Genomic DNA, 144179 nt, shown 5'->3' with positions numbered 1-144179 from the left:
GAGATTGAAGGATTCTGGGAGAAATTGGTGAGCAAATTAGAATTGGTATGATAAATAGTTACGTCAGCCATTTGTTCCAGGCTTGAAACTTAACATCCCAGCCTTTTGTTTATAGAAAATCAAGTGGCAGTTAGAGCAGTCTGCAACCCTTAATTGCTTGGAAATCTGCTGGAAGAGATACATATTAGCAACAGAAGATAAAGCCGAGGAGGTTAGGGGGAAACTTGTTTCTTAGGTGTCCTTTTGAAACTTTTAGGCCCATGGTCCTTGTCAGTCTGGGAGGGGAGTCCCAAGACCAGGGACAGAGGAAGATTACACGCTCAGGAATAGTCAGGTGGGGAAACAGGGTGTTGATTGACAGGAGTATAAATCTGTCCATTTGACATACGAGAGGTAGACCGAAGTAGATGGCCTGAAGTTTACAAGACTTTTTTAACTTATAAAAAGAGGTACAAATTTTAGATATGTTGGCATTACTACTGTTTGTAATCTGTACTGAAATCCACATTGTAGGAAAAGCAGTAGACTCATGCCCTTGTGTCATGGTAAAAGCTTGGGGACCCAAAAATGATTCTGGGTAAAAGCATGAATATTCTTTAAGGTGATCTCAGAGAGGACAGAAACTTTCTGTGGAGCAGAAGGGCAATAGCTCACCTGACCTTGATTTTAAATATGGAATAAAGCAGGGCCTCTTCCCTCTATCCAGAAGACTGGATGTATGTAGATTACTCTGGTGTTTTAGCTCAAGAAGAAGCACTTTTAAATCTGTACTTAGACAACAAAAAAATGGAATTTAAAATCTCGAGCTGGTGGCTATGACAATAGAAGCCAAGCTTTCCCAGAGCTAGATTAATAGCTCATCAGAACTGCATTGATTAATAAGACTTTGAGCTTTGAAGTCTTGACATAAATGTAGCATGGTGAGAGACAGAAATTTAAAGCATTATTCATTCTTTTCATATCCCTTAAATCAATATCTTATCACAATTTAAATTTGATGTCCTCACACCTTACATAAACTTGCATTTACACAACTCAAAATTTCTTTTTTAGGACCTTAAAACATTTCAAAGATCCTCAAAGCTTAACCTTTAAATGTTACACCTCTTTCTATCCAAACATTCACAGTGAGACAGAGGTCACTGTAGCACAATTTTCCTTTAAAAAATAGTAAAGAGTTATATTGAAGTATGCTTTGTGTTTATCTCCTTTGGAGTCTGATAACAGGGTAAATGGTGACTAGACCTAGTAGTAGCTCCAGGAAAGTGAGGCCTGTGGGCACATTTTTACATAGGAAGAGAACTGAGAAGGCAGCTGAAGCCTGGGGAAAGCAGCTGGGTGTTTGCTGCTGATAAAGCTATAGTCAGTCAATATCCTCAGAGATCTGAGGACACATCATAACTGGAAATATAATCTCAATGGTCCATGTATCAATTAAAATGGAAGTGACCCATTACCTATACAGGTTACCATAGACTGCAGTGTAGTCAGAAGATTTCTTCAGTCCCGCCTAGCCTGTGGTCCCACAGCCACTTATAAAACCATTACTCAGAAGCTGATATTAATTACAAACTGTATGGCCATGATCTATGACTCAACTTTCTTGCAAGCTAGCTTTTATAACTAAACTCAGTCCATTTCTATTAATCTTATGTTGTCACTGTTCCTTGGCTTTACCTGTGTGCTGCTACAATCTGATCCAATGGACAGTAGGATGTATCCTCTGCCTCTGCCTTTCTTCTTCCTGTCTCTTTCCTGGATTTCCTGCCTGCCTCTAAGCAGCCTTGCCATACAAGACAGCATAGGTATAGCAAGGATCCACAAATGTATATATCTCAATTTATTAAGGGGTGCAACAGGAATACAGACTCACTAATACAAAGAAAGGTAGACATGCTGCTGATCCACTGCTGATCCAGCTGCCAATCTCAAGACCAATAGGGACCAACTGCAAGCCATTCTCCAGCACCTGACCCAGTCTTGATGACCCAAAACTAAGAAAGACAACTCTCCCTCAGCTCTAAAGGGGTCACATATGCAGACAAAGCCATAGCCTAGGGCTTGTGCCACAAAGCCATGGCTAAATGGAATGAATTCCCACAATACATGGGACTTTGGCTGCCAGACCCAGGTCTGAGATTTTGTTCTGTGGAGGAGCAGCTTGGGGGAGTGATATTACTTTTACTAAGGAAAGTATGGCAATGAATCCAAAAATATTCAGTTTGAGCAGAGCCCTGACAGCAGGTAAGGCATAGGGCAGTTTTCCCAGTGGTTAGTTGCTGTGGGATGGTCTTTCTGTATGCTGTGAATATGTATTGCTCTTTTTGGTTGATAAATAAAGCTATTTTGTCTGAATGCCAGGCAGAATAAGGTTAGGGATTACATTCTAACTAAGTATTGGATGAGGAAGGGCGGGGTCAGGGCAAAACCTGCAAGAATAGAAATGGGTTAATTTAAATGTAAGAGCTAGCTAATAATATGTCTGAGCCATCAGCCAAATGTTTATCATTAATATAAGCCTCTGAGTGGTTATTTGGGAACAGGCATGTGGGAAAGATTCATCCATTGACATTTAATGTTACCACAATCCAGAGTTGCCCTGTGCTATCTATATTCTTTGGATACCTTAATGGTTCCCTCTATGCTGGGGTAGTTCTATCTACAACAGGGAGCTTTAACATTTTTTTTTTAATTTTTTGAGATAGTGTTTCTCTGTGTAGTTTTGGTGTCTCTCCTGGAACTCACTCTGTAGACCAGGCTGGGCTTAAGAGCTTAAACATTTTATTTATTTATTTATTTATTTATTTTGGTTTTTTTCGAGGCAGGGTCTCTCTGTGTAGCTTTGTACCTTTCCTGGAACTCACTTGGTAGACCAGGCTGGCCTCGAACTCACAGAGATCCACCTGGCTCTGCCTCCTGAGTGCTGGGATTAAAGGCATGTGCCACCACCGCCCGGTGAGCTTAAACATTTTAATTGCCATATTCTGCAGATCTCTGAAGCATTTGAGAACCACCTGTCTATTAGGTATGTCTGAATAAACAAAACTTTGCTTGCTTCTAGTCACTTGTTTTAGGATTAACTTTGAAAATATATACAAGGGGCTAAATAAGGCTTATTCTTAGAATGATTATAAGTATAGTTCTGCATACTAAAGAATTTCATCATTTAAAAGGAGACTAAACATTAACTTGTACTTCTTAATTATCTCTAAAAGTTTACAATAAGTTAGGAGCTTTTATAAGACTAGGTCTTGGGCTGGAGAGATGGCTCAGGGGTTAAAAACACCAGCTGCTCTTCCAGAGGACCTGGGTTCAACTCCCAGCATCCACATGGCAGCTCACAACTGTCTGTAATTCATCTTTCGGGGGATCTGACACCCTTGCACAGACATAAAACACTGATGTATATAAAATACAAAAAAAAAAAAAAAAGAGAGAGACTAGGACTTTACTTTCTAATTGTATTTAAGGTGACTGACCATTAACTGGCATTTCTTTTTTTGTTTGTTTGTTTTGTTTTTTTGTTTTTTGTTTTTGTTTGTTTTTTGTTTTTCGTTTTTTTTGAGACAGAGTTTTTCTGTAGCTTTGGAGGCTGTCCTGGAACTTGCTCTGTAGATCAGGCTGGCCTCGAACTCACAGAGTGCTGGGATTACAGGAGTTCGCCACCACCGCCCGGCTAACTGGCATTTCTTAATCATCCTTAACAGTTTACAATAAGAGAGTAACTTTTATAAGAGTAGGAATACATGTTCCATCCCGGTTAGGTTTTGCCTTAAAAATGATTTTGTATTGCGGCTCTTTTAGTATCAAGATAAAACTTTTATGCCTCAGTATATTCCATAGAGAGCCTGGCAACTTTACCGATCCATTTTTAGTTCGCCATGAATGAAAATGGGTGCAGTAGAGAAACCAAAATACATATTCTGAGGGGGTGAAAAGGCATTTTCATGTCTAGTTTCTTGAGTTCTTTACATATTTTGGAGATCAGCCATCGTTCAGATGTGGGGTTGTTGAAGATCTTACCCATTCTGTAGGCTGCTGTTTTGTCTCACTGACAGTGTCCTTTACCTTACAGAAGCTTTGGAGTTTCAGGAAGTCCCATTTATTAACTGTTGATCTCAGTGTCTGTGCTACTGGTGTTGCCAATGCATTCAAGGCTACCTCCCACTTTTTCTTCTATCAGGTTGGTTGTAACTGGATTTATGTTGAGGTGTTTGATCCATATGGTCATGAATTTTCCCAGGAATACACAAGGATGACCTCAGCTAAGATCCTTAGCAATAATGGAGATGGTGCCTGAACTGGCCATCTACTGTGATCAGATTGGTGACTACCCTAATTGTCATCAGAGAGCCTTTATGCAGTAGCTGATGGAACAGATGCAGAGATACACAGCCAAGCACTAGGATGAGTTCCAGAAATCCTCCTGAAGAAAGGGAGGAGGGATTGTATGAGCCAGGGGGTCAAGGTGATGTTGGAGAAACCTACAGAGATTGCTGGACCTGAGATGGTAGGAGCTTTTAAACTCTGGACCAACAATTAGGGAGCCTTTATGGGGCCAACCTAGTCCCTCTGCATGTGTATGATAGCTGTGTAGTTTGGTCTCTTTGTAAGGCTCCTAGCAATGAGATCAGGACCTGTCCCTGGTGCTTATCTGGCTTTGGGAACCTGTTCCTCATGTTGAATTACCTCAACCAGCCTTGATCCATGGGAGCAGCTCAGACCTGCTTCACCTTGATGGTGCCATGCTTTGTTCAAGACCCTGGGTGTCTTGTCCCTTTCTGAATGGAGACAGAGGAGAAGTGGATGGGAAAAGGGTTAGATTGGAGATGGGGGGAAGTAATGGGAGGAGGGCATAGAGGATAAACTATAGTTCATATGTAAAATAAATTTAAAAAGTTAAATAAAAGTTTTATATATAGAAGGCAATATAATGGTTCTATATAAGCATACATTTGTGGAATTATCAAGTCACATAATTAATACATATAGCTATTAATAAAAAAAGAGAGAGAGGACTAATGTGAAAGAAAAAGGAAGTTGCAGAGGATTGTGAATGTAGAAAGGATATAGCAGAAGAAATATTTGGAATGAGGGAGTCTACCTAACAGAAAGTTGGAATGGATGAAACATTAGTTGTTTGGAAATAGGAATGGAAAGGAGACAAAAAGTGGAAAAAAGGCTCAATGTGCTGCTTCACCTCAGTTTCCTTGCTATAAAAATAATAATAATGCCGGTGGGCTGGAGAGATGGCTCAGTGGTTAAGAGCACTGACTGTTCTTCCAGAGGTCCTGAGTTCAATTCCAAGCAGCCACATGGTGGCTCACAACCACTTGTAATGAGATCTGGTGCCCTCTTCTGGCCTGCAGGGACACATGCAGGCAGAATACTGTATACATAATAAATAAATAAATCTTAAAAAAATAATAATAATGCTGGATGGTGGTGGTGCACATGTGTAATGCCAGCACTCAGGAGGCAGAGGCAGATGGATCTCTGTGAGTTCGAGGCCAGCCTGGTCTACAAAGCTAGTCCAGGACAGGCTCCAAAGCTACAGAGAAACCCTGTTTTGAAAAACTAATAATAATAATAATAATAATAATAATAATAATAATAATAAATGAATAAACAAACAAACAAACAAACAAATAAATAAGAAAGATCCTCTTGAAGCATGACAGTAACACTGAACCACTGGCACCTCCATCTCAGGAAAACACTGGCAGGAGAATCCTGCATAGGAGGAAAGCCAGGAGCAGCTCTGACTGTTCCTGGAAAAGGGCGGCCCCTGTGACATTTCTCAGTGCTCATGAGTCCTCTGTTTACCATTGTATCTTCTTTTTAAACTTTGGAAGCAACAGCAAATCTCCCAATTATTGTAGATTAGAATGGATCTTTGTACAAAAACAAATTCCTAAGGTTACAAAGTTATACTTAAACTAAGAAAAGTTAACTTAGAGATCTATGTCTAAAATTATAAAATCCTAATCTTATAAAAGCTACTAGCTTGTTGTAAACGGTTAAAGATAATTAAGACATGTAAAGTAATGACCAATCACCACATAATGGTCAAATCCTTTAAAGTGCTCAAAACTAAGTTTGGAGTCATACTGAGCACAAATATGATTCATTTTAAAAACAAGATTTGCCTTTCTATATATATTCTCAAATTTAAGCCTAAAACAATTAACTAAAAGAAAAAAAGTTGGCTTAAAAGCAGATATACTTAATAGCTGGTTGCTTGATCAAATTATGTATGGGTAAATATACCTATATTCCCCTTTCTCTTTATATATAAATTCAAGGTTTAATAGTATTTATTTTTAGATCATAAAAGATAGTGTGTTGCCAGATTTTTCTTTGGGTCACCAGCTTGCAAAAACCAACCTGGAGACTTATTATTAGTTATGAAATCTTGGCCTATAGATTAGGCTTGTTTTAGTTAGCTTTTATAACTCATATTAACTTATTTTTATTCATGTACTTGTTGTCATATGACTATGGCTTTTACCTTTCTCCTGCATTTCTACCTCTCTCTTCTTCTCGCTGGTGACTCTGCTGGTTTTCTTCCCAGAGACTTCTCTGTCCCAAGAAGTCCTGAGTAACTTCTTCCTGCACAGCTCAGGGCCATTCAGCTCTTTATTAAACCAGTCATAGTGACATATCTTCGCAGAATGTAAAGGACTATTCTGCAGCAGCATTCACAATGAATTTCACCCTTCCTTTTGCAAGTGGCTTTTAAATTTAAATCACTTTAATTCTTATGTGTCTGCTTCTGTCTCTCAACTGTTGGGAATAAAGGAGTGTGCCTCCCAAGTGCTGGGATTAAAGGTGTGAATCACCACCTCACTATGGATTCATTATAATACTTATTCTTATAGGGTTGTCTTGGTTTAATTTGGTTCTACTTTTTCCTTATTTTTTAATGCAATAATTTTTGCTGATTTGTTCTGGATTTTTTCCTCTGGAAAATTTTAATATTCTAATCTCAGTCAAACATGATGCCAATTTGCCCACTATTTAATTATTTTCAGATGTTTTCTCTCTCTTGCTCATATGAGATACATAAAATTTCACATCCTTGCTAAGATTTGCCAGGCTGCCATTTCCGTTCATGCCTCCCATGACCCACTGTCTTTGCCATTTACCTGCCAGTGAGTGCTTTTCCATTTTGATTGCTGTATAGCTATGCCACTGCACAGGCCCCATGAACTGCAGATGTTCCTTTGACCTTTCTTAGCTGTTTGTCTTCCAGCCAATTGTGGTTTACTGATTTTGTGGTGCCTTCCTCAGTAGGCCATTCCATCCCAAGTCTAGAGGTTGACACTTTCCATTTTCATTTGGTCTCAAATAATAGCAAGGACCAGCCTTAATAATCTTCTTCCCAGGGGCCCAGAAGAGAAGCTATGAATGGTGCAAATTATTTTAAGGAAAAGAATCTAAGTACACTGAGCTCTTAGTCGGTCTGCTTTATTCCTCTGGTATAAAACTCTATCTACACATCTATGCTTTTGTTCTCATGCCTAGCTCCTTTCTTGCCTGATTTCTCTCTCTATTTATCTGCTGTACCCTCTAGGTTCTATCCTAATTCTCTCATCTTAGTTCTGCCCCATCTTGGTCTCTCTCATCTTGTTCTTACCCATCTTGTTCTTCCTCATCTGGCTTTTCCTCATCTTCCATCTCATTCTTCTAGTTCTCCAGTCAAAAATCCTCTCTAGTCAAAATCATCAGAATCCTCTCTAAGACTCTGAGGTTTATAGGTACATACCCATGCAATAGCAGTGTCTAGCTCAAGCAAGGCCAGCAGGCTTGAATTCTTGCAGGGTCATGAAGGCAGGTAAGAGTTTTCCTCAGGCAGTGACCATCAGGCTTTCTTTTACAGCCTAAAAGGTGAGTGGTAAAGGAGGAGGTCAACTAAGAGCTAAAATTGGTTAATATATCAAAAAGGGAATTTATGTGTTCAATCTCCATTCCTAGAAGTGGTTAGGTAAAATGTTAGGAGTCTATAATGTTAGTATAAATACCACTAAGGCTCTATAAGAAAGGAGGGTCTGAGCTTAATTTACCTTAATTCAGGAGATCATTTAGCCTTGGATGATTGATAGGTATTTCAGATAAAATACATTGTTATGAGTTTTTGGAAGTGTACATAGCATACAAGGAAATCATTGCAGGAGTCTATATATACAAAAGCTAAAATATCACCAAGACTTCTTAAGCCATGGCTTGACCTTCGGAAAAATCCTTGACTTTTCCAAGTAGTAGCTTTTGTGATAGTAGCTGGATTCCATTTCATTTTCCTGCGGCTTGCAGCAATTTGGGGTCCATCAATGGTTGATGAGCCATCAGTACGCCATGCCTTAGCCAAATGATTTGACCATTCTGTTGGTCCCTGCAGTTCAATAGTTGCCTCTCTTGGAGGAGGGGGGAGCATTTTAGGCAACTGAACTATTTCTTCAGTGCTAACCATATCCTGGACACTAAGGAATTCTGTTATGTACTAGTTCCTGTAATACCTTTCCTTCCATGCTGAGGGCTCTGACTTTGAAGAGATCCAATCCATCATTGTAAGGGGTGCCCAGATGACCATAGGATAGTTGGCCTTCCTATCAGGTTCTTTGGGCCTCTTAAAATGTCCAGATTTGTTTCTAAAAGAGAAGATGTTTGTTCTCCTTATTTGGAAAGCATTTGAGATAGAATCCAAAAGGTAAATGTAGGTGGACTCCTTTTTGCTTTATGAAGAGTCCTTAGTTGCCAATTCACCAATAAATATAATATCCATAATTAGGGTATCATCTGGTTAAATAATGGTCAGGGTTGCATGCACATACAAGAGTTAATGGGAACAACAAAAGCTACTCTTTGCCCCTGTCCATTGGAAATTGCTACCTTTCTAGTAATTTTGTAGAGGGTTTATGACAATAACCTGTAAATATGGTATCTCATTTCTCCAGTTTGCAAACAACAACTAGGAGTGGTATCTGAGTTTTATCCCAGAGTGGTGGCATTAAAGGTGTGAACTACCACATTTAGAATTGAGAAAACAAGTAAGTTACAGAGATTTGTCTGTCTCTGCAGGAATGAAAAGCATGGGCTACCACAGCTCTGTTCAAATATCTTAGCTCCAAATCACTCCAGCTCTTGGAGATTTAGAAAAACAGTTTGAACTGTAGTAGCCCTTTGAATATACATAAAAAATAAAAAACTCTTAACTGTGATTTCAACAGCAATCAATAAAAACATCCTTTTTATTTAAGAAAACTCAAAAGCTGATGTCCAAAATACCATGGGCCATTTGACATTCTACAGTCTATCATTATAACATGGAATTAAGACACATGGTATAAGAAAACCCTTTTCTCATTTCATGCCAGTAAGGCAAGTGCACCTTTGGTAAATTATCATTCAAAAATATTATTTTTATTTTTTCTTGCCTGATCAAATGAAAGGCATTTGTTAGTTTTTACAAGTTAGTTTGGATTAAATAAGCAATGTCTGATGAACTATCACCTCTCCTTATTCAGCAGGTCCTTCCTGTTTGAATATACTCTTTATCAATTTCAATGGTATCCACCACTTTTCTTCTGTGAAAACAAAGGTAAAAATCTCTTCCCCAATGGGACACATATCCCAGTTTCCATTCTGAGGTTAACACATCTTTAAAATATACAAACTGATTTGATTCAGCAGTTTTTTGTACTATACAATGTCTCTCTTCAGCTACATCCCTTCTCATTTGCATTAAAAAAATTAAAGTTAATAAAACATTGTGTGATCTGGGGTTCTGGATGCTGACAGGGAATGATTGGATCAAAGTTGATAATGAGGTCTCCAGTAGGCATGCTTAAGACATTTCCCAATGACAAAGGTTACCTTGTCTGTCCCTCGATGATCTGCACTCTTCAGTCCAATACAGGCCTTTTGCCACACCTTCTGCTTACTCCAGAATTTTGAGATGTTCTTTTTGAATTATATCTAGAAAAAACCATGAGCTTTACTATGCAGGCTTTACCCCTGAGCTACAACATTCCTTGGATTCTTTAAATATTGTGTTGTACTCATGTTTATTGCCATAACTGAGTTTTGGGTCCAGATCTCAAACTCTCTACTGAGCCCATCTGCCACATTCCTGCCATCACCCCATGTTCCACACTGGTTGTTTCCCTTTCACAGTGAGCTCACACTCCCTGGAGGAGACCTGTGATGTAGGTGGCATGTCAGAAGTTGTAACATGTGAAGTGTTGCAGAGTAATGGGAATCACAGGGAGAGTGTAGGAAGTCATGGTGTTATTGCGTCAGTTGGGCACAAGTGGTAAGGTCGCAGGCTGATCTCCCAATCCATGATGAGTCCTAGTAATCACCCTGCAGGCTGGGGAAGGTGGTCCATGAGGCTTCAGCTTGCAGAGGTGAATGATGGAGACTGAATGGCTGAGCTGTCTCAATAGCCCTGGGCTTTCATCAGCTGCATCTATAGCAAGACACAACCACACACCTCACACCTAAATCAAAACCCGAACTTCAGTGGTCATAGATGGCTGAAGCAGGGACATGTCCCTGAGGCATCTGGCCCAGGCTGGATCCAGCAAGCTATCCCTCACTGTACAGAGACAGTTTTCTCTGTGTCCCATCACCTGACCGTGCTCCATAGAGACAGTAGTAACTAGATTCTCTGCAGCAAGACTGTCATTTGGCCTCTTAGCACCCCCTCCTCCTCAGAGCTGGCCAGGATAGCCTGCTGTACCTCAAAGCCTCCTTTAACAGAAAGGCTTATTTGGCTAGTTCTATAATCTGGAGGGGGCTGGGGTTTCATGAGCAGATGCAACCAGGGACCTCTTCACTGGAACTTGACACAGGGTCCCAGATTCAGGACAAGAGCTGACCCAACTCAGAACTTGTGTTTGAATACCCTAGATGCTGAAAATGTTTCTCATAAATTTAAATGTTTGGGAAGGAAAAAATCCAAATAAAGAATTATTTTTTGATCCTTGAAGGCATTCCAGACCACATTCTGATGTTCACCAAATCTTGACATCCAGATTGGCCTCTTCAGGAGGGAAATATCCAGCTTCTTGGGATTCAAACTTGATCTCAGGTAAAACAAAGTGCAAAAGGGGTCCAGTGTATAGGGCCAGAATGACAAACAGGAAAATTAAAGCACTATGTAGATAATACAGCCATGAATTTACAGGGATGTGATTTGTTTTAGCAATGAAAAAAAAAAAAACAGATTATGTTATAATGACTCAAGGCCCTGTGTACTCAGAGCACAAAAAAACAAGACACTGTCTGGCCTACAGGTCAGTAAATACTTTTGTCTATTTGACCCTTGATAGAAAGCAATCATGTCTCCCCTCCCTGTTCTTAGGGTCTCTGTTGACACATCTTGGGGGAACTCTAGAGTCTGGAGTTGCCTTGCCATGCCTAATAACCCATAAAGTCAACTTGGAGTATCTTTGACCTGTGAATCCACACATGCACATTCACACAAAGAACACACACAAAATGATACAACTGGGGGCCAGTGAGACGATTCTGGAGGTAAAGACACTTGCTGCCAAGCCTGTTTTTCTATCTGAGATCAATCCCTGGGAACAACATGACTGAAGGAGAAAATGGATTCAGGTAAGTTGTCCTCTGATTCCCACACATGCATTCCCTCACCCCTACATTAATAAATACATGCAGTCTTAAAAACTTTATAAGGGTACACATGGGATATGTGGGTTCAAATCCTGGCTTATGACCCATTTACTGCCTTGTGACTTTGTGAGAATGGCTTCACCTCCCTGTGCCTATTAAGAGAGATGTAAGTACAGCACACTTGTCACCATGGTTACAATAATCAATTGGAGCATCAATACCCAGAATTACTCTAGCACAGACTCTCCTCCTTTTCTCTATGCCTGAGCTTCTCATGTGAGAAGTGGAAGGATTCTGCAGTACTTTGCCACCTGGGAGGTTTTTGAGTTTTGTGTAATCTCAGCTTAGTGTGCCCCACAGTGAGCAGGAGGAAAGCCTCCTTTTCATCATTCTCTTTGTCCTTGTCCTGCGCACAGCTCTGGCCCTGGCATGCTCACTCACTCTATATGAAGCCTCTGAAGTTGCAGCTGAGCCATGACAGGGTGGACCTCAGTAGTGTATCTCTCTCTCTCTCTCTTCATAAATAATGCCTCACACTGCATTTGAGGCCCTAGCCCACTGACTCTCAGGATATTTCGACTCCAAAGTGGATTAGATCCTGGGCCTGTTCCTATCCTTCCATGCTGAATTGATGGCATTCTATATCAAAGAAGGTTCTGGATTCCAACCTGACCCCAGGAACATTCTGATCTTGTCAATGTACCTCTGGCTACTAGCTGTGTATATCCAGACACATAGTTAAGCCCCTCTGTGCTCTGGCTTGCTCATTCACTAGTCCAGTCCTTTTCTCCAGGTACTTAGGCAGCTGAGGCCAAGGGCAGGTTCCAAGGGCTACAGTGTGAGTTCTAGGCCAGTCTAGGCAACTGAGACAGACTGTCTCAAAACACATAATTTTTTTTAAGGAAAGTTTTTGTTTGTTTGCAGCTTTTGTTTTTGAGGCAAGATCTCAGTGTGGACCTACATATGAACAACTCGGCTACATCAACGCTTTCATATCAGGTGGTTCTCACTGGATAGAACACTTGCTCAGCACACACAAGGCTTCTGCATAATCAGGGCATGGTGGTTGTTATTATTCCTGACAATCTACCTGCTTCCTGAGTCCCATGATGCACATGTGCTGTCAGCATTCAGGCAAAATGCTTAGCCACTCCATGGTCTTACCTCCTACATAATCCGTTTGCAGCATGGCCATGTAATCTATACGCATGCATGGCATGGTTATATAACCTCCTATTCCCATGCTGGAGGTGATCCTTAAAAGCAGACTCCACCCATTCCCTCCCAGTTCCTGTACATTTCTCTCTGGCAGGCTTGCTGCATTGGCCCCATCTTTCCTATCCCCCCACTAAAACTCTTAAAGTGGGCTTTGTTGTGTCTCATGTTTTGTTCTTGAACCTGGTAAATAACACTGGTGTTGAGACCAAACAGGCTCTCATGGCACCCTCATGCTAGAATCCTGAACTGATGTCAGTTCATCTACAACTGCCCATTTTCCATCTGCCTGGCTGCTTGCTGCATCTCCACACAACAATGGCTACTTCAGTTGGTGAGTTTTCCTTCTACCAGTTGGCATAAGCACTTTCTTGAACCCTTGGAAATGACTGTTGATTATCCAGTGGGTGAACTCCCGGTCTTTGGTCTTCAAGACTATGGTCAGCCCCTTTCACCGACCGTCACCTATGGCCCTTCCCTATGACTAAGGTCTGAGGCCTCATTTTTCACTTGTTTCTTATCTCTTAGACTTTGGTCCTTTGTGGTTAGCACCCTGGCCCTTGCTCTTTGTCGATGTACCACTGAGCAGTATGTGCCATTATCGATCCTCACTTAATCTCCGGGATGCTTGAGATATTAAAGCCATTGGATCCCTTTTATTTTTTTTTCTCTCTGCCTCAGCCATGGGAAATAAGCTTTCTAATAGCATAAGCTCCACATATCCTCTAGGATGCCTTTTAGAAACCCTCAAACCTCTAAGCTTAATGCACTACTTACAGACTTCTAAGCTTATTGGCCTTTGAACTAAAAAATGGCCTAAATAGGGCTGGAGAGATGGCTCAGAGGTTAAGAGCACTGACTGTTCTTCCAGAGGCCCTGAGTTCAATTCCCAGCACCCACATGGTGGCTCACAACCATCCAAAATGAGATCTGGCTCCCTCTTCTGTATACACAATAAATAAATAAATATTAAAAAAATAAAATGGCCTAAATACCCCTTAGATAACAATAAAATATAGCCATCTGATGGCTTGTTGGACTCTGATATTTTACAGGAGTTACCTAACTTCTGTCAGCGAATGGGCAGATGCAAAGAGTTACTGTATATTCAAGCCTTTTTCAGTCTCAGCTCCAAACCCTCTCTCCTTGATTCCTATTCACCTGCCTTCATGCTCCAAGCTCTGCAACCTGAACTAGAGGAACCCCTCACTACTATAGACCCTTCTAATAAATCCCTGCCACTCCGACCTCCTGCTCCTTCCTCCTCTCTTCAGAAACTGTTCCTTCAGCTCCTCTAGCTCCTTCCTCCTCTCTGTTACTGGGGTGCTCTGCTGTGGATATCACTCTGTATAAATAAAGTGCTGATTGGCCAGTAGCCAGGCAGGAAGGATAGGGTAGGCGGGACAAGGAAGAGGAGAAGGCGGGGAACAGGAAGGCTGGAGGAGACACTGCCAGCTGCTGCCATGAGAAGCAACATGTAAAGACACTGGTAAGCCACAAGCCACGTGGCAAAGTATAGACTAACAGAAATGGGTTAATTTAAGATAAGTAGATAACAAAAAGCCTGCCACAGCCATACAATTTATAAGTAATATAAGTCTCTTTGTGCTTACTTGGTTGGGTCTGAGCGACTGTGGGACTGGCGGGTGAGAGAGATTTGTCCTGACTCTGGGCCAGGTAGGAAAACTCTAACTACAGTGCTCCAAGTGTCAAACTCTGACTCCCACTTTTACTCCCCCTGTCACACATTCTTGAGCTGCTAAGGAACCCCACCCTAGTCAGACCAACCTGGCCACAGTTCTCTTCATGAGAAGTAGCCAGGGTCGATAGACTGGTTAAGGTACATATCCCTTTCTCTCTAACAGAACTCTCAGATAGAAAAGAAACTGGGTTCTTATATGTCTAATTCTACCTGTTTCCCCCCCCCCCCAAATTCCAATATATCACCCAATCCTATAGTCTCACCTTTCATGATAGCTACATGATCCTAACTAACAACCTATTTCCTGAAGAGTGCAGGCAAGTTTGGGAACAGGCCAGAATATATGCAGATGAAATTCACCAGACTAATACAGCACATCCTTCCAGGGCTGAGGTGGTCCCCAATTGAGACCCACATTGAGATTATAACACCCCAGGTGGCTCTCTCGCTAGGGATCAGTTTACAATCTGCCTCCTAGTGGGTCTCTATAAGGCTTCCCTCTATCTAACCAGTAAACTATGAAAAGCTTCAAGACATAGTTCAGAACAGAAGGGAAAATCCATCTCAATTCCTAGAACAACTTACAAAGGCCCTTTTACAGTTTACTAGTCTAGATCCTGAGCGCCCAGAGGGCAGACAGCTCCTAATGACCCACTTCTTCCCCCAGAGCTTCCCCAACATTAGGGCCTAGCTTAAGCATTTGGAGAGAGGTGCCTGACCCCACAGGCAGAAGTCTCGGTGCTGGCTTTTAAGGTGTACCAAGGAGGGGGAGACGAGAGAGCATGTAAACAGAAATACCAAATGCTGGCCAAGGCCATCTGACAGGCCACCCAAGGGCCCCCAGGTCCCTGTTTTAAATGTGGTTGAGAAGGCCATCTGACTGGCCATGGCAACTGCTCAGGGTCCCTTCCCCACAGGGCTTGAGGACCACCCATTCCCTGTTTCAAATGTGGTCAAGGAGGCCATGGGCTTGAACTTGCCCTGCCCCACATGGGCTGCCTGGGCTGTGTCCAAAGTGCAACCAAGAGGGACACTGGCCAGTTGACTGCCCCTGCCCACCTGGTGGCATGGGGACATGAAATGCAGACCATCCTCTAGCTGACCTTCTAGGCCTGGACATGGATGACTGAGGATGCCTGGGCTCCCTTAACCTGACCACTGCCATCTCCCACAGGGAGTCCTGGGTAGCTACCACTGTGTTGGGGCAATCCATTTCTTTTCTTTTAAACACTGGAGCCACATACTTGGTCCTGAGAGAGTTTTGGGGACCCACCTTTCCTTCTCACCTATTATTGTTGGGGTAGGGGAACAGCCTTACCTACTTCATCAGACCCCATCACTCAATTGCGTTTTCAGGGATATCCCTCTTACCCACATATTTTTGGTTGTTCCAACTTGCCCTGTACCCCTAAAGTGAAGGTAATTTTTTAGCCAAAGTGGGAGCTTCCATTTCATTTGCTCCCCCCATTTGCCTGACCACAGACTCACCAGCAGCTCCTCTCCTCCTCCTAGCCACCCACCTTACTGGTTCCAACATGTCATTTCCTTTGCTAGCCTCTCAGGTGGACCACCAAACCTGGGACCCCCAAAACCCTTCTGTTGCTAGGCACCACTCCTCCACTGCTATCCAGTTACAGGACCTACCCAGTACATTACCCAAGCTCAGTACCTACTCTCACTCCTGAGCCTCACGGTACTTACATGTGCCATCTCTGGTCTTCTAAGAAAAAAATCTACTTCACCCACCTCTTCCCCTTTTAACACCCCAATACTTGCAGTTAAGAAATCTAATGGAACCTACTACCTGGTTCAAGACCTCCAGTTCATTAATTCTTCAGTGGTCCCTTTCTATCCTGTGGTTCATAATCCTCACACACTCCTTTCCACTATCCCCTCATGAACCTCTCCCATTTCTCAGTTCTGGGTCTCAAGGACACTTTCTTCTCTATTCCTCTTAGCCCTCAGTCTCCAAACATCTTCACTTTCACCTGGTCTGATGCTTACACTCTCTGTCTATGCAGCTCACCTGGACTGTCTTAACCACAGGGATTCAGAGACAGCCCACACCTAGGTCAGGCCCTAGCTTCTGGCTTACTCTCTGTCTCTTCCCAATGGAAGTGAAGCTGTATAGACAGAATTTTGTCTTGGAGAAATAAAGTAACAGACGAAAGAGTTTTGGTGTACACAGATTCTTTTCTCTCAGATAACCCCCTGCCAGATGTAGTGTCTTCCCCATGACTCTGGGAGGAACTTTCTCAGGGCTGGCCCCAGGGAAGATTCCAGTACTTCCTAAGTTCCTTCTCTCCAAGTGGCACTAATGGAAGATGCCACACTTACTTTCCAATCTTGCTCATCTCTTAATATCTCAAACCTTCTCCTTCAGCCTAATACTGACTATTCCCCATCTCAGTCCTGCATTGAAACCCTAGAGGAACTATTGTCCCATCCCTCACACATACAGGAGGGCCACTGCCTCAGGCCACCTATACCTGGTACACAGATGGCAGCTCCTTTTCACATGAGGGAACCAGTAAAGCAGGCTATGCCACAGTGTCAGATACTGGGGTGGTTGGGGCACAGGCACTCCCCTCCCACCGACTAATCAACAGGCTGAACTAATAGCTCTTACCCATGACATCCAATTGGCATGTGGGCAATGCCTAAATGTTTATATAGACTCCAAGTATGTTTTCCATATCCCCCTATCCCATGCTGCCATCTGGAAACAGCTCAGGCTTCTTACAGCAAAAGGATCCATATATAACTTAGGCCAAATAATGGTCATGCTAAAAGCCTCTTGTCTCCTCAAAGCAATAGGAATTAGTCACTGCTGGTCTCAACGATCCAACAGCTCCATCATTTCTAAGGGAAATAACCGAGCTGATCAAGCAGGTAGGACAGTGGCCCTCCAGCTACCCCACCCACCACAGGGAATCTATACACTACAACCCACCCACATACTCACAGCCACCCCTGACACTCTACAAATTTTGTCCTATCTACACCAGCTCTTTCATCCTAATAGTCAGGCTCTGTCTCATTTTGTCAAGGCTTACCTACAGCCCACCCCTGGGGACTTAACAGTTCTTAAAATCTATTACTGCCTGCTGTAAAGTTTGTAAAAAGTCAGGTCCTAATTCCATATATTGGAGCCATCCTTTTCCTACTCACCAGGTTAGGGGCTCCCTTCCAGGGACTGACTGGCAACTTGATTTTACCCATATGTCCACCATCAGATGGGTTAAATATCTCCTGGTCCTAGTGGATACATTCTCTGACTGGGTTGAGGTTTTTCCAACTACTAAAACATGGACTCAGACGGTCTCTGACCTCCTCCTCCAGAGATTATCCCCAATTTGGGATCCCTACCTCTCTCCAGTCTGAAAAGAGCCCTGAGTTTACCTTCCAGACCTCTCAAACCTTATTTAAAGCTCTGAACATCCCTTGACATGGCTGTATCCCATACCAGCCTCAGTCCTCAGGAAAGGTAGAATAAACTAACTGCTCCTTAAAAAATATTTGTGGTAAGATGTCACAGGGACTTCATCTTGAGTGGGCAAAACTGTTGCCTCTAGCTCTTTTTGGGCTCCAGGCTCTTCCCAAGCAACCCCTTTCAGTTGCACCATTTGAACTCATGTATGGGAGGCCAGTTCTAACCACCGGCCTTCCACCCAACTCTCGCTCCTCCCTGCCCACCTGCTCACCCCTTACTCTATCACCTCCATCCTCTCCTATGGAATCTTACTGACTATTCCCTACCCTGGCCATGAGACAACCCTGCCCACCCACAATCAACATGGGGATCAGGTCCTTCTTTCCCCTCAAGACCAACACCTCTCACTCCTTCCCCTTAAATGGCACAGACCCTTCAAGGTAATTCTTATAACCCCACAGCTGCTAAGCTGGAAGGCTTTCCCCATTGGATTCATTTATCTCACATAAAACCTTTGAACCCCACCCCATGACAATGCCTCCTCATACACAGTGATAAAAATAGGGCACTACTCTCAAGTTCCAGAAGACACTGAGATCAACTGCCTTATCTCCAATTCCAGAAGAATGAGGCTGGAATCCTCAACACCACTGGGTTGGAAATCCCATATATTTTTCTTCCCGATTGCCCGTGTTCTCCTGTCTCTACTGACTATACTCTGCTTCATCAGTTTCCCTCTGTGCCTCTCTACATTCAAATTTCTAATTAACTACTTAGCTGACTGTTACAGAACCACCGTCAGCCACAGAGTGGGAGGTACAAGGACTATCAAATGTATCCAGGCAGTAAGAAAAAGTAATACTCCAGAGGTAGTCACATGCCCACTCACAAGGGAGACTCACAGAACAGACTTCAATATAAGTTTATTAGTGTTGACTGCCCTCAGCAATCAATTACCTGTGTCTTAAGGATGCTAAAGTGATACCACGATAAAGAAAAGAAACAGGTGCCTTAAGGTTTGTCTTAGGTAAAGATAGGAAGCCTAATTGGTAATAATAATAAAAAAAGCTCCTTGCAAATTCCCATTTCTCTCTTGCTATATGACTCCATAACTTTAAAATTAACCAACAAGATTCTGATAGCAGACTATATCACCAAACTATCATAGCTATAAGTTCAGGGTTTTAAATTCCCTTTGGTTGCTTCTTAATATGTCTAAAATGTGTCTCTTTCATAAACTGAAAAATTCTTCTGAGCTCCAGGGAGTTGGTGTGGTCCCACTTGGACAGGTCAGATTCACTCCAGATAAGTATCATTCAACATTTTCCTGGCCCTGGAACCTCCCTCCCTCATCTTGGGACCACTTGGAGACACCACCCCCCCCATCTCCTCTTCCCTGCAAGTACCAGGATCTAAGAACATTTTCTAAACTTCATTTTCTGCCTCACTAGCATCTTGTTGGGTCCAAACTGTCAGATCCAAGTGGCACCGGATGATTCCACAGAGCTCAAACAACAGCAAAGACAAATAGCTACCTCAGGAAAAAAATCTCCCCACCCCAAATAAAACTGACCACCAAGTCAGATGTAAGCAGTCTTGAGAGACCTGGTACCCCCATTCCTGTTCACCTGCCACCTGAAACCCCTCAATTTTTATCATAGCAAAAAGGGTGGAATGTTATCATACCCGACACCCTAGCTGCTTAGTCACTCCAGGGCCTTACCTCCTATGTAATCCATTCAAGCATGGCCATGTACTTTGCATGCATGGCATGGCTAAGTAAGCCCCTATACACATGCTTGAGGTAATCTTTAAAAGCAGACTCATTAATTACTTCCCCCCTTCCGCACATTTCCCTCCAGCAGGCCTGCTCACTCACCCATCTTTCCTATCCCCCCCCAATAAAACTCTTAAAGTGGGTTTTGTTGTATCTTGTGGTCTGTTCTCACGCCTGGTAAATAACAGCAGTGAAACCTGCCATCCCGGTAATTAGAGGTGGAAGTAGAAAGGTCTTAAGTTCAAGGTCAGCCTGAACTTGATGAGCCTGTTTTAAAGACAAAACCTAAAAGCAATGATTAACAAAAAAACTATCAGTGCTCAGTGGATGTTGTGGCATGGCTCAGCAGGTAACGGTGCTCGAAGCCAAGACTGATGGTTTGGTCCTAAGGACCCAAGTGGTAAAAAGGAAGAACTGGGTCACACAGGCTGTCATCTGATTTCAAACTATAAATGCATGTGCACTCACAAAGACAAGAATAATAAACTAAATCTTAAAAGAAACAAACAGGGATGAGAGATGGTTTAGCAGTTTAGTACCTGGTGTGAACTGCATGGATACCATTGCTACTTCACAAAGTTCCAGCACTTTGACATTACAGATCTTAAATCTCCAGCATCTTTTACCTTTTAGTTTTAATAATTCTCACTATTTATGTTAAGAAGTTTCCTTAAGCTTTTTCCTGTGGGAAATTTTTTTTTGCAGGCTTTTTAATGGCAGTCTCTTTAAGCATAATTCTTGGAAAAATCCTCACCACCATGGAATCATAGATATAACATGTTAACTATGCCTACTCCCACACAAGAATCCCTATTGTGTCCCCCTGATTACACCAAGAATAGAAAACTTAAAGATGTACTAACTGGATATACATAGTTCAAGGATGAAAGGACACTATGAAAGGAAACAATGGGCTCACATCCAGAAAGGCATTAAGATACTTGCTGAATTTATCACTTTTTGCCTCAGGAAAAATGCTGTGATGAGGTTGATGGCTGGTTTCATCATGGAATCATTAAGTGTCCTTTCAATCTTGCTTGAGTCTAAACTAATGTTCAGTTATAGAGAATAAAGGGTATAGTCCTCATTCAATAAAGCAACAGCTATCCTCATTCACCCTAAGATAATGACAACCTCCTTACTTTGCTATTGCCCGATCTCCTTTTTGGGACCTGAACCCCTATGTAGCAGGACTCCAGCAAACACCCCTTGTAGAAAACACAGTTCAGTTTCCAGCTCCCACATGGCAGCTCACATCTGAAATTACCACATTGATTACATCCATGTGGTTCTGTCCAGTATGAATTCTTTTGTGACTAAGAAGACGACTCTTTGTTGCAAAGGCTTTACCACATTGATTACATTCAAAGGGTTTCTCTCCAGTATGAGTTCTTTCATGACTGAGAAGATACTTCTTCAGTGCAAAGGCTTTACCACATTGACTGCATTCATAAGGTTTCTCTCCAGTATGATTTCTTTCATGACCAAGAAGATTCTTCTTCACTGCAAAGGCTTTACCACATTCATTACATTCATAAGGTCTCTTATCAGTATGGATTATTTCATGACTGTGAAGACTACTCTTCTGGACAAAGGCTTTACCACATTGATTACATTCATAGGGTTTCTCTCCATTATGAATTCTTTCATGACTTTGAAGACTACTCTTTTGTGCAAAGGCTTTACCACATTGATTACATTCATAGGGTTTCTCTCCACTATGACTTCTTTCATGACTGTCAAGATTACCCTTTGTTGCAAAGGATTTACCACACTGATTACATTCATAGGGTTTCTCTCCAGTATGAATTCTTTCATGACTGAGAAGATTACTCTTCTGTGCAAAGGCTTTACCACACTGGTTACATTCATAAGGTTTCGCTCCGGAATGAGTTCTTTCATGGCTGAGAAGATTACTCTTCTTTGCAAAGGCTTTAACACACTGCTTACATTTATAGGGTTTCTCTCCAGTATGAATTCTTTCATGACTGAGAAGCTTATAATTCGCTGCAAAGGCTTTACCACATTGATTACATTCATAGGGTTTCTCTCCAGTATGACTTCTTTCATGATTGTGAAGACTACTCTTCCCTATAAAGGCTTTACCACATTGATTACATTCATAGGGTTTCTCTCCAGTATGAATTCTTTCATGACTGTGAAGACTACTCTTTTTTGTAAAGACTTTACCACATTGATTACATTCATAGGGTTTCTTTCCACTATGACTTCTTTCATGATTGTGAAGACTACTCTTTCGTGTAAAGGCATTACCACACTGATTACATTCATAGCGTTTGTCTCCAGTATAACCTCTATTATATATTTGAACATAAGTGGGACATGGAAAGGCTTTGTCACATTGCTGATATTCATACCTTTTCTCTCTTGTTTGAATTCTATGTACTTGATGATGAAGACTGGGAATTGCAATGGCTTTATAACTTTGATTGTACTCATAGGGTTTTCCTTCCAAATGAGTTCTTTTGTATACTTTTAAAGAGCAATCAGATCTAAAGTCTTTGTCATGTTGATTACATTCATAGAGAGCCTCTTTATTATTGGTTGTTTGGTATGTTTGAAGATGCCTGTAATGGCTAAAGCCTTTAGCAGATGACTCACACTTATTATTTTCTCTTCCCGTATAAGATTTTTCACATCTTTGAAGAGAATTTGAAGAACTCAGAGTTTGACCACACTGATTGCATTTACAACATTTTCTTATACTGTGAGCCATACTACATGTGCACAGTGAACCAGTACAGAGAGATGCATTTCCATATTTCTGGTACTTATGAGGATTTTCTCCAATGTGAGTTTGTTGATGAATTCCCATGGAAGCTGGAAAACCAATTAACTGTAAACTTGTGTCACAGTCATCAAGTCTTCTCATAGTGGGGACTACCACATATCTCCCAGTTGTTCTGAGAGAGACAGAGGTACAATGCTTCTTTCCATTCCCCTTATGCTCACATGCCTTGTATCCAGAGTGACAGATGACACACCTGGTAAAGGAAGATAACAAATAAAGGCTTTTCACATTGCATTCACATAGTCAAATGTTTTGTGTGTCATACAGATGTGGAATAGAGATTCATGTTTGTACACCAAAACAACTTCCTGGTCTCTCATAAAGTGCTCCTCTCACTAAACCATGCTAAATCACTCAGTACAAGAAAATGAGGAACACTAGCTTTAATATGGAAGCTTTGCTTATAAAAGGTTTTGGACACACACTAATCCCCTCATCAATGTGTACACCTTATATGATAAATTGAATGACATGACAGTAATTGGATGGACAGTTCTACAATGTGCCTCTCACATGGCTATGATTAAAGCTATGACATCCATTATGGCACTATTTCCTTGTCTTGTTTTAAAGGAATGCTTTGCAAACAGTGATCAGTTACCCGACATTGGAGTATATGATGTTGTGCAAATTTAATAATCATCACAAAGCTATGCTTATTTACACAGCTGCTTTTCATTAAAAGTTCAGGGTAAATTAACATTTCTTCAGACATACATATATATCAGCTTGCACATGAAAATTACCTTCCATTTCTTCTAGAGCTCTGACAATGTTCTTCAATATTATGGTCTTCCCATTTGTAACCTAAAATACAGTACCAGAAAATGTATGTCATATATTACTGGAAAATGGGCACACTAAAAATTATTCTTTCATGAATCTTAGTATCATGCCTGATTTATTCACTAGATTCTTCCCCTTTCATATTCAAAATCACAGAAGAGCACCAATCTCCAAGAAAAGCTTGTCCCCTTAAATTAAAAACTGACAGAAAGCTTACATTCTTACCTATACTAGTGAGGTTCCAATAGTTTTCAAGCATCACATCTTTGTAGAGACTCTTCTGGGAAGGATCCAGCAAAGCCCACTCTTCAGGAGTGAAGTTCACATGCACATCCTCATAGGTCACTGCATCCTAAAGTATCCCATATATATGTTCTTAATTGAAATGATGAGACTGACTGCATTGCAAATGTACACTTCATTGAGAATATATTTACATAATTCTCGGTGCTCGAAACATTCTATGACACAGTTTAGTAAATATCAAATGCAGTTACCAACTCATTTTAAAAGAAAACAGAAAAAGAGGATGACACCTTCCATTCCTGTGCCCCAAATAGAATACAGCACATCAGGAGAAATGCCTAATAATATAGAGAGACATGCAACATAAGTAACACTATTTAATATACATCAGCAGCATTTAATCAAAATTATTAACTTCAAGAAAGGACAGACAATAAGGGTGTGGTGGTGCACTCCTCTAATCCCAACCCTCAGGAGGCAGAGAAAAGTGAAACCCTGTGATTTCCAAGCCTGCCTGGTCTATGTAGAGATTGCCAGTACAGTCAAAGGTATACAGTGAGACCTTGTCTCTTCAAAAACCAGAAAGCACTCAGGGCTCACTCAAAATTCCTCCATAGAGTTAAATATTCACTCTAGTTCTACACTTGTCTATCATAAGCTGGAGTGACCCCTACTGAATTATAAGGCTAATAATTCCCAGGAAGCAAAGCATTTTAAAGAAGTTACTGACAGATCAATAAGTTCTCAAGAACATTAGTAAAGTAAATGCTGATTCTAAAACAGTAAAACAAACAACAAAAGGGAGGGAGTATGTGAAGATGGGTCAATAGTTAAGATCATCTGCTGTACCTGGCTATGGTGGCGCCCACCTTTAATCTCAGTACTTCGGAGGCAGAGGTAGGCTGATCTCTGTGAGTTAAAGCCTGGTCTACAAAGTAAGTTCCAGGACAGCTAGGACTGTTACAGAGAAACCCTGTCTAAAAAAAGAAAAAAAAAATTAGAGAAAAAAAACCACATTTTGTTTTTGAAGAGGTTCTAGATCATTTTCCAACACCCGCTGGAAGTGAACAATTATTCCTAACTCCAGGTCAAGAGAATATAATGCTCTCTTCTGCCTTCAGTAAATGCCAGGAAGACAAGTGATAAACACACACACACACACACACACACACACACACACACACACACACGCACACGTACACACACATGCGCACACGCACACACGCACACATGCACTCGCATGTGCGCGCGGGCAAAAGTTTCAGACATTTATAAACAATATAAAAGTGAAAAAACATACACAAAGGTAGGGACAATATTACACACCAACAATTCAGTGATTCAGGAGATCACTATTAATTTCATGAATGAATGCATTCTTGCTCTGAAAAATGACACCAATGCCAAAGTTCAAAAGTCATGATGTGGAAAAGTTCAGCACAAGAGCAAATGCTACATGTACAAAAACCTGATTCCATCCACCAAAAATATAAACATAAAAATATCAGGCAAAAAATATGGATTGGCAGGAAAAGTAATTGCTTCTACTTTACCTTATATTATTTAGGAATAGAATCTCTACTGTTGGTGATGGCATGCCTATATGAGAAGGAAGGGGGCTGCTCATTTTCAATAAAACAAAGAAATGTGGTGAGACTATATTCTTCCAGAAAGGTTCCTCCTAAGGGCTTTATTAGTCACTAATGAAGGCCCACACCAAAGACAAATGCTCAAACTCAGCACACTATCTGGAAGATTTTTCCTTCAACCTTCAACATTTTGACACAGGTCATGACAGGCTCACAGTCAAACCATGATGCAAAATGCATTCAGTCTGATTTCAAAGATCCCCATATTATGTGATAGTCCCAATACTGTTTGAATGACCACAGATTCTTCTGACATGCAAGAAAATCTTTTGACTACGACCTCATGTAATAACAAATTGTGAATCATATCAACCCAAACACAATGGCACAGAATATACATTTTCCTTTCAAGGAATTAAGGAAAGATTGGACCAGGCCAAGTCTGAAAACACGCAGAGCAAACACCAAATCCTGCAGCTCTGTTTCAGGTACCTGGGGCTTCAGTTTCAAAAGGTTTATACAGCTCTTTCTCTCTGCAACTTCTCACACATCTCTCTTTGGCTACTTCCACTTCCTACATGCAGCTATTCATGGTATATGTCTACAAGCTTGGGTATCTCAACATATTGTTATCTCAAAGTGAAACTGAGACTTCATCTCGTGGCTCAATGTAAGGAAATCTCACAGTCTCTTCACTGGAGCCCACGAGCTCTAGACCCAACACTAAGGCTGCAGGTTATTATTATCTTTAAGACATGGTATACTTGTAGCCACAGGTGACCTTGACTGCCATTTATCATCTAGATGGCCCTTCTCTTGATATTCCTGCCTTAATTTATAAGTCCAAGGATTATAAGCACATTCCACCACTCTGGGCTTCATGGCTGGAGTTTTTAAAGTGGCTGGAGCAGGGCTTCCTCATTCAATGACACAAAGGAAATAAGGGACATGGGAGTTGACCATTCTTGGCAAAGAGAAAAACAGGTGCAAAGGCCCTGAGGTGTTAATGTGCTTGACAACCCAAAGCACTGAAGCATGGTTACAGCAGTGTCAACAGAGAACCAGGAAAAACAGTGGACTTCGGAGGAGTTGATTTTACAAGGAATTTATTGTTAGACCTTCGGTTTAGAGAATAAATAATGTGTATAGCAACATGATCTACATTGTTAGATTGCTGGCATTTTACAGCTCTCAGCAGTTAAACTGCCAGCTTTTCCAGAGGATCCAGATTTGATTCCTTGCAAACTCATGGAGACTCAATGATCAGAACTCCAGTTCCAGGAGATGCAATACCATCTTCTGGCATTCTGAGACTACAGACATTCACATGGTACATGGACATACATGCAGGAAAAACACTCATACCCATACCATGCATGCTGCCATGTCTAGTCATGATGATAATGGAATAAATCTCTGTTTGGTAGTAAGCCCCTCTAATTAGATGATATCCTTTATAAGAATTACCATGGTAATGGTGGCTCTTCACAGCAAGAGAAACCTTAACTAAGAAAGATTAGAATGGCTGGTATCCCAGCACTTGAGAGGTGGAGGCAGAAAGATTAGAAGTTCAAGGTTATTTGTGGGTAAATAGGGAGTTTTTGGACAACCTGTGCTATGAGACCCTGCCTCAAGAAAAAAAGAACACAAAAAGATTCACACAAGAATATCCCAGGAGAAAGAAGAGCAAAGCATTTGGGATTCATATCACAAAAGAGCTGTGAAAGGCCACAAATCTGGAATAGGTATCCATTCCTTCATAGTCAACCTAACTGTCATCCTGGACTCAGGAACTGAACTCTGTCTTCCGGAAACTCCATATGCACATTCACAGCTTAGCCATCTTTCCAATCTCTGTACAACTACAATGTACCTTCAATTTCTGAATGTTATGACCAACAGAATATATGTACATGTTTATCTTAGAGTAAGAATAATGTTAGAATGCCCCAGCAATCCTTGGTCAGAAAAATAACCAATCCTGAGCACAAAATCTAGTCAATCTGAGCTTGTCCACGCTCAAGGGGATCAAAATCTGACCAATTCCCTCCCTGAAAATCTTCTCCCAGGAAAAACTCCACCCTTAAGAAGCCCTACATAATTCCCTCAGCCTCGTCAGGGATCAGCTGTCCTTCTCCACCCTGGCAGAGGCAGCCACTCTCCTGGACTCCTCCTTCCGATACATCTCTTTCTTGAAGGAGTTTAGGGTGAAGATCCTTCACTGGAGAGGAGTAGAGTCTCTGCTGGATAGCTCCCTTAGAGGGGCAGAGCAGAAGAAGAAATGGACACCTCTGCTGGGAAACTCCTTTAGGTGCAGAGCAGAGCTCAGCTGTAAAGCCTCTCTCTCAACAGGAGTGACACATCCTGTGGGGATCTATCCTCTACAGGACCCCAAGTTCAGGTATAGCCTGACATTCTGACAAATCAGGATACTGTTCTCCTCACAGCTGCAGGTATACCATGACTTTCCCAACAAGTCAGGATACATTTCCCTCCGGAGTCTAGCAAATGCAGCCAGGCCACTAGTCCAGGCCCCAACACCCACGGCCATCTAAGCAGAATGCACACCGCTCAGGGGAAATAGTTCCTCAGATGAGCATTCCCTCCACTTCATGCCTGCTCTAAGCAGTTCCAGGGAAAGGGAAAAGTTCTCTTGGGCTGAGTCCTAAGAAAAGGAGAAAGTTCCACTACTTTCTTTTCCATAATTTGTGTCTCTTTTCAACCAGTGATCTGTAAAACCCACCCTTTTCTCTGAAAAAAGAGAAAACACTGCCCCAGGGTGGGCAAAGGAATTGCTGCCAGGTACACAGCCAGAAAAGAACAGATATTCCCTCCTGTCCAACACTGACCAAGGGTACTTTAAGAAATTTCATTAAGTACTTTTTAGAAAGATTAAAGGCAGCTGCTAAAAAGATTTCCTTTGTCACCCAGTCACACATGGTATTAGGTAAAACTAGGTCCCAGTTGCTAGAGATAGTTCAAAAGGTGTTTAACAAGAAAAAAACTTATTGGGACAAGAACTTCTGCACAAACTGAAAGCCACCTTCACCTTCTCTGATAATGAGACACAGATTACAGATACACAGAAAAAAATTTTGGTATCTTACCCTCTATCAGAAGAATATATAAAAGTTATTCCTCCAATGGAAAGATAAATAATACCAAATGACCCTGGGGAAAAAGTGGGAAATTGAAGTCCATGTTACCTGGCTTGATGAGACAAGCATCCTGGTGCCCTGCCAGTCACCCTGGAATATGCCTCTCCTGCCTGGAAAGAAACCCGGGACCTCTAATTCTCATGAGTCTGGTTCTTCCAGAGAAACAGGTGTGCACTGTCTGGACATGAAAGATGCATTCTTTAGCCTCCCATTGACAGTGTGGATTCAGCTCTCTTTGTTTTCATATGGAGAGACACAGTGGGGGGTTATAATGGGCAACACACCTGGACCAGGTTGCCCCAGGAGTTAAAGAAACAAAATAAATTCCTACCATTTCATCAGCGGTTTCCTAGGAAAACAGATTATGAAGGGTCCACTGAGGGATTAACTAGCAGCTGAAGGGAAGTAAAGGGATCCTGTCTCAGAATGGCATTGCTGCCCTCCTTCAGATCCCAACTCAAAGACTAAGAGACAGGTTCAAGAGCTCCTGGGTACAGCTGGATATTGATTTCTCTGGATACCAGTGTTTCTGGAAATGGCAAGGCCTCTATACACCAGTACAAAGGGGGCCTTGAGCCCCTAATATGGACTGAGACTAAACAAAAGCCATTTAAGGCTTCAAAAACAGCTATGATTTCCACTCCAACCATTGAATTCCCAGATGTCTCAAAACCTTTCCCTCTTTTTGTCCACAAAATACAGACAAAAAGGAGTTTTAACCTAAACTCTGAGGCCATGGAAATGTCCTGTGATGTACCTGTCCAAATGACAGGACCCTGTAGCTACAGGTTGGCCCATTTGTCTAACAGGAATCAAGACTGATGCTAGGTTAATGAAAGAAAACAAGTTAATTTTGAATCAGGATCTTATATTCACAGCACATCACAACATGGTTGAGGCTACCCACTTCTATGTTGACACAGGTACTCATCCATGACTGTCAAGAGATGAAAGACGAAACCAGGTACATGGGAGCTATAGCAGTTAGTTCCATTAACTGAAAAAATTAGGACCCACATCGGGTACCTCAACCCAGAGAGCAGAACTGATAGATTTGACCTAGGGTCTCAGGTGGGGACAAAAGTTCTTCCACCATACACATGGACAGTCGGTATGCTTTTACTGTTGGGCATGTCCACTGTATGATCTATAGAGAAAGAGGGCTTTTCACCACATGGAAAAATGACTTTAAAAAATCTTGGCTGTCCTAGAAGCTATTTGGCTTCACACCTGTCCTCCACTGTTGGGCTTCTGACCTAGCTGCCTAACAAGCCAGTGGGGCTACTTAATATTCTAGAACCGGGGGGGGGGGGGGGGTGGGGGTGGGGTGGGGTGTCAAATGACCTTCTGATGACATACTGTGACCCTTTACTGCCTGACACTCCATGGTAAAATAAAATGGACAGTTCAAAACCACAGGATGATGGGGGACACCAGCGGGAAGGATCAAAGGCTACTCATGTGGGATTCACAAAACTTTCAGAGTTGAATCAGACTAAGGTATATTATACCTAGACTGGACAGCCTAGCAAGGGATGTCTGAGCCAGATGCCAGGTTTGTGCTCAAGTGAATCCAAAACAGAGAGCCCTTACCCAGGAAAGCATCCAAATGACAAAGCAAGACCCCCAAGAACTCTGGAAAAAACACCAAGATCTGTTCTGCCCAGGGAAGATAACAGTACTTGCTAGTTTTGATAGATTCACCTTCCTGGTCAGTAAAAGTGTTTCCCACCCAGATGATAACAACTCAAGTAGCAGCTTCAAAAGCTCCTCCAGGATTTGGACTCCCTCTAGCAATGGGGTCCAACAATGGCCTGGCTTTCATAGCCAAAAAATCTCTCAATGAATAGCCAAAGCTTCACATATAGACTGAAAACGTCACACATATCTCATACATACTGCATACAGATCTCAGAATTCTGGCCAGATAAAAGGAATAAATAGGACATGAATTAAAAAGAAAAAAAATAACAAAACTCGCATCAGAGTCTACCAAGAACTGGACAGGCCTCCTTCCCTTGCTTTGCTTCTGCCAGCTGCACTCCGTATAAAGAGAGATTTACCCCCCTGTAATATTATGTTTGAAAAACCTCCCCCACTACTCCCAGGCTCAGAAACCAACAGTTTGCCAACAGTCTAATCATTAATTTCTCAGGTCATTACAGGCACTGCAGTCCTCCATAAAGGCTATTCACTGGACTAGTGTAGACACCCAGCTGACCTCCGAGTCCACCACCAGTGGATCCTTTTTCCAGTCCAATGATACTGTCTGGGTCAAGCAAGTAGACAAAGAAACACTGGAACTAACCTGGAAAGGACCCTAAACGGTGATTCTCTCCACTAATGTGGCAGTGAAGAAAGCTGGCATTACACCATGGATCCACCACACCCAGGTCAAGAAAGCAGAAGCCCCAGATGCTGCCATGTGGACTCTCTCTGGACGATGGACCCATTAAAATTCCGTTTCATTGATCCCAAAGCCGTTCTCCTCCCCATCCCTCTCCCTCCTCTGGAGTCTTATGAATACAGGGTAAATGTTGTAGCCCCCACTGCCGTTAGGCCTGGACCTGGGAACTAAGGACAGATAGAGGGAAAGTAACTCAGACCAGAAACCTGTATTTATTGTGACCTCTGCTCACTGATGCCCATGTTAAATGTCTGGTTGTATTTGAGAAAGGAAAGATATGGGGGTTTATCTTTAGATATAGAAATACAGAGTTTACAATTCTCTGCATACACTGTGGTTGGACCCCCTGGTTGTCAGAAACAGAGTATCAATTTTGAAAACTGGGTTTGTGAAATGGAGGCTTCCTGGAAAACATCATTAAAAAGATTCTGGCCTATGGGAAACAAGAAATCCTTGCAGAATCAGACCCTATGCCACAAAAAGGAACACTGAGGATAGACTCAATCATTCCCAGCCAGACATAAGCCAGAATTGCTGGTTATGTTTAGACACCGGCCCCAGTCATACTACACAGGGATAGGAAATAACCAGACTGTCAGCCCATTGACTGACAGAACTTGCTATGACTAGGGGTCAGTGCAAAGTACTGTTCTGCTTTATGGGCTAATTCATGGGTATAACAATATTTCCAAGGCCCTGAGACTATTTGGTGAGCATGTACCAATGGTTTGACTTAATGTGCCTCATCTGATGCTTTCCACACTAAGCAGACAGGTTGATCAGCACCTGATGGTAATAAAACATTCAATTTCTGAATTAAAACAACAGTTAGATTGCCTTACAAAAATGATCCTACAAAACTGAAAAGATTTATCATACTTCTCCTGAAACAAAGAAAACTATGTAAGGCTTTGGAAAAAACCTGTTGTTCCTATGATAATTGATCAAAGTAATTTATATAAAAAAAATTACTGTCATGGTTGGGGAAATAATTGATACCAATCTCTGTTTTCCTTGTCACATTGGCTAACTCCTGTTCTATTGTACTGACTGGACCTTTAATTCTCATTCTGATTGGATTAATGGAGCATCTTAACTAAAACAACCTGAGTCCATGATGTGACTCATTCACTAAGTCAAGGGGGAATGTAACAGGCCCAAATCCTTAGTAGGCCCCAGACCTAAGCACAACTGACTCCAAGATGGAAGTGCCAATCAGGCTGTAAAACTCAGCATGTAGAAAGCACCACTAGCTAAAAGAAAACAAATTCCTAATCCATCAAAGTGCATATTTATAGGAAGTCTCTAAATGTACTACCCTTGCTTTTTATTTTTATTATTTATTTATTTATTTATTTATTGCTTTTTAAGTAATTTTTAAAAAATTTTATTTCAAATTTTATTTTTTCTAGACGGATATTTGTGTTTTAATTTTACATATCAGCCATGGGTTCCCCTGTCCTCCCCTTCCCACTCCCCCACCCCCCCCCCCCATTCCCATCTCCTCCAGGGCAAAGACCTCCCTGGGGATTCAGCTCAACCTGGTGGATTCAGTACAGGCATAACCTTGCTGTTTAGATTATAGTTCTGCTTCTGGCTAAAAGTTCCTGTTAACTGAAGTATGTCAACCCAGAACATGTTTTTTGTGCTTAAAGCTTATTGTGAAAAAGGATCAGGGCTATACTGGGATCCAGAACATCCAGAGTACTTTCACGCAGATAATGAAGACTTTCTATTGGTTTAAAAAAAAAAAAAAAAAAAAAAAAAAGACTGTACAGTCAGGAAAAGAATAAAGAGATTAAGAGAACAAGAGAGGAAACTTAGAAATAAAAACACAATAAATATAGTCAAATGTGACAGGAGGCCAGGAAACCCAGGAAGGGTTGAACTGCCATATTCACATATTCAGTAAGTCATCCACATGCAAATGTGTTAATGACACAGACTTTACGCCCTGCACAGAATTAACTGCAGACACCTGAATTACACCTGAATGTTCAGTGCCAAGTGCAGAACTTCTAGAAAGCACAAGAGTGCCCAGGGCTCTGAGAGTTACCAAATCTGCCTTCCCTGGCCACAGTAAAAACACCGCGTGCGCGTGTACTGTATGGTGACTAGGATGTTTCCACACAAAAGCTCACACTCCCCCATGCTCTCGTCAGAGGTCCCGTTTCTGCCCGGGAGTTGCAGGTTCCTCGGGGAACCAAAGGAATCACTCTGGCCACTGCGTCCGGACGCCATTTCCGCAGCCCCGGGAGGACCACACACAAGCTCCCGTGGCTTGTCTCCGTGGGACAGCGGCCCCTCACTCACCATGGCGGATATGGAGCTCCTGCTCACCTCACGGCTACCAGAAGCCGGTCACTGCCCGGCATATGAAACAAGACAGGTTGCCTCAGCCTTGGTCCCCACAGCCTGCAGCATTAGGGAACGGAAGTGCCCGCCCCATTCTGACTGGCAGTCCATCTGGAGGTCCTGATTGGCTACTGAGGCCTGAGCGCTCTAGACAGCTCCCTTAAGGGACAGTGCTGTGAAGTGAGGGATCCCAATGATGGGCAGCCCTGGCTTCCACCCCAGGCACAGAACTGCCCCAGACCTGAGAGACTGTCATTGCAGCAGAACTTGGGGCTGGACTGCAAAGTCTTCCCTAAACTATTCCTGCACTCAGTAGGACTCTATTCTGGGGAATTAGTCAGGTTTGCTAAGAGAAACAGAGAAAGGACAAAGGAAACCTGCCCCGCCACTTTCTGGGCTAGCAATACCTCAGGGGAGCTGTGAAAAATGTGCTCTGTTTTCCGTTTTGTAAGAAGAAAGTTTAATTAAAAAAAAAAAAAAGAAAAGAAAACAACTATACACTAATATGCACTCTCTTAAACTGTTATTCTGTAGAAAAAGCCCATCAATGTTTAGAGAACTAAATCCTCTAGTATCAGAGTGAGCTTTTTACTTACCACTCCATATTTACTATAGTCTCAATACTTTGATGACTAAATTATACATACTTTATTGCCCACTTGACATGGGAGTCTACAGATTTGTTTTCACTTAATTCTGCATCATTAAGCAAATTGAGAATACTTATTTTTCATCATGCTTCTACTGTTTCATCTTCTTTATCAGGGTCTCACTCTGCAGCCATGTCTGGACAGGAACTCACTATGTAGACCATGCTAGCCTAAAAATCAAAAAGATCAGTTTGCCTGTGCTGCACCACCATGCTTGACTTCTTTTCATTCTGTACATTTACTAATGAAATAAACAGAAGCTCGATGTGGCACACAACTGTACTCAGCACTGAGGACACTGTTGTAGGAGGACCACTGTGAGATTTAGGCAAGCTTGGGTTATACATGAACCCTGTCTCAAAAGAGCAAATGGCAAAGCACATGGAGCCTCTGACACCCCATAATTTTGGACCCTTAGTGTCAGTCTTTGCCCGGAGTCCACGTGGAACTATGAAACCGTGGTCTTTGCCCCCATGTCCACCATCCACTTTTGGACACCCTGTCTGGAACCTGTGACGGTGCTGAAGCAGCAGCCAGCAGCAGTGGTGATGGCATGAAGAATCCCTGTCCAGCTGCTTTACTGCTGTGCTCCACTGCTCTGTGGAGGAATTTCCTCCTGTGTCCTGCCTGCAGGCCTTCCACTGAGGATTCTTTAAAGCCACACCAACACTTGACTAGCAGGTTCAGTCTGACTCATTATATGACTTCTGACTCAGGAAATCTACTTTCCCGGGACTACTCATTTCTACCTGACCTTGGAAAAGAGCAGGTGGAGTCACAGGCTAATGCTGATTATGGAATGTGTGGGATGTTGTGGGCACAGAGGTCCTTGTACTCACAAAGAAGCCCTAACAGAACCAGGAAGTTATTCACCCAGGGGTATCTACTGAATGGAGGAGATACAAATCAAATAATGCATTCCATCCAGAATGCTGAGAATGGACTTTGTTAATAACTTGGTGACCTTTTTGCTATCTGTGGAGCAGACCTCACCAATATTCCCCAGAATCATTATCCCAAAGTTTCTCTCCCTAGTCCACTAAGCATTTAAGGGGGGATGTGTCCTTATCAAGAACTAGTGGCCCTTCCATTAACAGATGACTGTGGTGTTTATTAACTTCTCATGGTTTATGCTATCTCCCTCAATCCCTGCTCACAAACCCAACCCAGCACACAAGTCTCCTTCCTCCATTTCCATTCACTCCTTTGTGCAATTGTAGAGTATGAAAGTGTAGCCTTCTTTAATAAGGCAGCAGCTGTTCATATTCACCCTCAGATCCTGTCAGCCTCCTGCCCTCACCAACTCCACACCTCCACTTTTGGACCTGAACCTCAACAGAGCTGGACCCTGGAAATAAATTCCCTGTCAAAGAGTTTTTATAAAGTGGAGGGGGGATTTTCTGCTGGACTCATCTTGGCTGCAAAGGCAAAATGGACTCCAGAGCCTTTAGGCTTCCAGGCCAGACATGGACCTTTGGGATTCGTTCTTTCTTGGGATCTGACTGAAACTCAGATCTCTTCTCCTGATCCTTTATGTAATGCTTAATTTTCATAGTAAATAAACTGAAAGAGCAAATTTCATAATTTTGAACTGTATCATTGGGTGTGCTTGAATAAAAAATGACATGATTGCTCCTAAGTATGGTGGAGGAGAAAGTTTATTGTTGGTCTGTGGGACAGCAACTCAAAGGCAGGGATATCTGAGGGAGTCCAGAGTGGACAAGACCAGACTGAGCTGGGTCATGTGGAGAGAGTGGGAGGGGAAAGGAAGAGATGGGAACTAGGTGCAGCAGTCAGGAGGCCAAAGGTCCAAAAGGGGCAGGAGACCAAAATGTCTAAATTATATATGGATGAGTCTCTGGGGGAAGGGCAGCCCAGCCCCTGGGCAGGAGAGTTCAGGGTAGGGGCTGGGGTATGCTAGACATACCTTGTAACAGGTAGGAACTGAGGGATTCTGGGAGAAACTGGCGGTCTGTAAAACAATGGCGAAACAATGTACAGTGGAAGGTGATTCCTAACCTCTCTCTAATCCAATGGCCTGAGTGCCAGGTGCCCCTCCCATGCTGCCCTTAGTAAAGATGGTGGTGAGGTCATATGACCTATCTGTTTTGACTTTATTTAAGATTCCTACTCCCTGACCAATAATTCTTAACTTTAGCACCCAACATCATCAGGCAATCCCACTGCTTTTTCCTGCCCACTGGCATTCTGAGGAGCTCTGGGATTGTGAAGGGGCCCCAACGTAGCTTGACCACACAGCAGCCATGACAGGCTTAGGGGCCTAGACACAGCTTCTGTGACAGGCTTTCTGGCAGGCAACACCCAGACCCAGGAAAAGCCTTAAGCTGATACCACCCAGGGATCCACCCAGGGGTGAGGAAGTACCTGACATCCAACCATTAGATAAGGTGGCCAGATGTCCTTGTGTCTAGCACACACCTATTTTTTGTTTTATAGATACCCCTAGACAGTTGTCAGCCAATCAGGGTCCTGGACCCTGGAAATCTCCTCACCCCAACCTCTGCTATGACAAAAATTATTCCCCACCTGAGCTCAGGGCTCTCTGCTCTCACTGCTACATTGGACAGACAGAGGGACTGAGCCCCAGAGCTTGAATAAAGGCTCTTTGCTTTTACATACAGGATTTGGTCTCCATGGTGGTCTTTTGGGGGTCTCCGTGATCTGGGTATAACAGGATCATCTACCACCCACCATTTTTTCAGGCTGGAGCACCACTGGGGACTCTTCATCCTACTGGATCAGTAAGATTCCCTCCTTCCCTTCTTGCCATTTTACCATAAGTGAGGATTTGTCTCATTTTCCTCGATGGTACCATGTGTCTTTCAGGCTCAGAGCCCTTAGGTCCCCATCCTTATATGACAGCATATGGAGAAGGCCTGTGCCCTCTCAATTCCATGGCCCATAGCCTTTGTGACAACTGAGAGTATCCCACACATGCAGGGAAACATGCTAGGCAGATGCAGAGGCAGGCTGGGCAGATGCATGCCATGCAGGCATGGTGGTTGCAGCAGTGGCCAGTAATTCACACAGATGCTGCATACATGTTTAGAGTTTATTATAATAGAAAGATAACGAGAAAGACAGGAAGAGAGAGACAGAGAGAAAGAGAGAGAAGGAGAGAGAGAGGGGTTGAAGGAGTGTACTTTGTGGAAGGAAAAGTGAGAGAGAGAGAGGAACGGGAGGAGTTTTCCTTAGAATGAGGTTTTTATGTCAGGACACAGGGCGGTGCCAAGGGGTGGGATTTCAAGGGGTGGATCGGAATATTAACAGTAAGTGTTACCACAATCCAGACCAAGTTGCCCTGTGCCATCTATCTTCTTTGGATACCTTAATTGTTCCCTCTATGTTGGGGCAGATCTGTTTATTATGGGGCACTTAAATGCCATATTCTGCAGATCTCTGAAACATTTGAGGACCATCTGTCTATTAGGTACATCTGAATAGACAAACTTTGCTTGCTTCTAGTCACTTGTTTTAGGATTAACTTTGAACATATATACATGGGGCTAAATAAGGCTTATTATAATTGATTACATTAGTACTTAGAATGACTATAAGTATAGTTCTGAGCATATTAAAGAATTTCATCATTTAAAAGTTGACTAACCATTAACTTGTAATTCTTAATTATCTCTAAAAGTTTACAATAAGTTAGGAGCTTTCATAAAACTAGGACTTTACATTCCAATTGTATTTAAGGTGACTGACCATTAACTGGCATTTCTTAATCATCCTTAACAGGTTACAATAAGTGAGTAATTTCCCTAAGACTAGGAATATATGTTCCATCTCTGTTAGGTTAAGCCTTAAAAATGATTTTGATTTGATGCTCTTCTAGTATCAAAATAAAACTTTAAAACATAGGTATAGTCCATAGAGAGACTGGCAACTTTCCTGACATCTTTATAGTGCGCCATGAATGAAAATGGGTGCAGGGAAGAAACCAACATACACATTCTGAGGGATAAAAGGGCAAAAGTTTATTGTCGAGGCTATCTCCCAGGAAAAACATTTCCAAGGTTAAATGGGAATGAGAGAAATCAGACTTGTGACCTGGGGTGAGACATGTGAGCAGGGATTGAGGGAGCTAGCCTTGACCTTGACAAGTTCATAGGCACCACTGTCATCTGTTAATAGATTGGCAACAAGTTCCTTTTGTCAGAGATAAGAATGATTCTTTTTTTTTTTTTTTAAGCAATCAGGAAGTTTCTTCAAGTCCCTGAGGGAATCCTGGCTTTTGTCTAAATGCCTGACCTTGGGAAAGGAACTTTCTTGGGGGACCAGACACATCATTATATAATATTGAATTTTTTTAGTAAGACTTAACTTACCCAAATCGCTAAAGCTTAAAGTGAGCAAAGAGGAAGCTAGACAAATACTACTGTGAACCTGAGTAGATCTTCGGAATTTATAAATCTTGATAATCAAATATACCTTATTATCAAACATAGGTTACTTATCTAAATCTTTCTAGCAGCTTGGAGTTAAACAATAAAAACATTCATGGTTAGACATATATCTTAAATCAGCTTTTGTTACTCTGAACAGACCTTGGTAATCTTAGAAGTTTTCTACCATACATAGTATATTCTAAACCATACTTGAATACATACATAGTATGTTGTAGCAAGTATAACCTTAAATTTTTATCTTCTTATAGAAGTCTATAGTAATCACTGTCACTTCTCCTGTTATTCCCAGGTCTCAGGGACCCCCAAAAGGCCACCATGGAGACCAGATACCATATGTAAAAGCAAAGAGCCTTTATTTCAAGCTCTGAGCTTAGACTCTCTGTCTGTTCATGACAGCAGTGTGAGCAGGAGCCCCAGCCCAGACAAGGAGGGCTTTTATCATAGCAGAGGTTGGGGTGAGGGGATTTACAGGGATCAGGACCCTGTTTGGCTGACATTTGTCTAGGGTTATAAGGAATATTTGGAATGTCAGATATTTCCTCTTAGATGCAGGCCCCACTGGGTGGGGTCAGCTCATAGCCTTTCCTGGATCTCGGTGTTGCCTGCCAGTGAGCCTGTCCCAGAAGCTGTGTCTGGGCCTCTAACCCTGTCATGGCAGCTGTGTGTGTTAGGATTCTGTTGCCACTCCAGCTGCATGATTGCACATGCGCAGTTCAGGAGCTAAGTAAGGGGTTTGTGTCTTATGTCATCAGTGTACATGTGATTACATACATGTGGCATGTTCATGCAATCTGTGCATGCGAGGTATAGCTCCATAAGCTCACCTGCACCTTAAAAAAGCCAGACACAGACTCCTCCTCTTCCACTCTCTGTTCTCTTCCGCCCTACCATCTCTCTCTCTCTTTCTTTCTCTCTGTTCTCTGCACGTGCTTCTTCCCTAGGCCTGGTTCTTTTGCCCCCACCCCATGAAGCTCTGATACTGGGTTTTATTATGGCTTGTGCCTCATGACCTTTCCGAGTGGTAACCAGTGGCACTTATCTTTTGTTTTGTTTTGTTTTTTTGTTTTTCGAGACAGGGTTTCTCTGTGTAGCTTTGCGTCTTTCCTGGAACTCACTCTGTAGCCCAGGCTGGCCTCGAACTCACAGAGATCTGCCTGCCTCTGCCTCCCGAGTGCTGGGATTAAAGGCGTGCGCCACCAATGCCCAGCTCATTTTTTAAAAAAGATTTTATTTATTTATTATTTATACAGTACTCTGTCTGCATGTATGCCTGCAGGCCAGAAGAGGGCACCAGATCTCATTACAGACAATTGTGAGCCACCATGTGGTTGCTGGGAATTGAACTCAGGACCTTTGGAAGAACAGCCAGTGGTCAAGCTGTTTTGGCCGTCCCCACTCCCTTAGTCTAAAAGGAGATACAATAATAAGCAGATAGCTCATTAGGACTAAGAAATTTTACATTGCTGCTTTGTGCCATGTGGTCCTCCTAAGATAGTGAAGTCATGTGGCATGGACTCTAACCTTAGTAAAGATGATTGCCAGCTATATGGCTGCTTACATTCTGATGAGGTTACCAGCCAAGGTGGGGGAGAGCCACGTGACCGCTATTTAAAACATGTTTTCCTATACAAGAGTTGAATCTAAGTTGTAAATTCAGTATATTCTAGATAAGAGTTTAATCACATACATGGGATGTTTGTTGCAAATTAAAATTCCTCTGTATAGGCTTTAGCTCTAATAAGCCTTTCGCTATAAGTTTAAAGTCAGGTCTTATTACAGATTTTAGCTCTTTAACCACACCCTCTGAATTTACAAATCTTTCCTGAGACAAAGACTACTTATACGACTGTCTTAAAAATTTTTTTTTGAGAAAAAAGCCCAGAGAAATCATAGGGATAAAAGATTTAAAGAGTTGGAAATTGTACAAACTTAGAACTGAGGGAATTTGGGATCATTTGCTCATGCAACAGCAAAAAATTGTTATAATCTGTGGGAACTTGGAACTCAAGCGTGCCATTTTTGGCCAAAAAGCTATACTGAGGCCAAACTATTTTCAGTAAGACAGGGAGGCATTAAGAAAATCTGAGTCTGAGACAGGAATTGAATCTAAGGAGAAAAGGACAGAGGGTTATACAAAGAACTCTTTCATAGGGAGGGTTAGGCAGCCAAGAGACAGAGAACAGTGTAGCCATAAGAGACAGGGAGGAACAAGCCGGATCTCCACCTGAAGGAGGGTTCCATTGTTGCAGAAGCCAGAAGATTATGGAGAAGCTGTGGGAATTAGCAGGCAGTTCTTGGGGTGGGCGGGGGAAGGGAAACTCTCACAATGTATGGGCCTAGTAGGGCAAGAGGAGAGAGAGAGCAGGTAGCAGCCTGGATCATGTAGGCAGATGGGAAGGTGAGGAAGTCACTAAAAGGTGCTGAGAATAGCCATGAGGGAGCAGAAGTCTTAGTAACAATTTCAATCAGGGGCATCCTCAAGCAGACTGAGAGGCTTCTCACAGAGAAATAGCCCAATGTACAGAGGAGAGGTATCACTTCTCAAGTGATGGGGACCTGGCACACTGGTGTGGCTTTCATAGTGAAAGTAGACACAGAATGGAGCTCACTATTGACACTTGCCTAGTAGGAGGGGAGAGACAAGTGGCTAGAGCAGGTAGAGAAGAAAACAGCTAGAGAAGTGCAGTGTCTTACTAAGTAGAATTGCCCAGGTGGTGAGTCCCCCACATGCACTGCAAGGGGTAGGTCACGTGGTAGGCAGGCCAAAAGTGGTATGAAAGGGAGACGACCTTGTTTCAGACAGCTGAAAAAGAGCAAAGGAGGGAAGTGCCCACATGGTGGGTGACCCCAAGGGGCATAGCAGAGAGAAGGGACACTTACTGTACAGGGATGAGATGGATGGTTAGATAAAGTGAGGGAAGAATCGGCTCAACAGGGGGACTTTAGAATCCAATATGGTGGGTGGCAAATTGCAGCAGAAGCAAATGATCCATACACACCTTGGGAGAGTCAGATCAGCAGCTTGGTTCAGAGGCAGAGTTCCTTGGGGAGGGAACTCATTTAAACCACTCCTGGATTTCAGCACTGTTACACCTTGTCCGTTGTGCCCACGAGGAAGGAGAGAGAAAGATGGGCTCATGAAACAGCAAATCCTTTATCAAATCACCACATAACTGGGGTTGCTGATCCATCAGGGCTGCAGGACAAGGACTCGGGAGCCTTGCTTTTCCTGACAGCCCTGAGCAGGGGCTTAAGAGGGGTTTATAAGTATTAAAACCATAAAAATCTGTTGCTAAGTTACAGTTACAATTTTCACCAACTAGGAGTCAATGATTAGGGATTTCCCATGTGTGTACAATCATTGTCTATTGACACAAAAAGCAAGCTTTTCAGCCAAACCATTAAGATTCATTTGTTCTCTCTGCTGTTAGGAACAGCCATAATGTACTAGAGAACGAAGGGGTATCATAGACAGTTTCTATTGTCTAAGGAAGAAGTTGGTCAACTATTGGGAATCCCCCAGTTTCCCTAGGGCTTGGAAACATGAAGTTCATTTCACTCTACAGGTAAAACGGAATCTGAAGGCAGTACTCAGGACAAGGTGCTTTTGCCTGCTCCTTTAAGCACCGGATGAATGAAAAAAAGAAATAAAAAGGAAAGAAAAGGACATGACTACTCCTAGGTGTAGTGGAGAAAAATGTTTATTATAAATATGTGGGAGAGCATAACCAGAGGCAGAGACATCTGAGAGAATCCAGATTGGACATAACCAGACTGACCTGGGCCATGTGTGGAGAAGGAGAGGGTAAGGGACAGAGGAGAAAGGGAACCAGTTGGCCACAGGTCCAAAAGAAGGGTAGATGACTGAAATGTTTGGGTTATATAAAGAAGAGCCTCTGAGGGAAAGGGCAGAACAGCCTCAGGGCTGGGGAGTTCTGGGTAGGGGTTGGGGAATGCCAGCCATACCCTGTAACAGTTAGGGACCCAGGGATGCTGGGAGAACCTGGAGGTCAAGTCCAGCTTTGATATGTTAAATAGATGCCTCAGCTGTTTGTTCCATGTTTGAAACAATACTCTTACCTGTTTCTCACTCCTGAGTATTTGGCCCTGCTCTTTAAGTTCCTTTCTGGCAATTCTCAGTTAATTCTATAAAAATGTAACAGCTGAAATAGAGCAGGTCATTAGCTTATTAAATAATGTGGCTGCTAAGGCAGCAGCCCATAGAAATCATCTTTTACTGATAAAGAGCCTATAAAAATTATGTTTCCACTCAGTGAAATGCAGAGAGATTGTTTGTCCCACATTGTTAATAATTGTCATGTTACTAAGGATCTATTTTCCAAAAGATCCTTTTCTCAAATTTTTATAAAAGTATTTAATGGATATTGTCTAAAGTTACATGTTAAAATCCCGAGCCAGGTGTGGTGGGGCACACCTTTATTCCAGCACTCAGCAGGAAGGGGCAGGTGGATCTCTCTGAGTTCAAAGCCAGCTTGGTCTACAAAGAAAGTTCCAGGACAGCCAGAGCTGTCTTGACACAAAACAAACAAAAACCCTACAGAGATTGCTTTAATGATTTTATAGATGGCTCTTGAAAAGGACAAAAGCATGTTTACATACAAATTCCACATGCTCCACAAAAAAGATTGTACCCACCCACTCTGGGTTACAACAGCTCAAAAGTCTAAACTTGTTGTAATCAATCAGCTTTATTAGATGTTTCTCAGCCACTGAATGTCTGTTTTTTGTTTGCTTGCTTTTGGATTTTTGGTTTTACGAGACAGGGGTTTGAAGCATGATCCTAATTAGTCTTATCAGTAAAAACCAAGAGACAGATATCAGGGTGAAAGCAGAAAGATCAGAGAAGCAGAGCAGCAGCCACTAGACATTTCTTTCCTTTAAGATTCCTCTTACCTAAAAGGGTAGAGATCCTGTCTCTGCCCCACCTTATCACTTCCTATCTCCTGTCTGTATAGACCTCCAGACCTCTATGGTTAACTAGTGGCTAGCTTTACCTTCTGATCTCCAGGCAAGCTTTATTTGTCAGAACACAAACAAAATATCACACAGCATTTCCCCCTTTTTGTCTAAATAAAAAGCGAAGGTTTGTTTGTTTTTTGTTTTTTGGTTTTTGGTTTTATGAAACAGGGTTTCTCTGTAGCTTTGGAGGCTGTCCTGGAACTTACTTTGTAGACTAGGCTGGCCTCGAACTCACAGAGATCCACCTGCCTCTGCCTCCCAAGTGGTGGGATTACAGGCGTGCGTCACCACCACCTGGTGAAAAGTGAAGGTTTTAACTAGCCTAGAAAAGCTATATACAATAAGCATAATAACTATACAGATTGTACATATATTATACATTATAACATATATGTAATAATTACATTAACAATGTCTAGTCCATTAGCAATTGACACAATCAGAAGAAATACTTCATAATCTGTCCTATCTTGGTAAGTCCAAAGTGTTGTACCTAATTTGGTTTCTATCTTAATTTGCATTACCAACTCAACACTATCTTTTTTTTTTTTTTTCTTGGTTTTTTGAGACAGAGTTTCTCTGTAGCTTTGGAGTCTGTCCTGGACTAGCTTTGTAGACCAGGCTGGCCTCGAATTCACAGAGATCCACCTGCCTCTGCCTTCTGAGTGCTGGGATTACAGGCGTACGCCACCACTGCCCTGCTAACACTATCTTTTTATGTCTCTCAACATTATACACTTTATATTCCTTTTGTGAGTGTCTTTTCTGACTTTGTTAAAAAGGAAACTATAACTATAACTATCTAGTCTTCCTCACCATCAGAGACCTGGGAAGGATATAATATTACCCGAATAAACAGAAGTATAGAGCAAACAACTTCCAAAAATAAGAATGACAGAAAAAGCTGGCTGCCTGGACAGTAACCCAAAGGTCCTCTGTAATGTTGGGACTTCCAACATTGGCCAGAGGATTCTGAGAGGTAGGAAGTGACTATGTCTGGTTACTCCTCTGATTCTCTGATCTTTCAGCATTCACCTTGATATCTAAGTCCTAGTTTTAATTGATCAGACTAATTAGGATCAGGCTAAAGTGCTGAACCATCTCTCGTCCCTTTTTATTTCTGGTGCATAAATAGTATACTTCTAATGGCAGATGACAGCCTTTGTGTACCAGTGTTCTCCTTCTACCATGTAGGTCCTGAGGACCAAATCATGTTCATCAGGCTTGGATGCATGTACCTTTACATGCTGAGCCATGTCGGGACATCCACTGAGCCTGATCTTTTTTGTTTGTTTGTTAATCATTGTTTTGGAGGTTTTGTTAAGGGAAGTTTTTTGTGTGTGTATATTAAGACAGAGTCTCGCCAGGCGGTGGTGGTGCACGCCTGTAATTCCAGCACTCAGGAGGCAGAGGCAGGTGGATCTTTGTGAGTTTGAGGCCAGCCTGGTCTACAAAGCTGGTCCAGGACAGGCTCCAAAGCTACAGAGAAACCCTGTCTCGAAAAATAAAAAAAAAAAGGGGGGGGGGAGACAGAGTCTCTCAGTTACCTAGGTTGGCCTAGAACTCAAGGTAGCCCTTGAACTCCTGCCCCTTGACCTTAGCCTCCTAAGTATGTGGAGAACAGACCTAGACCAAGGGAGGAAGCCAGGGCACAGAGAGGCTGAACTATGTATCTGGATACACACAGCTAGTAGCCAGATATTCATAACAAGATCAGAATGTTCCTAGGGTCAGGTTGAAACCCAGAACCTCCCTTGAGGTGTGTAGATGTAACTGGCTTGTTAAATAAGAAACACAGAACCAATTGCAGAGTTAAAAACCACAAGGTCAGAGCAAGAGCAGAAAACCTTACCCTTCACTGCTCTGCTGTTCTTCCTCCCCGCCAGAGAGCTACCTCTCTGTGTCCTATCTTTTTTATAGATTTTCTGTTCTGTTTTCTCATTGGTTGTAAACTCGTCACTGCCTGTTTGTACAGACCTCCAGGTCTTCCATGGTTGCTATTGAGATTAAAGGCCTGTGTCTGCCATGCTGGTTGTGTCCTTGAACACACAGAGATCTACCTAGCTCTGCCTCCCAAGTGCTGGGATTAAAGGCGTGCACACTACCACCCAGTTTCTGCTCTGGCTTGCTCTGACCTCAAGGCAACTTTATTAACATATAAATAAAATCATATTTCAATACAAATAAAATATCACTATAGAGGTGGAATGCCACTTCAGTGCAGAAGGATGGGAAGAGGCCCAGGATTCAATCCCCTTTGGGGTCAAAATATCCTGAGAGTCTCAGTGGGCTAGGGCCACAAATGCAGTGGGAGGCATTGTTTATGAAGAGAGAGATATACACTACCGAGGCCATGGTCATGGCTTAGTTGCAGCTTCAGTGGCCTCACATAGAGGGTGAGTGAGCATGCCAGGGCCAGAGCTGTGCCCAGGAGTCCCTGGAAAATGATGAAAAGGAGGCTTCCCTCCTGCTCACTGGTGGGGCACATTCAGCTGAGATTACACAAAACTGAAGAACCTCTTAGATAGCAAGGTTTTGCAACATTCTTCCACTTCTCACAGAGGCTTTCTAGTGAGAACTTACTCAGGGTCAGAGAATCTGAGCTCGGTTTATCTAGCAGGGTTGCATAAGGGGATGATTTGATCACAGACAGGCATGGTTACCAGGTGTTTGGAAGGGTCTACACTTGTCTGTGCAGTGTGCTTTGAAAAGGGGAGGTCTCAAAAGGGGGAGGTCTTTTGCCCCACTTCTTGGCATTGCTATCAAAAGCCCTTTTGAATAAAAGGAAAAGGCCATTGGGTGGTGATCCAAGCCCTCCCGAAGCTATCCTGTGTTTCTGTCTTTCTTCTCATCAACTAGGTCTCTAATATTTTCTTATCCCTCTTTCATAAGAACCCTTCAAAAGGTGAGAACTGGCCTCCCACAGGGAAACTGAGGCACAGAGAAGGAAGACAGTCTTGGCTAGAGCAATTCTGTGTTTTGATGTTCCAACTGGTTATTGTAACCATGGTAACAAGTGTGGTGCACTTACATCTCTGAATAACAGGCACAGGGAGGTGATGTCACTCACAAAGTCACAAGGCAGTAGTAAATGGGTCATAAGCCAGGATTCGAACCCAGTTTCCCATATGTGCCCTTATAAAGATTTAAAGATGGCATGTATTTGTTAATATAGGGGTGGGGGCATGGATGTGTGGAGGTCAGAGGACAACTTACCTGAAACCATTTTCTCTTTCAACCATTTGGGTCCCAGAGATGTGTCTCAGGCAGAAAAACTTGGCAGTAAGTGTCTTTATCCTCAGAATCATCTCACTGGCCCCCAGTTGTATCGTTTTGTGTGTGTTCTTTGTGTGAATGTGCATGCATGGAGGTCTAAGGTCAATGCTGGGCATCCCATTAATTAATATAAAAATCCAAGTTGACTTTATGGGTTACTGGGCATGGCCAGGCATCTCTGCACTCCAGTGTTTGCCAAGATGTGCCAACAGAGAACATGTGAACAGGGGAGGCGTGGTGGCTGTCTGTGAATGTCCAAACAGACAAGGCATTTGCTCATCGGCAGACCAGACAGTGTCTGGTTTCTCTGTGCTGTGAGTAATCAGGGCCATGAGCCATTAAAACTTTATTGACAAACATAAGAATGTGAGTTGGAATCACTTCCATGGTCACAAAATAATTTTTTCTTTGGACTTTTTCCTTTACTAATGTTAAAACTATGAGGAACATTTCCAGCACCTGGGTATACACATACAAGTTCTGAGTCGGCTCAGCTCCTGTCTTAAATCTGTGACCCTGTACCACACTGGCTGGTGAAGTGGCTCTTTGTTCCTCCCTGCTCAGGGTGGCTGCCCATGAAGCCCCTGCCCCTTCCAGATTCCAGAACTTTCCAAAGAAGTCTTTATGCCGAAGGAAACTTTGAAGTTTCAGCAGGCTATCCTGGCCAGCTCTGAGGAGGAGGCACTGTGTGACCAAATGACAAGCTTGCTACAGAGAATGGAGGTACTGGCTCTGTGGGACAGGGTTGGTTGGACAGACAGAACAGTCAAGGTACAAACGGGATAGCTTGCTAGACAGGTTCCTGTTTCAGCTATCTGCAGTCACTGAACCTGGGGTTTTGATTCAGGTGGAGGGGTGTGGTGTGGGTGTGTTTGCTATAGATGCAGCTGATGTAGGCCCAGGGCCACTGAGGACAGAGCTCAGCCATTCAGTCTCCATCCTTCAATTCTGCAGTCTGAATCCATAGGGACCACCTTCTCTAGCTGGCAGGGTGATTAAAAAGACTTGTCATGCACAGGGAGACCAGTCTGGGACTTTATCAGTGGTGTTCTGCTGACCCCATCATACCATGGCTCCCTACACTCTGGTCCCGTGATTCCCATCACTCCAGTGACTGATTTGTTACATCTTCTATTAGTCCACCTGTATGACAACCATCCACCCAGGATTATAAGTGCATAGTGAAGGGGAAATATAACCAGTATGGAACACTTGGTGAGGGCAAGTGTGGGGCAGGTGGGCTCAGAAGATAGTTTGAGCTTCTGGACCCAAAACTTAGTTATGGCAATAAACATGAGTGCAATGCAACATTTAAACAATCCAGAAAATGTATTTGCTGCTCATGCTGCATAGAATATCCCGATGAAGAATTTGGGGGCATTTCTTAGGGGTGAAGCCTCTGCCTAGAATCCCCAGTGAGGTGCTTGGGGCATGCCTTAGGCACTGAGCCCCTGTGTAGTATCACTCAATGATCTCTTGGGAGCATGGTCAGTGGTGGAGTTCTGTAGGCTCTACAGGCAGTGGATCTGGGACAATGGAGCTGATATTTTTGGTGGACTAAACTCTATATAGTAGTCAACTTAATTTCCAGCACCAGAGAGTATATACTCTGAAGTGTTAAGAACTATAACATGAGTAAAGTTCTCATGAGTTCAAGCTGTATATGATCAAGGACAAGCCACAGGTGGCAAGAACATGTTTTCCCATAGAGGCATGAACATTTGACTGGATAACAGCTGCAAGCAATAATAATTAATTCAAAGTAAATGCCCTCCTATCAGCCACCCTTGGCAGGAGCACAAAAACACATTTGAGAGCATGTGTTTTGAAGAATCTGAGGTCCCAAGACCCTTGTTTTCTTGGCATGTTCTCATAAACACTCAGAAATCCCACATGACTCCAATCCTGGACCGTGTTTTGACAAGCATGAGTCATCCACTTATGCAAGATCTACTTATCGAAATTGCCTATGCATGGTGAGTATCAATCAGGTTTTTTAAATTTGACTGTGAGGGGATAGGTGCCCTTTCCACTGTGAGGCAGGTGGATATCTCCACTGCAGTTCAGCAATGGTCTGTGTACATTAGAGACAGTGTACCCAGGAGGAAGAAGATGATGTGTCTACTGAGTGCAGGAAGACTGCAGAGCCAGGTGCAAGATCTAGTACAGTGCCAATCATTGCAGATCCGGGAGAGTTCTGTGCCTGGGAATGAAACTCATGTCTTCTTCAAGAGCAATATCTGACCTTCACTGCTGAGCTCTCTCTCCACTCCTAAACTTGACAGATTATCAGAATTTTGTGTGTGTGCATGCAGATGTTCACACTGAAAACTGAGTGTTCAGAGAGTTGAGGCTGGATTGAAAGTCTGTGTTTGGGCGCTGGAGATGATTCAGTAGGGATGCTTGCTAGATTTGGTCAGCTTGATACAATCTACAGTTAGATTGGCATGTAGGCAAAGATTGCTCCCTTTCATTACAAATTATTTACTCAGATTGCCTCCTTTCATTATAAATCTGTGTGAGAGCAACCACTACAGAGTCAGTACTAGGCTGTCTTGAAATCTCTTCTCCCAATGCCATAAATCCAAACCTCTTATATTTAGCCTCCTTCAGAAAGCAGGGCCAAAAGTGACCACATTCTTTGTCAAAATACCACTGGCATGGTCTCTATGGCACTTACTCATTTTCTCTTCTAAAAGCTCTTGAGCAGAACCATCCTTGTCTACATTTGTCTCTGCACCACTCCCTCCAAGCTCTTTCTAATATGGCCCACTATCCCTCCCTTAAAACATTCAGACACTTTCTTAATCCAAAGTGCCGGAGTCCACAATCCACCAACAAGCAGCATGGTCTGACCTGTCACAGCTGTACCCTGTTCCCTGCACCAGTTTCTGACTCAGTCAGTGTTCTCTTCCTGTGAAGAGACAGCATGACTAAGGCAAGTATTTTAAAGGAAAGCATTTCATTACAGTTTCAGACGTTTATTCTATTATCATCATGGTGGGGAGCATGGCAGCACCCAGGCAGACATGGTAGCTGGTAGTTCTATATCCAGATCCACACGCAGCAGGAAAAGAGAAAGGCAGTGGTCCTGGCTTTGGACCTTTGAACCTCAAATCTCACCCCCAGTGATAGACTTGCTCCCCCAAGACCAGACCTACTCCAACAACACTTTACCCCCTAATCCCTCCTTAGCACCACTCCCTGATGATTGAGCTTTCAGACCTAAGGACTAAGGGAGGCCATTATCATTCAAAACACCACATTACCTCTATTTTTATTTCATTTTTTGTACAGAGGTCACTAATTTGTGTTTCCTACAAAATTTCTGATGTCTCTCATTCACTAAAAACTTCTTTTGATTTTCCACAAATGGTTATTTATTTCTTTTTAGAGCAAGTTGTCAGGTAGGTGTCTTAGTTTTTGTTTATTTGCTCTGTTGAGACACCATGAAAAAATACCTATTAGGGAGATAACAGTTTATCTGCCTTACACTTCCATATCATCAAAGGAAGTCAGGACAGGAACTCAAACAGGGCAGAGACATGGAGGAAGGAGCTGATGCAGAGGCCATGGAGGGTGCTCCTTATTCTATTGCTCCCCATGACCTGCCCAGGCTACTTTTATATAAAACCCAGGAACACTAGGTTTGAGATAGCCCCACTGAATGAACTGGCTGTTCCCTATCAATCACTAATTAAGAAAATGCCTTACAATCCTCCTTACTACCTGATCATGCAGAGGGATTCTTTTTCAATATAGGTCCTGGTTCCCAGGAGATTTCAGCATGTATCAAGTTGACACCAGACAACCCAGCCCATTAGGCCAGACATGCCTTGTCATTGGGAGTTGCTTTGAACACCTCAAACTGCCTGTGCCACTCAGTGCTGGGAACACAGGAATGCAGGTCAGTGGGAAGAAGAATCAGACAAGGGAATGAATGTCCTCATAAAGTCCTGGCTTTTGTTGTGGAGTTGCAAATGCATAGGGACCTGTGTAAGAATCAGAGTCCATGTCTACTTGCAAGCTGGTATAGTCAATAAAATTAATTTTTGATGAAAAACTTCCAAATAATCTATTGGTGAAATTATTAAGGCCACTCCATGTAGTTAAAAGGGATGTTTATTTTTGGTCATTATATGATGATTGGCCATTAGTTTACAAGTCTTAATTTTCTTTATCAATTTAAAACAATCTAGAGGAAGAGCAGGCCGGAGCCACAGAGGCAGGCAGGGGGAGCAGTGGGGCGGTGGCCCAGAAGCAATTGTAATAAAAACCAGAAACTAAGCTACCATCCGCTGAGGAGTTAGTGAAAACAAGCTCCTAATCAAGAGCTCAGAACAGTGACACCTTTAATACCAACACCTGGGGAAGGAGACATCTCTGTGGGACGATACCAGAATGGATCTACATACTTTCTGAGGCCAACCTAGGGCCAAGCTGCCAATCCTGGGAAATCCAACCACTTGAAGGTGTTACTGAGACTACCTTACTCAGCTGAAATCCATCTGGGAGAGGAATCAGAAACCTACAGTTTGCAGTCTGAGAAAACAAGAGCAGCTGAGTTGACGAAAGAGCAAAACATGACCTGAGAACACAAAAGAAGTCACCGCCCAGCCACCGAACCAGATCACCAGAATCATAAGTATACACTTCACCTACTGAGAACAGGTAAGCTCCCATTTCCAGACCAGCAGATCAGGTGTCTAACTCCTAGGCCCTACCGATTGGAGTCCCAGTGACCAGACAGCTACCTTTCCCTGCTCTCCAACTCCAAAGACCCCCCAAAGCCCCCCAAAAACAAACAAACAAACAAACAAAACCTAACCCCTAAGAACCTAACAACCACTGAAACCATAAGCACGCCCTATACCAACAGGGAACAACTGCTCCCAAAGACAGAACCCACTAACACTGATTTGACTAAGCTGATCCCAAAGGAAACAGAGACCAACAGCACCAATTTAACAAAGAAATCCTAGTGAGCCAAGACTAACGATTAGAACAAGAGAGGCACCTTCAGACACAGACACTGCCTGCACTGAACAGAGGAAGAGATGAGTAGAGGCCAGTGCAAAAACACAGGCAACAACATGAAGACCTATATGACAATGTCACAACCTAGTGATTCTACACCTGCAAGACCTGAACACACCAAGTCAGAAGAAACAGAAGAAATCAACCCTAAAAATGACTTTAAGAAGATGATAGAGGATCTTAAAAAGGAAATGAAAAACTCCCTTAAAGAGGAAATAAAAAATTATCTTAAAGAGGAAATGAAAAACTCCATTAAAGAGGAAGTGAAAAACTCCCTTAGAGAGGAAATAAAAAAATTCCCTTAAAGAAATGGAAGAAAAAACAAACAAAAAATTGGAAGAAATCAAAGAAAGCCAAGAAAAAGTAATTAAACAGATGAAGGAAACAATCCAAGATCTGAAAAATGAAATTGAGACAATAAAGAAAACACAAACTGAGGGAATGCTGGAAATAGAAATCCTGACTAAATGAACAGCAACTACAGAAACTAGCATAACCAACTGAATGCAAGAGATTGAACAGAGAATCTCGGACAACGAAGACACAATAGAGAAAATAGATGTATCAGTCAAAGAAAACACTAAAAACAAAAAAGTCATAACACAAAACATCCAAGAAATTTGGGACACCATGAAAAGACCAAACCAAAGACTAGTAGGTATTGAAGAAGGAGAAGAATACCAACTCAAAGGCACAGAAAACATATTCAACAAAATCATAGAAGAAAACTTTCCTAACCTAAAGAAAGAAATACCTATGAAGATACAAGAAGATTACAGAACACTAAATAGGCTGGATCAAAAAAAAAAAAAGTCCCCTCACCACATAATAATCAAAACACTAAACATACAGAACAAAGAAAAAATATTAAGTGCCACAAAGGAAAAAGACCAAGTAACATATAAAGGCAAACCCATCAGAATAACACCATACTTCTCAATAGAGACTATGAAAGCTAGAAGGTCGTGGACAAATGTTATGCAGACACTAAGAGACCATGGATGCCAATTCAGACTAATATACCCAGCAAAATTCTCAATCACCATAGATGGAGTAAACAAAATATTCCATGATAAAACCATATTTAAACAATACCTGTCCACAAACCCAGCCCTAGAGAAAGCACTAGAAGGAAAAATCCAACCTAAAGAAGCTAAACACACCCATGAAAACTCAGGCAATAGATAATCCCACACCAACAAACACCAAACAAAGACAACACAACATGACCACAAAAATAACAGGAACTAACAATCACTGGTCATTAATATCCATCAATATCAATGGTCTCAACTCACAAATAAAAAAGACACAGACTAACAGAATGGATAAGAAAACAGGATCCATCCTTCTGCTGCATACAAGAAACACACCTAACTTCAAAGACAGACACTACCTCAGAGTAAAGGGCTGGGAAAAGGCTTTCCAAGCATGGACCTAAGAAACAAGTGGGTATAGCCATCCTAATATCTAATAAAGTAGACTTCAAACTAAAATCAATCAAAAGAGATCAGGATGGACATTACATATTTATCACAGGAAAAATACACCAAGATGAAGTCTCAGTCCTGAACATTTATGCCCCAAATACAAAGGTACCCACATTTATGAAAGAAACATTACTAAAGCTTAAATGCACATCAAACCCCATACATTAGTAGAAGGAGATTTAAACACACCACTCTCACCAAAAGACAGACTGAAACTCAACAAAGAAATAAAGGACCTAACAGACATTATGACTCAATGGACATAATAGATATCTACAGAACATTCCATCCTAACACAAAAGGATATATCTTCTTCTCAGCACCCCATGGAACCTTCTCAAAATTTGAACACATGCTTGGTCACAAATAAATCTCAACAGATACAAAAACATTGGAATAACCTCCTGTATCTTATCGGACCACCATGCCTTAAAGTTAGACTTCAACAACAACAAAAATTATAGAAAGCCTACAATCTCATGGAAACTGAACAATGCTCACCTGAAACATCAATGGGTCAAGGATGAAATAAAGAAAGAAATTAGAGATTTCCTAGAATTCAATGAAAATGAAAGTACAACATACCCACACTTATGGGACACTATGAAAGCAGTGCTAAGAGGAAAATTCATGGCTCTGAATGCACACATGAAGAAGATGGAGAAATCTCATACCAATGTAGTAACACCACAGCTGAAAGTGCTAGAACAAAAAGAAACAAACTCACCCAGGAGAAATAGATGCCAGGAAATAATCAAATTGAGGGCTGACATCAACGAAATAGAAACCAAGAGAACAATACAAAAAAAAAAAAAAAATCAATGAAACAAAGAGTTGGTTCTCTGAAAAAATTTTGTGGCTTTGCTGTTGCTTCCAAAGTTTAAAAAGAAGATATAGTAATAAAAATAGGATTCATTGGGACTAAGAAATGTCACAGGGGCCACCCTTTTCCAGGAACAGTCAGAGCTGCTCCTGGCTTTCTTCCTATGCAGGTTTCTCCTGCCAGTGTTTTCCTGAGATGGAGGTGCCAGTGGTTCAGTGTTACAGTCATGAGTCAATAGGATCTTATGTATGTATGTATGTATGTATGTATGTATGTATGTATGTGTCTGTCTGTCTGTCTGTCTGTCTATCTATCTATCTATCTATTTATCATTTTTAAAGCAAGGAAACTGAGGTGAAACAACACATTGGGCCTTTTTTCCAATTTTTTTTTTGTCTCCTTTCCATTTCTGTCTCGGAACAACTAGTGTTTCATGCACTCCAACTTTCTGTTAACTAGACTCTATACTCAAGTTCCTTACTTGAAATGTTTCCTCCTGCTATATCCTTTGTACATTTACAGTCCTTCCATAAAATTCGTTCAATTTCACATTAGATCTCACTTTTTAAATAAATAACTACCTGTATTAATTACCTGACTTGATAATTCCACAAATGTTTGCTTGTATGGAAACATCAAATTGCCTTCCATATGTAAAACAATTTTTTAATTAACATTTTCTCATTTATTTTAAATACCCACTACAGTTTTCTGCTGTGGATATCGCTCTGTACAAATAAAATGCTGTTTGGCCAGTGGCTAGGCAGGAAGTATAGGCGGGACAAGAGAGAAGAGGATTCTGGGTAGTAGAAGGCTGGAGAGAGACACAGCCAGCCGCGGCCATGAGAAGCAACATGTAAAGACACTGGTAAGCCATGAGCCATGTGGCAAAGTATAGACTAACAGAAATGGATTAATTTAAGATAGAAAAGGTAGATAACAAGCAGCCTGCCACGGCCATACAGTTTGTAAGCAATATAAGTTTCTGTGTGCTTTCTTGGTTGGGTCTGAGCGACTGTGGAACTGGCGAGTAAGAGAGATTTGTCCTGACTGGGCCAGGCAGGAAAACTCTAACTACAGTTTTCCTCCCTTATCTCCGCCTTTTATCTTCCACCTACCTCCCGTCTATCCCATTCCCCATTCACTGCTTCTCTGTCTCCACTCAGAAAGGGGTAGGCCTCCCATGGTCTTAAAAAAGCATAGACATCAAGTTGAGGCAGGACTGAGCTCCTCCCCCTACATCAAGGCTGACAGGATCTGAACAGCTGCTACTTTATTAAAGAAGACTACACTTTCATACTCTACAATTGCACAAAGGAGTACATGGGAATGGGAGGAAGGGGGCTTGTGTGCTGGGTTGGGACTTGTGAGTAGGGATTGAGGGAGATAGCATGGACTATGACAAGTTAATAGACACCACAGTCATATGTCAATGGAAGGGCAGCTAGATCCTCTTGTCAGAGAGGAGAATGGCTCCCTATATAGCAAGTAGGAACTTTCTTGAAGCCCTTGTGGAAATGTCAACTTTTGTTTTAATGCCTGATCTTGGGAAAAGGACTTTCTCAAGTGACCATCCCTTCTATTATAGAATGTTGCTTAGTTTATCCGATAGCTAATGCTTAAAGTTAACAAAGACAAAGCTAGACAAATACTACTGTGAACTGAGAAGACCTTAGGAAATTATATGTGGTGATATTTTATTTGTATGTTAATAAATAAAGTTTGTCTGGAGATCAGAGGTCATAGCTAACCATTGGTAGCACATGCCCTTAATCAGATCACATGGCAGGCAGAGTCTCTGTGTGTTCAAGGACACAGCTAAGCATGGTGACACACACCTTTATTCCCAATACCAACCATAGAGACCTGGAGGTCTGTATATACAGGCAATGATGAGGAAGTGAGGTGGCTGGGCTTAGAACCAATGAGAAGGCAGAACAGCAAGGCAATAAAAGCACAGGTTAGACAGGAAGAAGCTCTCTTGGGAAGCTATTTTGAGGTGGTTGGCACCTTAGCTAAGCTAAAGTTAGTTGGCGGCTATTGCCCTGATCTCTATGGCTTGTACCTCTGTATTTGGCTCTGCATTTCTTATTTAATATGACTGTTTAGAAATTTGTCTACAATTATAAATCTTGATTGTCAAATATACCTTATTTATAAAAAATCTTATTTGTCAAATAAATCTTACTTATCAAGCATATGTTACTTATCCAACTTTTTTAGTATCTTGATGTTAACATGTGCAGGAGTAGTCAGAGTTATGGTATATGGTTACACAGTGGTAGGGATTTTGTTCCAAATAATTATTTTGTGTAAATATGCTCCCATTGTATACATCTTCATCCTCCACTGAAGCCCACCCAAAATTTCTCAAAGAAAAAGGCATAAGGGAACTCCCATAAGATACAGTGAGAATTATTAATTAAAAATGAAAGTCAAATTTGCTGGAGAATTGTGATTCACAATGTCAAAATCCTGGGAAATTGTAAAGCAGCAGTGGTCCCCATGAAGTGCATTCCACATTATGACCCCCTTTTCATGGGCTGTCTTTGCTTTAGTTCCTATGCATTCCAAACTTTGTAGACCTGTAGCTCTGAATATTTTGTTCCTCTGGATCTTAACAAATATTTCAGTAACTGTACAAAATGCTTTGCTGCAGATAACTGAGAAGAGCCCATATTTAGTTCCACTCTCTCACTTTAAGGTCACGACCCCTTATCAGTGAGTGGATATCACTCTGTACAAATAAAATGCTGTTTGGCCAGTGGCTAGGCAGAAAGTATAGGCGGGACAAGAGAGAAGAGGATTCTGGGAAGTAGAAGGCTGGGGAGAGACCACCAGCTGCCGCCATGAAAAGCAACATGTAAAGACACTGGTAAGCCACAAGCCATGTGGCAAAGTATAGACTAACAGAAATGGGTTAATTTAAGATAAAAGAAACAGATAACAAGAAGCCTGCCACGGCCATACAGTTTCTAAACAATGTAAGTTTCTGTGTGTTTTCTTGGTTGGGTCTGAGCGACTGTGGGACTGGTGGGTAAGAGAGATTTGTCCTGACTGGGCCAGGCAGAAAAACTCCAACTACAAGGACCCTTTAATTTTCATTAAGGTAAACTCTTCTTACCTTCTTCAAGGGTCATGTGCCCCACATTGGGCACCAGGTGTGGGGGGTCCTTCAGCATGAGAATGAAAATCCAGTGCAGATTGACTTCGTCAGCCTGGATCAGACTTCAGGGAGACTATTACCAGGTAGATCACTGTCAGCATATTTAAAACAGTGCAATTTGAGAAAAGGTTCCTAGGTAACAATCAATCCAATTCCAGGTGCACAATAAAGCTTAGTGTGTGATGACATAGATATTCTTTCTTTTTTTTTTTCTTTTTTTCTTTCTTTCTTTCTTTCTTTCTTTCTTTCTTTTTTTTTTTTGGAGACAGGATTTTTTTTCTCTGTGTAGCTTTGCGCCTGTCCTGGAACTCACTTGGTAGCCCAGGCTGGCCTCACAGAGATCAGCCTGGCTCTGCCTGCTGAGTGCTGGGATTAAAGGCGTGCGCCACCACTGCCTGGCTAGATACTCTTTTTTAAAGTGCATGTGACCATGAGAGTGGGTTCTATAGCAAAAAGGCCTTGAGTCCAGTGTGATCTCTGACCAAGAAAGCACAGAGGTCACAGGCCATAGAGTCCATGAGACGTCTCCCCTAAAATGCTTAGCGGACTAGGAGGGAAGACTCTGGGATAATCATTCTGTAGAACATTGGTGAGGTCTGCCTCTGTAGCAAAAGGTGTGTAAGGTCTACTGCATAGACAGCAAAAAGTTTACCAAGTCATTAACAAAATCCACTCTTAGTCTTCTGGATGCAATTCAATTCTTTGATTTGTATCTCCTCTATTCAGTAGATACCCCTGGGTGAATAACTTCCTGGTTCTGTTAGGGCTTCTTTGTGAGTACAAGGACCTCTGTGCCCACAACATCCCACACATTCCATAATCAGCATTAGCCTGTGACTCCACCTGCTCTTTTCCAAGGTCAGGTAGAAATGAGTAGTCCTGGGAAAGTAGATTATTGATATCATATAGTGAGCTAGACTGAACCTGCCAGTCAAGTGTTCGTGTGACTTTAAAGAATCCTCAGCGGAAGGCCTGCAGGCAGGACACAGAATGAAATTCCTCCAGAGAGCAGTGGAGCACAGCAATAAAGCAGCTGGACAGGGATTCTTCATGCCATTGCCACTGCTGCTGGCTGCTGCTTCAGCACCGTCACAGGTTCCAGACTGGGTGTCAAAAAGTGGACAGTGGACTTGGGGGCAAATGCCAGGGTGCCATAGATCCACGTGGACTCCAGGATAAAGACTGTAACTAAGGGTCCTAAAATGGGGTGTCAGAGGCTTCATGTGCTTAGCCATTTGCTCTTTTGAGACAGGGTCTCCCTTATAACCCATGCTTGCCTAAGTCTCACAGTGGTCTCCCTGCAAACAGTGTCCTCAGTGCAGAATACAATTGTGTGTCACACCTAGCTTAGGTTATTTCATTAATTAATGTGCAGAATTATTAGTAGTCAGGCATGGTGGTGCAGGCCTTTAATCTTAGCACTCTGCAGCAGAGGCAAACTGATCTTTATGATTAGTGAGTTCTTGTTCAGCCAGGGCTGCAGAGTGAGACCCTGATAAAGAAAATAAAGCAATAGAAGCATGATATAAAACTGTATATTCTTAATGCGGCTCACTTATTTTCACTGATTACACAGAATGACAGAAAACCAAATCTGTAGACTCCAGTGTCAAGTGGACAGTAAAATATGTTTAATTTAGCCATCAGAGTGTTGAGACTCTCTAGTAAATATGGAGCAATAAGTAAAAAGCTCACTGATCCCATAGGGTTCAGTTCTCTAAATCCTGTATTTACAACGATGAGCTTTTTCTACAGAATAACAGTTTAAGAGAGTGCATAGTTTTTTAAATCAAACTTTCTTCTTACAAAAATGAAAATCATAGCACTTTTTTCACAGCTCGCCTGAGGTTTTCCTTAGCCTGGAAACTGGTTAAGTTTCCTTTGTCCTTACTCAGTTTCTTAGCAAACCTGACTAATTCCCCAGAATAGAGTCCTACTGAGTGCAGGAATAGTTCAGGGAAGACTTTGCAGTCCAGCCCCAAGTTCTGCATCAGTGTCAATCTCTGCAGGTCTGGGGCAGTTCTGTGCCTGGGGTGGAAGCCAGGGCTGCCAATCATTGGGCCCACTCACTTCACAGCACTGTCCCTAAGGGAGCTGTTTAGATCACTCAGGCCTCAGTAGCCAATCTGGGCCTCCAGATGGACTGCCAGTCAGAATGGGGAGGGCACTTCCCGTCCGCCATGCTTTAGGCTTGGCTTCCTGCGTTGTAGACCGGCTTTGGTGTCCGTATGCTGGGCTGAGAACGGCCTCTGAGAGCCTCGAGGAGAACGGGTGAGCTCGGAATCCGCCATGGTGAGTGAGGGGCGGCCGTCCCCACGGGGAGGAGCCGCGGGAGCCGGAGTGGCGTCCCCGCGGGACTGTGGACCAGGCGTCCGGTCGCGGTGTCCGGAGTGATTCCCTTTGGTCCCCTGAGGTCCCTGCAACTCCCAGGCACAAGGGGGACTTCCGAGTGATTTAGCTCTGCGGTTTACGCGTGAGCAGAGCACGGGGGTGCGCGAGCTTTTGTGTGGAAACTTTCATGGTGCGGTGCAGGGCGCGCGCATGCGCTGTGTTCTTCCCCTTGCCAGTGAAGGCCGATTTGGTAATTTGCTGAGCCCTGGTCACTCTAGTGTCTTATGTAAGGGTGGTCCAGTCATGTGTGTCACTAAGGCCAGCCTTCCTGGATATCTTGGCCTCGTGCGGTTACATTTGACTTTATATTTATTGTGTTTTTATTTCTAAGTTTGCTCTCATGTTCTGTTGATCTCTTTATTCTTTCCTGGACAGTACAGTCCAGTGTGTCCCCACCCCCCCACCTCCCCAATTCCGATAGTTTTATTTGTGTGTGTGTGTGTGTGTGTGTGTGTGTGTGTAGCCCTGACTGTGCTAGAACTCACTCTGTAGACCAGGCTGGCCTCAAACTCTCGGAGATCTGTCTGCTTCGCCTCCCACGTTCTGGGTTTAAAGGTGTGCGCCCCCACCACCGCCCAGTTCAGTGCAGTCTTTATTACAGTTTCATTCAAAGTTTGAAGTCAGATGGTGTCACTGTGTGTACTAGTTATTCAGTCATGTGCTGATCAGTTTTTCATTCATGATGATGACCTTTTCTCATCCTATTTCTGATTGTAACAAAAATTCTTAGACTTTTAATTGGACTTTTGCTGTATCTATGGCTCAAATTCTGTATTGTCATGATATAATATTGACATGATAGACAAGATGACAGCAAACCACATGGTTGTTTTCTACTCAAGGTTAGTCCAGCTCCCTGCTAAGGAAGCCCATCCTCCTGCAGGCACAGTTCCCAGTGGGATCCCCAACTCTCCATGGTTAATTGGGCACAGTTACACCCTTTCCTCAATAACACTCTTTAATTAGGTTTGCATGTGTATAGAAGGAGATGGTTCCTGTGTCCTAAGCAGGTAGGCCCCATGCAGCTAGGGAACAGAGGAAGCATCCCATGACCCCAAGCAGAGACAGCTGAGTCCATCCACGTGTGTCACCAACTGACTGTAACCATTGAAGTCAGTTGTTGTCATCCGGGTCTTTCACCTTCTCTCAGTCCCCAACACAAGATGTTGCTTGGCCCCATTTTCTCCCAATTGAGTTGGTCTGGGCTGTGATCAGACAGATTGTGACTCTCCATGTTTGCTGGACTGAAGTCTTTCAGGGTTTAATTTGTTAAAATAATTAAATCAGTGGTGGTGGTGGTGGATGCGTTTAACCCAGTACTTGGGAGGCAGAGGTCAGCCTTGTATATAGAGCTAGTTATAGAGCAGCCAGGGCTACGGAGAGAAATCCTGTCTGGGGGGAAAAAAAGGTAAATAAAATTTAAAACTTTTGGCTGGGCAGTGGTGGCGCACGCCTGTAATCCCAGCACTCGGGAGGCAGAGGCAGGTGAATCTCTGTGAGTTCGAGGCCAGCCTGGTCTACAGAGCTAGTCCAGGACAGGCTCCAAAGCTACAGAGAAACCCTGTCTCAAAAAACAAAAAACAAAACAACAACAAAAAAAAATTGAAACTTTTGTAGCCTTGTTATTGCCTAGTTCGAATGCATCTTCCAATGGCATCATCTACAGCAGCCACACTTCAGCACACCAGGAGACTGCCATCACTGCTTCCACCACCTGATCCAAGGTTTCCCAGGTTCTGCAAGGAAACAGGGTAGAGAGGGAAATAATAATGACATGCACTCAGAGAAATGATAGGGACTTAAACCTGAGTTTGGAGACCTTGAATTGTTCCATCTCTTCTTAGCTGAGGTAGGGAAGGTTATATTAAGGAAGCCTCTAATCTTACCAGGGGAGTTGTCTTCTGCTATTTGGAGGAAATATGTTTTCTTTTTGTTTCCCTCTCTATCTCTCTTTTTCTCTATCTTCTTCTGCTCCTCTCGCTCTGATTTCCTTAATAACTGTAATCTTTTCCTTTAGAGCTCTTTCTTAGGTTGTTTTCCAGTTATGGTTTATATTTGATCAATACCCTAAGGATCCTATCTTTGAATGATTGGCCCTAATTAGTAGAAGTAATTGAGTAAATTAGGAGATATGCCCTTGTGGGAGTAGGTGTGTCTTGTTTGTATTGGTGTGTCAATGTGGGCTGACTTTGAGGTTTCAAAAGCCCAGTGCAAGGCAAATGTTTCTTTCTGCCTGTGAATCAGGATGTAACACTCAGCTCCAGCCCTGCCCACTGTGATTCTTCCTTTCAAGATGATAATGGACTGATCCTCTGTCTGTAGACGTAACAGTGTTTTTAAAATAAGAAACAGAGCCAAATGCAGAGTTAATAGCCCAAGAGATCAGAGCAATAGCTAAGAGCTAAAAAACCTTACTCTTCATTGCCACTGCTGTCCTTCTCCTCAGCAAGAGACCTACTTCCTTTGTGTCTGTCCTCTTTATTGACTTTCTGTTCTGCCTTCTCATTGGTTGTAAATCCAACCACATGACCTCCTCATCACTGCCTGTCTGTACAGACCTCCAGGTCTTCTATGGTTGGTATTGAGATTAAAGGCAAGTGTCTCCATGCTGGCTGTATTCTTGAACACACAGAGATCCGCCTAGCTCTGCCTCCCAAGTGCTGGGATTAAAGGCGTGCACCACCACTGCCCAGCTTCTGCTATGGCTTGCTATTAGCTCTGACCCCCAGGCAACTTTATTTATTAACATACAAATAAAATCACATTTCAGTACAAATAAAATATCACCATATCTGTCACTATAATCAATCCCCAAATTATTCCATTTTAAGAATTGCCTTGGTCATAGTGCTTCTTCAAAGCAAGGGAAGAGTCAATAAGACAGGTTGTATAATATTTGTTATATTATCTCTCTGTATTCCCTACAAGTGTTGGGAAATCAAATAAGGCTCAATGAAAGAGTAATGGACTGATCTGATTTTGTTTGGTAGTTTTGGTTACTAGAATCAGTGATTTAAAAAAAAAAGATTAATTATTTATTTAATGTATATGAGTGCTCTGTTTGCATATATGCCTTTATTCCAGATGAGGGCTTCAGATCCCATCAGAAATGATTGTGAGTTACCACGTGGTTGCTGGAAATGGAACACAATATCTCTGGAAGAGCTGTCAGTGCTCTTAACTGCTTAGCTATCTCTCTAGCTCCATGGACTGATTCCTTGAGAATAAGATAACCATTCCTGTGGCATGGTTATCACTAGAAAGTCTTGTATTTCTTTCTTTATTTCTATCTTGGCCCATTTTTCATTCAGTAGAGAGGTGTTAGATTTCATGAGTTTGTAAGCTTTCTGATGCTTCTGCTGTTGTTGATATCCAGCTTTAATTTGTGGTGGTCTGATAGGATCCAGGGAATTATTTTAATTTTATTGTATCTGTTGAGACAATTTTGTAAAAAAAATGGTGGGAGAGAGGCCTTGGTGGGTTGGGCCTCAAAAGCCTCGAGCCAGATGAGAAAGAGACATTCCATGCAGATATGGTGGGTGGAGCTCCTGGCAGGTGGGAGCAGAGGAAAAGACATCATACAAGTGGCAATTACGTGAAAAGTTTTATTATCAAAAGGGGAAAGGGAAGGTGGGAAGGAGAAGGGAAGAGAGAGAGAGACTGGAGGTGCGAACCTCGTCGGAATTGAGAGTTTTCTCTTAAAGTGGACTTTACGTAGGATGATGTTGTCAGGATACTGGATGGACTAGGGGCAGGTCTGAATGCTAACAACTTTGTGTCTGAGTATGTAGTCAGTTTTGGAGAAAGTTCTGTGAAGTGCTTGTTGTGAAGGTGAGAGAAGACTGCTGGGAAATGGGTTTAAGCCAATAGAAAGTCTTTATTATCTGCATGAAAGTACACTGGGTGTTCTGGATCCCAGTGTAGCCCTGAGCCTTTTTCACAATAAACTTTTAAGCACAAAAACCATTTTCTGGGTTGACAAGAACAGCCTGAAGCAGAACTACAGACTAAAAGGCAAGGTTAGTACATTTAGAGGCTTCCTATAAAAATGCACTTTGATGGATTAGACTTTGTTTTCCTCTTGGCTGGTGGAACTTTCTATGTGCTGAGTTTTGCAGCCTAAATGGCATTTCCATTTTGGAGTCAGTTGTGCTAATGTCTGGGGGCCTTCCAAAGACTTGGGCCTTTTATATTCCCCTGAACTTAGTGAATGAGTCAAATCATGGACTCATCTGTTTTAGTTAAGATGAAGGTCTCTGCCATTAATCTAATAGAATGAGAATTAAAGACCTAGTCAGAAATTTAAATTAGAGTTTTAAATGTCATCCTGGTGTATTTTACCTTTGATAAATATATAGTGTTCTTCATCTCTTTTGATTGAGTTTTGTTTGAAGAGCCTCATTTTATATACTTATGCACATATTGAATGAGCAATGAGGCCACGTTAGTTATTTATTTCTTCCTGTGATCTAGGGATCAAACCCATGCACTTCCCATGTGATAGACAAATAATCTGCCATTGTGTCAGGTTTTATATGGAATTTTCTTCAGCCAGTCATGGTGACTCACAATTGTACTCTAGCACTTGAAAAGCTGATGCAGGAGGTCTCTAGCTTGGGGCCAGACCAGAGCACAGAATAAGACCCTGTTCTAAATATATGAAACAATTTCCTCATATAGGACCAAGATCTCTCCAGGACATATACTGTTCATATTCTACATTTTCATTCCTTGAGAAATGAGATCCCAAGTTGTCCTAGACCCATAGGAGACCAAGTGGTGATGCCTGTTACATGGTTAGCCTTTCCATTGGCAAGAGTTAAAATCTGTCACTTTCACTTTAGTTTTACCCTTCCAGAAGGTGCCCTGTATCTCTATATTATACTTTGATTTAATCAGTACATTTATTTAGCTGAGCATGAAGTCATCCTAGTATTTTGGCAGCAGATACAGAAAGTTCAAGACTAATCTGGAGGAGCTTTTGTGGAGGAATATAGTCTCACTGTATTTCTTTGTTTTGGTGAAAGTGAGCAGCCCCTCTCCTTTTCATGTAGTCACACCATCACCATCAATAAAGACTTCATTTCTTTTTATTTTATAATTTAATTTAATTTTACATATCAGCCATGGGTTCCCCTGTCCTCCTGGCCCCCCCTTCTCCCCAGCCCACCCCCCATTCCCATCTGCTCCAGGGCAAGGATTCCCCTGGGAATTCAGTTCAGCCTGGTAGATTCAGTCCAGGCAGGTCCAGTTCCCTCCTCCCAGGCTGAGCAAAGTGTCCCCTCATTAGCACCAGGTTCCAAACAGCCAACTCATGCACTAAGGACTGGTCCCAGTCCCACTCCCTGAGGGCCTCCCAAACAGTTCAAGCTAATCAACTGTCTCACTTATCCAGAGGGCCTGATCCAGTTGGGGGCTCCTCAGCTATTGGTTCATAGTTCATGTATTTCCATTAGTTTGGCTATTTGTCCCTGTGCTTTTTCCAATCTTGGTCTCAGCAATTCTCGCTCATATAATCCCTTCTCTTTCTCCCCAATTGGACTCCTGGAGCTCCACCTGGGGCCTGGCTGTGGATCTTTGCATCCACTTCCCTCAGTCATTGGATAAGATTTCTAGCATGACAGTTAGGGTGTTTGGCCATCCGATCACCAGAGTAGATTGGTTTGGGCTTTCTCTCGACCATTGCCAGTAGTCTACAGAGGATGTATCATTGTGGATTTCTGGGGACCTCTCTAGCACTCTGCCTATTCCTGTTCTCATGTGGTCATCATTTATCATGGTGTCTTATTCCTTGTTCTCCCTCTCTGTTCTTGATCCAGCTGGTATCTCCTGCTCCCCTAAGCTCTCTTTCCCTCAAACCCTGCCCTTCATTACCCCCACTCACATCCAAGTTGTTCATGTAGATCTCATCCATTTCTCTGTCATTGGGCACTCGCTCTGTCTTTCTTAGGGTCCCGTTTTCTAGGTAGCCTCCCTGGAGTTGTGTAGCAGTCCAGTCATCTTTGTTTTACATCTAGTATCCAACTATGAGTGACTACATATCATGTTTGTCTTTCTGAATCTGAGTCACCTCACTCAGGATGATTTTTTTCCTAGATCCATCCATTTGCCTGCAAACCTCATGATGTCATTGTTTTTCTCTGCTGAGTAGTACTCCATTGTGTATATGTACCACATTTTATTTATCCATTCTTGAGTTGAAGGGCATCTAGGTTGTTTCTAGGTTCTGGCTATTACAAAAATGCTGATATGAACATAGCTGAGCAAGTGGCCCTTATGATATGATTGAGCATTCCTTGGGTATATGCCCAAGAGTGGTATAGCTGGGTCTTGGGGGAGATGGATTCCCAATTTTCTAAGGAAGCACCATATTGATTTCCAAAGTGGCTGTACAAGCTTGCATTCCCACCAGCAGTGGAGGAAAGTTCCCCTTATTCCATATCCTCTCCAGCATAAGCTCTCTTAAGTGTTTTTGATCTTAACCATTCTGATGGGTATAAGGTGGTATCTCAGAGTCATTTTGATTTGCATTTCCCTGATGATTAGGGATGTTGAGCAATTCCTTAAATGTCTTTCAGCCATTTGAGTTTCCTCTGTTGAGAATTCTCTGTTTTGTTCTATAGCCCATTTCTTAATTGGATTGTTGGGCATTTTGATGTCTAATTTCTTGAGTTCTTCATATATTCTGGATATCAGCCCTCTGTCAGATGTAGGTTTGGTGAAGACCTTTTCCCATGCTGTAGGCTGTTGCTTTGTCTTGTTGACCATGTCCTTTGCTCTTGAAGCTTCTCAGTTTCAAGAGGTCCCATTGATTGTTTCTCTCAGTGTCTGTGCTACTGGTGTTATATTTAGGAAATGATCTCCTATGCCAATGCATTAAAGACTACTTCTTACCCTCTCTTCTATCAGGTTCAGAGTAACTGGATTTATGTTGAGGTCTTTGATCTACTTGGACTTAAGTTTTGTGCACTGTGACAGATATGGATCTATTTGCAGCCTTCTACACATTGACATCCAGTTATGCCAGCACCATTTGTTGAAGATGCTTTCTTTTTTCCGTTGTACAGTTTTGGCTTCTTTGTCAAAAATTATGTGTTCATATGTGTGTGGATTAATGTTAGGGTCTTCAATTGGATTCCATTGGTCCGTATGTCAGTTTTTATGCCAGTACCAAGCTGTTTTTTATTACTGTAGCTCTAGAGTAGAGCTTGAGGTCAGGGATCGTGATGCCTCCAGAGGTTGTTTTATTGTACAGGATTCTTTTAGCTATCCTGGGTTTTTTGTTTTTCCATATGAAGTTGAGTATTATTCTTTCCAGGTCTGTGAAGAATTGTGTTGGTATTTTGATGGGGATTGCATTGAATCTGTAGATTGCTTTTGGTAAGATTGGCATTTTTACTATGTTAATCCTGCCTATCCATGAGCATGGGAGATCTTTCCATTTTCTGACATCTTCTTCAAATTTCTTTTGTCAGGGATTTAAAGTTCTTGTCATATAGATCCTTCATTTCTTAGTTAGAGTAACCCCAAGGTATTTTATATCATTTGTGGCTATTGTAAAAGGTGATATATCTCTGATTTCCTTCTCAGCCTGTTTGTCTATTGTATACAGGAGGGCTACTGATTTGTTTGAGTTGATCTTGTATCCTGCTATGTTACTGAAGGTGTTTATAAGCTGTATCAGTGCTTTGGTTGAATTTTTGAGGTCACTCATGTATACGATCATGTCATCTGCAACTAGGGAAAGCTTGACTTCTTCCTTTCCAATTTGTATCCCTTTAATCTCCCTTTGTTGTCTTATTGCTCTGGCTAGAACTTCAAGTACTATATTGAATAAGTTTGGGGAGAGCGGACAGCCTTGCTGATTTTAGTGGAATCGCATTGAGTTTCTCTCCATTTAATTTGATGGTGGCTGTTGGCTTGCTGTAAATTGCCTTTATTATGTTTAGGTATGTTCCCTGTATTCCTGATCGCTCCAAGACCTTTATCATGAAGGGGTGTTGGATTTTGTCAAATGCCTTTTCTGCATCTAGTGAGATGATAATGTGATTTTTTTCTTTGAGATTGTTTATATGGTGTATTACATTGACGGACTTTTGTATGTTGAAACACCCTTGCATCCCTGGGATGAAGCCTACTTGATCATGGTGGATAATTGTTTTGATGTGTTCTTGGAGTCTGTTTGCCAGTATTTTATTGAGTATTTTTGCATCAGTGTTTGTGAGGGAGATCGGTCTGTAGTTCTCTTTCTTTGTTGCATCTTTGTTTGGTTTAGGAATCAGTGTAATTGTAGCCTCATAGAAGGAGTTTGGTAATGTTCCTTCTGCTTCTGTTGTGTGGGACAATTTAAAGAGTGTTGGTATTAACTCTTATTTGAAGATCTGGTAGAATTCTGTGCTGAAACCATCTGTTCCTGGGCTTTCTTTGGTTGGGAGACTTTTAATGACTGATTCTATTTCCTTAGGGGTTATAGGACTATTTAAATAGTTTATCTGGTCTTGATTTAACTTAGGTATGTGGTACCTATCCAGAAAATTATCCATTTCTTTTAGATTTTCCAGTTTTGTGGACTAGAGGTTTTTGAAGTATGACCTGATGATTCTCTGGATTTCCTCATTGTCTATTGTTATGTCCCCCTTTTCATTTCTGATTTTGTTGATTTGGATGCTCTCTTTCTCTGTGTTTTGGTTAGTTTGGATAAGTGCTTGTCTATCTTGTTGATTTTCTCAAAGAACCAACTCTTTGCTTCATTAATTTTTTGTATTGTTCTCTTTGTTTCTATTTTATTGATTTCAGCTCTCAATTTGATAATTTCCTGGCATCTATTCTTCCTGAGAGACTTTGCTTCTTCTTGTTCTAGAGCTCTTAGGTGTGCTGTTAAGTCACTAGTGTGAGATTTCTCTAACTTCTTTATGTGGCATTTATTACTATGAATTTCCCTCTTAGCACTGCTTTCATAGTGTCCCATAAGTTTGGGTATGTAGTGTATTCATTTTCGTTGATCTCTAGGAAGTCTTTAATTTCTTTCTTTATTTCTTCCTTAACCCATTGGTGATTCAGTTGAGCATTATTCCATTTCCATAAGATTGTAGGTTTTCTGTAGTTTTTGTTGTTGTTGAAATCTAACTTTAAACCATGGTGGTCTGATACAATGCAGGAGGTTATTCCAATTGTTTTGTATCCGTTGAGATTTATTTGTGACCAAGCATGTGGTCAAATTTTGAGAAGGTCCCATGGGGTGCTGAGAAGAAGATATATCCTTTTGTGTTAGGATGGAATGTTCTGTAGATATCACTTATGTCCATTGAGTCATAACATCTGTTAGGTCCTTTGTTTCTTTGTTGAGTTTCAGTCTGGTAGATCTGTCTTTTGGTGAGAGTCGTGTGTTGAAATCTCCCACTACTAATGTATGGGGTTTGATGTACATTTAAGCTTTAGTAATGTTTCTTTTACAAATGTGGGTGCCCTTGTGTTTGGGGAATAAATGTTCAGAATTGAAACTTCATCTTGGTGGATCTTTCCTGTGATGAGTATGTAATGCCCTTCTTGAACTCTTTTGATTGATTTTAGTTTGAAGTCTATTTTGCTGGATATTAGGATGGCTACACCTGCTTGCTTCTTAAGATCATTTGATTGGAAAGTCTTTTCCCAGCCTTTTATTCTTAGATAGTGTCTATCTTTGAATTTTACGTGTGTTTCTTGTATGCAGCAGAAAGATGGGTCCTGCTTTCGTATCCATTCTATTAGCCTGTGTCTTTTTATAGGTGAATTAAGTCCATTGATATTAAGGGATATTAATGACCAGTGATTGTTCATTCCTGTTATTATTATTATTATTATTATTATTATTATTATTATTATTTTTTGGTGGTAGTGTGTGTGTACTTCTCTTCTTTGAGGTTTACTGCTGTGGTATTATCTATTGCCTGTGTTTTCGAGGGTGTATCTGACTTACTTAGGTTGGAATTTTCCTTCTAGTGTTTTCTGTAGGGCTGGGTTTTTGGGTAAGTATTGTTTAAATCTGGCTTTGTCTTGGAATGTCTTGTTCACTCCGTCCATGATGATTCAATGTTTTGCTTGGTATATTAGTCTAGGCTGGCATCCATGGTCTCTTAGTGTCTGCATTACATCTATCCAGGTCCTTCTGGCTTTCAAAGTCTCCATTGAGAAATTGGGTGTTATTCTGATGGGTTTGGCTTTATAAGTCACTTGGCCTTTTTCCTTTGCTGCTCTTAATATTCTTTCTTTATTCTGTATGTTTAGTTGTTTAATTATTATGTGGCGAGGGGACTTTTTGGGGAGTTCTAGTCTGTTTGGTGTTCTATAGGCTTCTGGTATCTTTATAGGTATTTCCTTCTTTAAGTTGGGACAGTTTTCTTCTATGATCTTGTTGAACATATTTTCTGTGCCTTTGAGTTGGTCGTCTTCTCCTTTCTCTATCCCTATTATTCGTAGGTTTGGTCTTTTTATGGTGTCCCAAATTTCTTGGACATTTGGGTCGTGAATTTGTTGGCTTTAGTGTTTTCTTTGACTGATGAATCTATTTCTTCTACCGTATCTTCAACACCATAGATCCTCTCTTTCATCTCTTGCATTCTGTTGGTTATACTTGCATCTGAAGTTATTGTTCGTTAACTCAGATTTTCTATTTCCAACATTCCCTCTGCTTGTGGTCTTCATTTTTTCTATTTCCCTCTTCAGGTCTTGGACTGTTTCCCTCCTCTGTTTCATTGCTTTTTCATGATTTTCTTTAAGGGATTTATTGTTTTCTTCTGCTTTGTCTTTTCCTCTATATTTTTATAGCGTTCTTCCCATTTTTTGTTTGTCTCTTCCTCCATTTCATTTTTGATTTCTTCTTCATGATGTTATTCATAAGGTTGTTTTCTTCTGCTTCTTCCATTTTGTGATGTTTAGGTCCTAGATGTTAGAGGAGGGCTAGGTTCTGGTGATGCTGTATTGCTCTTTATTTTGTTGTATGTACTTCTGCCTTGATGTCTGCCCATCTCCTTATGGATTCGTTCTTGGTCTTATCAGCACTCTTGGTCCAGACAGAGCTGACAGATTCGAGAGGCCTGTCTCTGGTCCAAATGGTTGGGAGCTGGGGGCTGGTCTCTGAGTCTCAGGCAGTTGCTGGGGTCTCCGGCAGATGGGTGTGGGGGCAGGGTGTGGAGATTGCAGGGTCTGCCAGGGGGATCTTGGAGAAGGGGAACTTTGGGGGGGGTCCACCTGATGGCAAGAACCTGGGGTCAAGTTGGGCAGGTCTTCCACGGAATGGCTGGTGCCCAGGGTTGGGACTAGGGACAAGCTTCCCTGGATATGGCCCCAGGCACTCACCTCTGGTCCAGATGGGAGTTCAGAGCCGGATGGGAGCTGGGGGCTGGTCTCTGAGTCTCAGGAAGTGGCTGGGGTCTTGGGCGGATGGTTTTTGGGGCAGGGCGTGGAGATTGCAGAGTCTTCTGGGGGTCTTGGAGAAGAGGAACCTTTCAAGGGGGCCCACCCGATGGCCAGAATCTGGGGCCAAGTTGGGCAGGTCTTCCCCGGAATGGCTGGTGCCCAGGGATGGGACCTAGGGGCAGGCCTCTCTGGGTATGACCCCAGGCACTCACCCATGGTCAAAACTTCATTTCTAAACAATGTAAGGTAAAATAGAAACAGTTGCTTTTCCCTGCTAATTCCTTTTTCTTGTCTGGTATTTTTATGTTTATATTTTTGATGGATTGAACCCGGTTCTTGTACATGTCAAGCATTTGCTCTTGTGCTTAACTTTACCCACTCCATGACTTATGAACTTTGGTAGAGAGTGTCATTTTTCAGACCAACAATGCATGCAGTCATGAAATAAATAGTGATCTCCTGAATTGCCAAATTGCAGGTGTGTAACATTGGCTCTACCTTTGTGTATGTTTTTACATTTTGTTTTCAAATGTCTGAAAAAATACCCCCCCCACACACACACATATGTCTCTGTGTGTGTGTGTGTGTGTGTATGTATATATACCACTTGTCTTCCTGGCATTTACTGAAGGCAGAAGAGAGCATTGGATTCTCTTGACCTGAGTTAGGAATAGTTGGTAACCTCTAGAGACAGGATTTCTCTGTGTAACAGTCCTAGTTGTCCTGGAACTTGCTTTGCAGACCAGGTTTGAACTCACAGAGATCTGCCTGCCTCTGCCTCCCAAGTACTTGGATTAAAGTGGGCACCACCACAGCTGGGCACAACAGGTGATTTATTTGTTGACCCATCTTCATATACTCCCTCTCTTTTGTTGTTTGTTTTACTGTTTTAGGATCAGCATTTACTTTACTAATGTTCTTGAGAACTCATTGATCTGTGAGTCAGTAACTTCTTAAAAATGCTTTGCTTCCTGGGAATTATTAGCCTTACAGTTCAGTAGGGGTCACTCCAGCTTTTATGATAGACAAGTGTAGAAGTAGAGTGAATGTTTAACTCTGTGGAGGAATTTTGAGTGAGGCCTGAGTGCTTTCTGTTTTTTTGTTAGAGACAGGGTCTCACTACCTTCTGCACAGGAATGGAGGGTGTCATTCTCTTTTTCTGTTTCCTTTTAAAATGTGTTGGTGACTGCATTTGATATTTACTGACCCATATCATAGAATGTTTCGAGCACACAGAATTATGTAAATATATTCTCAATGAAGTGTACATTTGTAGTTCATTCAGTCTCACTATTTCAATTATGAAAATGCATGGGACATTTTAGGAAGCAGTGACCTATGAGGATGTACATGTGAACTTTACTCATGAAGAATGGGCTTTGCTGGATCCTTCCCAGAAGAGTCTCTACAAAGATGTGATGCTGGAAACCTATTGGAACCTCACTTCTATAGGTAAGAATGTGAAGTTTCTGTCAGTTTTTAACTTAAGGGGACAAGCTTTGTTCTTTGGATTGGTGCTCTTCAGTGATTTCGCATATGACAGGACAAGAATGTCTTGAATAAATTAAGCATGATACTAAGATTCATGAAAGAGTAATTTCAAGTGTGCCCAATTTCCAGTAATATATCACATACATTTTTTCTGGTACTGTATTTTAGGTTACAAATGGGAAGACCATAATATTGAAGAACACTGTCAGAGCTCTAGAAGAAATGGAAGGTAATTTTCATGTGCAAGCTGACATATTTATATGACTGAAAAAATGTTAATGTACTCTGAACTTTTAATGAAAAGCAGCTATGTAAATAAGCACAGCTTTGTACTGTTTATTAAATTCACACACACCATGTACTTCATTGTCGGGTACTGATTACTGTTTGCAAAGCATTCCTTTAAGGGCAAGACAAGGAAACAATGCCATAACAGATGTCACAGTTTTAATCATAGCCATGTGAGAGGCATGTTGTAGAACTGTCCATCCACTTACTGTCATGCCTTCCAATTGTCATATAAGGTGTACACATTGATGTGTGTCTAAGACCTTTTATAAGCAAAGCTTTCATATTAAAGCTAGTGTTCCTCATGTGCTTGTAGTGAGTGACTTAGCATAGTTTAGTGAGAGGAACACTTTATGAGCAACCAGGAGATTGTCTTGGTATAGAAACATAAATCCCTATTCCATTTCTGTATGACACACAAAATGTTTGACTATGTGATTGCAATGTGAAAACTCTTTATTTGTTATCTTCCTTTAGCAGGTGTGTCATCTGTCACTCTGAATACAAGGCATGTGAGCATAAGGGATATGGAAAGAAGCATTGTAGTTCTGTCTCTCTCAGAGTAACTGGAAGATATGTGGTAGTCCCCACTATGAGAAGACATGATGACTGTGATGCGAGTTTACAATTAATTGGTTTATCAACTTCAGTGGGAATTCATCAACAAACTCACATTGGAGAAAAACCTTATGAGTACAAGAAATATGGAAATTCATTTCTCTCTACTGGTTCACTGTGCACATGTGGTGTGGCTCACAGTATAAGAAAATGTTGTGAATGCAATCTGTGTGATCAAATTCTGTGTTCTTCAAGTTCTCTTCAAAGATATGAAAAAGCTCATGTGGGAAAAGAAAATAATAAATGTGAGTCACCTACTAAAGGCTTTAGCCATTACAGGCATCTTCAAACACACCACACAACTAACAATAAAGAGGCTCTCTATGAGTGTAATCAACATGATAAAGCCTTTATATCTGATTGTTGTTTAAAGGTACACCAAAGAACTCATTTGGAAGGAATACACTCTGAGTATGGTCAAAGTTATAAAGTTTTTGCATGTCCAAATCTTCTTCAAGTAGATAGAATTCAAACTAGAGAGAAAAGGTATGGATATGATCAATGTGATAAAGTCTTTGCATGTCCCACTTATCTTCAAATACATAATAGAAGTTATACTGGGGAGAAAGCCTATAAATGCAATCAGTGTGGCAAAGCCTTTGCTTATAACAGTCATTTTCTTACTCATCTAAAAAGTCATACTGGAGAGAAACCATATGAATGTAATCAGTGTGGTAAAGCATTTGCACATAAGAGCTATCTTCGAAGTCATGAGAGAATTCATACTGGAGAGAAACCCTATGAATGTAATCAGTGTGGTAAAGCCTTTACATGGAAGAAGACACTTCACTGTCATGAAAGAAGTCATACTGGAGAGAAACCCTATAAATGTAATGAATGTGGTAAAGCCTTTGCAAAGAAGACAAGTCTTCACAGTCATGAAATAATTCATACTGGAGAGAAGCCCTATGAATGTAATCAGTGTGGTAAAGCCTTTGCACTGCAGAGTAGTCTTCACAGTCATGAAAGAATTCATACTGGAGAAAAACTCTATGAATGTAATCAATGTGGTAAAGGCTTTGTCCAGAAGAGTAGTCTTCTCAGTCATGAAAGAAGTCACAATGGAGAGAAACCCTATGAATGTAATGAATGTGGTAAAGCATTTGTGCATAAGAGTTATCTTCGCAGTCATAAAAGAATTCATACAGGAGAGAAACCCTATGAATGTAATCATTGTGGTAAAGCCTTTGCACAGAAGAGAAGTCTTCACAATCATGAAATAATTCATACTGGAGAGAAACCCTATGAATGTAATCAATGTGGTAAAGCCTTTACACGGAAGAGTAGTCTTCTCAGTCATGAAAGAATTCATACTGGAGAGAAACCCTATGAATGTAATGAATGTGGTAAAGCCTTTGCACAGAAGAAATACCTTCTTAGTCATAAAATAATTCATACTGGAGAGAAACCCTATAAATGTAATCAATGTGGTAAAGCCTTTGCACATAACAGTAATCTTCTTAGTCACAAAAGAATTCATACTGGATAGTACCACATGGATGTAATCAATGTGGTAGTTCCAGATGTGAGTTGCCATGTGGGTGCTGGAAGCTGAACTGTGTTTTCTACAAGTGGTACTTGTTAGAGTCCAGCTCCATAGGAGTTCAGATCCCAAAGAGGAGAACAGGCATCAGAAGAGGAAGGAGACTGCCATGATTTGAGGGTGAATCAGGATAGCTGCTGCTTCATTGAAAAAAGATTACATCTTTTACACTCTGGATGCAAAACTCAGTTATGGCAATAAACATGAGTACAATGCAATATTTAAGAATCCAGGGAATGTTGTGGCTCAGGGAAAAGCCCCTGTGTATGGTTTTTTCTAGAGGTAATTCAAAAGGAAGAACTCAGCTTTCTGGAGTACACAGAAGGTGTGGTAAAGGCCACATTGGACTGAAGAATGTAGATCATCAAGGGACAGACTAGGTAAACTTTTGTCATTGGGAAGTGTCCTGAGTGTGCCTGCTGGAGGCCCCAATATCAAATTCTATCCAATCATTCTCTGTCAGCATCAAGACCCCCCCAAAGTAAGATTGTACAATGCTTTATTTTAAATTTTTAAATGCTAATGAAAATGCATGATAGTTGCAGGGAGACATGGTATAGTACAAAAAACTCCTGAATTAAATCAGTTTTTATATTTTTTATTTTAAAGATATGTTCACCTCAGAATGGAAACTGGGATGTATGTTGAGTTGGGGAAGAGATTTTGCCTATGTTTTCACAGTAGAAGATACTATTCAGATTGATATGTTGAGGTTGATAAAGGTTACATTTGAATAAGAGTGATCTGCTAAATAATGAAAGATGATATTTCATTAGACAATTTGCTCATTCAAGCTAAACTAACTTATAAAGGCTAATAAATACCTTTTATTTAATCAGGCAAGAAAAAAATAAAAATAAACAATAATATTTTTAAATGATAATTTACCCAAGGCACACATGCCTTACTGGCATGAAATGAAACATGGGTTGTCTTACACCACATGTGTTATTTCAATGTTACAATGTTAGAGTGTAGATTGTCATGTCGCCCACAGCATTTTGGACATGAGCTTTTGAGTTTTCTCAAATAAAAAGGATATTTCTTTTGTAGTGTTTGCTGTTAAACTCAGAGTGAAGAGATTTAAAATTTTGGAAGTAAATTCAAAGGGTTACTACAGTTCAAACTTGTTTTCTAAATCTCTTAATTGTTGGAGTGATTTGGAGCTAAGATAAGATATTTGAGCAGAGTAGTCGTAGCCTATGCTTTTCATCCCTGCAGAGACAGACAAATGTATATAACTTGTTTTCTAAATTCTAAACGTGGTGGTTCACACCTTTAATCCCACTACCCAGGGACAAAACTCCTACCACTCCTAATTGGTATGCATGCACACTAGAGAAATCAGATAACATATTTATAGGACATTGTAATAAACCCTAGAATTACTAGAAAGGCAGCTGATATCAAATGGGACAGGAGCAAAGATGTAGACGAATTTCTAAATGGTCTTATTAGATTAAAAAACAGCAGCAAAATATAGGGGTGAAAGCCTTAAATAGTTAAGGAAAATAGGGAAAGCCACCAGCCAACCTTACCTCACCAACTCTGCAGCTTCCCAAATTTGAGTTACTTCCTATCTACCCATGTCTATATGTCTTGCTGTTCTGCCATCTGATTTGTTCTCTCTGTTCAGCTACATCACTTCCTCTTCCTACTCAGCTCTGTCACTTCTTGTCTGTCTGTACAGTCTTCCAGACTTCCATGGTTAACTAGTTTTGGAATTTAAAACGTGTGCCACTACACCTGGCTCTGTTTCCAGTGTGACCTTGAACTTTTGCCTGCCAAAAGATAGGATTAAGGGCGTGTGCTACTGTTGCCCAACTTCTTTGTTTACTTAAAATAGCTTGCTATTTTCTTTGATCTCCAGGCAAGCTTTATTTATTAAAGAACAAATAAAATATCACATTTCAGCACAATTAAAATATAACCACACAAAGAGTTTTTGCGGCTGCCATTAACCTCTTCTCTGTGCATGCAGCTGTGACCATTATTGAACCAGATAATACCCTAATTATGGATATCATGTTTATTGGTGAATTGGAAACTAGGAATTCTTCATAAAGCAAAAAGGAGTCTATCTACATTTGCCTTTTGGATTTTATTGCAAATGCTTTCTGTATAAGGAGAATATATATCCTCTCTTTGAGAAACAAATCTGGACATTTTATGAGACATGGAGAAACTGATAGTGAATGACATCTGTCCTATGGTGATCTGGGCACCCCTTACAATGATGGATTGGATCTCTTCAAAGTCAGAGTCCTTAACATGGAAGGAAAGGTATTACAGTGGAAATGGTACATATCAGAATTCCTTAGTGGCCAGGATATGGTTAGCACTGAAGAGACAGCTCAGTTGTCTATCGTGCTCACCCCTCCTCCAAGAGAAGCAACTATTGAACTGCAGAATGGTCAAATTATTTGGCTAAGGCATGGTTTACTGATGGCTCATCAACCTTGATGGATGCCAAACTAATGGAAAGTGCCAACCTCTTGACTTGGGATGGAATGGCCAAGTTTGAGGAGGAGATACCACAAAATCGGTGAATCACAATTGGCTATAAGACAAACAGCTAAGGAAGGTCAAAGGAACATCTGCAGTTCATGGGGCCTGTGCAGTAGCATAGCTATATGGCAATCAAAATGGAAAAGCACTCACTGGCAGGTAAATGGCAAAGATAGCGGGTCATGGGAGGCATGAATGGAAATGGTATCACTCAGCAAATCTTAGCAAAGACATGAAATTTTATGTATTTCATAAGAGCAAGACAGAGAAAATGTCTGAAAATAATGAAATAATGGGCAAATTGGCATCATGTTTAATTAAGATTAGAATATTAAAATTTGCTGTGGAACACATTTAGGAAATCAATACAAATGATAGATTATACACTTAAAAAAGGAGAAAGTTTATCCTAACACTGAAAAATAAGGAAAATGTAGAACCAAATATATCGGGAAATCCTTATTATTGAGGTTTTTGGGGGTCCAGGCCCTCAAAAGCCCACTGTCAGGTTCTGGGAAGAATCTATGACCAGCTGATAATCTAATCTTTGATGATATTGAATGAATCTATGCACACAAAACTCTTTAATCCTTTCATTTTATTTTCCTTATTCAAGATTCTATCTATACAGCTTCAATTCTTTTCTTATACTTAGCTCCTCTCTGTCCCTTCTCCTCCCACCCTATCCTAGTTTTAACTAAGCTCCTTTTGCCTCATCCTCATCTTCATTTCTCTGTATGTTGATTCCTACCCATTCCTCTCCTTGGAACAGGTCCCTCACCTGCCAGCAGCCTGACTCCGGTGCTCGTCCAGCTTTTAGGCTGCGACTTAGTCGTCTGCTGATGACATAAAAAGGCACCAGACAAGACCCCTCTGTAGATGTAACTGTCTTACACAGATCCAATTGCAGAGTTAAAAGCCACGAGGTCAGAGCAAGAGCTGAAAACCTTACCCTTCACTGCTTCTGCTGTGTTTCATCTCCACAAGAGACCTACTTCTGTGTGTTTTTTCTTTTTATAGACTTTCTGTTCTGCTTTCTCATTGGTTGTAAACCCAGCCACATGACCTCCTCGTCACTGCCTGTCTGTACAGACCTCCAGGTCTTCTATGGTTGGTATTGAGATTAAAGGCGTGTGTTGCCATGCTGGCTGTATCCTTGAACACACAGAGATCTGCCTAGCTCTGCCTCTCAAGTGCTGGGATTAAAGGCATGCACCACCACTGCTCAGCTTCTGCTATGGCTTGCTCTGACCCCAAGGCAACTTTATTAACATACCAATAAAAATCACATTTCAATACAAATAAAATATCACTGTACCCCTGATCTGCACATATACAGAATCCTTACATTCCAGACTTTTGCTTATCATAAAACAGCAAGTAGATGGGAATGGGGCTGACTTGGAGGGCATTCGGTTGGCTCTTGGGGGGAATAGGAAAGGGGGTGTCTTCTGAGGTAGACAGGTGTTGTTGGATGATGGGCTGTCTGTCCTGGAGCCATGCATGGTTCTTTGCTTGGCACTTTGGCTGCTTTTGTATCTGACAGGATGCTGGTGAGACAGGAAAAGTGTGAAGTAGGTCCAACCTGTCCAGATGGATTTAAGATGGTTTCTGGAGCTTGGGAAAAATTTTGAACATGTTAAGAAGCAGCCATGAGAAGATTAGTGACCATATGTGGTGTTTAGTACTCTGCTTATATTGGTTAGTGTTAATGGGAGAGACAGATTGGAACATGTTAAGCTTTATCAGAGAGAGATTATTTTAAGGCACCTGTTTCCTTTACTAGTTTGGTATCTAGGAGATGGGATCAATTGTTAAAAGCATTTCACAGTAATAGATGTTTTTATTAAAGTCTGTTTTTTTTTTTTAACCTTTTGGAGCTTTATTGGAAGAGAGAGGGAGAGAGCGAGAGCGAGAGCGAGAGCGAGAGCGAGAGAGAGAGAGAGAGAGAGAGAGAGAGAGAAACTGACCGTGTGGAGGGAAGAGAGTGGAAAGAGAAAAGGAGACACACAGAGGGCCCACCCCCTTTTTTAGGCTGGGCTGCCATTCCAGGCTGATGATGTAATTAAGGACAGAATCCTTACATCCCAGACTTTCACTTATTATTAAAAAAAAAAAAAAAGGGGGGCAGGTAGATGGGAATAGGGACGTCGTTCCTCTCAAAAACTGCTTCCAGCTGATTTTTGGACATCGGTTGGCTCTTGGGGGAATGGAGGAGAGTCTTCTGAGGTAGACAGACGTGGAATGCTGTCTGTCATCTGTTTGTTCTGGAGACATGTATCCCTCTTGGCTGTGGCTGGGAACCTTCTGTCTGACAAGATGCTGGTGACATAGAAAAAGCTTAGGGAGAAAACAATCATTATTTATGTTGGTAGATCCAGCCTATCCAGATGGATTTTGAAACATGTTAAGCTTTATCAGAGACAGATTATTTTAAAGCATCTCATAGTAATAGATGTTTACATTAAAGTCTTTTTTTGTAGCACCCAGACACTTTTGGGTCTGGAGGTATAAATACTTTTTAGCTGTTACAGTTTCTTACTTGATGATCTTTGGACTCCGGCTCTGTGGTGATCTTGTACCATTAGCTGAACAGTGAGTTAGAACAGGGAACTGGGAAGAGAAAAGCTTATGGTACATGAGAATTTATTTTTTTTGGAATTAGGGACAAGGCAAAGATCAGAGCCCTGTCTCTATGCATGTGAGAAACACAGGCAGTAACTTTGAAGTGAGACAATGAGCTCTTATCTTAGTTGGAAATCTTTTTTATTAAGTAACTCTGAAAGTGCAATTAAACCCAACAATAGAAAGGAGAAGTGACATCCTAAAACTCCCAGGATTCAGTCAGTGGCTCTGGTGTCCAGAAGGAAAGAAACGGATTGCTTCCCTGCTGCGTTCTGGGTTCCCTGCCATGTCTAGGTCTGTTGGAGGTCTTAGCTTGGTGTACCCATGCGTCTTGGTGCCTGGGGGCAGTCAGCTGACTGGTTGTCTTTCTAGGCGGCACTTTTTACAAGGCTGTTGATGGCCTGGCAGGGCATTCGCTAGCCTGTGGCCTTTTTCTCACTTAAAACAGGGACCCAACAGCTTTTGGGAGTCAGCGAGTGCCAGCACTTGGCAATTGTGGTTTTGGGCTTTTATCTCTTCCTTGGTACACCTTAAATGCCACAGATGACTCTTTTGCCTGTGGGGTCAGGAGCCTTGTTCTCCAGATGCTTAAGTTTTAGTTGGGAGGGTGTGGAGAACAAGAGACAGATTTTGCTCCGTGTCTTGGATTTTTTTTCTGATGATTGGTGGCTTAAGGACAGCTTTTGGAAGATCTGCCAGTAGGCAGACTGTAAACCGATCCTTTTGGAAGACTTGTCTGAGGCTATAACTGATATTTTGGTTTAGGAGCCATCTTGACTACTGTAAACTTATTTGTATGGATCTTAGCTGCTTTCAGACCTGTATGTGATTCTCAAGGCAGTTTGAAAATGAGTGGGTGGAGTTAAGGTGAGTTAGAGCGAGAGTCTTAGAAGCCGCCCAAGCCCGCACACTTTAGCCCGCCCACTGCCAGAGGGAGTCAGAGAGAAAAGGTTGCACGTGGCAGATGCAGAAGTGGGAAGGAGAAGGGTTTAGAGCTTTAGCAGAAAGCTTGGGGATAAAGTAACTCTTATTTGCCCATTCGCTGGCTGAAGTACCCGCTACACTGTTATGTGGCCAGGTATACTGGTGTCTGCCCTTATCCGCCAATGTAGGTGGTAAATGTATCTCCCCCTTTCTCTCGTGGTTGTAGCTGAGAGAAAAATAAAAAATTAAAATAACAAACTGGGATCAGACTCCAATCTTGGGCGTCCCCGAGAGTGGAGAGAGATCTAAGAATCAGTTCAAGTCCCCCTCCCCTTCATCAAGGGAACGTGAGAACTGTGGCTACACTGCTGTTGGTCCACCTGGTAGACCCAAGACAACATTTATCTCCTTGTCAGGAGCAAAAATGTGCCTGCCGTTGCCAGCACAGCCCGAGGACAACCCCTGGGGTGTCTGTTGCAAAGAATATAGCTCAGACTACAGCCCCGAGAACGGCAGACTCACTGTGAAGAATTGTGGCGGTAGCAGGGTAGTTGTATAGGGGTCCAGGGGAGGCGAGAGACTTGCTTGGGCTTGCCGTCTTGCTGGGGGGAGGGGCTCTGAATGGCACCAAATGTTGGTTAAATTGGCGTTGCTCTTGCCTGGCCATCATGGCACCAAATGTTGGTTAAGGCGGTGGTGCTCGTGGCTGGCCATGCCCACAGAGGAGAGTGCTGGAGGAAAGTCACGAACCATACTTACCTTTTAGAGCTTTATTGGGAGAGAGAGGGAGAGAGGGAAGAGAGAGAGAGAGAGAGAGAGAGAGAGAGAGAGAGAGAGAGAGAGAGAGACTGTGTGGAGGGAAGAGAGCGGAAAGAGAAAAGGGTAAAGTCTGTTTTTAGAGAGCCCAGATTAAAGTCTGTTTGGGACTGGGGGTGCAAATACCTTTTAGCTGTTACAGTTTCTTACTTGGTCTCTAGACTTCAGTTCTGTGGTGATTCTGTACCATTAGCTGAACAGTGAGTTAGAATAGGGAACTGGGAAGAGAGAAGCTTGTGGTGCATGAGAACTTATTTCTTTGGAATTAGGGACAAGGCAAAGATCAGGACCCTGTATCACAGCCGGGTGAGTCTGGAGTGAGGCAATGAAATGAAAACTCCTATCTTAGCTGGAAATCTTTTCTCATTAAGTAACCCTGAAAGTACAATTAAATCTGGTGAGGTGGGTAAGGCTGTCCTCCCTTCCCTGACAATAGGGAAACAAGGAGAGGTGAGACCCCAAAATTCCCAGGACTGAGTCAGTAGCTCTGGAATCCAGAAGGAAAGAAACGGATCACTTCCATGCTGTGTTCTGGGTTCCCTGCAAGCCTGTAACCAGTCCTAGGTCTGCTGGAGCTCTTAGCTTGATGTTCCATGCCATCTTGGTGCCTGGGCACAGTCAGCTGACTGGTTGTCTTTCTAGGTGGCACTTTCAACAAGGCTGTTGATGGCCTGGCAGGGCCCTTGCTAGCCCATGGCCTTTTTCCACACTTAGAACAGGGACTCAACAGCATTCGGGAGTCAGCTAGTGCCAGAACTTGGCAATTGTGGTTTTGGGCTTTATCTTTTCCCTGGCACACCTTGAATGCTACAGATGACACTTTTGCCTGTGGTGTCAGGAGCCTTGCTCTCCAGATGCTTAAGTTTTAGTTGGGGAGGTCTGGGGAACAAGAGAGGGTTTTTTTTTTTTTTTTTTTTTTGGATCTTATTTTGTATACTTTTTTTTTTTAAATTTTTCTTTCTATTATCAGCTTGATAAGTACAAATTCTTAGCTGGGCGGTGGTGGCTCACGCCTTTAATCCCAGCGCTTGGGAGGCAGATCTTTGTGAGTTCGAGGCCAGCCTAGTCTACAGAGCGAGATCCAGGAAAGGCACAAAGCTACACAGAGAAACCCTGTCTCAAGAAACCAAAAAAAAAAAAAAAAAAAGTACAAATTCTTATCCTAATAGTGAAATGTTTCATTGAAGCTTGTCCAGTGATTGAGTAAAACCAAAACTTTTTATAAGCCACAGTCATTCTAGGGTCCCTCCTGCTATGTAGCCTCCCTGGATCTGTAGGTTGCAGTCTGATTGTTCTTTGCTTTATATCTAGAATCCACTTATGAGTAAGTACATACCATGTTTGTCCTTTTGTGTTTGGGTTACCTCACTCAGGATGATATTTTCTAGTTCCATCCATTTGCCTGCAAATTTCATGCTGTCATTGTTTTTCCCTGCTGAGTAGTACTTCATTGTGTATATGTACCACACTTTTTTTAATTTTAATTTTTAAAAAAATTTATAATTAATTTAATTTTACATATCAGCCATGGATTCTCCTGTCCTCCCAACCACCCCTGACCTTCCCCCAGTCCAACCCCCCATTCCCACCTTCTCCAAGGCAAGGACTCCCCTGGAGATTCAGCTCAGCCTGGTAGATTCAGTTGAGACAGGTCCAGTCCCCTCCTCACTTCACTTAGGCTGAGCAATGTGTCCCAGCATAGGCCCTAGGTTCCAAAAAGCTAGCTAATGCACTAAGGACAGGTTCTGGTCCTACTGCCTGGGGGCCTCCTAAATAGTTCAAGCTAATGACTATCTCACTTATCCAGAGGGCCTGATCCAGTTGGGAGCTCCTCAGCTATTGGTTCATAGTTCATGTGTTTCCACTAGTTTGATTATTTGTCCCTGTGCTTTTTCCAATCATGGTTTCAATATCTCTCGCTCATACAATCCCTCCTCTTTTTCTCACCGATTGGACTCCTGGAGCTCCACCTGGGGTTGGCCGTGGATCTCTGCATCTGCTTCCGTCAGTCACTGGATGAGAGTTCTATCATGACAGTTAGGGTGTTCGGCCATCTGATCACCAGAGTAGGTCAGTTTGGGCTTTCTTTCGACCATTGCCAGTAGTCTATTGTGGAGGTGTCTTTGTGGATTTCTGGGGACCTCTGTAGCACTTTGCTTCTTCCTATTCCAATGGGGTCTTCATTAATCATGATCTCTCTTTCCTTGTTCTCCCTCTCTGTTCTTGATCCAGCTGGGATCTCCCACTCCCCTAAGCTCTCTTTCCCCCTGCCCTTCCCCCTCACGTCTAGTTTGCTCATGTAGATCTCATCTATTTCTCTGTCATTGGGCAATACATAGCCTCCCTGGAGTTGTGAGTAGCAGTCTAGTCATTCTTTGCTTTATATCTCGTATCCACCTATGAGTGAGTATATACCATGTTTGTCTTTCTGAGTCTGGGTTACCTCACTCGGGATGATTTTTTTTCTAGATCCATCCATTTGCCTGCAAACCTCATGATGCCATTGTTTTTTCTCTGCTGAGTAGTACTCCATTGTATATATGTACCACATTTTCTTAATCCATTCTTCAGTTGAAGGGCATCTAGGTTGTTTCTAGGTTCTGGCTATTACAGATAATGCTGCTATGAACAGATTTGAGCATGTGTCCTTCTGGTATGATTGAGCCTTTTTTGGGTATATGCCCTAGAGTGGTATGGCTGGGTCTTGAGGTAGATCAATTCCCAATTTTCTGAGAAACCACCATACTGATTTCCAGAGTGGTTGTACAAGTTTGCATTCCCATCAACAGTGGAGGAGTGTTCCCTTTGCTCCGCATCCTCTCCAACATTGACTGTCATTAGTGTTTTTGATCATAGCCATTCTGACAGGTGAAAGGTGGTATCTCAGAGTCATTTTGATTTGCATTTCTCTAATGGCTAAGGATGTTGAGCATTTCCTTAAATGTCTTTCAGCCATTTGAGATTCTTCTTTTGAGAATTTTCTGTTTAGCTCTTTAGTCCATTTTTTAATTGGATTGTTCAGTATTTTGATGTCTAGTTTCTTGAGTTTTTTTTATATACTTTGGTGATCAATCCTCTCTCAGATGTGGTGTTGGTGAAGGTCTTTTCTCAGTCTGTAGGCTGTCTTTTTGTCTTACTGACCATGTCTTTTGCCCTGCAAAAGCTTCTCAGTTTCAAGAGGTCCCATTTATTAAATGTTGTTCTCAGTGTCTGAGCTACTGGTGTTATATTTAGGGAGTGATCTTCTGTGCCAATGTGTACAAGAGTACTTCCTGCTTTCTCTTCTATCAAGTTCAGTGTAACTGGATTTATGTTGAGGTCTTTGATCCACTTGGACTTGAGTTTTGTGCATGGTGACAGATGTGGATCTATTTGTAAACTTTTACGTGTTGACATCCAGTTATGCCATCACCATTTGTTGAAGATACTTTCTTTTTTACGTTGTATAGTTTTGGCTTCTTTGTCAAAAATCAGGTGTCCATATGTGTGTGTCAGGGTCTTCAATTCGATTCCATTGGTCCATATGTCGGTTTTTATACCAGTACCAGGCTGTTTTTATTACTATAGGTCTATAGTAGAGCTTGAGGTCAGGGATCGTGATGCCTCCAGAGGTTGCTTTATCATGCAGAATTCTTTTAGCTATCCTGGGTCTTTTGTTTTTCCATATGAAGTTGAGTATTGTTCTTTCCAAGTCTGTGAAGAATTGTGTTGGTATTTTGATGGGGATTGCATTGAATCTGTAGATTGTTTTTGGTAAGATTGCCATTTTTACTATGTTAATCCTATCTTTCCATGAGCATGGGATATCCTTCCATTTTCTGGTATCTTCTTCAATTTCTTTCTTTAGAGATTTAAATTTTTATCGAAAAGGTCCTTCACTTCTTTAATTAGTGTTAATCCCAAGTTATTTTATATTATTTGTGGCTATTGTAAAGGGTGATGTTTCTCTGACTTCTTTCTCAGCCCTTTTATCATTTGTGTATAGGAGGGCTACTGATTTTTTTGAGTTGATCTTGTATCCTGCCACTTTACTGAAGGAGTTTATCAGCTATAGGAGTTTCCTGGTAGAATTTTTGGGGACACTTATGTATACTATCATATCATCTGCAAATAGTGAAAGTTTGACTTCTTCCTTTCCAATTTGTATCTCTTTGATCTCTTTTTGTTGTCTTATTGCTCTAGCTAGAACTTCTAGTACTATATTGAATAAATATGGGGAGAGTGGACAGCCTTGTCTTGTTCCTGATTGTAGTGGTATCAGTTTGAGTTTAATAAAAAACTGAATGGCCCTTAGGTACTCAGGAATGAGTTAGGCAGGACTTCTGGGGGGAGAGAGGTCTTATGGAAGAAGAAAGATGGGGTCTCCAGCCAGACAGGAAGAAGGGAGACATGCAGGAGGAGAGATAACAGCTACAGGTGATGTGGCAACATCACATAGATGGATAAAAAGAGGTTCATATAAGTTATAAGAGCAAGTTAGACACAAGCCTAAGGTTTCTGCATGTTGATTTTTATGAGCTGGTGGCCCAAAGAAAAATCTGGCAACCAAATGTCCTTTGTGATCTTAAAATAAATACACTTAGACCTTGAATTTGTATATTAAAGAGAAATTGGAATATATATATATAAATATATATATATATATTTATCCACACATACTAAGGTATATTTAGTTTCAAGGTTGCAAAAAGAAATTTTTGAAATTTAAAAAAAAAAAAAGATAATACTTTTTCAGTTGCCCAAAACCGTTTTGCCGTAGGAAAGATATGACCTGCTGAAAAAGGGAGGCCCTAGAGTTAGATTGGGGCATGGTTTCCCTTTTATCTTTCCAGGAGAATAAAAGCATCCAACAAGGAAAGCAAAGACCACTAGACAAGTGAAATATCTGAAGAGAAGATGTCCCATGAAAAAGAATCAATTGTCCAAGTGTTATCACCTGCTTCCAGGTGACCAGCCTGAAATCCTGGCTTGCAGCTCCAGAGTAGCACTGGTACCCATGACACCATCTTGCCTGACTGGCTACTCCTTCACACAGGACAACCATCCAAAGTGGGTTGCAGATGGAACAGCCTGAGTAGGCCCTCCCTTCTTTCTTCCTGCCATGGTGGATTTCAAAAGGTTGTCTTTACTGTTCTCTACAGATGTAAGTCGCAAATGGTCTCTATGTGGTCCTGATTCAACTAAATATTAAAGTTGGCTTTGGAGTTGCATTGTGGCTCTCACCTCTAAATACATACAGTCTTCTTAAAGGAAAATCCAAAATCTCTGTCTCATGTCAGAATAGCCACTTGGTATGGAACAAGAAAAAAAACAGCACTCTGGAGGCAGAGCCAGGTGGATCTCTGTGAGTTTAAGGCCAGCCTGGTCTACAGAGTGAGATCCAGGACAAGCACCAGAACTACACAGAGAAACCCAGTCTCAAAAGACCAAAATAAATAAATACATACATAAATAAATAAGATAAAATAAAATAAAAAGAGTGATCACTAATAACTACTCTGTAGAGTCAATACTAGTCTGTGTTAAAATTTTTTCTCAATGCCATTAATCTAAACCTCTTCTATTTACTCTCCTTCAGAAAGTAAAGCAAAACACAGCCAATTTTTTTGCCAAAATACCACTGGAATGGTCTCTATGTCACTTACTAATATTCTCTTCTAAAACTTCCTGAGCAAAACCATCATTGTCTACATTTCTCTCTGCACCACTGCCTCCAAGCTCTTTCTAATGAGGCCCAATAAGCCCTATTTAAACATTCAGCCACTTTCCAAATATAAAGTCTCAAAGTCCACCATCCACCAACAAGCAGCATGGTCTGACCTGTCACAGCTGTACCCTGCTCTCTGGCACCAGTTTTTGTCTCAGCTAGTGTTCTATTGCTGTGAAGAGACAGCATGACTAAGGCAAGTATTTTAAAGGAAAGCATTTCATTACAGTTTCAGACGTTTATTCTATTATCATCATGGTGGGGAGCATGGCAGCACCCAGGCAGACATGGTAGCTGGTAGTTCTATATCCAGATCCACATGCAGCAGGAAAAGAGAAAGGCAGTGGGCCTGGCTTTGGACCTTTGAACCTCAAAGCTCACCCCCAGTGATAGACTTGCTCCCCCAAGACCACACCTATGCCAACCACACCTCACTTCCTAATTCCTCTTTAGTAGCATCATTTGCTGATGACTAAGCTTTCCAACCTATGTTGTAATAGAGGCCATTATCATTCAATTCACCACATCATCTCTCTTATTTTATTTTTGTACATAAGTCAGTCATCTGTGTTTCCTTCTCTATTTCTGCATGTCTCCCAATTATTAAGAACTTTTAAAAAATTTTCACAAATGGTTATCTATCTATCTATTTCTAGAGCAAGTTGTCAGGTACGTGTCTTAGTTTGGTTTCTTTTGCTTTGATGAAACACTATGACAAAAAACAATTTGAGGAAGAAACTATTTATCTGGCTTAAACTTCCATATCACTGTTCATCATCAAAGGAAGTCAGGACAGGAACTCAAACAGGGCAGAGACATGGAGGAAGGAGCTGATGCAGAGGCCATGGAGGGTGCTCCTTATTCTATTGTTCCCCATGACCTGCCCAGGCTACTTTTATATAGAACACAGGAACACTAGGTTTGAGATAGCCCCACTGAATGAACTGGCTGTTCCCTATCAATCACTAATTAAGAAAATGCCTTACAATCCTCCTTACTACCTGATCATGCAGAGGGATTCTTTTTCAATATAGGTTCCCAGTTCCTAGGTGATTTCAGCATGTATCAAGTTGACACCAAACAACCCAGCCCATTAGGCCAGACATGCCTTGTCATTGAGAGTTGCTTTGAACACCTCAAACTGCCTGTGCCACTCAGTGCTGGGAACACAGGAATGCAGGTCAGTGGGAAGGAGAATGAGACAAGGGAATGAATGTCCTCATAAAGTCCTGGCTTTTGTTGTGGAGTTGCAAATGCATAGGGACCTGTGTAAGAATCAGAGTCCATGTCTACTTGCAAGCTGGTATAGTCAATAAAATTAATTTTTGATGAAAAACTTCCAAATAATCTATTGGTGAAATTATTAAGGCTACTCCATGTAGTTAAAAGGGATGTTTATTTTTTGGGGGTAAGTTTACAAGTGAAGGGATAGGTAACAGGGTCTGGGAAAGGTGTGGCGCAGTCTGGCGGTGTTCTCTAGAGAACTCTGCTTGGAGCCAAGAGAGCTGGCCCATTCAAATCTCAGGTCTTCAGGGACCTCTCTCAGCCCTGCCTTGTAGGCGTGACAGTTACTGAAGCCTCAATGGGGTTTGGAACTTCCAGATTAAAGCTGGAATGGCTACCCACTACACTCACCCTTTTGTCTAAATAAGAAGGTTCTAACCTAATATAAGATATATACAAAGGAATGGTTATCAAATATTGTCCAGGAGTAAGGAGGGATAATGACCTAGATAAGATGGAACTACAACCAATGGGAACAATATCAAGCAAGAAACACATAGGAACTAAAATGCAGAGAAGTCTAGAGCGAAGGTAAATAGTGTGTTACAAAGATCATTCCAAAAGGTGTCCTATCCTAAAGAACCTGAATCTAATACTTTATATGTTCTATCTAAGATATTATATACATTCTAAGTTGTAACTATAACTGCTAGTCTTCAATCCCATCAAATACCTGAGAAGATATATAATGGTACCTGAGAAATGGAAGATGAATGCAAGCAACTTTTGGGAATCTTGCAAGAGTAGACAGAGACAGCTGGCAGCATGGACAGTCACCTAATGTTTCTCAACCTTGTTGGTGTATCAAATTGGCTACAGGCCTAGAGTATCTGACAGACCATTTTCAGAAGCAGGACTTCTGAAAGACCATCTTACCCTGTCTTGGCAGAGTTCAGAAGTCACTTTTCCTTGTGTCCCACTTGTCTAGAAGGTCAGCACTCGTATTGTCAGCAGTTGAGGCAAGGGCAGTTCTTTGCCCAGTAGGCCATTTTGTGCCAAGAAGACAAATTTCCAAATGGAAATGCCTTAGAAGCCCAACGTTCTCTTGGGATCAAATTGGTGTTGCCAGGAGCAATTGTTTCTCATGTCAACAGAATTCTAAGTTATTTAAATGCCATATTCTCTAGGTCTATGAAGTGTTTGAAGATTACCTGTCCATCCGACCTATGTATCTGTAAATCTGGATAATCTAAGTAACATAACTATAGAGATGACAAGCATAGGTCTTATCTACCTAAATAATGTAAGGACCAAGGCTTCATATAAACAAGATAAACAGTTTATAAGCAAATGTGTGGTAAAGGACGATGATTTCAAAATTGTGATAATACACAAGGTATTTATAACAGAGGTAGGAATGTATAGTGCAGTATGCAATATGACAGTAATCTTAAATATATATCACTATACAGAATATCCTAAACAGAAGTAGAACATACATAGAGTATGACACATAAATTTACATTTGTATCAATATACAAATATTTAAAATGAGAGTAGAAACATGTACATTATAACAAATATACTTCTGTATTTATAGCAATATACAAATTATCTTAAACAGGAATATAAAAATAGTATACATTTGTATCAAAATATAAGAATCCATAACAGTGCAAATTATCTAAGGCTGCTATTTTACTAAATTAGTTTACTAGTATATACAATAATCTAGCATAATAACTTATACCTGTCCATTCCATTTATTCTTTTCCCTTTTTTTGAGTCACTTTTTCTTTTCTTAAGGAGAATACTGAGTTTAATATTTTCTTCCACCTCCAACCCTATAACCATCATCCATAACACTGAGAAATATGAAGCCTTAGGGAGAAGGGGCGTCGTTTTCTTAGAATTGCTTCCTGCTGTTTACAGGATATCTCTGTTGGGTAATGTAAGACAGCTCAGATAGTTAAATCTTAGTTAGACTTCTTGTAGATTCCACAGCAAGTCTCAGAGGAATGGGTAAGATTGTTTGAAATTCTGGCAGGAAGTGTATAGTAGGATGATGATTACCATGGCATCGTTCTGGATTGGGTAGAGTTATTGTTGTTGGGCCCCCATCTTCCTTCTGGAGACTTCAGAGATTGCTATTGGAAAAACTTATTTTTTATCAAAATGGAAAGTTTGGATTTAAAGATGACATGACATGTAAGAAAGGATTCTGAAAAATCAAGAGTAAGAGAATTAGAATCTTGAAGACAATGGTCCCTTTTTATTGGTTTTCTTCTGTCCCACCCCAGAGGGCTCTTCTGATATGGGGCTGAAGAATCTCTGAACCTTTTATTTTAGCAATATGCTAGGGTTTAGAGAAGGAGTGAACCAATTCCATCTCCAAAGCCAGCTTGGTTTATAATTGAATTTGACCCACAACTTTTCTAGATTGATAGAGATATAGATGTTTAGACAGTGAGATTTTACCCTGTGTTGATTGGTAACAATAGATTCTTTCTGCTGTAAACATCCGGATATCCAAGGCCTTATGATTTCTAGAAGATCGTTATTTCCATTATCCTTGAAAGAAAAAAACAGAACCCTACCCCAACCTTTGATTGTTAAATTTTTCTTACAACTTGTAGAGATGTCACATTGGTGGATGAGCATTTACTTCTCATCAAGGGGTTTCTCCTGTTTGAATCGAATTTTTATTAATTTTGTTGGTATCCATAGCTTTTCTTCTCCTGCAAAAACAAAAGCAAAACCCCTTCCCCAATGTAGGACATATCCAGGTTTCCATTCTGAGGTCAACACATCTTTGAAATAAACCGGTTGGTTTAGCTCAGGAGTTTTGTCTGTCATCCAATGTCTCTCTGCAGCTGTTGTTCCTTTCTCATCAGCATTGAGAAAATTCAAGGTTAATAAAGCACCATGCAATCTATTTCTAGGAGTCATTATTACCTGTTGCTGTTTATTTAGCATATCCTTTAAAGTTCGATTGGATCTTTCCATGACTGCTTGGCCTGTGGGATTGTGTGGTATACCTGTAACATGCTTTATAAGCAAAGAACTATGGATTGTGGAAACTTTACACAAATTATCTCCAATGGTTTTTGTACAAAGTATTGGCAGAAGGTAGGGTTGTTTAACATTCCCTGTGGGAGGACCTCCATTGACATCACAGTATAATTAGGTACTGTGAAAGCAAATTTTTCTATCATTTTCTTGTAACAGTTTGGTAAAGAAACAGTCTTTTAAGTCAATAACTATTATAGGCCATTCTTTGGGTAGCAGAGAGGGCAAGGGCATCCCAGTCTGTAGGGAGCACATTGGATGAATTACTTTATTAATAGCTCTCAGTTCTGTCAGCATTCTCCAATTTCCAGACTTTTTTTTTTTTTAAATAACAAGTACAGGGGAATTCCAAGGGCTGGTAGATTCTTCAATGTGTTGAGCATTTGATTGCTCTTGAACCAGCTGTTCTAAAGCTTGTAGCTTCTCTTTTGTCAAAGGTCATTGTCCAACCCAGACAGGTTTATTTAGTTAGCCATATAAAAGGTAAGGCAGTTGGTACTTCTGAGAGTTCAACAGCAGTTGTGCTCTGTTTGTGTACAGCCTGAATGGTTGGTGACTGTTTTTTTTAATAGCATGTTATGATATTATTCCTAGAAACATTCATTATTCTGTATTCCTTTTCTGAGAGTGTAGAAATTTTAATCTGGGTATTCCACTGTTGTAACAGATCTCGGCCCCAAAGATTTACTGCTACATTTGCTACATGTGTCTTCAGCCTTCCTCTCTGTCCTTCTGACCCTATGCATTCAACCCATCTTGAACTCTGTTTTATCTGAGCTAGGGTTCCAATCCCTAGAAGTTGGACAAAGAGGCCAATACGGATGCCATGGTTTTGGTGTCATTAGGGCCACATCCACACCTGTGTCTACCAGGCCCTCCAACACCAGGCTATTAATTCTATTTCAAAGCTCTGGTCTTTCTTCATTTATGGAAGTCTGACAAAATATTTGTTTTATTGTGTTCTTTGGAAATTGTGATTCACCTATCAGAGCTGTTTTATCATCCATTGCAGTATCAGTGTTTACATTAGGCATTGGTTTATTCAGTTGTCCTGGAGAGGAATTTCTTCCACAGTAGCTGGAAATGTTTGTACCACGTTTGATTTAGGAGCCTGCAAGAGGCCCCCTGCGGCATTCCCACCAGTAAAGTGTTGCCGAGTATATCTGTTTTTGATCTGCACTCACTGGTCCAATGGTGGCCTGTGCTACCTCTTCTACATAATCCAGGAGGTTGGGGTCTCCTGTTTGGGCTATTTCTAGAAGTAGTATTACCTCCAGGAGCATCCCATGTACAGTTTTTACTTATATGACCTAGTGTACTACATTTAAAACATTTGGTAACACTGGGCCTTCTTTCACCTCTGGGATTTGTCTCTCCTATCCAAGCCTCATTACTGTAGTTAAGAGATTCAACACCATTAGTATACTGAATCCATTCTTCCAAAGGAGCTGATCTGATCTTTAATGGTGTAAGTATTCTTTTGCATTCTGCATTAGCATTGTCAAGTGCCAAGGACTCAGTTAATACTTTTCTTAATTCTTTATCTGACACAGCTTTTGTTATAGCTGTGTTCAGCCTTTGTAAAAAATCAGTGAAGGTTTCGTGTGCCCCATGATATATCTTTGTGTACACCTCAGTTGGTTTTCCATGTTCTGGAATTTTTTCTCAAGCATTTAGAGCTGCTGTATGGCATAGGGATATTGTATGCTCATTGTAACTGGCTTCTACATTCCTGTCAGTGACACATCCCTCACCAAGTATTTGATCTTGGGAGATCACAAAATCTCTGAGTTTACCTTGTTGTTCTAAGTTTCTTGCCTCTTCTCTCAACCAGCTTTTCCACTGTAACTGCTGACTATATTCTAGAATAGCTGAAATTAACTGATGCCAGTCAATCTGGAATGACTCTATGTGAGGTAGACCTCAAATTTAACATCTATCTTATGTATGTGGAGTGTATCCCATACAAAACTATTGCTTCCTTTGTCTTTTTAAAGTCCCTTGTTGAAATCAGTTGTAATGTATATGTCATTTGTGGCTCAGAGTGTGTGTCATCTGCTGGCTTTTCATGGATGATGACAGGATAAGCCATTGTATGAGAGCCATTTGGAGATGTTACAACCTGTATTGTCTTGCCCTTCTGCTTATTAGATTCCTTGTCTTGTTTACTGAGAGTTTCTTTCAGGGCTTGCAGATAAGTAGCTAGGGTCTGTTCTAGGAAGTGAAGCTCCTCTCTTGCAAGGGGTTCCAGATTTCTCATGGAATCATGGAAGTTTTTATGTTCTTCAGAAACACATGATTCCATGGACCTTATCTTATCAATTAATGATAATCTTTCTTCCTTATATAGTGTCTGAGTAGCCACAACTTCACTTTGGAGAGTTAGTGTTCTATCCATTAAATATTCATATTTATTATCAATAAAATCAATTTTGGGTATAAGCCTGTTTTGTAAATCCTGGTTAGCAGAACCAGAGAAAGAATGTTTTATGTAAGCCTTCTTATTATCTTTTAAAATCTGTAAATCCTGGTTAGCAGATTCTAGAGAGAGACTATTTTTCTGTAAGCTTTCATTACTTTTAAAGCTTGTATCAGTCCCAATAATGACACATCTTTGTTCTTATTATTAAACTAGTGTTTATACACTGTGTGAATTATTATGATCAATGCCAGAATGGTACAGGCCAGATATGCCTTAGGAAGGTCATATATTTCCAGGAAAATGTTATTCATCATACAGGCAAAAAGGTTTTTAAGTTTTTGTGAGGTAATGTTGTCAGCCATATTACAAGAATTACTAAAAATTCGTTAGTCAGTTTAAGGTGTAAAAATTATCAAGTACTTTTACTTGAAATAAGATGCTGTTTTGCCTGTCTACCGTTCAGTGGTTTGGGTGGGTGTACTTGCACTTTTTAGTCATCAGGAGAAATTAGTATAGCTCCAAAGCAGGTCCTGTTGAATGCCTTGGCTGGTGGCAGAGTGAGCAGAGAGAGGCAGTAGGCAGTTCTTCAGGTGACTCTGTGGATCTTCAGGTCATGGAGAGTTCCAGGCCTCTCTAAGCCCCTCTCTGCCTCTGCAGACAGGAGGTCTGCCATCAGGCAGGGCTCCAAGCCTTCTCTGTGCCTAAGTAGGGTACCAATGGGGACAGTGCATCTGTGGGGACCTCGGGCTAGGGCAGGGAGCCAGCACTCGAGGAGGGGGAACATCTCACTCAGTGTTTTCATTGGTCTGGGTGTTAAACTTGCCTTGGAGTTGAGAACGGATTAACTCCTTTTCAGGAATGAAACCATGTAGATTTTTCCTGGTTTTAAGGAGCTCTGCAGGAAGTGCAGCTTCAAGTGCCCACCAGCCAGGGAGGAAGCTGAGGGTGGGAGCCACCCAGGCCTTTGGAATTTGTCCCACATGAGTGCCAGATATTGGTGAAATTATTCATGCCACTCCACGTAGTTAAAAGGGAGGTTAATTTTGTGAGGTAACTTACAAGTGAAGGGATAGGTAACAGGGTCTGGGAAAGGTGTATTGCAGTCCGGTGGTGTTCTCTGGAGAACTCTGCTAGGTCTACCTCAAGTGTCCAGGGTAAAGGAACCAAGAGAGCTGGCCCATCTGGATCTCGGGTCTTCAGGGTCCTGTCTCAGCCCTGCCTTGTAGGTGTGATAGTTACCGAAGCCTCAGTGGGGGTTGGAACTTCCAGATCAAAGCTGGAATAGCTACTCACTACAATAATCTATTTTTATTGATTGAATTTTTGGTATAACTCCCCATTGGCTTCCCTGGAGATTTAAGAACATACAATTATGGTTGCATTTTTTTGGCCATCATGTTATCAAGAAGAAATATTTTTAAAACTTTCTTGATTTCAATTTACTCCTGTTTTTGAAAATGCATCCAAGCTTGTTTATGTTGTTTGTTATCATTCATTTTTTTGTTATTTTGTACCAAAATTTAAATTTCATAAAAACATTTGAATAATAAAAGATTATAAAATTTCTTTTTCTTAAAGATCTATTTTTTAGATTGTAGCAGGAATCTTAAAAGTTCTTATTAATAAAATCAAACCTGTGTCCAGTTATTGGGGTGAATGCTGGAAGATCAGAGAAACAGAATAAGGCACAGCTACCTCACCTTGCCCATTCCTCAGCTGATCCTGGTTCCTCAGACTGGATGCTTCTGGGTCCTTATCCGAATATGTCTCATCTGAAGTGCTGCTCAAAGACCTAAATGCTTAACCAGCCAAATGCTGCTAGTTTCTGGTCTCCACGCCTTATATATCTTTCTGCTTTGTCCCAACACTTCCTGGGATTAAAGGCTTGCCTTCTGGGATTAAAGGCGTGTGTCACTATGCCTGGCTGTTTCCAATGTGACCTTGAACTCACAGAGATCCATCTAGCTCTGCCTCCCAAGTGCTGGGATTAAAGGCATGCACCACCACCACCCAGCTACTGCTGTGGCTTGCTCTGACCCATTTTCTAGCCACCATTTTTGGCTCTGTATCTGGTGGCTGTCTGTTCTCTGACCACAGATGAATTTATTAGGGTGCACAATATTTTGGGGAACACAATACCACCACATTAGATATAATTTCTTGTTTTTTTAGTGAGTTACTAGATAGATGAATAATTTCAACAAGCAACTGGCTATTAAATGTACCTGATTTTATGCCACCTTTTTTTTTCTTTTAGTTAATTGTTTTAGGCTTAAATTTGAGAACATATATAGAAGGGCAAATCTTGTTTTTAAAATGAATCATATTTGTACTTGATATGAATATAAACTTAGCTTTGAGCAATTTAAAGGATTTGATCCTCGTATGGTGATTGGTCATTAATTTACATGTCTTACAGTTTACAACAAGATAGTAGCTTTTATAAGATTAGGATTTTACAATTTTAGACATAGATCTCTAAGTTAACTTTTCTTAGTTTCAGTATAACTTTGTAACCTTAGGAATTTATCTTTGTAAAAAAATCCATTCTAATCTACAATAATTGGGAGATTTGCTGTTGCTTCCAAAGTTTAAAAGAAGATACAATGGTAAACAGAGGACTCATGAGCACTGAGAAATGTCACAGGGGCCGCCCTTTTCCAGGAACAGTCAGAGCTGCTCCTGGCTTTCCTCCGATGCAGGTTTTCCTGAGATGGAGGTGCCAGTGGTTTAGTGTTACTGTCATGCTTCAAGAGGATCTTTCTTATTTATTTATTATTATTTTTATAGCAAGGAAACTGAGGTGAAGCAGCACATTAAGCCATTTTTGCACTTTTTGTCTCCTTTCCATTCCTGTCTCCAAACAACTAATGTTTCATCTAGTCCAGCTTTCGGTTAAGTAGACTCCAGACTCAAGTCCCTCATTCCAAATGTTTCCTCCGCTATATCCTTTCTACATTCACAATCCTTCTGGAACTTTCTTTTTCTTTCACATTAGTCCCCCCCTCCCTTTCTCTAAGTAACCATATGTATTACTTATCTGACTTGATAATTCCACAAATGTATGCTTATATGGAACTAGTATATTGCCTTCTATATGTAAAACTTCTTTTTAATTTTTAAAATTTATTTTACATATTAACTATAGTTTTTCCTTCATGCCCTCTTCCCATTACCTCCCTCCACCTCCAGTCTACTCTCTTTCTTCTTTGTCTCCATTCAGAAAGGGACAAGATACCCATAGTTTTGAACAAAGCATGTCATATCAAGTTGAGGCAGGACTGAGATTCTCCAATAGATCAAGGCTGGTTGAGGTAATTCAACATGAGGAACAGGTTCCCAAAGTCAGATAAGCACCAGGGACAGGTCCTGATCTCATTGCTAGGAGCCTTACAAAGAGACCAAACTACACAGCTATCATACACATGCAGAGGGCCTAGGTTGGTCCCATAAAGGCTCCCTAATTGTTGGTCCAGAGTTTAAAAGCTCCTACCATCTCAGGTCCAGCAATCTCTGTAGGTTTCTCCAACATCACCTTGACCCCCTGGCTCATACAATCCCTCCTCCCTTTCTTCAGGAGGATTTCTGGAACTCATCCTAGTGCTTGGCTGTGTATCTCTGCATCTGTTCCATCAGCTACTGCATAAAGGCTCTCTGATGACAATTAGGGTAGTCACCAATCTGATCACAGTAGATGGCCAGTTCAGGCACCATCTCCACTATTGCTAAGGATCTTAGCTGAAGTCATCCTTGTGTATTCCTGGGAAAATTCATGTCCATGTGGATCAAACACCTCAACATAAATCCAGTTACAACCAACCTGATAGAAGAAAAAGTGGGAAGTAGCCTTGAATGCATTAGCACAGTACCTGGATACAACACCGGTAGCACAGACACTGAGATCAACAGTTAATAAATGGGACTTCCTGAAACTCCAAAGCTTCTGTAAGGTAAAGGACACTGTCAGTGAGACAAAACAGCAGCCTACAGAATGGGTAAGATCTTCATCAAGTCCACAACTGAAAGAGGGCTGATCTCCAAAATATGTAAAGAACTCAAGAAACTAGACATGAAAATACCTTTTCACCCCCTCAGAATGTGTATTTTGGTTTCTCTACTGCACCCATTTTCATTCATGGTACACTATAAAATGATCAGTAAAGTTGCCAGGCTTTCTATGGACTATACTGAGGCATACAAGTTTTATCTTGATACTAAAAGAGCTGCAAAAAAGATCATTTTTAAGGCAAAACCTAACAGGGATGGAACATGTATTCCTAGTCTTATGAAAGTTACTCACTTATTGTAAACTGTTAAGGATGATTAAGAAATGCCACTTAATGGTCAGTCACCTTAAATAAATTGGAATGTAAAGTCCTAGTCTTATGAAAGGTCCTAACTTATTGTAATCTTTTAGAGATAATTAAGAATTAAAAGTTAATGGTTAATCACCTTTTAAATGATGAAATTCTATAATATGTTCAGTACTATACTTATACTCATTCTAAGTATTGATGTAATTAATTATAAGAATAAGCCTTGGGGTTGGGGATTTAGCTCAGTGGAAGAGCACTTGCCTAGCAAGCTCAAGGCCCTGGGTTCATTCCTCTGCTTAAAAAAAAAAAAAAGCCTATTTAGCCTCAAAGTTCATCCTAAAACAAATGACTAGAAGCAAGCAAAGTCTGTCTATTCAGACATACCTAATAGACAGGTGGTTCTCAAATGCTTCAGAGGTCTGCAGAATATGGCATTTAAAATGTTTAAGCTCTTGAGGCCAGCCTGGTCTACAGAGTGAGTTCCAGGACAGGCACCAAAACTACATAGAGAAACCCTATCTTGAAAAAATTTAAAGAAAATGTTATAGCTCCCTGTTGTAGATAGAACTACCCCAACATAGAGGGAACCATTAAGGTATCCAAAGAATATAGATAGTACAGGGCAACTCGGTCTGGATTGTGGTAAAATTAACTGTCAATTGACGAATCTTTCCCACCTGCCTGTTCCCAAATAACCACTCAGAGGCTTATATTAATGATAAACATTTGGCTGATGGCTCAGACATATTATCAGCTAGCTCTTTACATTTAAATTAACCCATTTCTATTCTTGCAGGTTTTGCTCTGACCCTGCCCTTCCTCATCCAGTACTTAGTTAGAATGTAATGCCTAACCTCATTCTGCCTGGCATTTGGACAAAAAAGCTTTATTTATCAACAAAAACAAGTGATACATATTCACAGCATACAGAAAGACCATCCCACAGCAACTAACCACTGGGAAAACTGCCCTGTGCCTTACCTGCTGTCAAGGCTCTGCTCAAACTGAATATTTTGGTATTCATTGTCATACTTTCCCTAGTAAAAGTAATATCACTCCCACAAGTTGCTCCTCCACAGAACAAAATCTCAGACCTGGGTCTGGCAGTCAAAGTCCTATGTATTGTAGAAGTTCATTCCATTTAGCCAATGGCTTTGTGGCACAAGCCCTAGGCTGTGGCTTTGTCTGCATATGTGACCCCTTTAGAGCTGAGGAAGAGTTGTCTCTCTTAGTTTTGGGTCGTCAAGACTGGGTCAGGTGCTGGAGAATGGCTTGCAGTTGGTCCCCATTGGTCTTGAGGAGATTGGCAGCTGGATCAGCAGTGGATCAGCAGTCTGTCTACCTTTCTTTGTATTAGTGAGTCTGTATTCCCGTTGCACCCCTTAATAAATTGAGATATATACATTTGTGGATCCTTGCTATACCTATGCTGTCTTGTATGGCAAGGCTGCTTAGAGGCAGGCAGGAAATCCAGGAAAGAGACAGGAAGAAGAAAGGCAGAGGCAGAGGATTCATCCTACTGTCCATTGGAGCAGATTGTAGCAGCACACAGGTAAAGCCAAGGAACAGTGACGACATAAGATTAATAGAAATGCACTGAGTTTAGTTATAAAAGCTAGCTTGCAAGAAAGTTGAGTCATAGATCATGGCCATACAGTTTGTAATTAATATCAGCTTCTGAGTAATGGTTTTATAAGTGGCTGTGGGACCACAGGCTAGGCGGGACTGAAGAAATCTTCTGACTACACTGCAGTCTATGGTAACCTGTATAGGTAATGAGTCACTTCCATTTTAATTGATACATAGACCATTGAGATTATATTTCCAATTATGATGTATCCTTCTTAGATCTCTGAGGATATTGACTGACGGTAACTTTATCAGCAGCAAACACCCAGCTGCTTTCCCCAGGCTTCAGCTGCCTTTTCAGTTCTCTTCCTATGTAAAAATGTGCCCACAGGCCTCACTTTCCTGGAGCTACTACTGGGTCTAGACACCATTTACCCTGTTATCAGACTCCAAAGGAGATAAACACAAAGTATACTTCAGTGTAACTCTTTACTATTTTTTAAAGGAAAATTGTGTTACAATGACCTCTGTCTCACTGTGAATGTTTGGATAGAAAAAGGTGTAACATTTAAAGCTTAAGCTTTGAGGATCTTTGAAATGTTTTAAGGTCTAAGAAAAGGGGTTTTGAGTTGTGTAAATGCAAGTTTATGTAAGGTGTGAGGACATCAAATTTAAATTGTGATAAGATATTGATTTAAGGTATATAAAAATGAATAATGCTTTAAATTTCTGTCTCTCACCATGCTACATTTATGTCAAGACTTCAAAGCTCAAAGTCTATTAATCAATGCAGTTCTGATGAGCTATTAATCTAGCTCTGGGAAAGCTTGGCTTCTATTGTCATAGTCACCAGCTCAAGATTTTAAATTCCATTTTGTTGTTTTTTATGTACAAACTTGAAAGTTCTTCTTATGGAGCTAAAACACCAGGATAATCTACATACATCCAGTCTTCTGCATAGAGGGAAGAGGCCCTGCTTTATTCCATATTTAAAATCAAAGTCAGGTGAGCTGTTGCCCTTCTGCTCCACAGAAAGTTTCTGTCCTCTCTGAGCTCACCTTAACAACTGTTCATGCTTTTACCCCAGAATCATTTTTGGGTCCCCAAGCTTTTACCATGACACAAAGGCATGAGTCTACTGCTCTTACTACAATGTGGATATGAGTACAGATCACAAACAGTAGTACCTAACTTATTTAAAACTTGTACCTTTTTTTAACGTATAAACTTAAAAAATTCTTTTAAGCTTCATGCCATCTACTTCAGTCAACCTCTCAGATGTCAAATGGACTTTAGATATATACTCCTGTCCATCAACAGCCTGTTTCCTTCCATGACTATTCCTGAGTGTGGAATCTTCCCCTTTCTCTGGTCTTGGGACTCCCCTCCCAGACTGACAAGGACTGTGGACCTAAAAGTTTCAAATTGACACCTAAGAAACAAATTTCTCCCTAACCTCCTCAGCTTTATCTTCTGTTGCTAACATATATCTCTTCTAGCAGATTTCCAAGCCATTAAGGGCTGCAGACTGCTTTAACTGCTGCCTGATTTTCTATCAACAAAAGCCTGGGGTGTTAAGTTTCAAGCCTGGGAAAAATGGCTGACATGACTATTTATCATACCAAATCTAGATTTGGTACCAGTTTCTCCCAGAATCCTTCAGTCTCTACCTGTTACAGGTTATGGCCGGCATACTAAACCCCTTACCCTGTACTCCTTTGCCTAGGGCCTGGGCTGTCCTTCACCAGAGTCTCTTCCATATGTAGTTTATACATTTTGGTCTCCTGCTCCTTTTATATCTTTGGTCTTCTGACTGCTCCACCTTGTTCCCATCTCTTCCCTTCCCCTTACACTCTCCCCACATGACCCAGCTCAGTCTGGTCTTGTCCAATCTGGACTCCCCCAGATACCCCTGCCTCTGACTATGCTCTCCCACACATCTATAATAAACTCTCTCTTCCACCATACTTAGGGACATTCATGTCCTTTTCTTTTTATTCTTTTTCTCATTCAAGCACACCCAATGATACAGTTCAAAATTATGAAATTTGCTCCATTAGTTCCTATACCATGAAATTAAGCTTTCATTTAAACATTAACTAAAGGATTAGGAGAAGGGATCTGAGTTTCAGTCAGATCCTGAGAAAAGACAAGTCCCAAAGGTCCATGGCTGGCCTGGAAGTCTAAAGGTCTAGAAACTATTTGGCCTTTGTGTCCAAGGTGTGTCCAGCAGAAAATTCTCTCCCCTTTATAAAAACTCTTTGACAGGGACTTTATTGCCAGAGTCCAGCTGTGTCGAAGTTCAGGTCCAAAACTGGAGGTGTGGAGTTGGTGAGGGCAGGAGGCTGACAGATCTGAGGGTGAATCTGAACAGCTGCTGCTTTATTAAAGAAGGCTACACTTTCATACTCTACAATTGCACAAAGGAGTAAATGGGAATGGGAGGAAGGGGGCTTGTGTCCTGGGTTGGGGCTTGTGAGCAGGGATTGAGGGAGATAGTATGGACCATGACCAGTTAATAGACACCACAGTCATATGTCAATGGAAGGGCAGCTAGTTTATCTTGCCAGAGATAAGGAGAATGGCTCCCTTTACTGCAAACAGGAACTTTCTCCAAGCCCTTGTGGAACTGTCAGCTTTTGTTTAAATGTCTGCTCTTAGGAAAAAGACTTTCTAAGGGAACCAGTCCCTGTATTATAGAATATTGCTTAGTTTATCTACATAGCCAGTTTTTAAAGTTACTAAAGACAGGTCGTCAAATATTACTGTGAACTAAATAGACCTTAGAAAATAATACATCTTTATCAAAAGTACATTATTTATAAAAACCATATTTGTCAAATATCTTATTTATCAAGCATATGTTACTCATCTAACTTTTCTAGAATCTTGTATTAACCTGTTTAAGAGTAGGCAGAGTTATCATGGTATATGGTTTCACAGTGGTTGGAGTTTTTTCCAATGAATTATTTTTTTTAAAGATGCTTCCATTGTATACACCTTCATCCTACACTGAAGCCCACCCAAATTTCCCAAAGGAAAGGACATAAGGAAACACCCATAAGATACAGTGAGAATTATTAAAAATGAAAGTAAAAAGTTAAATTTAAGTCAATAGTTGTATACATTTCGATTGGCTTTGAAAAATATAAATTTATAAACTCAAGTTCCATTTGCTTTTGGGATACAATCTTACAAGGACTCCAATTTGCAGTAAGGGAATGGCTCAGTTGCATTTAGCCTACCGGCTATGGGTGGGTTAGGACTTCTGTTGGTCTTTTCTGTGTTGAACACAGATTGCAAGCCCAGCGCCACTTGGAGATCTTTGGCAACAGAACTCTGCAGCTCTCACACTATTTGCCTGTATGATGAGTATTCAGAGACCGGTAATTCCTGGGGGCCGCTCACCAACTTAAGACAGAGAGCCTGTGTGGCCTGGACAGGTGTGTCCATGAGGGGTAAGGTGACCTGCTGATGTCCCATATAACCTAAGTCAGAAGCTCATTTTTTAGTATAAGGGGGGACCTGTAGGGCTCTGGCCCCTGTTTTGGGTAACTGTTACCATGCTTGCTGACCTTGACCATGATATCATCCCTATGCTAATTCCCTGTGAGATTCCACCCTCCTGAATGCTTAAAGGAAGTTCCTTGTCTGTGTATCCTTCATATTGGTCGTTAACAGCTTAGATGCAAGATTGTAAAACATGGGTAGCGAACTTCTGACTTCTGGGGTTCTCCCATTGTGCTGTAAGGCTGTATTTAAGACCCCCTCCCTCCTTCAATAAACGGCATTTGGCACTAAAAAAAAAAAAGGAAAGAAAGAAATTGAAGACAGCTTAGACAGATGTTCTGAAACAGCAAGTGGTGATGGTGTCATGGGTATATGAGGATGCTAGTCTAAAGTCTATCAAATTGTCCAAACAAGAAAATACTATGTGAATTATCTGTCAATAAATATCTTATTTTTTAAAAAAAAAAACAACTAATAAGTAAAAATACAAGATTCTCGGTCAAATTAAAAAAAAAAAAGTTGCTCCCATTGTATACACCTTCATTCTCCACTGAAGCCAACCCATAATTTCCCCAAGGAAAAGGCATAAGGGAAACACCCATCAGATACAGTGAGAATTAATAAACATGAAAGTAAAGAGTTAGTGGAGAATTGTGATCCACAATGTTGAAAGCTGGAACTCTGTCAAGCAGCAGTGGTCCACATGTGGTCCACGCCACTTTATGATCTCCTTTTCATGGTCTGTCCTTGCTTTAGGTCCTGTGTGTTCTAAAGTTTGTAGACCTGTAGTTCTGAATATTTTGTTCCTCTGGAACTTAACAAATATTTCAATAATTGTTCAAAATGCTTTGTCTCATATAACTGAGAAGAGCCCATATTTAGTCCCACTCTATCACTTTAAGGTCATGACCCCCTATCATTATTTCTATTTATGATGAACTCTTCTTTACCTTCCCTATGGATCATGTGCCCCACATGGGGACCACTTGTCGGGGTCCCTGATGATGAGGGTGAAAACCCAGTGCAGACTGACTTTGTCAACCTGGATCAGACTTCAGGGAGACTATTACCAGGTAGATCGCTGTCACCATATTTAAAACAGTGCATATTGGGAAAATGTTTCTAGGCAACAATCAGTTCAATTCCAGGTGCACAATAAAGCTTAGGGTGTGATGACATAGAGGCTCCTTTACAAAGTACATGTGACCATGTGGGTTCTATAGCAAAAAGGCCTTGAGTCCAGTGTGATCTCTGCAGAGGTCACAGGCCATAGGGTCCATGTGACGTCTCCCCTCAAATGCTTAGTGGACTAGGGGGAAGACTCTGGGATAATCCTTCTGCAGAACATTGGTGAGGTCTGCTCCACAGATAGCAAACAGGTCACCAGTTCATTAACCAAATCTACTCTCAGTCTTCTGGATGGAATTTAGTTATTGATTTGTATCTCCTCCAATGAGCAAACACCCATGTATGATTAAATTCCTGAATCTTTTAGTGCTTCTCTGTGTACAAGGACCTCTGTGCCCACAACATCCCATACATTCCATAATGACATTAGCCTGTGACTCCACCTGCTCTTTTCCAAGGTCAGGTAGAAATGAGTAGTCCTGGGAAAGTAGATTACTGATATCATGCAGTGAGCCAGACTGAACCTGTCAGTCAAGTGTTGGTGTGGCTTTAAAGAACCCTCAGTGGACGGCCTGCAGGCAGGACACAGGAGGAAATTCCTCCAGAGAGCAGTGGAGCACAGCAGTAAAGCAGCTGGACAGGGATTCTTCATGCCATCGCCACTGCTGCTGGCTGCTGCTTCAGCACCGTCACAGGTTCCAGACAGGGTGTCCAAAAGTGGACAGTGGACTTGGGGGCAGAGGCCAGGGTGCCATAGTTCCATGTGGACTCTAGGACAAAGACTGACACTAAGGGTCCACATTGTTTGGGTCTAAGGAGCCCCACATGTTTGCCATTTGCTCTTGGAGACAGGGTCTCATGTACAACCCATGCTGGCCCCCATCTCACAGTGGTCTCCCTGCAACAGTGTCCTCAGTTCATAGTACAACCTTGTGCCTCACGGAGCTTCTGTTTATTTCTTTAGTAATGGTGATAAATTACTAGAAGTAAGGCATGGTGGTGAAGGCCTTTAAAATTAGCACTCAACAGCAGAGGCAAACTGATCTTTATGTTTTTTAGGCTAGTCTGGTCAGCAGATCAAGTTCCTGTCCAGCCAGGGCTGCAGAGTGAGACCCTGATAAAGAAAATGAAACAATAGAAGCATGATGTAAAAGGGAGCATTCTCAATTTGCTTTACTTATTTTCACTAATGATACAGAAGTAAGAGAAAACAAATCTGTAGACTGTAACATGAACCTTAAAAGGTCTTATTAATAAAACCAAAGCCAGTACTAAGTATTGTGGTAAATGCTGATAGACCAGAGACACAGAACAAGCCATGTCCAACCTCACCTGACCAATTCCTCAGCTGATCTTGTTTCCTCAGACTGAAGGCCTCTGAGACCTCATGCTAATGGATCTCAGTTGAACTGCTGCTGAAAGCTAAAAGCTTAAAAAAGACCTTAGTTCCTGGTCCTGGTGCCTTATATATCTTTCTGCTTCCTGCTATCACTTCCTGGGATTAAAGGCCTGTGTCACCATGCCTAGCTCTTTCCAGTGTGGCTTTGAACTCACAGAGATCTGGATGGATCTCTGCCTCTGGAATGCTAGGATTAAAGGGGTGTGTGCTATCATTTTCTGGCCTCTATGTCTATCTAGTGGCTGTTGTGTTTTCTGACCCCAGATAAGTTTATTAGGGTGCACAATATCTACCACAGTAGATTCCTATGTCAAATGGGCAATAACAGATATAATTTAGGCATCAAAGTATTGAGGCTCTCTACTAAATATAGATATAAGTAAAAAACTCACTCTGAACTTGTAGGGTTTACTTCTCTAAACCTTGCATTAACATTGGTGGGCCTTTCCTACAGAATAACAGTTTAAGAGAATGCTTATTAGTATATAGCTTTTTAAAAAATCATAATTACTTTTTACAAAAATGAAAATCATAGCACGTTTTCTACAGCATGCCTGCCTGAGGTATTGCTAGCCCAGAAAGTGCCAGGTTTCCTTTGTCCTTTCTCAGTTTCATAGCAAAACCCCATTCCCCAGAATAGAGTCCTACTGAGTGCAGGAATAGTTCAGGGAAGACTTTGCAGTCCAGTCCCAAGTTCTGCAGCAATGCCAATCTCTGCAGGTCTGGGGCCATTCAGTGCCTGGAGTGAAAGCCAGGGCTTCCAATCATTGGGCTCCCTCACTTCACAGCACTCTGTCCCTACGGGAGCTGTTTAGATTACCCAATTCTCAGTAGCCAATCAGAACCTTCAGATGGACTGCCAGTCAGAATGGGGAGGGCACTTTCGGTCTGCCCAGCAGCATGGTCTGTAGCTCAGTGGTTGAAGGTGGATCTCCTGTTCTGTGTGCTGGGCTGTGACTGGCTGCAGGGAGCTGTGAGGAGAGCCAGTGAGCTCGGAATTTGACATGGTGAGTGAGGGGCCACAGTCCCATGTGGGGAGTAGCCGCGGGAGCCAGTGTGGGGTCCCCTCGGGACTGTGGACATAGCTTCAGGATGTGGTTTCTTTTGGTCACCTGAGGTCCCTGCAACTCCCAGGCAGAAGCGGGTCCTCTGAGTGATTTATTGCTGTGGTTTGTGCCTGCACACACCTTGGGGGTGTGTGAGCCTTTGTGTGGAAATATCCTAGTCACCATGCAAGGCATGGTGATCATTTTTTCATTTCATTCAGTTAAAAACTGTGGCCAGGGGAGTCAGATTTGCAAACTTGCAGAGCCCTGGTCACTCTAGTGTCTTCTAGAAGTTCTGCACTTGGCACTGAACATTCAGGTGTAGATCCGTCTACAATTAATTCTGTGCAGGGTGTAAAGTCTGTGTCATTAACACGTTTGCATGTCGATGCCATGGTGGTTCATTTACCTGTGTCATTCAGGCCAGACTTCCTGTGATTCCTGATCTCATGTGGCAAAATTGACTCTATAGTTATTGTGTTTTTTATTTCTAAGTTTGCTCTCAAGTTCTGTTAATCTCTTTGTTCTTTCCCAGACAGTACAGTGGTCCCTGCCCCCCACCCTGAGGTAGGTTTTCTCTTTGTAGTCCTGGATGTGCTGGAACTCACTCTGTAGACCAGACTGGCCTCAAACATCCAAGTGCTTCGTTTAAAGGCGTGTGCCTACACCACTTCCCACTTCAATACAGTCTTTATTGCAGTTTCATTCATAGTTTGAAGTCAGATGGTGTCACTGTGTGTACTAGTTATTCAGTGATGTGTTGATCAATTTTTCATTCATGATGACATTTTTGTTTCTCATGCAATTTAGTTTGTAGCATAAATTGTTAGACTTTAATTGGAATTTTCCTGTATCTGTAGCTCATAATATAATATTGACGTAATAGACACATGGTTGTTTTCTACTCAAGGTTAGCCCTGCTCCCTCCTAAGAAAACCCATCCTCCATCAGGCACAGTTCCCAGTGGGATCCCCAACTCTCCATAGTTAAATGTGCACTGTTACACCCTTTCCTTAGAAAGACTCTTTAATTAGGTTTGCATGTATATAGAAGGAGATGGTGTCTGTGACCTAGGCAGGTAGGCCCCATGCAGCTAGGGAACAGAGGAAGCATTCCATGACCCCAAGCAGAGACAGCTGAGTCCATCCACGTGTTTCACCAACTGACTGTAACCATTGAAGTCAGTTGTTGTCATCCAGGTCTTTCACCTTCTCTCAGTCCCCAAACACAAGATGGTGCTTGGCCCCATTTCCTCCCAATTGAGTTGGTCTGGGCTGTGATCAGACAGATTTGTGACTCTCCATGTTTGTTGGACTGAAGTCTTTTGGGTTGAATTTGTTAAAATGTTTAAATCAGTGGTAGTGTTGCATGCTTTTAATGCCAGCACTTGAGATGCAGAGGCAGGCAGATCTGTGAGTTTGAGTCCTGCCTGGTCTACAGAGTGAGTTCCTAGGACAGCCAGGACTGTTACATAGACAGAACCTGTGTAGAAAAACAAAAACAAAAATAAAGAAACACAGTTGCCTTGGTCATAGTGCCTCACAGCAAGGGAAGAGTCAGTAAGATAGGTTATGTAGTAATTTGTTATATTATCTCTGTATTCTCCACATGTCCTGGGAAATCAAGGAAGTTAAATGAAAGAGAAATATGCTGTGGAATATTACCTTTACTGGATATAGATTTGTTACTTTTGTTTATGATGCAGAATATTATCTTACATGAAGGTGTTATAGTTGTTTTTGCTGCATTTGTTTAATGATGTAAGGATGTGTTACATTTGTTTACCCTGCATTGGTTTAATTATGAGGAGATACGTTGCTGTTTCACTTTGCCTGCCTAAGGCACCTGAGTTGTCTAATAAAAAGCTGACTGGCCAATAGCTAGGCCAAAAAGGGATACACAGGACTGGTGGGCAGAGAGAATAAACAGGAGCAGAAATCTATGCTCAAGAAGAAATAGAGGGAGGGAGAAATGAGAGAGTGAGGGAGAAAGGGAGGGACACACCCAGGACCAGGAGCCAGGCAGCCACCAGCCTGACATGGAGACAGCAGGAAAGATATACAGAAAAAAGGAAAGGTACAAAGCCCCTAGGCAAAAGGGAGAGAAAGAGAAACAGGTTAATTTAAGTTGAAAGAGCTAGCCAAAAATGAACCTAAGCTAGGCCAAGCATTCATAACTTATAGTAAGTCTCTATGCCATGTTTTGGGAGCTTGCTGGTGTCCCCTAAAAATGTCGGGTACATTTGGTGTTTCAATGTGGGGCATGGAATTTCTACATACATCCTGAGAAAGCTGAAAACAAAATTAAAAAGAGCCATGTGGTGGTGGCACACACCTTTAATCCCAGCACTCGGGAGGCAGAGACAGGCGATCTTTGTGAGTTCAAGGCCAGCCTGATCCACAGAGCGAGATCCAGGAAAGGCGCAAAGCTACACAGAGAAACCAGGTCTCGAAAAACAAAACAAAAAATAAAACAACAACAACAAAAATTAAAAAGAAAACAACAAAACGGATACAGCTCCTTTAAGAGGTCCTGCCATACAGAAGAGCATTAAGCAGCCCTTTTCACCATAAGTAGAAATAGCAAGCTATGTAAAAATGCCTGCCACCGTGTGGGCATCCACTTTGTAGAGCTGGGGAGATTGAATGCAACACTCAGTTAAATGCAGCTCCTGGTTAAATGGCCAGGCTGCAGGCTCTAGGCCCATTTCTCACAGACTCAGAAGAGGGTCTAGGGAAAAGGGGATGGCTAAAGAAACCCACCCTGACCCAGGAGCCCAGAACTAGGGAAAGATGGCTTGGATCAGGGCAGAAAGAAAAACAGTTTGGCTCAGGAAGATCAGAATCATTTCTGCCCCTGGCCAACTGACTTTTGAAACCAACCAATCACAGAGCAGGACAATAGACCCATGGGAGGCCAAATCATCACCTGGTTGACTCCATCCCCAAGACATCCTGTGTAAATCGCCATGCCTGGTCAGTTCAGAAAAAAAAAAAAAAAAGCTGTTCTCTTCACCCTGGTTGAGGCAGCTACTCTCCTGGACTCCTTCCCAAATAAATCTCTTTCTCAAAAGAGTTTTGGGTATGAAGATCTTCATTCACTGGCATAGAGAAGATCCTTGCTGAGACATCCCTCAGTGGACAAAACAAGGGAGAGCTGAGAGAGCAGAGCAAGAGGGGTGAACACATCTTTGCTGAGACATCTCTCAGTGGACAGAGAAAGTGAGAACTGAAAGGTAACACTTTTCTCCAGAGCCGGAGAAGATTGCTACACTTATGCAGGGATTTTCCCTTTTGCAGAGTGAAGCAAAAGAAGCAACATCTTAGGCCAGAGAAGCAGAGCTCTGCTATGAAGCCCCCTTAAGTGGGGGCTGAGCAAAGCTCAGCTCTTGTGGCTCTCCAGGAGAGGAGCAGGATTGCTATATCCTGTGTGGAGCCTATCCCCTGTCACACCAGGTATACCTTGACTTTTCTGAACAGTCAGAATACCCTTCCCTGCTGAAGCAGTTCCAGGCCTGACTTTCCTGAGCAGTCAGAAAATTTCCCTTCCAGGGTTGGGCTGCTTCTTTGCAGTTCCAGCTTTCAGAGCTGTACTAAATAGCTCCAGGTGTCTGGGACACCTTCAGGGCAGAGCTGTTGTTCTGAGCAGCTCGAGGTATCTGAGATACCTCACCCTCCAGGGCTGAACTGTCCCCTTGCAGGTCAGCCATCAGAGCTGTCCTAAGCAGCTCAAGGTGTTGCCTGTCTCCCCAGGTAGTAAGGACACCTTTCCCCAGAGTTGTTGCAACAAATTTACTTACATTGTTGATGCCAAAACCCAGGACCAAACTCACAAAGTTGCAACCAATTTCCTTATAGGGGATGGGGCCAGGTGCCAGAGCCAATGTGGAGATCCTATCACTTAGCAGGTTAAAGTTTGACTCATGTGGTCAGAAAAGACTGGAGATATGCAATAAAGTCAGGTCCAGATGGAAATAAAAGCCTTTAAACTGGTTACAGTCTTTAAAAATGTGTGTAGGAGCCGGGCAGTGGTGGTGCACGCCTTTAATCCCAGCACTTGGAAGGCAGAGCCAGGCAGATCTTTGTGAGTTTGAGGCCAGCCTAGGCTACCAAGTGAGTTCCAGGAAAGGTGCAAAGCTACACAGAGAAACCCTGTCTCAGAAAACAAAAGAAGGGGTTGGGGATTTAGCTCAGTGGTAGAGTGCTTGCCTAGCAAGCGTAAGTCCCTGGGTTCGGTTCTCAACTCTGGAAATAGAAAACAAACAAACAAACAAACAAACAAAAATACACAAGGAATCTTGGGCATGTTTAGTGGTATGTTGTCTTTGAACGTTTTGAATCCTGATGAGTGAATGACAGCTGCTGAGAGACTTGGGATTGTAACAGGGACTGCTGAATTAATCCAGCCCAGAAACTTTAGGAATGCCTTAGCTTTAAAATGAAAGTAAGAAAATGTATTTTGTTGGGGAAGAGGTTATGCTTTTGTTTCCATAAAAAACAAAAGGCTGTAGTGATATTCAAGATTGATAGAGATCAGGTTTGACTGGTTGAGACCTTCTGAAAATCCTCTCTACAGACATTAAAAAATAAACCTAGAACAAGTATAAGACAGGTGACGACATATTTTACCTGCTCAAACATAAAACAAAAAATCATTTTTGGCTGGCAAGTAGACAGTGCACAGTCCATGCTTGTGTTAATGCAGATATGTATGTTACCTTTACAAGTTTGTGTGTTTTCAGAACAAGGGCACCAGAATGGGACTCAGGACCTCTGGAAGAGCTGCCAGTGTCTTAACCACTGAGCCATCTCTCTAGCTCCATGGACTGATTTCATGGAAAAACATTTAGTCTGTGACATTAGTGGAGAGAATCACCGTTTAGGGTCCTTTCCAGCTTAGTTCTAGTGTTTGTCTACTTGCTTGACCCAGACAGTATCACTGGACTGGAGACAGGATCCACTGGTGATGGAGTTGGAGGTCAGCTGGGTGTCTAGGCTAGTCCAGTGAATAGCCTTTATGGAGGACTGCAGTGCCTGTAATGACCTGAGAAATTAATGATTAGACTGTTTGCAAACAGCTGGTTTCTGAGCCTGGGAAGCACTTGGGGTGGGGGGTAGGGTTGGATAGCGTTTCAAGCATAATCTCACAGGGGGTAATCCCTCCCACATATGGTTGCAGCTGTTAGAATCAAAGCAAAGGAAAGAGATCTATCCATTCTTTGGTAGACTTTTTTGAGAAGTTTTTTTTTTTTTTTTTTATTCATGTCCTGGTTATTCTTTTTATCTGACTGGAATTCTGAGATCTGTATGAACAATGAAGGCTTCAGTCTATATATGAAGATTTGGCCATTTATTGAGAGATTTTTGTCTATGAAAGCCGGGCCATTGTTGGACCCCACTCTAGGGGGAGCCCAAGTCATGGGACCAGTTCCTGGAGGAGCTTTTCAAGCTACTACTTGAGTTGTTATGGTCTGGGTGGGGAAACACTTTTACTGACCAGGAAGGAGTATCAATCAAAACTAGCAAGTACCGTTATCCTTCCTGGGCAGGGTGGAATTTGGTCAAGTCATTTTTCCAGAGTATTTGGGCATCTTCCCCTGTCATTTGGATTCTTTCCTGGGTCAGGACTCTCTGTTTTGGATTCACTTGAGCACAAACCTGGCATCTGACTCAGACATCCCTTGCTAGGCTGTACTGTCTAGGTATAATATACCTTGTTGTGATTCAACTCTGAAAGTTTTGTGAACCCCTCATGAGTAGCCTTTGAGGTTAGTTACCAACAGTCCAGTCAGTTGTTTTTGGGAGAATGATCCTTCCCGCTGGTGTCCTCCATCATCCTGTGGTTTTGAACTGTTCATTTTATTTTACCATGGAGTGTCAGGCAGTAAAGGGTCATGGTATGTCATCAGAATGTCATTTCCCACCCCACCTCCATTTCAGAATATTAAGTAGCCCCACTGGTTTGTTGGCTGCTAGGTCAGAAGCCCAGCACTGGAGGACAACAATTTGTAGGGGAAGCTAAATACTTTTGGGAAACCCAAGATTTTTTTAAAGTCCTTTCTGCATGTGGTGAAAAGCCCTCTTTCTCTGTAGAGCATACTGTGAACATGCCCAACAGTAAAAGCATTCTGACTGTCCATGTGTATGGTGGAGGAATTTTTTTCCCTACCTGAGACCCTAGGTCAGATCTATCAGTTCTGCTCTCTGGGTTGAGGTACCCGATGTGGTTTTCCTTATTTTTTCAGTTAATGGAATTACTATAGCTCCCATGTATCTGGTTTCATCTTTCATCTCTTGACAGTCATGGGTGAGCACCTTTGTCAACACAGAAGAGGGTAGCTGCAACCATGTCATGCTGTGCTGTGAGTATAAGATCTTCATATGAACTTAACTTGTTCGTTTTGTTTCATGAAACTAGCATTAGCCTTGATTTTTGTCAGACAGATGGACCAACCTGTAGCTACAGGGTCCTATCATTTGGACAGGCACATCACAGGACATTTCTATGGCCCCAAAGTTTGAGTTAAAGCCCCTTTTCTCTTGTGTTTCATGGAAAAACATGGGAGAAGTTTTGAGACATCTTGAAATTCTGTGGCTGGAGTGGAAATCATAGCTCTTTTTAAAGTCTTAAATGGCTTTTGTTCAGTCTAGGTCCTCATTATGGGCTCAGCACCCCCTTTGTGCTGGTGTATAAAGGCCTTGACAGTCTGGAAAGTCTGGTTCCAGAGGCATCAATATCTAGCTGCACCCAGGAACTCTTGAAGATGTCTCTTAGTCTTTGAGTTGGATCTGAAGGAGGGCAGCAATGCCATTCTAGTCAGGACTCTTTTCCTCCCCTCAGCTGGTAGTTAGGATGGGTAGGCCTCTACACATGGAGACTTTCTTAGCCCACAGGTTGTTAGCCCAAGTCTGTAACCCTTGTAGTTGTCCCTCAGTGGGCCCTTTACAATTTGTTTTCTTAGGACACCTGGAGGAAGGGCAGGATTTCTACATTTAATGTCTTTAACTCCTGGGCAACCTGGTCCAAGTGTGTTGCCCATTATAACCCCCCACCGTGTCTGTCCATTTAAAAGCAAAGAGGGTTGAATCCACACTGCCAATGGGAGTCTAAAGAATGCATCTTTCATGTCCAGACAGTGCACACCTGGAAGAACGAGACTCATGAGAATTAGAGGTTCCGGGTTTCTTCCCAGGCAGGAGAGGCATATTCCAGGGTGACTGGCAGGGCACCAGGACGCCTGTCTCTCAAGCCAGGCAATGTGAGCTTCATTTTCCCTGTTTGTTTCCAGGTTCATTTGTTATTGTTCATCTTTTGATTGGAGACAGAACTTTCAGCTAAGAGATATTCTCTGATATCAAATTTTTTTCTGTGTATATGTAGTCTGTGTCTCATTATCTGAGAAGGTGTAGGTGGCTTTCAGTTTGTGCAGAAGTTCTTGTCCCAATTAATTTTTTGTTGTTAACAAACACCTTTTGAACTATCTCCAGCAACTGAGATCTCGTTTTATCTTTAAAATTTTTAAACGTTTATAACATTTTTCTAGTACTCTGGCTGAGTGGGTGACAACGGAAATCTTTTTAGCTGCTGTCTTTAATCTTTCTAAAAAGTACTTAGGGAAATTTCTTAAAGTGCCCTTGGTCAGTGTTGGACAGAAGGGAATATCTGTTCTTTCCTGGCTGCGTTGCCTGGCAGCAATTCCCTTGTCTACCCAGGGCAGTGTTTTCACTTTTTTCAGAGAAAAGGGTGGGTTTTACACATCCCTGGTTGAAAAGAGACACAAATTATGGAAGAGAAAGTAGTGGAACATTCTACTTTTCTTATGCTCAGCCCAGGAGAACTTTTCCCTTTTCCTGGAACTGCTTAGAGCAGGCACGAAGTGGAGGGAATGCTCATCTGAGGAACTATTTCCCCTGAGCGGTGTGCATTCTGCTTAGATGGCCGTGGGTGTTGAGGCCTGGACTAGTGGCCTGGCTGCATTTGTTAGACTCTGGAGGGAAATGTATCCTGACTTGTTGGGAAGTCAGGCTATACCTGCAAGTGTTACATGCCTGGAGGGAAGGGTATCTGACATGTCAAGAAGTCAGGCTGTATCTACAGTTGTGAAGGGAAGGCGTTGTGGATACCGACATCTTTGAGGAGAAAGGCACCTTGATTTGTCTGAAAGTCAGGCTAATATTAGATCTAGGGACCTGTGAGGTATGGTCTCCCCTCAGGATGTGGCAATCCTGCTCCTCTCTGAGAGCAAGCCTTTACAGCTGAGCTCTGCTCTGCCCCTAAGGGAGCTTTCCCAGCAGAGGTGTTTGTTTTCTGCTCTGCAGAGCTAAGGGAGCTTCCCTCAGAGGTAAGGTGTAAGCGAGCTTCCCAGCAGAGACTCTGCTCCTCTCCAGTGAAGGATCTTCACCCTAAACTCCTTCAAGAAAGAGATGTATTGGAAGGAGGAATCCAGGAGAGTGGCTGCCTCTGCCAGGGTGGAGAAGGACAGCTGATCCCTGACCAGGCCGAGGGTATATAGGGCTTCTTAGGGGCGGAGTTTTCCAGGGAGAAGATTTTCAGGGAGGGAATTGGTCAGATTTGATCCCCTTGAGCCTGGACAAGCTTAGATTGGCTAGATTTTGTGCTCAGGATGGGTTGGTTTTGTGTTCAGTTGGTCAGGGTCATATTTGGCTCTGGTTTCTAAGCCAAAGCGTGTGTTTCTTTCACTGGCCCTTTGTAGCCTTTGGCTCTAGTTTCAGGACCAGGGTGTGTTTCCTTTACTACCTCTGGTGCCAAAGGAAAAACGTGTTTCTTTGGTTCTGGTTTCAGTGCCAAATTGTTTCTTTCACTGGCTCTTACTTATAGTCAGGGTGGGTTTTTATCACTGCCTCTGGTTTCAGGTCCAGGGTGGGTTTCTTTTGCTGGTCCTTTTACCCTAGAGTAGTCCCTCCCATTTCCTCACAGGGACCAGCACTGAATGTGAGCAGGAATCAAGCACAATACAAGCTAGTGCTTCTGCTCCTGGAGTGGGACAGGTGGTGGCTATTTTTTTCACCTCTGGGTGACCTGGCAGAGACAAAAGGATTTGGGTCCCCAAGAGGAGGAAGCACATGTCTCCACCTGAGTGGAGGAGGGTGTGACACCAGAGAAAACCTCTGGTCAGTACAGGGAAGCAAACTTGATAGATATCAGCACATAGACATGTAGAGACATATACACAGAGAGACAGACATGCAGTAAAAACCACCAGGGTGGCCATCACATATTCATACACCTGAACAGACAGAGCTATCCGGTGATGTATGAACTGGTTCCCAGACACTGAGTCAGCATCCACATCTGACCTCTGCTCTGTGTCTACACAGAAGGCACTTCAACAAGGCTTACCCCAGAAGTGACAGAACAGGTGACTCTCTTATTTGTTTCCTTTGGGATTGGAGGTGTCAGATCCCCTCTGAAGCATTAGGCAGTAATTGGTCAAAGGTAGTCCTGCAGGGTTTGAATAGGAATGGCCCCATAGACTCATGTTTGAAGCTTGGCCTAAGGGAAGGGACACTATTAGGAGTTGTGGTCTTGTGGAATTCATGTGGCCTTGTTGGAGGAATTGTGTGTGTGGCTGTGGGCTTTGGGATCTCAAATGCTCAAGCTAGGCCAAGTGTGCCTCAGTCTCCTTCTGCTACCTGCTGGTGAAGATGTAGAACTCTCAGCTTCTTCTCCAGCCTTACCTCTGCCTGCTGGCTGCCATGCTTCTTCCCATGATGATCATGGACTAAAACATTATCATTAGATGTTTGGTGTTTGCCCTGCATGGTTTCAGACTTGCCTTGGTCCAATCTTTCCTTAATTCCTTGAAAGGGAAATGTATATTTTGTGCCATTGTGTTTGGGTTGATATGACTAATGATTTGTTATTACGTGAAGTCATAGTCAACAGACTTCCTTGCATGTCAGAAGAAACTGTGGACATTGAAACAGTATTGGGACTATCACATAATATGGGGATCTTTGAAATCAGACTGAGTGCATTTTACATCATAATTTGAGTGTGAGCCTGTCATGACCTGTGTCAAAATGTTGAGGGTTGAATAAAAAACATTCCAGGTAGTGTGCTGAGTTTGAGCATTTGTCTTTGGTGTGAGCCTTTGTTGGTGAATTACAATCACAATTGTGACTTAGAGTCACAATTGGTCACTTCTCTTTAGGAGGTGGATCCTTTCTGGAGGAATATAGTCTCACCTCATTTCTTTGTTTTGTTGAAAGGGAGCAGCCCACTTCCTTCTCAAGTAGGCATGCCATCACCAACTGTTGAGACTCCATTCTTAAATAATGTAAGGTAAAGTAGAAACTATTGCTTTTCCTTGCCAATCCATATTTCTTGTGTGATATCTTTATGTTTATATTTTTGGCAGATTGAATCAGGCATTTCTACATGGCAGGCATTTGCTCTTGTGCTGAACTTTACCCACGTCATGACTTTTGAACTTTGGCATTGATGTCATTTTTCAGAGCAAGAATGCATTCATTTATGAAATTAATAGTGATCTCCTGAATCACTGAATTGTTGGTGTGTAATATTGTTTCTACCTTTGTGTATGTTTCTACACTTTTATAATGTTTTCAAATGTGTGATCTTATCTGTTGACCCATCTGTACATTCTCCCTCTCTTTTGGTGTTTTACTGTTTTAGGATCAGCATTTACTTTACTAATGTTCTTGACAACTCATTAATCTGTCAGACAGCAATTTAATAAAAATGTTTTGCTTCCTGGGAATTATTAGCCTTACAGTTCAATAGGGGTCACTCCAGCTTCTGATAGACAAATATAGAACTTGCGTGAATGTTTAACTCTAGGGAGAAATTTTGAGTGAGGCCTCAGTGCTTTCTGTTTTTTTTGTTAGAGTCAAGGTCTCACTATGTACCTTTGGCTGTCCTTGGGAAACACAGGGTTTCACCTGTCTCTGCCTCCCGAGGGTTGGGATTAGAGGTGTGCACCACCACACCCTTATTGTCCATCCTTTTTTGAAGTAAATAATTTTGATAAAATTCTGCTGATGTATACTAAACAGTGTTACTCTGGTTGCATGTCTCTCTGTATATATTTCTAGGCATTTCTCCTGCTGTGGACACAGGAATGGAAAGTGTCATTCTCTTTTGAAGTTTCCTTTTAAAATGAGTTGGTGACTGCATTTGATATTTACCCCTGTCATAGAATGTATCAAGCACACAGAATTATGTAAAAATATTCCAGTGGAGTGTACATTTGCAATGCAGTCAGTCTCACCATTTCTATTATGTACATCTATGGGATACTTTAGGATGCAGTGTCCTATGAGGATGTGCATGTGAACTTCACCCATGAAGAGTGGGCTTTGCTGGATCCTTCCCAGAAGAGTCTCTACAAAGATGTGATGCTGGAAACCTACTGGAACCTCACTTGTATAGGTGAGAATGTGAGCTTTCTGTCAGTTTTTAACTTAAGGGAAAAAGCCTTTCTTGGAGATGGTGCTCTCTTATAATTTTGCATGTTAAATATGAAAAATTCTGGTGAATAAATCAGGCATTGTTCTAAGGTTCATGAAAGACAGTAATTTCAATTGTTCTTAATTTCCAGTAATATATCACATATTCTGCAACTGTGTTTTAGGATACAAATGGGAAGATCACAATGTTGAAGAACATCATCAAAATTCTACAAAACATGAAAGGTAATTATCATATGCAAGCTGATATATATGTATGTCTGTGATAAGTACTGGATTCCTGGTTGCTGGGTTCCTCTGTCACTGATACAATAAGTCAAATCAAAGCAAATTAATAAATCCAGATGTAATAGACAGAGCATAGGAAAGCAGAGCACTCCAGGGGGCTCTCAGGAAGGCATGGTCCTAGGCAACTCTGGGGGAGGAGTCACCCATGGTGGGCTTTCTGGAATGAGGCCCCCTCAGCTGGAGATTCTAAACATCCTAACTTTTTGGGGGGTACATATGCGTTCAGGTTAAAGTCTTCTTCCTGCTAGCATGGGACCATGTGGGAGAAGGAGTTGGGAGTCAGATGGGTCCATGCTCAGCAGGGGTATGGGTGGAGAAGCATTTGGATAGCTGCAGTCCAGGAGACCTCAGGCATCTGTTCTTGAGGAGGCAGAGCATGCAGGTTGCTAGGAGGAAAAAGAATAGCTTATTATCACTGGCTTATGAACATGAATAGCCATTGGTAGTAGGAAGACTGCCAGAAAGAATGGAACTGAGAAGTGTCCTGGTTGTACAAAAGAGTCTAGGGTGAATGAGTGAGGCATGAGGGCAGATATGCCCTTAATTGGGACATCTTGGAAAACAAGATTTCAGTTGCTGGGTAGTTGCCCACTTGTGCCTGGATTGGTGGTGCCAGCACTGAAGTCCCAGGAGCTTGGGGAGATGGCATGCTAAACCTAGGGATGATGTTTTCCAGGAGTACTGGAGCCATATAGCATCTGCTGTTTCCCAGGAGATTGGAGGAACATCCATCCTGTGAATGTGTCATGAGAGTTAAGAGATACGGAGCTTTTTATGAGTGGGCACATGCATGAAATCCACCTGTTAGCATTTGTCCAGTTGGTGTCCTTGGTTGGTGGTGTGGCTGGCTTTGTTACATTTGAGGCAAGCCTCCAGGTGGAAGATCTTCTGTGGTCTTCCATCTTCTTGGAGATGATACAGGATGCTTCCAGGAGTTGCCATGTCTCTCATAAAAAGTTTTTATATTAAATGCCATATTCTCAGATCTCTGAGAGTGTTTGAGAATGGGGGAACCAAATCTGTTACGTTTATCTAAAGTAGACAAAGGTTTTTTAGGTTTAACTTTGAGGGCATATGTAAGTTAAGTCTGGACATACAGTTTACCCAATTAGTTACAGCTGACCAATGTTAGTAAAAGCCAGAAGATTCAGTCTGTAGTTTTCAGTGGTGATCCTGAGATATATCAGGCAAAACCAAGTTTTAACATTGCAAACAATTTAATTTCAATATCAATTATCAAAACCAGCATTGTTTTAAATCTTGTTTAATAAACCTTGTTTTTAGGACAGGACAGAAATTATCAAACAGAAATAGATCCTAACCCAAATTATATTGGAGAGCTCATGTCTCTTTGGTGGGGCCAGTCCAAGTGGTTACCCTTATTAAAGATGGTGGTGAAGTATTTCTTTAGCCTCAGTCAAAATGGTGGCTGTTGATGTTCTCCAGAACAGTTTCAACCTGGAGTCACAAGCCATCTAGATTTTAAAACATACCCAATGAGCAAGACATATTCAGGACACGTAAACTCAGACATTCAAAACCAGTCAGAAACACACAAGTGTGGCCACATTTCTACCACACATAAAAAGTAAACAGGATCATTAACAGAAACAATTTTTTTAAAGGAGACTTCTAGGAGGTCGGGTAGCCTGATACCAGGATCCCAGAGCAGGCGCTGCAGAGGGAAACTGAAAAACAGAGTAGCAGCACATGCTGCCCAGTTGAGTAAGTCAGAGCGGCAAGTGGAGAATTTTGGAAAAAGAGATTTTTAGGAGAGAGGAAAGTGTAGCAGAGTGTGTTGAAGGAGAACAGGTTTAAGGGTTGAGTGGGCAGGAAGAATTTTAGGGGTGGGGAGTATGGGAAGAGGGACCCCATGGGCTGCAGCAAGGTGGTGGTGGTGGTGGAGGTTAGTGGTGGTGGTGGTGGAGGTGGCTGCAGCAGCTCTGGTGGGAGGGAGGAAAGTAGTAGGGAGCAGACAGACAGACAAACAGGCTGGAGATATTTATGCAGTAGTTCAGGATGTGAGAGCAGACAGGAACAGAGAGAATGGATGCATTGTGGAGAGAATCCTGGTCTGACCAGATCATACACCAGGAAGTAGAGAGGCAGGCAGACAGACAAACAGAACTGGAGAGGGAGAGGAATGGGAGCATTAGAATCACAGTGTGGCCAAACTACACGCTAGGAACAAGATGCAGAGTAACAGGGAAGAGAGAAGAAGGGGGCAGTATATTTGCATCCTCAATTTGGAGGAGAAAACCCGAGAGTTTCTGGAGACTGAACTTGGAGTTAGCAAGTACCCATTCACAAGCCATTTGCTGGGGATGTGGTTGTGAGAGTGGGTACACAAATCACATCTGGGAGCTGTGTGTGGGGTGGACTCTGTGGTGAAGTCTTTCTGGCACAGGGGAATTCCAAGGGCATTGACTGTCCTATTCTGAAACAGGCTGGAGTCACCTGGCACTACCGTGGCTCAACAGGCAGTCTGGAGGTTGCAAGAGGTCCTGGACCACTTAAGACATTGTGGTTTGGGAATGGGAGGCTTACTGAGCTGCTCATTCAGTGTGTCAGAGGTGGAGTGGGCAGAGAGTGAATGGCCTTCCACAGCCACAGCACATGGTTATGGAAGGACTAGTCACTCCGGCCAGTGCACCAAAGATAAGTATTGGATCCCCGGTTGGTGGGTTCCTATGTCACCAATGCAATAACACAAATCAAACTGAATTAATAAATCCAGATTTAATAAACAGGGCAGCGAAAAGCAGAGCACTCCCAGGTGCCTCTCAGGAAAGCAGGAGACAGATCATGTGAGCACCCATGGCAGATGTATGGGCTTGCTCTTAAATAGCTGGTAGGCATGGTCCCAGACATCTCTGGGGGAGGATCCACGGATGTTGGGCTTTCTGCACTGGGGCTGCCTGAGCAGGAGATTTCAAACAGTTTGAAAAAATGTTAATGTGCCCTCAACTTTTAATGAAAAGGAACTGTATAATTAGACATAGCTTTGGAATGATTATTAAATTGTCACAACTCTATGTACACCAATGTCATGTAGCTCATAACTGTTGGCAAAGCATTCCTTTAAGGACAAGACAAGGAAACAATGCCATATAGATGTCACAGTTTCAATCATAGCCATGTGAAAGGCATGTTGTATAACTGTCCATCCAATTACCATCATGCCTTCCAATTGTCATATCATTGGTAAGGAAATTAGTGTATGGCCAACACCTTTATAAGCAAAGCTTTGGTATTGAAGCTAGTGTTGCTCATATATATGTGGTGAGTGATTTTGCATAGTTTATTGAGAGGACCACTTTATGAGTGACCAAGAGGTTGTCTTGGTGTAGAACCATGAATCTCTATTCCACATCTGTATGACACACAAAACATTTGACTATGTGAATGCAATGTGAAAACCCTTTATTTGTTATCTTCCTTTACCAGGTGTGTCATTTGTCACTCTGGATACAATCCATGTGAGCATAAGGGGAATGGAAAGAAGCACTGGACTTCTGTTTCACTCAGAACGACTGGAAGATATGTGGTAGTCCCCACTATGAGAAGACATGATGACTGTGATACAAGTTTACAATTAACTGGTTTTCCAACTTCATTGGGAATTCATCAACAAACTCTCATTGGAAAAAAACCTTATGAATATGGAAATTCATCTTCCTCTACTGGTTCACCATGTACATGTAGTGTTGCTCACAATATAAGAAAATGTTATGAATGCAGTCAGTGTGGTCAGACCCTGAGTTCTTCAAGTTCTCTTCAAAGATGTGAAAAATCTCATGTGGGAAGAGAAAATACTGAATGTGAGTCATCTAGTAAAGGCTTTAGGCTTTACAGGCATCTTCAAACACACCAAAAACCCAAAAACAAAGAGGCCCTCTATCAACATGATAAAGCTTTTAGATCTGATTGCTCTTTAGAAGTACACCAAAGAACTCATTTAGAAGAAAAACCCTATGAGTATAATCAAGGTTATAAAGTCATTTCATGTCACAGTCTACAGAATCAAGTACATAGAATTCAAACTGGAGAGAAATGCTATGAATGTAATCAGTGTAGAAAAGCCTTTGTACAGAGTGATCTTCACAGACATGAAAGAATTAATACTGGAGAGAAACCATATGAATATAATCAATGTGGTAAAGCCTTTGCAGAGAAGAGAAATCTTCACAGTCATGAAAGATTTCATACTAGAGAGAAACCCTATGTATGTAATCAATGTGGTAAAGCCTTTGCACAGAAGAGCAGTCTTCAAATTCATGAAATGATTCATACTGGAAAGAAACCCTATGAATGTAATGAATGTGATAAAGCCTTTTCAGGGAAGAGTAGTCTTCGCAGTCATGAAAGAATTCATACTAGAGAGAAACCCTATGTATGTAATCAATGTGGTAAAGCCTTTGCACAGAAGAGCAGTCTTCAAATTCATGAAATGATTCATACTGGAAAGAAACCCTATGAATGTAATGAATGTGATAAAGCCTTTTCAGGGAAGAGTAGTCTTCGCAGTCATGAAAGAATTCATACTGGAGAGAAACACTATGAATGTGATCAGTGTGGTAAAGCCTTTGCATGGAAGAGTCATCTTCAAAGTCATGAAAGAATTCATACTGGAGAGAAACACTATGAATGTAATCAATGTGGTAAAGCCTTTGCATGGAAGAGTTATCTTCTCAGCCATGAAAGAATTCATACCGGAGAGAAACCCTATGAATGTAATCAATGTGGTAAAGCCTTTGCACAGAAGAGTCATCTTCAAAGTCATGAAAGAATTCATACTGGAGAGAAACCCTATGAATGTCATCAATGTGGTAAAGCCTTTGCAACGAAGAGTTATCTTCTCACCCATGAAAGAACTCATACTGGAGAGAAACCCTATAAATGTGACCAATGTGGTAAAGCATTTGCAAAGAAGAGTAATCTTCACAATCATGAAAGAATTCATACTGGAGAAAAACCCTATGAATGTAATCAATGTGGTAAAGCCTTTGCAGTGAAGACTCATCTTCATAGTCATGAAAGAATTCATACTGGAGAGAAACCCTATAAATGTGAACAATGTGGTAAATCCTTTGCACAGAAGAGTAGTCTTCAAAGTCATGAAAGAATTCATATAGGAGAGAAACCTTATGAATGTAATCAATGTGGTAAAGCCTTTGTACAGAAGAGTAATCTTCTCAATCATGAAAGAATTCATACTGGAGAGAAACCCTATAAATGTGACCAATGTGGTAAAGCATTTGCAAAGAAGAGTAATCTTCATAGTCATGAAAGAATTCATACTGGACAGTACCATATGGATGTAATCAATGTGGTAATTTAAGATGTGAGCTGACGTGAGCTGCCATGTGGGTACTGTAAACTGAACTCTGTTTTCTACAAGAGATACTTGTTTAATCCAGTTCCATATGGGTTCAGGCCCCAAAGAAGTGTTCAGGCATCAGCAGATGAAGGAGACTGCCATGGTCTGAGCATGAAGCAGTATAGTTGCTGCTTTATTGAAAAACGACTATACATTTTATGCTCAATAACTGAATCTTAGTTTAGACTCAAGCAGGTTAAAAACAGACTTAATGATTTTAGGATAAAAGCAGCCATCAACCTCATTACAGCATTTTTCCTGAGGCAAAAATTGATAAATTCGCTGGGCAGTTTTGGCGCACACCTGTAATCACAGCACCTGGGAGGGCAGAGGCAGGTGGATATCTGTTAGTTCGAGGCCAGCCTGGTCTACAAATCGAGTTCCAGGACAGCCTCCAAAGCTACAGAGAAACCCTGTCTCAAAAAACAAAAAACAAAAAACCAAAAAAAAAAAAAAAGTGATAAATGATAAATTCAGCAAGTATCTTAATGCCTTTCTGGATGTGAGCCCATTGTTTCCTTTCATATTTGCTTTCATCCTTGGAACTAGGTCTATCCAGTTAGTAAATCATTAAGTTCTCTATTTTTGGTGAAATCAGGGAACACAATGGGGATTCTTGTGTTCTGAGATTAGGCATAGTAATCACATTGTGTGGTTCCATGGTGGTGGGGAGTTTTTCCAAGAATTTTGATTAAAGAGATGCTTTGCCTATCTATATGTTCCCATCCTCCAAGGTAGCCAGCAAAAAAAAAAAAAAAAAAAAAAAAAAATTCCCTCAATAAAAGGCATAAGGAAAACTACATAACATATAGTGAGAATTTTTAAAATTGAAATAAAAATGCTCAATTTTGTCAAACAGCAATGGTCACCATGCAGTCCATGCCAGGTACTAAACTGCTAAACAATATCTCATCCCTTTTTAGTTCTTTTAAGATTCAATTTATTATTTTTATCTTTGTGAATCCACATGAATAGTATAGTTTGAAATCAGATGTCAGCCCGTGTGACCCAGTTCTTCCTTTCTACCATTTGCATTCTGAGGACCACACCAGGATCATCAGTCTTAGTTGCAAGCACTTTTACCTGCTAAGCTGTGCCATGGTGAACACTAAGCCCTGATATATTTTTGTTAATCATTGATTTTTTTTTTAAAAAAAACAGGCTGATGAAGTTCAGGCTGACCTTGAACTTCAGACCTTTCTGCTTCCACCTTCAGTTACTGGGATGACAGGTTTTACTAACATGCCCTGTTTGTGCAGAGGTCTTATGTGTGCTGAGCAAGTATTCCAATTTTCCACAATCTGATAGGAAAACATTGATGTAGCTGAGTTTTTCATATACAGGTCTACACTGAAAACCTGCCCCAAACCAAACCAAAACTGCAAACACAAACTTCTGTTAAAATAAACTATGTGTGTGTGTTTTGAGATGGAGTCTATCTCAGTTACCTAGACTGGCCTAGAACTCATACTGTAGTCCTTGAATCCTACTCTTTGGCTTCCTAAGTGTCTGGAGAACAGGGCTGGACTAGGGAGTGAGCAAGCCAGAGCACAGAGTGGCCTGTGTGTCTCGGGGCTCACAGGTAGTAGCCAGAGGTGCATGACAAGATCTAAATGTTCCCAGGGTTGGATTAGAATCCAGAACCTTGCTTGAAATGGAATGCCACCAGTTCAGCATGGAAGGATGGGAAGAGGCCCAAGATTCAATCATCTTTGGGGTCTAAATGTCCTGAGAGTCTCAGTGGGCTAGGGCCACAAATGCAGTGTGACCATTGCTTATGAAGAGAGAGATATACACTATTGAGGCCATAGTCAAGGCTTAGTTGCAGCTTCAGTGGCCTCATATAGAGGGTGAGTGAGCATACCAGGGCCAGGGCTGTGCCCAGGAGTCCCTGAACAAGGACAAGGAGACTGAAGAAAAAGAGGCTTCCTTCTTTCTCACTGGTGGAGAACACTAAGCTGAGATTTACACAAAACTGAGGAACATCCCAGGTGGCAAAATATTGCAGAATCCTTCCACTTCTCACATGGGAAACTGAAACAGAGAAGGAAGACCAGTGTGGCTAGAGCAACTCTGGGTATTGTTCCAATTGGTTATTGTAACTATGGTAACAAGTGTGGTGCACACACATCTGTCTGAATAATAGGCATAGAGAGGTGAAGTCACTCAACAAAGGAGAAAGACAATAAATGGACCATTAGCAGAATTTGAAACCATGTATCCCATGTGTACTCTTATAAAGTTCTTAGGACTGCATGTATTTATTAATGTAGGGGTGAGGGCATGCATGTGTGGGAATCAGAGGACAACTTACCTGAATCCATTTTCTCCTTCAGTCATGTGGTTCCCAGGGATGGATCTCAGATAGATAAGCAGGCTTGGCAGCAGGTATCTTTATCTCCAGAATCATCTCACTGGCCCTCAGTTGTATCATTTTGTGAGTTTTGTTTGTGTGAATGTGCATGTGTGGAGGTCACAGGTCAAAGGTGGGCATCCCATAAATTGATATTATACTCCAAGTTGACTCTATATGTTATTGGGCTTTGCAAAGCATCTCTAGACTCTAGAATTCCCCGCGATGTGCCAATGGAGACCCTAAAGACAGGGGAGGCATTGTGGCATTCTATCTAGAGCCAACTAGACAAAGTATTTGCTGACCTGAAGTTCAGACAGTGCCTGGTTTATTTGTGCTGTGAGTACACAGGGCCTTGAGTCATTAAAAGATAATCTGTGTTTTTGATTGCGGCAAAAATCACATCCCCTTAAATTCATGGCTGTATTAGTTTTCCTGTTTGTCATTCTGGCCCTATATATTCCACCCCTTTTGTACTTTGTTTTCCCTGAGATCAAATTCAAATCTCTAGAAGCTGAATATTTCCCCCCTGAAAAGGCCAATCTGGATGCCAAGATTTGATGAACATCAAAACATGATCTGGAATCCTTTCAAGGGTGACAAAATAATTGTTTGAATTTTTTTCCTTCCCAAACATTTAAATGAGGAACATTTTCAGCACCTGGGGTATTTAAACACAAGTTCTGAGTTGGGTCAGCTCCTGTCCTGAATCTGGTAGCCTGTATCAAGTTCCAGTGAAGAGGTCTCTGGTTGCATGCTGGAACAGGGTGGCCGCTCATGAAATCCCACCCCCTCCAGATTACAGAACTTCCAAAGAAGCCTTTATGCTAAAGGAGGCTTTGAGGTACAGCAGGCTATCCTGGCCAGCTCTGAGGAGGAGGAGGCAATAGTACTGACAGTCTTGCTGCAGAGAAACTAGTTACTACTGTCTCTGTGGAGCACGGTCAGGTGATGGGACATAGAGACAGCAGTTGCTGTACAGAGAGGGATAGCTTGCTCTATCCAGCCTGGGCCAGGTACCTCAGGGCATGTTTCTGCTTCAGCGTTCCATGACCACTAAGATCAGGTTTTGAGTTAGGTGTGTGATTGTGTCTTACTGTAGATGCAACCAGTGCAATCCCAAGGCTGTTGAGGAGACGGCTCAGCCATTCAGTCTCCATCATTCACCTTTGCAAGATAAAGCTTTAGGGACCACCTTGCTCAGCCTGCAGGATGATTAGCAGTACTCATGCACCTGGAGATCAGCCTGAGACCTTGCCAATGGTGCTCAGTCAGCCCCATCACACCATGACTCCCTACACTCTCCCTGTGATTCCCATTACTCTGCAACACTTCACATGTTACAACTTCTGACATGTCACCTACATCACAGATCTCCTCCAGGGAGTGTGAGCTCACTGTGAAAGGGAAACAACCAGTGTGGAACATGGGGTGATGGCAGGAATGTGGCAGATGGGCTCAGGAGATAGTTTGACCTTCTGGACCCAAAACTCAGTTATGGCACTAAACATGAGTACAGTGCAATATTTAATAAATCCAGAGAAGTTGTGACTCATGGATAAAGCCCCTGCATAGAATTCCCATCATACTTTCTAGAGATAATTAAAAGACGTCTCAGCCTTCTTGAGTATGCAGAAGGTGTGGCAAAGGCTGGCATTTTACTGCTGAATTCAGATCATGAAGGGACAGACAAGGTAACCCTTGACATTGGGAAATGTTCTGAGTGGGCCTGCTGGAGGCCCCAATATAAAATCTGATCCAATCATTATCTGTCAGCATCAAAACTCCCAAAGTTAGATTACACAGTGGTTTATTAACTTCAAATTTTTATATGCCCATGAGAACAGACAATAGGTGCAGAGAGATATTTTATAGTACAAAGAACTTATGAATTAAATCAGTTTGTGTATTTTAAAGATATGATAACCTCAGAATTGAAACTATGATATGTGTTCCATTGGGGATGAAATTGCCTTTGTTTTCACAGGAGAAAAATGGTGGTGAATACCATCAGGTTGATAAAGGTACGATTTGAATAGGAGGGACCTGCTGAATAAGGAGAGGTGACAGTTCATCAGACAGCTTGGTCATTCAATCCAAGCTAATATAAAGACTAATAAATGCCCTTCATTTGATCAGACATGAAAAATTTTTTTAAAGTATTTCTAATGATAATTTACCAATGGTACACTTGTCTTTATGGCATGAAATGAAACATGGGTTTTCTTGTAGCACATGTCTTAATGCTACAATGTTAGACTGTAGATTGTAACGTGATCCATGATATATTGGACATCAGCTTTTCAGTATTCTTCTTAAACAAAAATGATATTTTTATTGTTTGCTGTTAAAAATCACAGTTAAGAGATTTAAATTTTTTAAAGTAAATTCAAATGGTTACTACAGCTCAAATTGTTTTTCTAAATGTCTCAGAGTTAGATTGGGAGCTAAGATGTTTGAGAGAGCAGTGATGGCCCATGCTTTTCATCCCTGCAGAGACCAGATCTCTACAGCTTACTTTTTTTTAAAGGCATGCTAGTTCACGCCTTTAATGCCATTACTCAGGGTCAAAAGTCAGAGGCAGTGTTTACAGGTTATTGTAATAAATCCTCTACAAAATTACTAGAAAGGCAGCTAATCTCCAATGGGGACAGGAACAAAGGGCAGCTTTTGTTGCTGCCTTTATGCTCTTCTCTGTGCATGCAACCTTGACCACTGTTTAACCACATGGTATCCTGATGATAGATATCATATTTATTGCTTACTTGGCATCTATGGATTCTTCCTAAAGCAAAAAGGAGTCCATCTACATTTACCATATGGATTCCATTGCAAACACTTTCCATAGAAGGAGAATAAATATCCTCTCAGAAAAAATCTGCCCATTTTTTTGAGGCATGGAGAACCTGATAGGAAGGCCAATTATCCTATGGTCATCTGGGTGCCCCTTACAATGCTGGATTGGATCTCTTCAAAGTCAGAGTTCTCAGCATGGAAGGAAAGGTATTACAGTGGAACTAGTACATAACAGAATTCCTTAGTGACTGGGATATGGTTAGCACTGAAGAAATAGTTCAGTTGCCAAAAGTGCTAACTCCTCCTCCAAGAGAGGCAACTATTGAACTGTAGGGACCAACAGAATGGTCAAATTGTTTGGCTAAGGCATGGTTTACTGATGGCTCATCAATCATTGATGGACCCGAACTAAAATGAAAAGTGTCAACCTCTAGACTTGAGAAGGAATGGCTAAGTTTGAGGAAGATACCACAAAATCAGTAAACCACAATTGGCTGTAAGACAAACAGCTAAATAAGGCCAAAGGAACATCTGCAGTTCGTGGGGCCTGTGCAGTGGCATAGCTATATGGAAAACCACTCACTGGCAGATAAATGGCAAAGGTAGCAGGTCATGGGAGGCATGAATGGAAATGGCAGCACCCGGAAAAGAGGACCTTTGAGGTCTTGTGAGAGTTTCCAGGATGATCCAGGTGGTCTTATGAGGTTCCTTGAGGTCCCATGAATTTCCATGGTAACCAGTGAGGTCCTGTGGATTTCCCCAAGGTAACATGAAATCCTTTGAGGTGTGTTTCATGTCCTCATTTGTCAACACTGACTATATTTTAATTGTGTCTATTTCTAAGTTTTCTCTGATGTTCTCTTAATGTCTTTATTCTTTTCCAAACAGTACGTCTTATTGTAGGTATATGGGAAGTTTTCAAATCTGTTGATGTCACTTTGTGTACTATTTATTCAATCTAGTGTAGATCATTTGTTCTTCATGGTGATCTTTTTTCATTTTTCTGTTGTTGATAGCATTAGTATATAGACATTTTGTTGGACTTTTGTTGAATCTATATCTCAAATGTGTACTGACATAGTTATGAAGCTTCTTGTCTACAATCATGGAATTCTATCCTTCTATCTAATTCCTTGATTCTTTTAATTACTAATTTAAAGTGTTACCTGCAGATATCTGTCACATTTCTATGTTTGCCTGGCTGTTTATCTGTGGTGACACATAAGTGATTTGGGGGTTGTGTTTTTAATTTACTGAATTTACTTGAACTGTATGAGTGTTTTGCATCCATGTATGTATGTTCTCCACGAGTGTTTGGTGTACACAGAAGACAGAAGAGGACATCAGAAGATGCAGGCATGATTGTGCATCACCAGGTTAGATCTGGGGATGAAAGCCATGTCTTCTCCAAGAGGAATGTGTGGCCTTCACTGCTGAGCCATATCTCCACTCCTAAACTTGACTCAGAATTTTGTGTGTGTGCATTCAAATGCTCACACTGAAAAGTGAGTGTTCAGAGTGTTGAGGCTTGATTAAAAGTCTATGTTTGGGCGCTGGAGATGATTCAGTAGGTATCAAACTCAGATTGACATGTAGGCAAAGATTGCTCCCTTTCATTGAAAATCTCCATAAGAGTGACCACAAATAACCACTGTGTAGAGTCAATGCTAGGCTTTCTTGACATGTCTTCTCCTAATGCTGTTAACCTAAACCTCTTCTATTTAGCCTCCTTCAGAAAGCAGGGCCAAAAGTGACCACATTCTTTGTCAAAATACCACTGGAATGGTCTCTATGGCACTTACTCATTTTCTCTTCTAAAAGCTCTTGAGCAGAACCATCCTTATCTACATTTCTCTCTGCACTACTACTACCTCCAAGCTCTTTCTAATGTGGCCTATTAAGCCCCACTTAAAGCATTCAGCCACTTTCCAAATCTAAAGTCCCAAAGTCCACAATCCACCAACAAGCAGCATGGTCTGGCCTGTCACAGCTGTACCCTGTTCCCTGCACCAGTTTCTAACTCAGTCAGTGTTCTATTGCTGTGAAGAGACAGCATGACTAAGGCAAGTATTTTAAAGGAAAGCATTTCATTACAGTTTCAGATGTTTATTCTATTATCATCATGGTGGGGAACATGGCAGCACCCAGGCAGACATGGTAGCTGGTAGTTCTATATCCAGATCCACATGCAGCAGGAAAAGAGAAAGGCAGTGGTCCTGGCTTTGGACCTTTAAACCTCAAAGCTCACCCCCAGTGATAGACTTACTCCCCCAAGACCACACCTATGCCAGCAACACTTTACCCCCTAATCCCTCCTTAGCACCACTCCCTGATGACTGAGCTTTCAGACGTAAGGACTAAGGGAGGCCATTATTATTCAAAACACCACATTACCTCTCTTCTTATTCCATTTTTTTGTACAGAGGTCACTAATTTGTGTTTTCTACATTTCTGATGTCTCTCATTCACTAAGAACTTCTTTTGATTTTCCACAAATGGTTATTTATTTCTTTTTAGAGCAAGTTGTCAGGTAGGTGTCTTAGTTTTTGTTTATTTGCTCTATTGAGACACCTGAAAAATACCTATTAGGGAGATAACAGTTTATCTGGCTTACACTTCCATATCACTGTTCATCATCAAAGGAAGTCAGGACAGGAACTCAGACAGGACAGAGACATGGAGGAAGGAGCTGATGCAGAGGCCATGGAGGGTGCTCCTTATTCTATTGCTCCCCATGACCTGCCCAGGCTACTTTTATATAGAACCCAGGAACACTAGGTTTGAGATAGCCCCACTGAATGAACTGGCTGTTCCCTATCAATCACTAATTAAGAAAATGCCTTACAATCCTCCTTACTACCTGATCATGCAGAGGGATTCTTTTTCAATATAGGTTCCCTGTTCCTAGGTGATTTCAGCATGTATCAAGTTGACACCAAACAACCCAGCCCATTAGGCCAGACATGCCTTGTCATTGAGAGTTGCTTTGAACACCTCAAACTGCCTGTGCCACTCAGTGCTGGTAACACAGGAATGCAGGTCAGTGGGAAGGAGAATGAGACAAGGGAATGAATGTCCTCATAAAGTCCTGGCTTTTGTTGTGGAGTTGCAAATGCATAGGGACCTGTGTAAGAATCAGAGTCCATGTCTACTTGCAAGCTGGTATAGTCAATAAAATTAATTTTTGATGAAAAACTTCCAAATAATCTATTGGTGAAATTATTAAGGCCACTCCATGTAGTTAAAAGGGATGTTTATTTGGGGGGGGTAACTTACCAGTGAAGGGATAGGTAACAGGGTCTGGCAAAGGTGTGGCACAGTCCGGCAGTGTCCTCTGGAGAACTCTGCTCAGTCTACCTCCAGCATCCAGGGTCCAGGAACCAAGAGAGCTGGCCCATCTGGATCTCTGGTATTCAGGGTCCTCTTTTCACCCTGCCTTGTATGCATGTCAGTTGCTGAAGCCTTAGTGGCGGTTAAAACTTCCAGATCAAAGCTGGAATGGCTACCCACTACATCTCACCCTTTTGTCTAAATAAGGTTCTAACAAAATACAAGTATATATAAAAAGGAATTGTTATCAAATGTTGTCATGAAGTAATGAGGGATAATGACCTAGATAAGATGGAACTACAACCAATGAGAACAATATCAAGCAAGAATCACATACTACAATGCAGAGAAATCTAGAGCATAGGTAAATGGCATGTTACAAACATCATCCCCAAAGGTGTCCTGTCCTAAAGAACCTGAATCTAATACTTAATATGTTCTATCTAAGATATTATATACATTCTAAGTTGTAACTATAACTGCTAGTCTTCAATCCATAAAAGATCTGAGAAGGAACATAATATTACCTGAGAAATGAAAGATGGATGCAAGCAACTTTCGGGAATCTTGCAAAGTAGACAGAGACAGCTGGCAGCATGGACAGTCACCTAATGTTTCTCAACTTTGTTGGTGCATTCAAATTGGCTACAGGCCTAGAGTATCTGACAGACCATTTTCAGAAGCAGGAATTCTGAAAGATCATCTCACCCCTGTCTTGGCAGAGTTCAGAAGTCACTTTTCCTTGTATCCCACTTGTCCAGAAGGACAGCATTTGTACTGTCAGCAGTTGAGACAAGGGCAGTTCTTTGCCCAGTAGACCATTTTGTGCCAAGAAGACAAATTTCCAAATGGAAATGTCTTAGAAGCCCAACGTTCTCTTGGGATCAAATTGGTGCTGCCAGGAGCAATTGTTTCTCATGTCAACAGAATTCTAAGTTACTTAAATGCCATATTCTCTAGGTCTATGAAGTGTTTGAAGATTACCTGTCCATCCGACCTATGTATCTGTAAATCTGGATAACCTAAGTAACATAACTATAGAGATGACAAGCATAGGTCTTATCTACCTAAATAACGTAAGGACCAAGGCTTCATATAAACAAGATAAACAGTTTATAAGCAAATGTATGGTAAAGGATGGCAACTTCAAAATTGTGACAATACACAAGGTATTTATAACAGAGGTAGGAATGTATAGTGCAGTATACAATATGACAGTAATCTTAAATATTTATCAATATACAGAATATCCTAAACAGAAATAGAACATATATACAATATGACAGATATAAATTTACATTTGTATCAATATACAAATATTTAATATAAGAGTAGAAACATATGTACATTATAACAAATATACTTCTGTGTTTGTATCAATATACAAATTATCTTAAACAGGAATATAAAAATAGTATACATTTGTATCAACATATAAGAATCCATAACAGTGCAAATTATCTAAGGCTGCTATTTTACTGAATTTGTTTACTAGTATATACAATAATCTACCATAATAACTTATACCTATCCATTCCATTTCTTCTTTTTCCTTTTTTTTGAGACACTTTTTCTTTTCGTAAGGAGAATACTGAGTTTAATATTTTATTCCACCCTAACCCTATAACCATCATCCATAACACTGAGAAATATGAAACCTTAGAAAGATCCTTCCATTGCTACAGAGGGTGATTTGCAACAGGAGCCCTCCAGTGCTTATCTATAGTGGATACTCCAGCAGAATCCACTGACAAAAAATTTAAAATATATAATATAAGGGAAAGAATAGAATGTGGAGAGGAATGATGAACCCCAAGTTCCCCCTTTCTGCTTTAGCAAAATGTTTGTTTGTTTTTAATAGTTCAAATTTTTCTTTTATTTTTTCTTTTTCTTCTTTAATTAATTAATTAATTTTCTATTATCAACTTGATACAGTATAAATTCTTATCTTAATAGTGAAATGTTTCATTGAGGCTTGCTCAGTAATTGAGTAAAACCAAAACTTACTAAAGGCCACAGTCATCCTAGGATTCCCCATGCTATATAGCTTCCATGGTTCTGTGGGTTGCAGTCTGATTGTTCTTTGCTTTATATCTAGAATCCACTTATGAGTGAGTACATACCATGTTTGTCTTTCCGGGTGTGGGTTACCTCACTCAGGATGATTTTTTCTAGTACCATCCATTTGCCCGCAAATTTCATGCTGTCATTGTTTTTCTCTGCTGAGTAGTATATGTACCACATTTTCTTAATCCATTCTTCACTTGACAGGCATCTAGGTTGTTTCCAGGTTCTAGCAATTACAAATAATGCTGCTATGAACATAGTTGAGCATGTATCTTTGTAGTATGGTTGAACATTCCTTGGGCATATGCCCAAGAGTGGTATAGTTCGGTCTTGAGGTAGTTCGATTCCTAATTTTCTGGGAAACCGCCATACTGAGACACCTTGGAGATTAAGGATAACCCTGAAGGTCACAGACCTCCATTTCTTAACAGTGGCATGCCAGATAAGCCTTTTCATTTTCACAATCCTCTTCGAGCTGGTGTAGTACCTACTTTTCAGGAGTGGCTCAGTGCAACATTTATTGGCCTCCTGAAATTCATTTAGACCACTTTGAAGATACCTTAAAATATATGGGCCTGAATGTAGCCATTATGAGACCATTAGTTCAGCTCCTTGTGAGTTGCCTGTTTTTTCTTTGTTTCTTAGTTGTTCTTTTGCAGAGCTGCCAGCTTAAGTCATGCTGGGATCAAGAAAAATGGCCCTTGGTGGTTCATGTTCCTGGAATTGTATCCATGCCAGTGGATGCCCACATGCTCCAGAAGAGAATTTGACATTGCTGCTGCCATTGTTGCTGTTTTTGCAGTGACAACCACTGCTACTACTGTTTCTGGGATTACCTTTTCATAATTGGTTACTACAGCTAGCACAATGGAGACCCTAGCAGCAACAGTAGCTACCACAGTTAGTTAATCTTTCATTCTATTGGGCATGATAAATTTAATTCAATAGTTATATACATTTCGATTGTCTTTGAAAATTATAAATTTGTGAACTCAAGTTCCATTTGCTTTTGGGATACTATCTTACAAGGACTCCAATTTGCAGTAAGGCTCATTAGGGAAGGGAATGTCTCAGTTGCCTTTACCTTCTGGCTATGGTTGGGTTAGGACTTCTGTTGGTTTTTTCTGTGTTGAACATAGAGTTTGCAAGTCCAGCACCACTTTGAGATCTTTGGCAACAGTTAACTCTGCAGCCCTTACACGATTGAGCCTGTATGATAATGAGTATTCAGAGATGGGTAATGCCTGGGGGGCGCTCACCAAGCTAAGATAGAATGCCTGTGTCACCTGGACAGGTGTCTCCATGAGCAGCAACGTGACCTACTGACATCCCATGCAACCTAAGTCAGAAGCTCATTTTTTAGTAAAAGGGGGGACCTGTTTTGGGTAACTGTTGTCTTGCTTGCTGCCCTTGACCTTGATATCCTCCCTATGCTAATTTCCTGCTGGGTTCCACCCTCCTGAATGCGTAAGGGAAGTTCCTTGTCAATGTATCCTGCATATGGGTCATTAACAGCTTAGATGCAAGATTGTAAAACATGGGTACCAAACTTCTGACTTCCGGGGTTCTCCCATTGTGCTGTAAGCCTGTATTGAAGACCTCCTCCTTCCTTCAATAAATGGCATTCAGCATGATATAACTTTTGGAACTGCAAGTTTGAGGCCAGCCTAGGAAACACATGTTCCAGGCCAGTCCGAGCTATGTGTGAAACTCTGTCTCAAATATATGTGTGTATGTATGTATGTATGTATGTATGTATGTATGTATGTATAGTGGTATTTCCACATTTGTAGAAGATTAAATTGTACTAGCCTCAAAAAAAAAAAAAAGAAAAAAAAGAAATATGAAATCCTAGGGAGAAGGGGTGTCATTTTCTTAAAATTGCTTCCTGCTGATTAGGAGGTAATGGTATCTCTGTTGGGTACTATAAGAAAGCTCAGATAGTTAAATCTCAGTTAGACTAACTGTAGGTTCTGCAGCAAGTCTCAGAGGAATGGGTAAGATTGAAATTCTGGCAAGAAGTGTAGTATGATGATGATTACCATGGCATCATTCTGGATTGGGTAGAGTTGTTGTTGGAGCCCCATCTTCCTTATGGAGACTTCAGAGATTGCTATTGGAAAAACTTATTTTTTATCAAAATGGAAAGTTTGGATTTAAAGATGACATGACATGTAAGAAAAGATTCTGAGAAATCAAGAGTAAGAGAATTAGAATCTTGAAGACAATGGTCCCTTTTTTTCTTTTTTTTGGTTTCCTTCTGTCCCACCCCAGAGGGCTCGTCTGAAGAATCTCTCAACCTTTTATTTTAGCAATATGCTAGGGTTTAGAGAAGCAGTGAGCCAATTCCATCTCCAAAGCCAGCTTGGTTTATAATTGAGTTGGACCCACAACTTTTCTGGATTGATAGAGATATAAATGTTAGACAGTGAGATTTTACCCTGTGTTGATTGGTAACAATAGATTCTTTCTTTCTGCTGTAAACATCCAGATATCCAAGGCATAACAATTTCTGGAAGATGGGTATTTCCATTATCCTGGAAAGACAAAAACAGAACCCTACCCCAACCTTTGATTGTTAAATTTTTCTTACAACTTGTAGAGATGTCACATTGGTGGATGAGCATTTATTTCTCCTCATATAGGGGTTTCTCCTGTTTGATTTAAATTTTTATTAATTTTGTTGGTATCCATAGCTTTTCTTCTCCTGCAAAAACAAAAGCAAAACCCCTTCTTCAATGTAGGACATATCCAGGTTTCCATTCTGAGGTCAACACATCTTTGAAATAAACCGGTTGGTTTAGCTCAGGAGTTTTGTCTGTCATCCAATGTCTCTCCGCAGCTGTTGTTCCTTTCTCATCAGCATTGAGAAAATTCAAGGTTAATAAAGCATCATGCAGGGCAGGAGAGATGGCTCAGGGGGCTGGAGAGATGGCTCAGTGGTTAAAAGAACCAACTGCTCTTCCAAAGGTCCTGAGTTCAATTCCCAGCAACCACGTGGTGGCTCACAACCACTTGTAATGAGATCTGGTGCCCTCTTCTGGCCTGCAGGGACACATGCAGGCAGAATACTGTGTGTATAATGAATGAATGAATGAATGAATGAATGAATGAATGAATAAATAAATAAGTAAGTAAGTAAGTAAATAAATCTTTTTAAAAAAGCACTATGCAATCTATTTCTAGGAGTCATTGTTACCTGTTGCTGTTTATTTAGCATATCCTTTAAAGTTCGATTGGATCTTTCTATGACTGCTTGGCCTGTGGGATTGTGTGGTATCCCTATAACATGCTTTATATTGTAATAAACAAAGGACTATGGGTTGCGGAAACTTTACACGAATTATCTCCAGTGGTTTTTGTACAAAGTATTGGCAGAAGGTAGGGCTGTTTAACATTCCCTGTGGGAGGACCTTCTATTGATATCACAGTATAATTAGGTACTGTGAAAGCAAATTTTTCTCTATCATTTTGTTGTAAGGGTATGGTAAAGAAACAGTCTTCTAAGTCAATAACTATTATAGGCCATTCTTTGGGTAACAGAGAGGGCAAGAGCATCCCAGTCTGTAGGGAGCCCATCGGCTGAATTACTTTATTAATAGCTTTCAGATCTGTCAGCATTCTCCAGTTAACAGACTTTTTTTTTTTAAATAACAAATACAGGAGAATTCCAAGGGCTGGTAGATTCTTCAATGTGTTGTGTATTTAACTGCTTTTGAACCAGCTGTTCAAAGCTTGTAGCTTCTCTTTTGTCAAAGGTCATTGTCCAATCCAGACAGGTTTATTAGTTAGCCATATTAAAGGTAAGGCAGTTGGTACTTCTGAGAGTTGTGCTCTGTTTGTGTACAGCCTGAATGGTTGGTGACTGTTTTTTATAGCATGTTATGATATTATTCCTAGAAACATGCGTTGATCTGTATTCCTCTTCTGAGAGTGTAGGAATTTTAATCTGGGTATTCCACTGTTGTAACAGATCTCTGCCCCAAAGATTTACTGCTACATTTGCTACATATGTCTTCAGCCTTCCTCTCTGTCCTTCTGGCCCTATGCATTCAACCCATCTTGAACTCTGTTTTATCTGAGCTAGGGTTCCAATCCCTAGAAGTTGGACATCTACCTCTCAAAGAGGCCAATACGGATGCCATGGTTTTGGTGTCATTAGGGCCACATCCACACCTGTGTCTACCAGGCCCTCCAACACCAGGCTATTAATTCTATTTCTAAGTTCTGATCTTTGTTCATTTATGGAAGTCTGACAAAATATTTGTTTTATTGTGTTCTTTGGAAATTGTGATTCACCTATCAGAGCTGTATTATCATCCATTACAGTATCAGTGTTTACATTAGGCATTGGTTTATTCAGTTGTCCTGGAGACGAATTTCTTCCACAGTAGCTGGAAATGTTTGTATCATGTTTGATTTAGGGGCCTGCAAGAGGCCCCCTGGGGCATTTTCCACCACTAAAGTGTTGCCTCGTATATCTATTTTTGATCTGAACTCACTGGTCCAATGTCGGCCTTTGCCACCTCTTCTACATAATCCAGGAGGTTGGGGTCTCATGTTTGGGCTATTTCTAGAAGTAGTATTACCTCCAGGAGCATCCCATGTACAGTTTTTACCCTTATGACCTGGTGTACCATATTTAAAACATTTGGTACCACCAGACCTTCTTTCACCTCTGGGATTTGTCTCTCCTATCCAAGCCTTATTATTGTAGTTAAGAGACTCAACACCATTAGTATACTGGAGCTGATCTGACCTTTAATGGTGTAAGTATTCTTTTGCATTCTACATTAGCCAGCATAGGGATATTGTATGCTCATCATAACTGGCTTCTACATTCCTGTCAGTGAAACATCCCTCACCAAGTATTTGCTCTTGGGAGATCACAAAACTTCTGAGTTTACCTTGTTGTTCTAAGTTTCTTGCCTCTTCTCTCAACCAGCTTTTCCACTGTAACTGCTGACTATATTCTAGAACAGCTGAAATTAACTGATGCCAGTCAATCTGGAATGATTCTATGCAAGGTAGACCACAAATTTAACATCTGTCTTATGTATGTGGAGTATATCCCATATGAAACTATTGCTTCCTTTATATTTTTAAAGTCCCTTGTTGAAATCAGTTGTAATGTATATGTCATATATGGCTCAGAGTGTGTATCATCTGCTGGCTTTTCATGGATGATGACAGGATAAGCCATTGTATGAGAACCATTTGGAGATTTTACAACCTGTATTGTCTTGCCCTTCTGCTTATTAGATTCCTTGTCTTGTTTACTGAGAGTTTCTTTCAGGGCTTGCAGATAAGTAGCTAGAGTCTGTTCTATGAAGTGAAGCTCCTCTCTTGCAAGGGGTTCCAGATTTCTCATGGAATCATGGAAGTTTTTATGTTCTTCAGAAACACATGATTCCATGGACCTTATCTTATCAATTAATGATAATCTTTCTTCCTTATATAGTGTCTGAGTAGCCACAACTTCACTCTGGAGAGTTGTGTTACATCCATTAAATATTCATATTTATTATCAATAAAATCAATTTTGGGTACAAGCCTGTTTTGTAAATCCTTGTTAGCAGATTCCAGAAAAAGAATCGTTTTATGTAAGCCTTTATTGCTATCTTTTAAAGCCTGTATCAGTCCCAATAATGACACATCTTTGTTCTTATTATTAAACCAGTGTTTGAACACTTTGTGAATTATTATGATGAAGGCCAAAATGGTACAAGCCATATATTCCTTAGGAAGGTCATATATTTCCAGGATGATGTCATTCATCATACAGGCAAAAAGTTTTTTAAATTCGTGTGAACTCCAGGGAGGCTACCTTAAAAACAGGACCCTAAGAAAGACACAGGGATCGCCCAATGACAGAGAAATGGATGAGATCTACATGAACAACCTGGACGAGAGTGGGAGTAATGAAGGGCAAGGTTGGAGGGAAAGAGAGCTTAGGGGAGCAGGAGATCCCAGCTGGATCAAGAAAAGAAAGGGAGAATAAGGAATAACTGACCATGATAAATGAAGACCACATGAGAACAGGAATAGACAGAGTTCTAGAGAGGTCCCCAGAAATCTACAATGACACATCCATTGTAGACTACTGGCAATGGTCGAGAGAAAGCCTGAACTGATCTAGTCTGGTGATCAGATGGTGGAACTCTCATTCCATAACTGATGGAAGTGGATGCAGAGATCCTCGGCAAGGCCCCAGGTGGAGCTCCAGGAGTCCAATTATTGAGAAAGAGGAGGGACTGTAAGAATGTGAATTGTTGAGACCAAGATGGGAAAATGCACAGGGACAAATAGCCAAACTAATGGAAACACATGAATTATGAACCAAAAGCTGTGGAGCCCCCAACTGGATCAGGCCCTCTGGATAAGTGAGCTAATTGAATAGCATGAACTGTTTGGGAGGCACCAAGGCAGTGGGACCGGGACCTGTCCTTAGTGCATGAGCTGGCTGTTTGGAGCTTGGGGCACATGCGGGGACAGTTTGTTCAGCCTGGAAGGAGGGGACTAGACCTGCCTTTACTGACTCTACCAGGTTGAGCAAATCCCCAGGGGAGTCTTGGCCCTGGAGGAGATGGGAATGGAGGGGAGGGGCTGTGGGGAAGGCGGGGGTGGGGGCAGGAGTGGGGAGGACAGGGGAACCCATGGCTGATATGTAAAATTAAAACACAAATATAATTTCAAAAAAATTTAAAAAAAAAGAAAAATTTAAAAAATTCATGTGAGGTAATGTTGTCGGCCATATTACAAGAATTACTCAAAATTTGTCAGTCAGTTTTAAGGTATAAAATTATCTCCAAGCAGGGAGGTGGTGGTGCATGCGTTTAATCCCAGTGCTTGGGAGGCAGAGCCAGGCGGATCTCTGTGAGTTTGAGGCCAGCCTTGGCTACCAAGTGAGTTCCAGGAAAGGCGCAAAGCTACACAAGGAAACCCTGTCTTGAAAAACCAAGATATATATATATCTTCAGAAGAGCTGCCAGATTAAGTCATGCTGGGATCAAGAAAAATGACCCTTGGTGGTTCGTGTTACTGGAGTTGTATCCATGCCAGTGGATGCCCACATGCTCCAGAAGAGAATTTGACATTGCTGCTGCCATTGTTGCTGTATTAGCAGTGACAGCCACTGCTACTACTGTTTCTGGGATTGCCATTTCATAATTGGTTACTACAGCTAGCACAGTGGAGACCCTGGCAGCAAAAGTAGCTACCACACTTAGTTAATCTTTCGTTGTATTCTGCTTGACAAAATTAATTCAATAGTTATGTACATTTCGATTGGCTTTAAAAGTTATAAATTTGTGAACTCAAGTTCCATTTGCTTTTGGGATACTATCTTACAAGGACTCCTATTTGCAGCAAGGCTCATTAAGGATGGGAATGGCTCAGTTGCCTTTAGCATTAGGCTAAGGGTGGGTTAAGACTTCTGTTGGTCTTTTCTGTGTCAAAAACACAGAGTGCAAGCCAGCGCCATTTTGAGATCTTTGGCAACAGTTAACTCTGCAGCTCTCACACTATTGAGACTGTATGATAATGAGTATTCAGAAATGGGTAATTCCTGGGGGGTGCTCATCATCCTAAGACAGAGCACCTGTGTGGTCTGGACAGGTGTCTCCATGACGGGAGATCTGCTGATGTCCCACGCAATCTAAGTCAGAAGCACATTTTTTAGTAAAAGGGGCGGAAGGACCTATAAGGACCTGGCCCCTGTTTTTGGTAACTGTTGCCTTGCTTGCTGTTATATCCCCTTGTTTGACATTGATATCCCCCCTATGCTAATTCCCTGTGAGATTCCACCCTCCTGAATGCTTAAGGGAAGTTCCTTGTCTGTGTGTCCTGCATGTTGGGTGTTAACAGCAAGATTGTAAAACATTGGTAGCAAACTTCTGCCCTCTGGGGTCTCCCATTGGGCTGTAAGCCTGTATTTAAGACCTCCTTCCTCCTTCAATAAATGGCATTCGGCATTCAAAAAAAATTATCAAGTACATTTACTTGGAGTAACATGCTGGTTTGCCTATCTTACCTTTTCGTAGTTTTGGGGGGTGTAGTAGCAGTTTTCAGTCAGCAGGGGGCGTTAGCATAGCTCCAAAGCAGGTCTTGCTGAATGCCTTGGCTGGTGGCAGAGTGAGCAGAGGCAGTGGGCAGTTCTTCAGGTGACTTCCTGGATCTTCAGGGCATGGAGAGTTCCAGGCCGCTCTAAGCCCCTCTCTGCCTCTGCCCAGCAGGCAGGGCTCCAAGTCCTCTCTGTGCCTAAGTAGGGTGCCAGGGGGACAGTACCATGTCTATTATAACTAGGTGAAACTGTAGAAGCCTCCGGCTAGGTTGGGGAGCCAGCACTCAAGGAGGTGGGAGAACACACAGCGGTTTCTCTGGTCTGGGAGTTAAACTTGCCTTGAATTTGAGAATGGATTAGCTTTTTTTCAGGAATGTAACCATGTAGGTTTTTCTTGGATTTATGGAGCTCTGCAGGTGGTAGCCTGCAGCTTCAAGTGCCTGCCAGCCAGGAAGGAAGCTGAGGGTGGGAGCCACCCAGGCCTTTGGAATTTGTCCCACATGAGCACCAGGTATTGGTAAAATTATTCATGTCACTCCACGTAGATAAAAGGGAGGTTTATTTTGTGGGGTAACTTACAAGTGAAGGGACAGGTAACAGGATGTGGGAAATGTGTGGCACAGTCTGGCGGTGTTCTCTGGAGAACTCTGCTCGGTCTACCTCCAGTGATCAGGATCCAGGAACCAAAAGAGCTGGCCCATCTGGATCTTGGGTCTTCAGGTGCCGCCTTGTAGGCGTGACAGTTACCAAAGCCACAATGGGGGTTGGAACTTCCAGATCAAAGTTAGAATGGCTACCCACTACAATAATCTAATTTTATCATTGAATTTCTTGTGTAACTCCCCATTGGCCTCCCAGGAGATTTAAAAACATACAATTATGGTTGCATTTTTTTGGCCATTGTGTTATCAAGAAGAAATATTTTAAAAACTTTCTGGATTTCAATTTACTCCTGTTTTCAAAAATGCATCCAAGCTTGTTTATGTTGTTTGTTATCACTCATTTTTTGTTATTTTGTACCAAAATATAAATTTCAAAACAATGTTTGAATAATAAAAGACTATAAAATTACTTTTTCTTAAAGATCTATTTATTGGATATAATTTCTTATTTTTCTAGTGAGTTATTGAATAGATGCATAATTTGATCAAGCAAGTGGCTGTTAAGTATACCTTATTTTAAGCCAACTTTTTTTTCTTCTCGTTAATTGTTTTAGGCTTAAATTTGAGAACATATATAGAAGGGCAAATCTTGTTTTTAAAATGAATCATATTTATACTTGATATGAATACAAACTTAGCTTTGAGCAATTTAAAGGATTTGATCCTTATATGGTGATTGGTCATTAATTTACATGTCTTAATTATCTTTAACAGTTTACAACAAGCTAGTAGCTTTTATAAGATTAGGATTTTACAATTTTAGACATTGATCTCTAAGTTAACTTTTCTTAGTTTAAGTATAACTTTGTAACCTTAGGAATTTGT

The 144179-nt window shown here is 41.6% G+C and overlaps 3 protein-coding genes and 1 long non-coding RNA gene across 5 annotated transcripts in view; 2 read left to right on the top strand and 2 right to left on the bottom strand.

Moving 5' to 3' along the window:
• Positions 1–7821, bottom strand: part of LOC118571444 — a 15091-nt gene extending 7270 nt beyond the window's left edge. The window contains exon 1 of the long non-coding RNA XR_004943368.1: positions 7769–7821. This is a non-coding gene — a long non-coding RNA (uncharacterized LOC118571444). The remainder of the gene's footprint in view (positions 1–7768) is intronic.
• Positions 7822–20699: 12878 nt separating this feature from the next.
• LOC118571439 (zinc finger protein 431-like) lies at positions 20700–33198 on the bottom strand. The gene is made up of 4 exons (XM_036170455.1): positions 33079–33198; positions 23591–23717; positions 23326–23386; positions 20700–22772 (listed from the first exon to the last, which is right to left on the bottom strand). The coding sequence occupies exons 1-4, from the start codon at positions 33079–33081 to the stop codon at positions 20993–20995; spliced, it is 1971 nt and encodes a 656-aa protein (XP_036026348.1). The 5' UTR covers positions 33082–33198; the 3' UTR covers positions 20700–20992.
• Positions 33199–59204: 26006 nt separating this feature from the next.
• LOC118571441 (zinc finger protein 431-like) lies at positions 59205–75102 on the top strand. 2 transcript variants are annotated; one of them, XM_036170457.1, is made up of 4 exons: positions 59205–59267; positions 72086–72212; positions 72420–72480; positions 73020–75102. In XM_036170457.1, the coding sequence occupies exons 1-4, from the start codon at positions 59265–59267 to the stop codon at positions 74644–74646; spliced, it is 1818 nt and encodes a 605-aa protein (XP_036026350.1). In that variant the 5' UTR covers positions 59205–59264; the 3' UTR covers positions 74647–75102. The 2 variants fall into 2 exon arrangements, with proteins under 2 accessions (XP_036026350.1, XP_036026349.1); XM_036170456.1 differs by having other exon boundaries at positions 73017–75102.
• LOC118571438 (zinc finger protein 260-like) lies at positions 59217–124423 on the top strand. The gene is made up of 6 exons (XM_036170454.1): positions 59217–59267; positions 113264–113324; positions 118252–118378; positions 118581–118641; positions 122152–122731; positions 122798–124423. The coding sequence occupies exons 2-6, from the start codon at positions 113310–113312 to the stop codon at positions 124043–124045; spliced, it is 2031 nt and encodes a 676-aa protein (XP_036026347.1). The 5' UTR covers positions 59217–59267; positions 113264–113309; the 3' UTR covers positions 124046–124423.
• Positions 124424–144179: the final 19756 nt, after the last annotated feature.

This window comes from Onychomys torridus, chromosome 21 (genome assembly GCF_903995425.1).
Source record: "Onychomys torridus chromosome 21, mOncTor1.1, whole genome shotgun sequence".
In the NCBI taxonomy this organism is placed as follows: Eukaryota; Metazoa; Chordata; class Mammalia; order Rodentia; family Cricetidae; genus Onychomys; species Onychomys torridus.
This window is presented reverse-complemented; position numbering and strand designations above follow the sequence as displayed.

What these genes read in the sequence shown, in the direction of transcription:
- LOC118571439 (XM_036170455.1), bottom strand. An exon ending in TTGGAACCTCACTAGTATAG is followed by an intron (nt 23,387 to 23,590) that starts GTAAGAATGTAA and finishes ACTGTATTTTAG; the next exon opens with GTTACAAATGGGAAGACCAT. An exon ending in AGCTCTAGAAGAAATGGAAG is followed by an intron (nt 22,773 to 23,325) that starts GTAATTTTCATG and finishes TTCCTTTACCAG; the next exon opens with GTGTGTCATCTGTCACTCTG.
- LOC118571441 (XM_036170456.1), top strand. An exon ending in TTGGAACCTCACTTCTATAG is followed by an intron (nt 72,213 to 72,419) that starts GTAAGAATGTGA and finishes ACTGTATTTTAG; the next exon opens with GTTACAAATGGGAAGACCAT. An exon ending in AGCTCTAGAAGAAATGGAAG is followed by an intron (nt 72,481 to 73,016) that starts GTAATTTTCATG and finishes ATCTTCCTTTAG; the next exon opens with CAGGTGTGTCATCTGTCACT.
- LOC118571438 (XM_036170454.1), top strand. An exon ending in CTGGAACCTCACTTGTATAG is followed by an intron (nt 118,379 to 118,580) that starts GTGAGAATGTGA and finishes ACTGTGTTTTAG; the next exon opens with GATACAAATGGGAAGATCAC. An exon ending in AATTCTACAAAACATGAAAG is followed by an intron (nt 118,642 to 122,151) that starts GTAATTATCATA and finishes TTCCTTTACCAG; the next exon opens with GTGTGTCATTTGTCACTCTG.